General features: G+C 39.9%; 2 protein-coding genes across 2 annotated transcripts; one reads left to right on the forward strand and one right to left on the reverse strand.

Annotated features, from left to right (window-relative positions):
• Window positions 1-25,763: 25,763 nt before the first annotated feature.
• Window positions 25,764-110,984, reverse strand: LOC138881126 (uncharacterized). Its single transcript, XM_070161327.1, has 8 exons — window positions 110,851-110,984; window positions 109,825-109,999; window positions 109,653-109,710; window positions 27,033-27,413; window positions 26,740-26,957; window positions 26,465-26,649; window positions 26,068-26,175; window positions 25,764-25,980 (listed from the first exon to the last, which is right to left on the reverse strand). Exons 1-8 carry the CDS (start codon window positions 110,982-110,984, stop codon window positions 25,764-25,766), a joined length of 1,476 nt encoding a protein of 491 aa, XP_070017428.1.
• A 1,029-nt stretch (window positions 110,985-112,013) lies between these two features.
• LOC104224170 (protein RADIALIS-like 5) lies at window positions 112,014-113,493 on the forward strand. Its single transcript, XM_009775755.2, has 2 exons — window positions 112,014-112,351; window positions 113,369-113,493. Exons 1-2 carry the CDS (start codon window positions 112,110-112,112, stop codon window positions 113,394-113,396), a joined length of 270 nt encoding a protein of 89 aa, XP_009774057.1. The 5' UTR covers window positions 112,014-112,109; the 3' UTR covers window positions 113,397-113,493.
• Window positions 113,494-144,179: the final 30,686 nt, after the last annotated feature.

Here is a 144,179-nt window from a genome sequence, read left to right on the forward strand (position 1 = left end):
ACCCTAAACGTCCCAGATCTTAACCAGCAAAATGCCCAAAACCCAGCACCTCCTCAAAACACACCAAACCAACGTCCACAAAATCCTCCTGCACCCCATCAATATGCAACACCTCCCCAAAATCCTAATCCTCCACCAGTACCAACTCCTCCCCAACACTAACATCTTCCTACTCAATACCCACAAACCACTTACCATTCCCTTCAGAATACCCTACAACATCTCCCTGATCCGCAAAATTCAACTAATGATCACCACTACACTCCAACCCCGGCACCCACCAAAATATTCCCATATACGTGAAAACCTTACCCCACTCTACTCAGCCAATCTCATACACTCCAGAATCTACCGAGAAGGACCTTCTCATTAAAAGCATGGCAGAGGAGCTCAAGAAGCTCAAAAGCTGAGTCCAGGGTGTTGAAGGAGGCAAAGGAATTGAGGGCCTAAATTATGAGGATCTATGCATTCAATCGGACGTGGAACTGTCGGAAGGTTACAAACCCCCCAAGTTTAAGATGTTTGACAGAACGGGTGACCCGAAGGTACATTTGAGGACATACTATGATAAGCTCGTGGGAGTTGGGAAAGATGAAAGAATTTGCATGAAACTATTCATGAGGAGTCTCACTGGAGATGCCCTATATTGGTATATTAGTCAAAATCCCAACAAATGGGTTAATTGGGTAAGCATGGCATCTGACTTTATGGACCGATTTAGGTTTAATACTGAGAATGAACCAGACGTCTTCTAATACAAAACCTCAAGAAGAAACCAACATAAACATTCTGTGAGTATGCTACTCGATGGAGGTTAGAAGCTGCAAAGGTCTGGCCGGCACTAGAGGAAGAGCAGATGAACAAATTCTTCGTCAGGGCCCAGGATCCACAATACTATGAAAGGTTAATGGTTATCGAAAATCACAAATTCTCCGACACCATCAAACTCGGGGAAAGGATTGAAGAAGGAATCAAGAGTGGAATGGTAAACAATTTTGAGGCATTGCATGCTACGAACAAAGCATTACAGTCAGGGGGTATATCGAAGAAGAAAGAAGTAAGGGCAGTGATGGTGGTCCAAGGTCCAAAATCTTCGCTCACATACCAAACACCTCCACCCACATACCAGCCTTCACCTCCCAGATATTCTCTACCCGCTACCGCCTACCACACCTATAACACCCAGCTAACCTATTACCATTCACCTCCAACCCGTCAAAACTATCAAAAACCCAAACCCAATTTTGATCGCAGGCCGCCCAGACAATACACCCCTATTACTGAGCCCATCAACCAACTATATGAATGATTGAAGGTTGCCGGATATGCCACCCCCATTCCTATTGTTGCCATGGAAAACTCCTCCCACTAGGTCAACCCAAACAAAATATGTGCGTACCATTTCGGTATGAAGGGGCATACTATTGATGAATGTCTCACTCTGAAAGGCAATATTCAAACCCTTATTGATACCAAAGTCATACAAGCAAAGGAAGATGCACCAAATGTCCGTAACAATCCCCTCCTAGATCATATGGGTGAAGGAGTAAATGTGATAGATACTGATGAAGAATGGGATCTTGAAGGATCAATTGGGCTTATTCGGGAAGGTGATGACCCTAAACCTATAGTCACACTTACTCCTATTGTGGTACAGATACAATCACCAGTCGAAGTAGCCACATCAGTCCCGTTTGAAATTGAAGTAACCGTGCCTGCAACTACACCTACTCCATTTAAAGTAGAAATAGCCACACCCTTCACTGTGACAGTGGCACCCACACCACCTTTCAATTCCAACGCCATACCCTAGGATTATGTTGCCGAATCTAGAAGGAAAAGGAAAGCAGAAGAGTCTGGTGCTGCACAGGGGATGACCAGAACTGGAAGGATCTATACACCTAAAAATTTGGAGGGAACAAGCAAGGAAGCTGCAACCAAACAACCGATCATTAAAAATGGTCAGGACGATCTCTGAAGGAAAGTACACGCAAGAGAATACTCTGTCGTTGATCATCTGAACAAGACTCCCGCGCAGATATCCATCTTGTCACTGCTGCAAAATTCTGAGGCGCATAGGAATGCTCTGATGAAGGTGTTGAATGAAGCTTATATTCCTAACAACATCACCAGTGGAGAGATGCCCAATATGGTAGGGCAAGTACTGGAAAGGCACAAGATCACCTTCTACGAAGATGAATTACCACCTGAAGGACTAAGTCACAACAGGGCACTGCACATCACAGTACAGTTTGAGGACAAATTCATCGCCAAAGTTTTAATAGATAGGGGTTCAAGCCTCAACATTTGTCCATTGACTACTCTGAAAAGGTTGGGTAAAGATTTCTATGAGATACGATCAGGGAGTATGAATGTGAAGGCGGTCTCAAAGGCCACAATAATGGAAATTAACCTTTGTTTGTAGATGGTCCCGACTTGGTTTGATGTTGAGTTTCAGGTATTAGACATATCTGCTACGTACAATCTTTTACTGGAATGACCTTGGATACATGCCGCTGAAGCTGTGACTTCTACGCTACACCAGGCCGTGAAGTTCGAATGGAACCATCAAGAGGTAATCATTCACAGAGATGGAAGTAATCGCACTTACACCAGTCAAAGTGTCTCGGTTGTTGAGAATAGAAGAAAGCTAGGTGGAGAAACTTATCACCGCATCGAGCGTGTCAGTGCAATTGAGAAATATAAATGGTGGAGTAGCAAAATAGAAAGCATACTGGCATGGTTAGGGTATGAACCCGACAAAGGGCTTGGGAAGAAACTTTAGGGCATTACCAAACGGATACAGTTAAAACGTCATGGCACAACTTTTGGGCTCGGATATTAGTATACATGGCAAGAATATGATGATTGATCGCCCTCATGGCATGGTCCCTATTAACCTCTCGAGTAGCCAGTGCTGTATCTAAGTCAAACCTTTCACCAGGCTGACACAATATGGGGATCTACATAGGAGGAAGCTTTGGCTGGGCTGAGGAACCTGTTTCTAGAAGACGAGGATATGAATTACAATGTGATAGTTAAGGAGGAGGAGGAAGAAGGCCTTACCATTCAGACTGTACAGAAGGGATCTGTTCTCAAAAATTGGACTGTCGCACCATCCCATGCGCATCGAGTTCCTGGGTAGCTTGGCAATTAGCCTAACCTGTTTTAAAAATCCATTTTAAGCATTTAAGATATTTCCAGTATTTTGTTTAAAGACACATTTTGTTTTGAAATAATTGCTCGAGTCATTGAGCCGTACCTATTTTCATTTTTTTCAAAATTTAATTAATGCATTGTTATTTTAGTATTTATTATTATCTTTTACATTTTCTCTCTACATCATTACTATTTCTTACCTTGATGAACCAATGATTGTGACATGTAATGAGACAAAGCAACATAAGGATAGTGACTCGGAAGAAGAGGATGAGATACCTGAGGAAGTTATTAGAGAAGTAGAGAATTTTGAGAACAAACCTAAGTCCAACCTGGACGAAACTGGGACAATCAATTTGGGAAATTCTAAAACCATCAAAGAAACTCGCATAAGCATTCACCTATCATCGTCAGAAAAGAAATAATACACTCGTTTCCTAAAAGTGTGTGAGGATATATTTGCATGGTCATATGATGACATGACCGGCCTGAGCACATCCATAGTGGCTCATAAGTTGCCTACCAATCCAATGTGTCTGCCAGTGAAGCAGAAACTCAGAACGTTCAAACTAGACATGAGACTAAAAATCAAGGAAGAAGTCACTAAGAAGATCAAAGCCAAAGTCCTCAGGGTGGTTGAGTACCTAACCTGGTTAGCCAACATCGTACCGGTTCTGAAGAAAGATAGGAAAGTTAGGGTGTGTGTTGACTATCGGGATTTAAATAGAGCAAGTCCCAAGGCGATTTTCCACTACTAAATATACAAATTTTAATCGACAATTACGCCAAACATGAACTCTAATCCTTTGTAGACAGCTTCACGGGTTATCTTCAGATTTGGATGGACGAAGAAGACGCAGATAAAATAGCTTTCATTACACCATGAGGGGTGTATTGCTACAAAATGATGCCATTTGGTCTGAAGAATGATGGGGCCACCTATATGAGGTCCATGACGACCATATTTCATAATATGATACATAAAAAATAGAGGTATATGTTGATGATGTCATCATCAAATCCAAGAAGGCCAAAGATCACATAGCAGACTTGAGGAAGTTCTTTGACATGCTACAGAAGTACAATTTAAAACTGAATCCCACCAAATGTGCATTTGGGGTTCCTGCAGGAAAATTATTGGGATTCATCATCAGCCGCTGATTAATCGAGTTGGTCCCGTCAAAAGATAAAACTATCCAAGATTTACTACCACCAAAGAGCAAGAAATGAGCTTCCTGGAATGCCTCAATTACATTAACCGCTTCATAGCACAGTCCACATTAATATGTGAGCCCATCTTTAAAATGTTGAGGAAGGATGTTGAAACTAGTTGGACTGAAGATTGTCAAAGGACTTTTGACAAAATTAAGGAATACCTGTCCACGCCACCCGTCCTAGTCCCGCTAGAACCTGGGAGACCTTTGCTACTCTATTTGTCCATACTAGATGGGGCTTTCGACTATGTTTTGGGACAACATGATGAGACAGGAAGAAAGGAGCAAGCCATATATTACTTAAGTAAGAAATTCACACCTTATGAAGCATGGTACTCTTTGCTAGAACGCACTTTCTTGTGCTTTAACATGGACAACTCATAAATTGAGGCATTACTTCTATGCTTATACCACATACCTCATATCAAGGATGAATCCTCTGAAGTACATCTTTTAGAATTCTATGCCCACCGGGAAGTTAGCCAAATGGCAAATATTGCTCAGTTAGTTCGATATCATCTATGTAACTCAGAAGATAGTCAAAAGACAAGCGTTGGCAGACCATCTTGCTAAAATCCTCTAGGAGGAGAGTACAAACCACTAAAAACGTATTTTCCTGATGAAGAAGTGTCATTCATAGGAGAGGACATAGCTGGAGCCTACGACGGTTGGAAAATGTTTGTCGACGGAGCTGCAAACTTCAAAGGAGTGGGTATTGGAGTGGTCTTGGTGTCGGAGACCGGTCAACATTATCTGGTATCCACAAAGCTTAGGTTCCCATGCACTAACAATATGGAAGAATATGAGGCTTACATCATGGGTCTCAATTTGGCCATTGACATGAATATACAAGAGTTGTTGGTAATTGGTGATTCGGATCTTCTGGTACATCAAGTTCAAGGAGAATGGGCTATGAAAAACACCAAGATACTACCATACTTGTATCATGTGCAAGATCTTATGAAGAGGTTCATGAAGATAGAATTCAAACATGTTCCAAGAATCCAGAATGACTTTGCAGACTCACTGGCTACTTTGTCGTCCATGATATAACATCTAGATAAGAATTTCATCGATCCCATTCCAGTAAGGATCCATAGTCAGCCAGCTTATTGTGCTCACATTGAAGAAGAAACGGACGAAAACCCATGGTTCCACGACATCAAGGAATATTTGGCGAAAGGAGAATACCCAGAGCAGACAAACCATACTCAGAAACGTACACTGCGTACACTGTCCAATCATTTTTTCCAAAGAAGAGGAATTTTGTATAGGAGAACACCTAATTTAGGACTTATAAGGTGAGTTGACGCCAAAGAAGCTTCCAAATTGCTCGAGGAAATACATGCCGGAACCTGCGGACCACATATGAACGATTTTGTTCTAGCTAAAAAAATACTCAGAGCTGGATATTTTTGGATGATTATGGAAATAAATTACATCTGGTATGTCCATAAATACCACAATTCCAGATACATGCACATATGATAAAGGTACCACCAAATGAGATCAATACAACAAGTGCACCTTGGCCTTTTGCCGCTTGGGGACTGGATGTCATCGGTCCGATCGAGCCCACTACTTCAAACATGCACAGATTCATTTTAGTGGCTATCGATTACTTCACAAAATGGGTAGATGCTGCATCTTACAAAGCTGTAACCAAGAAAGTCATCGCAAATTTTGTCAGGGATCGTATTGTTTGTCGATTCGGGGTTCCCGAGTCCATCATCACTGATAATGCCGCCAATCTCAAAAGTGATCTGATGAAAGCCATGTGTGAAACTTTCAAAATAAAGCACAAAAACTCCACAACATGCATGCCTCAAATAAATGGAGCCGTGGAAGCTGCCAACAAGAATATCAAGAATATACTAAGGAAAATGGTAGAAAATCACAAGCAATGTCACGAGAAGTTACCATTTGCCTTGCTAGGGTATCGTACCATAGTTCGTACATCAACCGGGGCAACTCCCTATCTGCTGGTTTACAGTACCGAAGATGTCATTCCCGCCGAGGTAGAAATTCCTTCTTTAAGAATCATACAAGAAACCAAACTCAGTGATGCAGAATGGATAAGGAGCCGCTATGAGCAATTAGCTCTCATAGATGGAAAAAGGATGAATGTAGTGTGTCATGGTCAGCTTTATCATAACAGAATGTCCAGATCTTTCAACAAAAGGGTCAGACCAAGACAATTCACACTGGGGAAGCTGGTACAGAAGCAATTCCCACATTGAGATGAAGCCAAAGAAAGTTTTCACCCAATTAGCAAGGGCCCTACATGGTTCACATGGTAATAACAGGAGGAGCACTCATACTTGCAGAAACGGATGGAGAAGTTTGGCCAAAACCTATTAATTCAGACACAGTCAAGAGATACTATGTTTAGATTTGTTTACATTTCTTCATCTGATGTAATTGAACTATGATTGACATAATTCCCATTTAATAGGGGATACGTAGATAGCCCTGTGGGTTCGGTCATATCATAATAAAATTCTCAAAATTTCGGAGCAAGTCCAGCCAACATCATCATATGTAAGATATTCAGAAATTAGTAACTAGTGCAGAATTTTGAGAAGGATTCTCAAACTTCTGGAGCAAGTCCAACAAACTTCGTCACATGCAGAATAGACGAAGCATCACTTACTAATCTGGGGTAGAATTTTGAGGAGGACCCTTAAAATTCTAATGCAAAGAAAGCCGCAATGTCTCTAAAAGTGTCACAGTCAGTAGTTCATCTAATTTACTTGATACTATATACCACTATGATTTTTAAAATAACTTTATTTCATCAAATAATTGCACATTTTTAAAAAACTTTATTTCTATGGTAGACAGGCGTTACCATGGGTAACTCGAACATGATCTCCAGAGCAAAGCAAAGAAAAACAAGCAGACAAAGGCATGAACAACCTCCCCTACAAAACTCAGGATTTTTCTTTAAATGTAGGAACAAGGAATAACCACAAGTACGCGCACCTTAAAATCATTACCTTCATAACAACCGGACTACCAAGCGCAAATATATCTCTAGCTAAGAAATATTCTACTCCTACTTGCTATCTGTCTCTGCATGAGACTAAGCACTGTCTCAAATCCTGCATGAAGCTAAGCCTTGCCTCCTCATTTGCATGAGGCTAAGCCATGCCTCCATATTTACATCCTTCCTGCATGAGGCTAAGCCCTACCTCCTTACCTGCATAAGGCTAAGCATTGCCTTCTCTTTGAATGAGACTAAGCCCTGTCTCAATTCTTGCATGAGGCTCAGCCCTGCCTCCCCATTTGCATAAGGCTAAGCCTGCCTTCTCATGAGGCTAAGCATTGTCTCCCTTTACATAAGTGTTGCTCTATTCTAAACCTTGCATTATACCCTTCTCTCGGGGCTAAGCTCTCCCCCCAAACTCTGCACAAGACTAAGCTTTGCCTTGTTATTACTTGTGGTATCATGTCTCTGCACTTCATGTGCTGATGTATAGCCAACTTGTTCAAAGGTGTCATAGTCTGAAGGCATCATCCTCAAAGCCTGAAGACACCATGTCATGGCCTGAGGATCTTTCAATACTGCACATCATTATTCAAAGGCGTCATAGTTCATAGGAACCATTCTCATTGCCCGAGAACATCATTTCATGGCTGCTAATCCCTTATCTCATGATTCATGGACCGGGACGTCATGGTCTAAGGACGTCATCCTCACTGTCCAAAGACAACCTTCATGGTCCAAAAGGAATTTGCATCATGTTTAAATTCTCGCAATAATCTGTATACTTGCATGCATCGTGTTTTAAAGTTTTGCAGGTAATTCAGGAGTTAATCGTTCCTTAAAAAGGAGCAACCTTCACTCCGGTTTCCGCTCATACCATTTATACCTTGCCATTATTTCAAACGTAACCGATTCCCATCAATTACTCGCCTTTACTCTATGATAGTTCAGATATCTGCCCTGTGATACTTCCGTTATGCTTCAGATTCATATTCATAACTCCGCATAAATCCATCCGATACTATCCTTCCCAAAAGTACCTTTTCCTGAACATACGACTATTCCTATAACAATTCCATCAGTTTCATTCACCGTTGGGTCCAGAACTACACATGGCCTGATTCCTGTAAAACCAAGGATATGTAGGCAGCTTAGAGACCAAGGTGCAGCCTATATTTTTCAAAACAGCCCATTCGTTCAAAATCGGTCATTATTTCTTTACTCGACAACTCTTTCATCCTTTCCGGGTAAAGAAGGGCAGCTGTTGATACCCAATTTTTCCCTCATATATTTTAAATATGCATATATATTTTCAAAATAGTTCACATGCATTATTATTAGATTTACAAAACATGCACAAGTATTTTTATAATTTTTTCTATAATTTTAAAGGCTTTAAATCAATTTATTTCTGTATTTTTTATTATACAAATATCCAATAATTATCCCTCATATTATTTTTATGATGATTTAATCATCTAAATTCATCATTTATGCCCATATAGTGCTTAAATATTTTAATTACATTTTTAAGGCTAAAATTGCATATTTTGCAATAATAGTCTATACATATGCATAAGTACATTATTTACATAAAAATGACTTCCTATATTTTTATAATATTATGTAATTATTTTAAATTATTTTTTCATGCACAAACAATATTTTTACTAATTATTAATTATTTTACAAATTATTTACTGATTTAATTAGATATTTAAAATCTAGCCCTTTTTCTTAATTAATTTTCGGACATAGCCCAATTATATGCACCAGCCCAATACCCAAATACCCATTAACCCTAACCCATTACCCGTTGTTACCCGACCCAAATTCCCCCTTTAATCCTGGCCATTGATTTTTCAAAATCAACGACCCTCATTCGTCCGTCCCTTTTTAATTAACCTACCATCCCCAAACCCTAGGTATTTCTTACCAAATGCCGCCCTTAAACTCTCTCATCTCCCTCCCTGTCAAACCCTAAAGTTGCCATATCACCCAAACACCCCAAGAATCCCTGTTCTAATAGGATTCTCCCATTACTCCCTTATCATTCTAGGGTTCTTCCCTTATTTGGCACCCGATTATGGAATAACTTAGGTACTTGCCTAAATATGACAGTACCCCGATTTGGTTCCGTCTAAATCCGTGTTTGCCCTTTGAATCTGACAATCTCAAGTCCAAACACATTATTTGCAATAATTCTCTTATATCTCTCTTGATTCGCTAAGCCCTAAAAGTTAAGGTTTCAGATCCTCTCTAATTTGAACCAAATCTGGTTCAAACTCTGTCTTTTAAGCATTGTCTTCGTCTATATTTGTTCTGTTGTTTATAGATCAGTTGAGTTTTTACCGATTATGTGATATACTTAAATCTAGGGTTTCAAACCCTTTCTTTTACTTGAATTAAAGTTGATTCGTTTATGAATTTCCTTTAATAAACTCTTATATATGTTTATTTGGTACGAATCTGTGTTATTCTCTTTTATTCTGGCTGATTTGGTGTTTTACCCAAAACTAGGGTTTCAGATCTTTCTAGATCTAATTTGATTTTCGATTTCTTAATTATTTTTCTTCAATATTGTTGTTTATATGTCTCTATACATTTTATTACAACTCTTTGTTACTGCTGCTTCTTACTTGCCCTAAATTTGGGGTTTTGATTCTTCAGAATCAAACCAAATCTGTTCGATTCTGGTTTTCCTTTTGAATTCTCCTGTCTACAGTATGTACCTTATTTTACTGTTGATTTTTTTGTTTACTGAAAATTAAGGTTTGAAATCTTTTACTGTTTTTTCGATGCTTTTTCCTTCCTCATATATGACTACTATTTTCCTTATTTACCATGAGACTGCTTGTTAATCGAAATTTTCCTTATTTTTGTTACTCGCTTGATTACATGTTGTTATGCCCTGTTAATTTACTGAACCTTGTAGTATTTATTCTATGATTGAGTTCTTTCCTTATTCATATGTGTTTGATTACTTACCTTATTTTTTCACTTAATTGAACACTATTTAAACCCCTCCCCCATTCCCTTTTGAAGACTGGAACTCTCATGTTTCTCACTAAAAACTTATACTCTCTCTGTGTACTGATTTCTGTGCTAAGTGTCTCTTGATTTTGGCCGGCTGAAAGCCAAGGCCAAGTTATTCTGGGATTTCCCTATTGTGGCATACTTGCTTATTTTCTTACTTAACAGGTATGCCCTAACCTTTGCAATTTCATGCTTTGTTTGACTAGTCTGTTTCAATTCCCAGCATGGCACTGTCCTTTATATGATTATATAATCTCATTTAGTAACACTTTTAACTTAAGTCTAAATTATTTTGAATAATATGAATCCTTTTCATAGTTTAGCCTAAGGTTTAAGTTGTCTCATGCACTGTTTGTTAATTCTATACCTGATCTAAACTTTGCACAATATAGACATGTAATCAGCTGGCTTGTTGCCTTACTCGTGTGTCCTGTCTGTTTAATCAACTTGTCTGGTCAACTCAAATGTTTCTGCCTAATTGTTTTCTATGATTAGACCATGATTGGCTTAAGTACTAGCTTGAGTATTTAGCTTAGTCAGACTCCAGCTTATGTGAACCATGTGTCTATGCATGAACTTTGTTTGTTTTTCTTGGTGCAGCTTTGCCTGCAACTTTGTGTTCTGAATCCAATTCCTTCTGAAATCTATCTATCTTTAAAAAAACCTGCCCCTTCTCTCTTTTATATACTCTTAGTCCCTTAGGTTCTCAACCACCTCAGTGTGAGTACTCCCTAGGGTCCACATGAGACTCCTCTGAACTCTGATGCACTAGGGGCTGGTTTTTCAATCTCCCATGAAGTCTTTTCTGAATATGTGGTTCTGGTGTGAGAATTGCACAGGGTCCCTGAGGCCCTTGGGAACTTTGACACACTAGAAGCCTGGTTCTAATATGATGTGGATGAATCACTGCTATGCTTCAAAGCTGTAATGTGGGAAGGCCTGGTTCCCAGGTTTATTGGGCCTGTGAAGGCTCCTTATATTGTAACTTATACCTATATGTATTTCATTCGGCTATTTTGGTCTGTAATAATTATGTAATAATAGATTCGGTTATATTTAGTAAAGTTGGAGGGTTTCTTCTTATATATTTTGTTAAAATAGGGTAGAAATCCTGCATATAGGATTTAATTTTGCTGTCAATTTTGTTCATTTAAGTGAAAACTGTGTGAGTTCTATACTGTGTTTAGACATCCTACCTATAGGGTTTTCATGATCATTTTCTGTATTTTACATTGGCATACTAGAATCCTAATTATAGGAATTTCATTTAATTCTGTATATAAGAAATCCCGCTCATAGGATTTGTACATGTTTCCAACAAATGTGCATTATCAAGCATGCATATAGGATCTTGTTGTTTGAATTAACTATCCTTCCTGGCAATCTATTTAATTTCTGCCCATATACAGTTAGTAGATATCATGCTTATAGGATTTAAATCCATTCAAACCTAGAAATCATGCATATAGGCTTTAAATCAATCCAGCAATAGATACCATGCCTATAGGACTATAATCAATTTCAAATTTAGAAATCATGCCTATATGGTTTAAGTCAATTCAGTAATTAGAAATCATGCCTATAGGATCAAAAGGGAATAAAATCTATCCCTAAAAGTCAAAATCAGTGCTACACTTAGAAACCATGTCTATAGGTCTATAATCAGCAAGCTTGTAGAAAACATGCCTTTAGGATTCTGTTGATCGATCCTGAATTCACTTGCTATTGTCAATCACTTAAGCAATATATCTGTAGGACTTATAATGATTCTAGGTTTATAATTGTGGCATATTGCTGCTTGAAGTACCCAGATTCATGCTGAATAAAATCAGTAGGCAAACAAATAGGTCTTAATGCTCACGTTAACAAAGCTGTTTCTGCACTCTGTTTTCTCACATAGATATCTTGCCTATAGAATTCCAAAGTTAATAAAGTTTGCTGATTCAATTGCGTGCTTTTGTTGTCTATGTGTAGAGGTCAATGTGAGCCCATGCTTGTTCTTTATCTGAAAGTCCTATTTGTTTTTGTTTGTCGCCTAGATTTCATATTTTTAAGTAACATAGGTTGGTCTAGAATCATCCCAAATAGAGGTCCTAATACCTCCAGGGTCATAGGTAAGGGACGGGTAGTGCACGCATAAGGAACGAGCTAGAAACAACTAGAAGGCTTAAGTAACAACTTAAAGATAGTAATTGGGTAGTAAGGAGATGATAGTCCGTGCACTAATACTATGAGTAACTCCCCAACCTGGGGGAGTTACAAAGTATTGCATGGAATGATCCTATAGGCTAAAAAACTTAGGACCACCCCACTATACTCCTGTTTAAAATAAATTGAATATTGTATTTGTCCAAATTGTTTTCTTCCCTTTTTAGACTAATTCACTTAATTTAAGTTCGGTCGGGACCCACCGTTGTAGACCTCGAGGGGTGCCTAACACCTTCCCCTCAAGGTAATTTTGAGCCCTTACTCGATCTCTGGTGATATAAACTGGTACAACATGAGTTATCCGCTCTAGGTACCCTAACGCACCTTAATCCGTTAGGTAGCGACTCTTTCAATTCCAATTCCCTACTCTCTCAGAAAGGAGTTGTCCCAGAAATGTTGAAACCCGATTTTGCGAGAAAAAGAGGGAGCGACAGAGCATAATAAAGTTTATAACTCCACTATTCGTGACCTTGACATCAGTCTCCAGGCCGCTAGATCATAGCAGAATAACCATTCGACCGAGATCACTAGAGATCCTCTCTTTAAACAAATTTAAATACCCTTTCTGGCTCTACTCATAGATTCCATCTTCACTTTACTTCTCAAGCTTCTACTAGTACATACATCATGGAAAAGTGTTAAAAATGTATGTATCTCCTTCCAATAAAGTCGTGTAGGCTAGTTAATGCATCGATCTGAAATAACTAGTCCATCTTCACCATAAGGTTTACTTCCTACCCAATAATTTGAATGAAAAATATCTTAGATTGTGCAGGGTTTATACGTACAAAATCGGGTTTGCCCTTTTTGTGCCACTGATCTAGGCTAAAGCATGATTAGTAGAGGATCGACTTTGATTTATATCAAACTATGGTGCAGAGTTAAGTTGCCAAGCTCGAGACCCTAAGAGCGATTAAGTTCGAGACTGACCAAGATCGAGACCGACCAAGATCGAGATTGACCAAGATCGGTACCGGATAAGATGGGCATCGAGGGAAGCTTACTGGGTTGAATAACAGAAAGATGAAATATTCGCAATCGGGCAAGGATCACGGCACAAATTTCGGTACGTATTAAGATAAGGCCGATTAATCAGCCAATCATGAGGTTTCTTAATATATTTAGAATTGTACCAAGAGTAGGACTCCCCTACTATATAAAGGGGGTCTGATCATTTGTTAAAGGCATCATATTCATGATACATAATGCAACATATTCTCTTTCTCTTAAACTCCCAATATTTCTGTTACTTTGTTCATACTTTCCAGCGAAATACTCACTTGGTTCGAGGGCAACCTAGCTCGAGGATCAAAGCTTTACATTTTGTTTGGTTTTCTTTATCTCTATTTTTATTTAATTTCAGTATCAATTTATGTTATCTCTCAGTTTGTGCCTTGTAAAATCATATGTCCTTAAAACCATAGTATAAATTCAGTTGTTATCCGTTTTTAGGGTAACCAATTTGGCGCCTACCGTGGGGCTAAGGATAATAGTGATTGTCTGGTACAAATTTTCGTAACACACACTATTTTAAGCTTGTTCTTTGATGTGTCTTTGATTACAGGATTTAAAAATGACAAACTCTCAGTCAACACGACAATACATTGATAATGATCTCGACCACCACGGCGAGAATGAGAACATAGCACTAGGAAACGTTGTACCCCCTGCTGGCCTCGATGGAGTTCCGGTTATAGATCCAATCAACGCTAGTTCGCTTGTAACCATCGATGGATATTTGGCCATCGATCCTTAAAGCAGTGTTCGTGGGGTACCCGATAAGCTACTCGAAACAAACATGGCGACGGAGATGGCGAGATCAGCCTGCGGGTGATCTTCAAAATGTTGCAAGCCCAACAGGCAGCAATAACTCAGCTCCAAAATTAGAACCACATGCCAAACAGGTTTGAACTCGAGCCATCCAGGAACTTGTACATAAGTTCGAATCGGCTTCGAGAAAATCAAATTAGAAGGAATTGGGGACCAATCCTGCTATTATAAAGATGCTCGAAGAACTAAAAAAGCGGATCGAGGCAAGGGAAAAAAAGATTGAGGAAAATGATATGAAGGTGGAAACCTATAACTCCAGGGTCGACCAAATCCCGAGGGCTCCACCAATATTAAAATGACCAGATTCCAAAAAAGTTTGTACAAAAACCTTTTCCCCCAAGTGCAACTCTGAGGTCGGTCCCTAAGAAGTTCCGTATGCCCAAGATTCCTAAATATAATGGGACGACTGATCAAAATGAACACGTCACCTCCTACACGTGTACTATCAAAGGAAATGACTTGGAAGACGACAAGATCGAATCCGTCTTGCTTAAAAAATTCGGGGAGACTTTCTCAAAGGGTGCTATGACATGGTATCATAATTTACTGCCTAATTCTATTGACTTGTTCTCTATGCTTGTAGATCATTTTGTAAAGGCACACGCCGGGGCCATTAAGGTCGCAACAAAAAAAATTAGACCTTTTTAGGTAAGGTAGAAGGATAACAAAATGCTCAGAGAATTCGTATTTGGATTCCAAATGGAACGAATGGATTTGCCATCGGTCACCGACGATTGGGCTGTTCCAGATTTCACTCAAGGTCTTAACGTTCGGAGCTCCAATGGTTCACAGTTGTTGAAGCAGAATTTGATCGAGTATTCAGCTGTCGCTTGGGCTGATGTACATAATCAATATCAGTCGAAGATTAGGGTCGAAGATGATCATATGGGGGTCCCTTTATCCTAACAGGCTCGTAGATAGAATCAAGAGAGACATTGATCGAGAACCAAGGTCAAATAAAGATCGATAACAACCGTATAATAGGAACCATAGAGGCAACAGATTTGGGCGAAATTCTACACAAAATGAGAGGAGAAATGATCGAGGTTAAAGTTCAAGGGGGCTTAGTACCGAGGAAGGTCGCATTAAACACCTTAAATCCAAATGATCAGGTACGACCCCATTTCAATTCTTTCTATTTTTCAACTAACACTTGTAGGTTGTCGACAAGGAGTGACACGAAGCCTTAGGTCTTAAAACACACATTGCACTCTTTTTTACTTGAACTATTTTTGTCCCCATTGGGTTTTTCGGCAAGGTTTTTAACGAGGCAACAATGGATCATGTTAACTCATAATCAATGACCGATCACGAGTCATTGTCAAAATAGCATTAACAGTATCCAAGGTTCCTCTACAGTCAACCTCGAATACTGGGGGCATTGCCCTTGAATTTCAACTTTGTTTCAAGGAAATTACTTCATAGTAACAGGGTGAGATTTGAAAGGGCCAAACGATCGAATTGTGCCCACATAGATTGCTCGAGCCCTGGCACAAATAATGTACGCATGTGTAATCATTTTTTACAAGAATAAAGAGAAGTAGTTTTCCTTGCAATTACCTCATGTCCAAGAAAAAGTTTTTCTACCTTACAATTCCATACTTTCATTCTATTATGGAAACGAGCTCAAGGGCCGATCATAACCAGAGTTTGGATAACCCCCACCCCCCCCACTCAGGGATTGCTTTCTCGGGCAAGCCCAGATAAAATAGGAGAACAAGCCTAATGGGCAGATCCCAAGCTAAAAGGCTATGGCCAATCTAACACGGCTCGAAGACGTCTGAAACTCGTAACAAAATAGGCCTTCGAAAAAGAAAGAATTCTTTCACAAAAAGTTCTAAAGGCTATCATCCACAAAATCTTAAACTTGAGATATTTTTGGGAGAAAACTTCAGTAGCTTCGAACCCCGATAATGCCTTAACCCAAAAAGGCAATAAAGGCAAGGTTTTATTTGAACCCTCGAACACAGCCTTATTATTTCATACTAAGGCATTCCAACCTTTGTAAATACGAATGATAAAGCAAAGGGAAAAATTCGAGAGCCGAAAAGGGTACACCTTGACCCGAGTTCGAGCAAGTCTTCACTCGACTATAAAGCCTAAGGGCTAGTTTTACTTCGATTTCGAGCAAGTCCTCACTCGACTACAAAGCCCAAGGGCTACTTTGATCTGATTTCAAGCAAATTCTTACTCGGGGACTATCTATCGGGCCCGAGGGCCCCCTTATCCCGAGTTCGAGCAAATCCTCACTCAACTATAAAGCCAAAGGGCAACCTTATCTCGAGTTCAAGAAAGTCCTCACTCGACCATAAGACCTAATGGCTACTTTTACTTCAAGTTCGAGCGAATCCTCACTCGATCATTAAGCTTAAGGCCTACCTCAGATCAAGTTCGAATGAGCACTCGGGGTCCATCGATTAGAAACGGTCAAGGACAATACTTATTATCAGTCCTTACCATCTCAAACCTTGGACTTTCGAATACAACTTTATAATTTTATGCTAAGGCACTTTGACACTTACATATAAATTAACAACAGATTTAGAAGCCATGGAAGGGAAAAAGTTTTATATGTATTCATCAAAACCTTTTTACAAGGGCAATACGGCCCGATGGAAGTTCTTTACAAAAGGTCAAAGCGTCCTCGATAGAAATACAAAAAACTATTTAAAATCCTAAGTGACCTGGTCATCTCTAGGAGTAGCATCTCTACCCTCAGGGTCTTCCTCTCTTTCGAATTCCCTCAAGCTTTCAGATTCATCATCATCATCGGGATAGGCTAATTTCCTAGCTTCAACTTCAAGCTTCTTAGCATTCTCGATCTCGGTGGAAAGGTCAAATCCCTGAGCATGGATTTCCTCAAGGGTCCCCATTCGTGATTGACATTTGGCATGCTCGGCGATCCTCCCTGCTCCAATCTGAGCGGCCTCAGCAACCTTCTTTGCTCAAACTTGAGCAGTTTTAGCATCGGCCCGATAGATAGCCATCACTGCATCGTCATTGGCCTTGGTTGCTTCGACCTCCGATTTGGTCGCTTCGAGCTCTATGACCAGCTTCTCCTGATCAAAAATTAATAAACACAATTGGAACTGGAGCTCCTCGATTATCTTGGCTTGCACCAAGGTTTTCTCTTTTATAATTCGGAGCTAGATTTCAGCCGAGGCAAGCTGGGCCCGGGCAGTCTCCTTTTCTGAGGCCAAACAATCTATATGCTTTTTCCATTCTTCGGCCTCAGTCTTTACAATTTATACCTCTTTACGGAGTTGCTCGATTATGTAAATATTTTGTTGGAAATGCGGTTCAGATTGTTAGTCATTGTGACCGATTCACCTTCAGTAACTTCGAAGATTTTGTTTACCTGCACGACCAGATCGACATGCTCTTTTTGGGCCATCTCTAAATCAGCTTGAAGTCTCTTTACCTCCATTTCTCTTTTCTCACTGAGAAGTTTGAAACTATCCTTCTTCTAGATGAGCCCCCAAATTTCGGCCTCATACCAGCTCAACTCATCTCGGGATCGGAGGAAGGCCTTATGATGAAGCACCGAAGCCTGAAAAACACGGAAAAGGAAATTAAATAAAAAAAAGTATAAGTGTAGAACTTGGAATTATCAAAGATACTTGAGGGTACCTGATTCAATGCCTGTTGAGCTTCATTGAACAAGTAGGGCATCTCCACTTCATCCATCTTAGCCTAGTCCTCTTCGGTTACCAAAAACCGAAGGTAGCTAGCCACCCCTAAGGGGGAAGAAAGGACCCCAGCATTCTCCGGGACTGAGATGACGATTGATCGCTTGCTGCCAGGATTGACACTTGGAGCTGGAAACCGACTGATCAGTTTAAGGCTCGAGTAAGCCTCACTCGAGTTCTTCCTCGGTACTTCCAAATCACCCAGGTCAGTGGCATGCTCCACCCCGGTGAAGTAACCATGAAAACGGTCTTCTGCTTCATGGACGTCTTCATCATGGCTAGCCTTCACCGCCTGACCTCCTTGATCATTGACTCAGTAAACGAAGGAAACGAAGGGGAATCCTAGATATTTATCACCCCAAGTGAATCTTTTGAGGCGCTTTCATCTTGGGAAGCCTCAAGCCCGATTTCTACACCAGCATCAACTACTTTCTCGGTATCCTTCTAACCTCGAGGCGATGCGTCTTCACTTCTTTCTGGCTTAGGGACTTTGGTCGAAGCCTTCCCCTCAGTCTCATCAAGTTGAGGCATAGCAGCCTCAGCCCCCACCATCTCAGTTGTTGCTCGAATCTCGGCGCACTCGCACACGGGCCACCAACCTAGAGTCTTCTTCTTCTTCTTCCTCTTCGACCTCTTCCCTCATCCATTGGACTGACTCCAAAGTCAAAGGGGTGATGTTCACATTGGGTTTTGCGGGTGATTTTCTTTTTGTATTTTTGCTCCTCAAAGTTTGTGGAAGTCGAAGCCCTATTCCTTTTCTTCTCCTTCGCCAGCTTCGAGACAGATGGTGGGGGAAAGATTTCTTCATCATTAGATGGGGGAATCATCATCACCTCCTTCTCGAGACCTACAAAAGAAGAGAAATGAGTAATTTTTGAAAAATATTCGAACAGTAGTAAAATCATTAAGTCAAGCAGAAAAATTTACCATGACTACTAGCCTCCCATTGACCCTTCGACAAATTGCGCCATGCGTGCTCAGCATGTGTCGACTGTGATATTAAGCTCCTTACCCAGTCATCGGGATTGAGAACCACACTCAGCATCCAAGCAACGGTTGCATCAAGTAAAATACTGATGAGAAAAGGTGAACAAACGAAGGCAGTAAACGGAAAACGAGGACGGAATTATACTTACGCTTCATATTCCATTTCGCAAGAAATGGCATACTCTCAACCAGGATCAAGTTCGAGGTCTTCACTCAAACAAATCGGCCCATATAGCCCTGATCTTTGTCCTCGTCGATGCTCGAGAAAGGTGCCATTATGGCTAGACATTAAAGCTTTATTAGCCCTCATCGATAGAGTCGGGGGATATATAGGCGGATAAAGTGGTCGAGGGTGGAAAAAAGATCATCGACTTTGCTTGCAAAGAAACGTAGTATCACTATCCTCCAGAAAGAGGGATGAATCTGACCGAGGGTCACCTCGTATTTCTTGCAGAAATCTGTAATAATCGGATCCAAGGGACCCAACCTGAAGGGGTAAGTGTAAACACTTGAGAACCCTTCCACCTGGGTGGTGATTGATTCTTCTGGAGCAAGCACCACCATATGTTTTTTTTCCTAGTTGCAATCTTTTTTAACTTGGAAAAGGAGTTTTTCGGTTATCGAGCATATGTACCTCGATACCAGCTCGCATCGGCTCGGCACTGAGGAAGTCTTTTCAACTTGAATTCAGAATCGAGGATGCACCCTATGGGAAAAAACTCTTCATGGCATGGCTCCGTCGCCGGTTCCTTACCGGCCGACCGTAACGATGAAGCAGTTTCCTTTTGTGGAACGGTTTTCGAAGTCTTAGCCATTTTTACTTTTACGAATGAAAAGAATGAAAATTGGGAAGAAACAATTGGTATTTTGTGATGAAACGGGCGAAGAAACACCAGAGATATGAGAACACAAAGCTTTAAGGAAGGCAAAGGATTTTGAGATTGAAAATAAAGAAGATTTGAAAGTAAATTTTGGACAAAAGAAGAAAGATACATTTATAGGTTTAAGATGATAGTTCAAATTTGGTAGTGGCCGACCATCAACTGGAACGCATTAAATGCCCAGGAAACTATGCCGATGAGACATTTCAATCACCTTTGTTGCTTATGTCATGATGCTTACATCATGGTGAAGATCGAGGGCTCAAATCGGTTCTTGTCATTACTCTCCAAAAAAACAAGGGGACTATCTGTATATGGTCAAAATTGGTTTTGTCCTTTTTGTGCGACTGATCGAGCCTGAAGCATGATTAGTCGAGGATCGGCTTTGATTTATATCAAATTAAGGTGCAGAGTTAAGTTGTCAATCTCGAGACCCTAAGACCGATTAAGTTCGAGACCGACCAAGACCGAGACCAACCAAGATCGAGATCGACCAAGATCGGGACCGGATAAGATAGAGATCGAGGGAAACTTACTGCGTCGAATAACGGAAAGGTGAAATATTCGTAATCGAGCAAGGATCACGACGCAAATCCCAGCACGTATCAAGAAGAGGCCGATTAATTAGCTAATCATGAGATTTCTTACTGTATTTAGAATTGTACCAAGAGTAGGACTTCCCTACTATATAAAGGGGGTCTGATCATTTGTAAAAGGTATCATATTCACGTTACATAAAGCAACATATTCTCTTTATCTTAAGCTCCCAATATTTCTGTTACTTTGTTCGTACTTTCCGGCAAAATACTCACTTGGTTCGAGGGCAACCTAGCTCAAGGATCAAAGCATTACATTTTGTTTGGTTTTCTTTATCTCTATTTTTATTTAATTTCAGTATCAATTTATGTTATCTTTCAGTTTGTACCAAATAAAATCACGTGTCCTTAAAACCACAGTATAAATTCAGTTGTTATCCATTTTTAGGGTAAACACAGGGTCAAATGTTGACGTTTTACATCTAAGTCTAGCAAATAGTTTTTCATAGAATATTTTCAAATAAGCTTTTATGAAACATCACTTTAGTTTTTAACTTGCTTTTTAGTTTTATGATTACTAGCACAGGAAAGGAGGACGTTTGAGCCAATAAGCACAGTTTCTAAGGGGGGAAGTGGGGAAACCTCCATCTGAAATTAATATAATTTTGAATGAATTTCAGATAAAAAGGATTCTTTGGAATCTGGACTACTTGCACATCAACACAGATGCAATTTGATAACCCTGCACTCCGCCATGTGTGGAGGTAGTATCTCAAAAGCAGAAGATCCCAAATGCAAGTTGTGTGATTGGGACTTATGGTAATTGAAGGAGGCTTTCAATTCACTAAAAGTCAACTACATTGACACAGAAGTATTTCATTTTCAGAATGATAGAAACTTGTCAAGATTCTCACAAGTGGACCTTAGCCACTATATACTCCAGAAATTATAAGTTATACGTTTTCCTTTTAAGCACACAGGAGAAAATAGCATGCATGCCGATAAACAAACCTAGAATTTCTATTCTCAAAGACTAGTGCCTTATATAATTCCGTGTTGCAACTCAGAATCACTCTTGGTTGCAGCCAGTTGCAACGTAATAGTTGTAAGCATTCAAGAACAGGGAAATGGAGTTAATGTAGGAATCTTTAAAATATCCTGCTATTATGTATATTTATATGCATATTGCCTCGCATTTTATTCATGTTTCGTAGATTTTGAATGTGTAATATAATAATTTGTGCTAATTCGTGGTATTTTTATATGTAAAAGTCATCCGAAGACAAGGTGGGACGAAGGTGCACAATTTGAAGCAACAAGGGAACAAAATGAAAAATTGGGACACTGTAGCGCCCAGGCTTGCATGGGGCGCAACTTCCAGAAGCACCAAAATTCTCAGGGCCAGGGCCAGCTCCCCACACTACCTTGGGAGCTGGGTGACAAAATATTATCCTACTTCGCCCGGGATAAGGTTGTTTCAAACCAAAACGCCCCCAACTTGTATAAAAACAAATCTAAACCTACTTTGGAGGTGGGACGCCACTTCGAGAGTAAAAGTACGGAACACTCGGGAGCGCGGAATTCATCAATTATTCCATCCTTCAGCTAGTATTCATAGTTTTTATGTTTAAAGATAATATTTTAATTATTGTCATGAACATGAGTGGTTAAGAACCTCATTATTCTAGGGTTATGGCTGCTACTGACTATTGTAATTTGACGGTTGATTGTGTTATTTGACTCTATCATATTAGTTTGTTTATTCAATCTTGCACTTAATTATTATATTGCATAACTAACTATAGAGTACTATCTATGAATTTATAGTTGAACTCAAAAGTGGGAACTACATATTGCATATTAGATTGAGTAGAATCAGTTCTTGAATCCGGACATCGGAGAATAGATTCACGATTAGGATAGACATATGCTAGTTGCCTTACTTGGTTATTTTTGTAGGAAATAAACATGCGTTTTTGTCAAGTTTGATACTATAGACATATAGTCTTAGGTTGGCTTGAATAGGCAAGCGAAGTGTCGAAAGAACTTCGCGGGCATAATAAACCCGGCTAATCAACAGATTAATAAGTCAAGTGATTACATCAACCGAAAAAATGCAATAGGAGAGACATGTAAGATTATTAATCCACACTCATAGAAGAGATTAAAACAAAAGCATAAACATAATCTTGGGTTAGAGTCCAAGGAAGCGTACCGTTAAACTCCATGTATTTAGCAGCGACAGCAAACGACGATTAAGCCTGAGACCAACTTTCACAATCCACTAGCTACGCGCTCTCACAGCCCGGAGAACTTGACTGATGGGACGTCTACCGTTATCACGTATTCAAGAGGCAGAATACGCTAGGGTCTTCTAATAGCTAGGGAAAGGCAGTTGGCCTCTATTTATAAAGAGTGTCTATCCATCACAGGCCAATAGTTATTGGGCCTCACTTATCCACACACATAATATTTAATATTAGGCCTTTTATTTATCCACCACTTGGACATGTCACTATCCTTTCAGGCTATAACCAATTAACGTAAGTCCAAATTCCAACATTCTCCCACTTAGACGCCAACGTTAATTGAGGACAAGAAAACAATTTTAAATATTTGAGTTTTAAGAAAACCATTTTGAAAAAGGATTTTAGACTCTACTGTGGCCATACTACTCACATAGTCAAGTATAGAATGACTCATATAACAATCCATTCAGTCTCAATAGAAAAGACTAACAATGAATCGTAGCAGGCATTGCACCATTTTAAGGTATGAATTCTATCTACGACCACATATGCTAGAATTTTCATCAACATAGATCAAACATGTGTGCTAAGCATTTTATCTTTCTAATCAAGGTGAATAGATTCACACCTCTTAGAAAGAAATAATCCTCCAAGTGATATTATAACCATATCACCTCATGAGCCTCCAAGTGACACAAAATCATATCACCTCAGGAGGATTCCCTTGTGCCTTACCCGGGATAATCGAGGCAACAAGACGTAAGACTCAAAGATATCATGAGTTTATGCAATGTCCAATTGGAAATAAAAATAAATAAATTTTCATGTTAGTCATAAGCATAACAAATATCAAATAACACAAGCTTGCATAAAATTAGAACTTATTAAAAGGAATATCTCAGTCAGCAATTACAAAGTAACTCCCACTGACTAAAGCACATCAAAAGACTATAAAATACCCATATTTTTTAGCATGTTCATTAAACACCACAGGCCTGAGACATTTAGTCAAAGGATCAACCAACATAGATTCTGTGCTAATATGCTCAATACATATATCACCTTCTTTTACCATGTCTCTAACCTTAAGAAACATAATGCTAACATACTTAGAGCCTCTTGTTCTCTTGTTATTCTTGGAGAAGAACACAGCTGCACTGTTGTCACAGAAAATAGTCACCGACTTAGATATAAAATCCACAATTTGCAATTTAGTAAGAAAATTCTTCATCCAGACAGCATGTGAAGCAGTCTCAAAACAAGCAATAAACTCAGCTTCCATTGTAGATGTAGCAGTGATACTTTGCTTCTCGCTTTTCAAAGAAATAGCACCTCCACCCAACATAAAAATATACCCAGAAGTTGATTTTATAGTGTCTTGACAACCTGCAAAATCAGAAACTGAATATACTAGAAGATCCAGATCATCAACCTTATTGTATACAAGCATGAAGTCTTTGGTGCGTTGTAGATATTTCATCACTTTCTTTGCATCCACCAAATGTGTCCACCCAAGATTAGAAGAAAATCTTCCCAACATGTCAACAACAAATGCAATATCAGGCCTTGTACAAACATGTATGTACATCAAACAACCAACAACACTTGCATATGGCACATCTTTCATAGTTCTCATTTCAACTTCATTTTTTGGACATTGATCCTTGTTAAGTTTGTCTCCTTTTACAACAGGTGCAACACCAAGCCTACATTCTTGCATATTGAAAGTTTTCAGAACACTCTCAATGTAGGAACGTTGTGATAAACCCAATAAACCACGTGACCTATCTCTTTTAATTTCTATCCCAAGAACAAAAGAGGCTTCACCAAGATCTTTCATATCAAAAGACCTAGACAAAAATTGTTTGGTCTCATTCATCAAGCCCAAATCATTTGTGGCAAGCAAAATGTCATCAACATAGAGAACCATAATAATAAAATTCCCATTAGCTATTTTGAGATAAACACATTCATCAAGCTTATTTTTCACAAATCCAAATTTTGTAATAATTTCATCAAATTTCAAGTACCACTGCCTGGAGGCTTGTTTAAGCCCATATATGGATTTGTTAAGCTTGCACACTAGATGTTCTTTACCAACTTCTTTAAACCCTTCGGGTTGAACCATGTAAACTTCTTCAAGTAGACTCTCATTCAGGAAAGCAGTTTTAACATCCATCTGGTGCAATTCTAAATCAAAATGACCCAGAAGAGCCATCACAAATCTAAATGCATCTTTGGAAGAAACAGGAGAAAATGTTTCTTCATAATCAATACCTTCTTTCTGAGTATAACCCTTAGCAACCAACCTTGCTTTATAATGGTCTATGTTTTCCTTAGAGTCTCTTTTAGTTTTAAACACCCATTTGCAACCAATAGGTCTAAAATCTTCAGGCAATTCAACTAACTCCCACACTCCATTGTGTTCCATGGAGCGCATTTCATCCTTCATTGCCTCACGCCATTTATCAACAAATGGAGAGGAAATAGCTTGAGCATATGATAAAGGATCAGTCAACTCTCCAGTATCACTAAGATTTCCAGTCATATACACGATAAAATTATCAGAGATGGCAGACCTTCTTTCTCTTTGTGACCTGCGGAGTGGTTCATTGTGTACATTTTGTTCAGGAACTATGGGATCTACGTTGTTGTTCCCTTGATTCCCCCCTCATGAATAGGTTGGTTTACCACCTTTTCATGTTTTACAGGTGCAGGGACAATGACTTGCTTCTCTTTCAATACAATTTCCTTACCACATGAACAATCACAATCACAAACATCATGCTCAAGAAATTTTGCATTAATAAACTTAACAATTCTAGTGCCACGCTCAGGACAGAAAAATCTACAACGTTTAGACTGATCAGGATAGCCTATAAAGAAATAACTGGTAGTTTTAGAATCAGTTTTCTTTTTTGTGGGTGAACAAATACGAACTTCAGCTCGACATCCCCAAATGTGAAAATGGTTCAAGCTAGGTTTTCAGGTTGTCCATAGTTCAAAGGGAGTTTTCAAGACAGATTTTGTAGGAACTCTATTCCAGATATAACTAGCTGTTTCGAAGGCTTCACCCCAAAGAGACTCAGGTACGCTAGTCTTTGACATCATACTTCTCACCATTTTCATGAGAGTACGATTTCGTCTTTCAGCCACACCATTCTGCTCAGGAGTACCTAGCATGGTATATTGTGCTACTATCCTACATTATTGCAAAAATAAAGCAAAAGGCCCCATACATTGACCAGACTCATCATATTTTCCTTAGTACTCACCACTACAGTCAGACCTCACTATCTTAATAGACTTCCCAAGCTGTTTTTCAACTTCAGTCATGTAAATTTTAAACTTATCAAGTGCTTCAGATTTTTCTTTTAAAAGATATATATAACAGTACCTTTGAAAAGTCATCTATAAAAGTAATAAAATACTTATGATTGGTCAAAGTAGGTACATAAGGTCCACTAATATTAGTATGAATTATTTTTAAGAGTTCAGAGCTCCTAGTGGAACCCTTTCTCTTAACCTTGGTCATTTTACCCTAAACACAATCTACACAAGTTTCAAAATCTTTTGGATCAAGAATAGGTAAAATATTTTCTTTTATCAATCGTTCAATTCTTTCTTTAGAAATATGACCAAGACGCCTATGCCATAATAAGTAAGATATTTTACTCATAGCAGACCTTTTGTGGGTAGTATTTTCAACATGCATTGCAGAAAAAGCTTCATTCAATACATTCAAGCGATATAGACCATCACTTAAAAAAGCATCAGCAACATCATGTGAATCATATGAAATTTTAATAATACCATTATTTTGTTGAAATGAATAACCAGCTTTGTCCAATAGGGAAATCGAAACTAATTTCTGTCTCATAGACAGTACAAAAATAGTATTTTCTAAACGAATACTAGAATTATTCTTAAAAGGTAAAATAGATATCCTTATAAACTATACTTTTGCTTTGAGTCCATTGCCCACAACAACACTGGCTTCATCCTCTTTTAGCTTCCATCTGCTTACTAGGTCCTGCAAGTCATTGGTTACATGAACAGTTGCACCACTATCCAACCACCATGAATTTAAAGGAACATGAACAAGACTAGTTTCAAAGTAGACAAAGGCCAAAAGATTACCTGATTTCTTTTTCAGAGGACAGCCAGCTTTCTTATGATCTACTTATTTGCAATCCCAGCACTTGATTTCTTTTTTAATTACAGTTTGAGGACCAAGAGAATTATGAGACTGACCTTGGTTAACACCATGATTATTAGTATGACCACTATTACCACCTGGATGATGAGAATGACCATATTTCTTTTTGTGAAATTTGGGTCCACCTTTTCTTTTATAAGAGGGATAATCAGTTGATCTAGACGAACTAACAAAGTTCACTACACCCTCAACTTTCTCCTTTTGGATCCTCCCTTCCTCTACCACACAAACAATAATAAGTTCATCAACACTCCACTTATCCTTTTGTGCATTATAGGCTGTCTTAAGTTGGTTAAATTGCTCAGGAAGGGACCTTAGAGATTGGTGAACAAAAAAATCATCGGTAATGGTTGCGCCTAAATTGTTCAGTTTGATAGCAATGTTAACCAATTTCATAATGTGATCACGGACACTACCTACAAGGTCATACTTTATTGTAGATAAGGAATCAATGAGGTTACCTATCTCAACTTTATCAGATTCTAGAAATTTCTATCCAATGGCACTCAAGAAATCTTTTGCATTTCCATTATCCTTAATTGCACCTTTATGTGATCAGAAATGGATCTCTTCATGATTATAAGACTCAATTTGTTAGCCTTCATCCATTTTTCATACTTAGCCTTTTTACAGCAATGCTAGTAGTTGTAGGTTCGGCAGGTTTCTTTTAAGTCAATATAAAGTCCAGGTCCATCAGACTTAACACTATTTCAACATCTTGTTTCCATTTCTTGTAGTTGCTGCTAGTCAAAGTTTCAATGGAATTCAACTGAGTAGTCATGCTGCTAACAGTTGTATAAGCAAACAACACAAAAATTAGATAAAATTATGGGCTAGAATATATAGATCAAAAGAGTCAAAGACATCCATCACACCCCTCCTTTGGGTAGAAGATGCAACTATCTCCCTTTTTAAAAATCAAGGAGTCCAAGGAATTCATTGCATCATTACCTTTAGGCAAGATATACAAAACCTCCCCCCTGTTATCCAAGAGCGCAAGGCATAAATTGTGTCCTTCCTTTAGGTAAGAGACACTAAACCTCCTCTTACATCAAATTATCCTTATTTATTGTATATATATATACATGAGAATCCAAGATATTAAGCTTCATCTCTTGGGTTGAAATATAATATCTTATCTTATAAATTAATTTAGCATCACTAGTATTAAAAGGTAAACCTCCAACACTAGCATACAGTCATAAAGAACAATTTAGACATGGTATATTGAGAATATTTCAATGACTCAAATAAACAGACCACTTTGGTGGAAACTATTCATCAATCATAAATCTCAATCCATGTATAATATTTTTCACATGTATAAAGTTTTAATAATTTTCAATGATTCCAAATAAATAGACCACTTTGATGGAAACTATTCATTAATCATCAATTCTTATTTAAATAGTATCATATACATGTGGGATAAATTTAGCCCATATATTTAAATCTTTTATTTATTTATTCCATTCTCTAACTAATATTAAAAAAAGAAGTCCCAGTAACAATTTATTGTATCAATTCATATACAATACGTCAAAAAATAAGTCATAGACATGCGAGAATCACTATGCACAATCAAGTATAACGTTAAATAAGGAATATGATAACAGACAAAAGTCGTAATATCACAGTAAGTTCAAACAGTCTGTTTCAACTAAGTATTCAAGATTCTTTCACTCCACAAATAAACATAATTTAGTATGTTGGTAAAAGGATATTCTATTTGGAGTTGTGGCCCATGTAACTTAACAGAATCAAAAAGAAATATCAACTACATATACTAAAAGACAGAATCAAGTCCATCTAAAAACGTAGGTCAAAATATTGCTTTTATTAAAATGACGAAACTCATCACCATGCGCCGTTATTATGTGGTAAATTAATTGGCAACTAAATTTCCTTCCTTACCCCTTTTGTAAAACCAGTAGTGTTGGAAACCACTATACTATACTGTTGTCTCCATTAATTATTAAAGGCAATACAATGACCGAGTAGTTCCATTGCCAATAGTGTCATCAATTGTAGATGTCGAACCCTACATTGAGTTTCTCACCGCCGTATCGAATATTAAGCTGTAGTTTCATATAGCGATTCTTTTGTTGATTTACTCAAGATTACTAACGGTCTTAATCTCTAATTATATGGCTCTGATACCAACTGTAAGATTATTAATCCATACTCATATAAGAGATTAAAACACAAGCATAAACATAATCTTGAGTTAGAGTCCAAGGAAGCGTACCGTTAAACTCCATGTATTTAGCAGCGACAACAAACAACGATTAAGCCTGAGACCAACTTTCACAATCCACTAGCTACGCGCTCTCACAACCCAGAGAACTTGACTTATGGGACGTCTACCATTACAACGTATTCAAGAGGCAGAATATGCTAGGGTTTCTAATAGCTAGGGAAAGGGGGGTTGGCCTCTATTTATAAAGAGTGTCTCCCCATCACAGGCCAATAGTTATTGGGCCTACTTATCCACATACACAATATTTAATATTAAGCCTTTTATTTATCCACTACTTGGGCCATGTCACTATATTTTTAGGCTATAACCAATTAACGTAAGTCCAATTCCAACAAGACGTTAATCCCATAATCCTGGAATATCCCCATCTTATTGAATTCTGTCTAAATGTTTGTTTGCTTTACTTGCGATCATATTTTCTTGTTTGCTTATTAGTTTCATAGTAATTTAGTTACAAAAATCTCAATCATTTTCTTCGCACTAACTTGAGCAATAAATTTATAAATAGTTTAGATTTTTGTGGACACAACACTTTCTTATCACTTTATTACTTGTCGACCACGTGGATTTGGACCCAACATATATTCATATTCCCGGAGATTTCATATAATCATGGTTTCTGTAATAGGTCAGTGCATTTAGTAACCTTAAATGTGCTCTCGTGACCCGTTTTACTATAAAGTTTTGAGGTGGAATATTGAGTTTCTACTCTCTTGGATCAACTTTATTTCTTTAGTCAAGGTTAGCTTACGAGATCAGGAAATACAATCAACAGGAAAAGTATTGTGTCAACTTAAAAGATATTTGCACAACTTTGAAATTACAGTCAAAGCATAAAATTCACAGTGAAAAGAATATAGTTGATGGATTCCAATAAAGGTGCGTAATTAATGGTACTATACATGGATGATATTTAGTCTTACCACAATTAGTAATTGTGCAGAACGACGTTGATTAGGTTCCTACTTAACCAAGATCCATTAAAAAGTACCAGGTAACTTGCAACAAATTTAATTTCCATTTCTCATCTGACCAAGGTCAAGAAAATTTTGTCAAACCAAATGAGGTTGCAATAATTGAAGTCTGGTTCATTTTGGTTCATACTTTCCTTTCATTGTGCTTTGAGTGTATGTACTACATGTTCGCTGTATAGAAAGATGGAATTTCGTTGTGATCTCGTGGTACTAATTCAGGCCCGGAAACATCCTCTCTATCCCCTCCGGGTAGGGGTAAGGTCTGCGTACATTCTACCCTCCCCAGACCCCACTGGTGAAATTTTACTTTATCGTTGTTGCGGTTATTGTAGGGAAATGACACCGAAAAAATAACAATAATAATATTGTAATAATATTATTTGTGAGTAGATACACTAATTGACTTGAGTCGTCCTGGGCACTGTCTTAAACAACTATTTCAGCAATGTGAAATGTTTCCCAAGGATTAAACAAGCTCATCTCTAATTTATTTAGAGGATACAAGAATTAGCAAAATACTAATAATAAATCCAGCAAGTTTGGAATGAGGAAATAAACACAGGTTATAAAAGAAATTGGAACACACAAAAGGCTACATGTAATTGAAAAAAGAGAAGGCTTCTAGTGATGATTACTAATCATTAGCAATCATGAGAGAGCAAAGTATTTGTTGGTATTTTCGGAAGGTATAGGAAGTGAGTATTTATAGTTGTAAAATTGTGTAAGAAGATGGCAAATGTTCATCTACTTGTCAAAAATATTCCATGCAAAGAGACAAGTGTTATGTCTCCTCTACCACTTGCTTATGGATTTCCCATTTGGCCATATATCTTCATGCAAAAGGCCACATGATAGATATTCATGAACACTTGTAAAATTAAAAGAACAAATGGCTATTTAGAATTTTTAAAATACTTCCACAATCCCCACATATTTTCAAAATTTACAGGAGAAGGATAAAGGAATGGAAGAATAGACTTGTTGGATTTGCATGGTCCAAATGTAATAGGTTTGATGTCTTCTCGACTATGAACCAAACTTAGACCAATAAAATTTAACTCATAGAATTACTAGTGAAATGTAATACTTCCATGAACCAATAATTCTTATTGTAAGTCAGAGATTTTATCAATCACATTTTGACCCCCGGTAATTTTGTTGTTCAACGCGGTTCTGCACCCAATAAGCCATGCGCGTGCCTAGTCCTTCATGAGAGCTCTAGAGACTAGGACAAAATCTCATAGGAGCGGCTCACTCCACTCTCATATAGGTGAATTCATCAAGTGTATACTGCTTTTGAATACACCATCCATAAGGACTATGAATTTCATTAAGAGTTATCACTCAGCCTCTCAATTAGTAGCAGTCAAGCACTCTCTTTTAATGCATCGGTGCCAATATTGACTTGTTATTACCCATATGAACCTACTTCATGGGATCTCCAATCACATAGGTTGGGTTACCATCTCTATTGATAACATGTCGTCCTTAACCCCACCTCTTTTGAGGTTTGAAGAATTAATTTTCTTCCCACAGGTTTAGTTAGAGGATCAGCCAAATTTATCTCTGAATTCACATAGTCAATGAAAATTATTCCATCTCTCAACAGCTGTTTTATGTTATGCCTCAGTTTCATGTGTCTACTTTTATAATTATAAGATTTATTCTTTGCTATAGCTATTGCCGCTTGGAAATTATAGTGTATAGACACAAGAGACCATATGTTCTTTATAAAAGGGATATTAGCTAAGAAGTTTCTTAGCCACTCAGCTTCAGAACCATCTAACTCCCGAGCTACAAACTCTGATTTCATAGTCAATCTAGCAATGATCGTCTGTTTAGTTGATTTCCACGATATTGCACCACCACCAACGGTGAATACATAACCACTAGTGGATTTTGTCTCATCTGAATTATAGATTCAGTTTGCATCACTGTACCCTTCTAAAGTAGAAGGAAATCCACTATATAGGATAGTTGTAACGATCCGACTGGTCATTTTAAGTTTTTGCACTTTGATCACCAGTTCTCGGGCATGACTCGCCCCGTGTGATGTATTATGACTTATGTAAACATTGGTTTTGGTTTTCAGGGTAATCTGAACGAATTTGGAAGAAAATAGTTCTCAGTTGAAGCTTAAAGTTTGAAAGGTTTGACCAAGATTTGACTTGTTTGTATATGATCTCGGATAAGAATTTTTTTGATTTGGTTAGCTCCGTTAGGTGATTTGGGACTTAGTAGCGTGATCGAAATGCATTTTGGAGGTCCGTGGAAGTTTAGGCTTGAATTGGCGAAATGGAGATTTTGGCGTTTTCCGGTTGATAGGTGAAATTTTGATATAGAGGTCGGAATGAAATTCTGGAAGTTGCAGTAGCTCCATTATGTGATAAATGACTTGTGTGCAAAATTTGAAGTAATTCCGGATTCATTTTATACGTTTCGGCACGCGCATTGTAAAAGAAAAAGTTTGAAACTCATAAGTCCGAATTGAGGTGTGAATTGTAGTTTCGACATTGCTTGGCATGATTTGAAACTCTGAGTAAGTCCGCATGATATTTTAAGACTTTTTGATATATTTGGTTGAGGTCCTGAGGTCCTCGGGTGGAGTTTGGATGGTATTTGGAATTTAACTTGGGCATTTCAAGAATATTTTGATATTGTTCTTCAAGAATAAGTGGTATCATATTATGCAAATGAGCTCTAAATTAAGTTTTTATTGAAGCATTAGATCCGTATCGAAATTTTGGAGCCATAGCAAAAAGAATCGTTCAATTCGGACATCGTATGAGAGAGTTATGCCCCATTTTCGTATCGGGGAAAAATAATTTCCCATCACCAGCGCCCAGGGTAGCGCGGGGCGCCATCCATGGTGCCGGGATTTATTTTGGCTACTTGAACCAGCGCCACAGGTAGTGCCACCTGTGGTGCCCGAATCGGAAAATGTTATAAAACGGGGGTTTTGGCCATTTTTGACAAAAATAGAGTTGGGGGAGCTCGGGTGAGGCGATTTTTCGAGAGATTTTCAAGGAAAACATCAGGGTAAGTGTTCTTAACTCAATTTTGGTTAGATTACTCGAATCCATCGTTGTTTTTAACATTTAATTGGTGATTTTAGCTAGTAAAATCTTGAAAACCCTCTTGGTTTAATTTGAAGATTTGAAGGTTGAGTTGATGTCAGATTTTGGTAAAATTGGTATGGTTGAACTCATGGGGAGATAAGGAACCCGTTGATGTAAAAATTTTTGAGTTTTGAGAAGTGGGCCCAGGGCTCGGGATTTGCTAAATTCGAGATTTTTGGTGTTTATTGATTGTTTTTGCTTGGGCTTTGTTCCCTTAGCATATTGTGACGTATTCGTTCTGATTTCGAATAGATTCGACGCGCGTGGAGAACAATTTGAGGGGCAAAGGCATCGCGAGCTAGAGTTTTAGCCGGTTCGAGGTGAGTAATGATTGTAAATGATATTCTGAGGGTTTGAAACCCCGTATTGCACATCGTAGTGCTATATTGAGGTGAGGCACACGCTTGACGACGAGCGTGGGGTCGTGTACTATTGGGGATTGTGACTTGGTCCGTCCCGATTGATGATTTTACCGCGTATTTGACTGAAACTTATTTGTTATCATCATGATTTAGGCTGATTGACATATTTGGGCTTCGTGCCAACTATTTGAACCCTTCGGGGATTTTTATTACTATTTCCTCACTACTTTGACTTACTAATTGAACTCACTCATGCTATTTTTCATTGTTTTACCACTCAGCCATTTTTACTCCATTTTGAGACTTAAATGATATTTTAAATGATGTTTTGGGCTGAGAAATATTGTTTTACTAATGTCCGAGGGGCTTGTGAATATTTTTGACTGAGTAAGGCCGAGGGCCTAGTTGTGAGGAAACACTGATATTGATTGAGGCCGAGAGCCTGAGATATGTACGCCACGAGGTGGCTTGTTGATATTGTTTATGAGGCCGAGGTCCTGAGATACATATATACACCACGAGGTGGATTGACTGATATGAGGCCGAGGGACTAGATTTTTATGCCACGAGATGACTTGATATTGCGCTTGGGCCGTAAGGGGCACCTCCTGGAGTCTGTACACCCCCGGTGAGCGTGGGTACCCATTATGATGTGAGATATAGCCAGAGGGGCTGATATTGTTCTATGTGATAGCCCGAGGGGTTGATATTGTTGTATGTGATAGCCCGAGTGGCTGGTATTGTTCTATGTGATTTGCCCGAGGGGCTGGTACCGTTCTATGTGATTGCCCGAGGGGCTGTTATTATTTTGAGATATTTCTTGAAGGGCGAAGTTGTTGACATTGTGCCCGAGGGGCGAACCTTTATCTGTTATCTTTCACATTTACTTGTTATTTTACCTGTTAAACTATGATATTTGTGCCAGAGAGGTGGATTTCTGTGCTTATCTGCACTAACTGTTTTTGGCATTCATTTGCATAACTGTTGGGCAAGTCATTTTCAAAGAAGTTTAAACTGAAGCAAAATATTTTAAAGAGATTTTTACAGTTTCACTACTTTCTTATTGGTTTTGGACTGCTTCTATACAGCATTTTAATATGTTTTACATGATTTCTTGCCTTCAGTCTTTATTTATTATTATTACTCACTGAATCGGAGTACTCACATTACTCCTTGCACTTTGTGTGCAGATTCAGGTATGTTTTGGCTGATCGAAGGCAAAGTCATCAGAGTTTAGCAAGGTAGATGCCGGCGTTCGTAGCATTGCTTTTCTCTCTCTTCATTTTATTAGACTGTATTTGTACACTTCAAACCTTCAGTTGTATTAATATCCTAGTAGATGCTCGTGACTTGTGACACCCCGATTAGGGCTGTGTTGGGTTGTATATCCGCTGTTTATTATCATTAAATCATTTTTAGACTGCTCTTATATTGTTTAACTATTTTAAATAGTGAATAGGGTCTAATTGGTTGGCCTTGTCTTCACAAGAGGCACCATCACGACCAGGTTCGGGGTTAGGGTCGTGACAAGTTGGTATCAAAGCCTAGGTTACATAGGTCTCACGAGTCATGCGCAGGTTTAGTAGAGTCTCGCGGATTGGTACGGAGATGTCTTTATTTATCCTCGAGAGGCTGTAAAACCTTTTGGAAAACTTCACACTCTTGAATTTTTATCGTGCATCCTTTGATTCAGCTTGAAATGTAACTCTTTGAATTCCTTCCATGAGTTTTTATGCGCACATAAACTCTTAGTATCAGATGTGTATTGATGGCTTGGGATTCCCCGATCGAGGGGCGAGATGTGATCTCTGTGAGTTGATATTGGGACAGTCTGGAGGACTTGAGGTTGGATATTTGCCGATAGCTTGAGCACCGAGGTGCTGATTGTGTGAGCAAGTGTTTTTAAACTTATATGTGCGGTATTGTCCATATTAGTGGAAGTGATGGATGATAACTATGTGATAGTATGTTCGTACTACGAGATGTATCCATATGATTTGGAAGCGACGATAAAGGTCTGCGGGAGGATAGAAGAATATTAGGTGCTTGAATTCCATCGTGATTCGAGATATAGCCCCAAGTTATGGGCATGTGAAGGATCTTTTCGTGTTTTCTAGTAGAGAGCGAAGTAAATTTCATGTTGCGGTATGAATTCAGACTCAGGAAGACTAAGTGACTGCGTACAGTTTATGGCGGTGGAAGGTATACAGGAAAGTTAGTTGGAGGCAAAGCAGGTGGGTTATCTCCTGCGAAGTGTTCTGAGGTGGTGCGATCCTTATGTGTCTATTAGAAGATCTCGTTTCCGAGTAAAAGATATGTGTTGCAATTTAAATTGGGTCACTTAGAGAGTGGGTGTAACTGTTGCGAGAGCGAATGTGAGATTTGTAGAAGAGTTAAAATTCTAGATGATCTGTGTTTTCAAAGCTTATAAAGGAGTTGAGTTTAACCTCACTATGGTATTATGGCATCAATAGAGTATAAGCATTATGAGTTATTGAATGTGTGTTGATCTATGGCTTCAAGCCAAGTGGGTGAGTCTTCTATTGATTAGGTGATTGCACGGTTAAGTGCTATGTTGGTTCCAGTTTGAGGCGTGCTGGTGAATCAGTTATGGCTTGCGAAAAATGAGACCGGGGATGGCTTGGGTATAAGAAAAATTCTTAACATAGGTTATAGTACGCTTCATAGGTGTGTGACAATCACGGAATGTCTTGAGTTGTTATTGGTATAGGATGCTCGGTGCATAGAGCATGAAGTTGCTTGGTTGTACTGGAATGAGGTTACATTTGTCGGTGTCGGAGTTCCAACGAGGGGCGGATTGTTCAGTTCTTTTGATTAGGCTAATTGCAGTTCGAGTAGAGTGGATGACTAAATGGTTCTAATGAGTTCAAGACTTTACATGTAACAATTGGTATCTCCAAGTTGTATATGTGGTTAGAAACTGAGTTTTCATGGGAAAATGTCAAGACTTGTGGTATTTTCTATATCAATTATAGGATTCCATGTATCAGTACCAGGAAGGTAAAAGTAATGAATTTAGATTCGCAGGAAGTTTCCTCATAGTAAAGTATTTTGAATGTGGTGCTTTTGGGAATATTTAAGAGAGTATTCAGCGGCTTATGAGCCTTAGACTGTGTGGTTTTATGCTTGGGTCCCATGTGGTAAGTTTGGGTTAAGGAATTGTGATGTTATAGCAAGAAGGAGTATCAAATTGAAGGTAAATCAGAAGGAAACTCGGCAGATGGTATAGCTTGGTAGTAGGCCGGATCGGTATGGTAAGGATGTGATTAGTTCCTTGGGTGTGTACGGGGTAATGAGTTCCTACAGGTATTTTGAGGTAATGCTCTTAGGTTTTGATGGCTTGTATAGCTTGGTCGAGTTAGAAGGATTCAGTCCTGGCAGGTTTAGTTTGTGCAAGGGGAACTCGGAGAGTTCTTGATGGTTTCTACCTCGGTTGGAGAAGTATATTTTCTGTGGGCATGAGGAGCATGGGATGTATAGTGATTTTCTTCTAGATGGGACCACTGGAAAGTTCTTGACTAGTTGAGTACGTAGATGTTTATGGCTCGGAAGGAAGATGAAGTTCTCAGATTATCCTGGGATGTTATGGTATATGCGGTATGTTGTGGAGGATTGAGATTTGCAAGTGGAAGGTTACGGTTCAGTTCTGAATGGAAAGTCATAAAAAATTCTTAGGCAGCACGGGCAGTTTAAGATGATTATAGGAATGAGCTTCAGATGAGTAGGGGAATGATCTTCAGATGATTAAGGAAATGGTATTACTAAATGGAGTGATTTGACGAGGGTATGTGTTTCAGAAAAGGCAATGTGATTAAGTTGATGGTACTTCTGTAGTATTGTGGCACGTTCTTGTTAGATCGACTGTTGATATTCGAGCTTGCTTGGTGGTACAGGGGAATTTTAGAGTATCTTTCATGGAATGATTGGGTATTTGAGGTGTGGTCTGTATTTGGACGACGGAATTGGGATCAGGTGTGCTGAGTCATGTTCCATATGGATTGGAAGACAGGGAAGTTCTCACATTCAAGCTATGAGGTGGTTGTGAGTCGTGTGCATCGGCACTATTTAGTGACTATCAGGGTTTGGATACCCGAGCGGATCTTTTGTGCTTGGTATGTTAAATTTTGGGCGTGATATTGGGTTCAGACTGGTTGCCTCCATGTTCTGTCATTCTGGACTATTGCGCTAAGGCGGCGCTATTGGCTATGCTGGAATTACCACGGGTTGAGTGACGAGGTTCGACGGATTATGTCCTAGTGGAGTTGTTTTATATTTTGAAGACCCAGTGGATGACTGGAAAGGATTGTCTTTCTTATGTGGGCTTTCGTGATAGATGTCTGTGCAGAGGCTTCTACCATTGATTCAGTTTCGCTGGTGAGGGACTTTTCGGATGTATTTCTTGTGGTCAGGCATATCGCTAGGCAAGGTTGTGGATTTTGGTATTGATTCGATGTCGAGTACCGTATCGTATGGCACCAGCAGAGTTAAAGGAGTTGAAGAGCAGTTCCAGTATTTTCGTGATAAAGAGTTCATTGGCAGGCCAACGCGGGTGCGTGTTCTAATTTGAGTCGGCTTGGTTGGCTCCGAATTGTATTGTTGAGGGATGTGTTGATTCGATTGTTATTGAGCTTATTAGTAATCTGGGGAGATATATGAGTTACCTTTATGTGTTGCGAGATGTTGTAATTCGTTGGTTATAGGCACCTATGGTGCGGTTCGATTGGGGTTTCATAGTGGAAGTCGAGCGGGAAAAGAAATTGGGTGTTGCTCGATGAATGGTGTGTTGGTTATGTCCTTTCGGGTTTGTGTGATGTAGGTTATTTGCTCTACCGTGGGTATGATGATTTGCTTTGGTTCCAGACATCAAATTATGTTTGGTTATCGATTTCGAGCATAGTGACTTGAGGTGGTTCATATAGAGCAGTGTTGGATAGGATCGCGCATCGCATCGAAGTTATGTGGAGGTATGACCTTGCGGGTTAGATTCATGTGTTATGTTCCTACGATGCGAGACGAGTTCTCAGCCTTGTGTTGTGGTGGTACTGGTGAGCTTGAGGTACAACTCTTTCATTTGAGTCATTTTCATGATTGGAGGTATGTTCGGACTGTTGCTTATTGGTGCGCGTATTATGCAAGTGGTGTCTTAGGCCTATACTGATGTGTCATGTCACCAGATTAGTGTGTTGGATTAGAGGAGATCGTTAGGATCATTAATGAATATGAACGGGTTCGATTTCAGCATATTGGAAGGATAATATCGAGCTTCAGCTCAGAAATTTGCTGTGGTATTTGCCAAAGGAGGAGTGGCTTCTTGAATGGTTGATCTGGGAAATGGCTATGGCTTACCACGTGTTTTAGTGATCATTGGCGGTATATGAAAGTGTTGGGGTGAGACTCTAGTTGATAAGAGTTTTTCTATCAGTATTCGGGTGTTGTGTGCAGCTGCTATAATTAGAAGTTATCACTACGAGTGTTTGAGTTATGTGGCATATCAAGTGATTGCACCTGAGATTGCAAGTATGGGTGATTACAGCTTGTTCGGGCTTATTCTGAAAATAGATGTGAGATTCTGATCTTGTGAATTATTTCAGAAGTGGAAATGTGGTTCTAAGGCTTATGGGCTAGGATGGAATATGGAAATGCAGTTTCATTGTGTTATCGGACCTATATGAGATAGGGTGATGTGGGATCACCCCCGGGTATATGAATGGTAAGGTTATTCAACGATTTGGTTTGCTTCTGGAACAACTCTAGGCACGTTCGAGGACGAACGTATGTTTAAGTGGGGGAGGATGTAATGACCCGACCGGTTGTTTTGAGATTTTGCACTTTGATCGCCAGTTCTCGGGCATGACTTGCCCCGTGTAATGTATTATGACTTATGTAAATCATTGGTTTTGGTTTTCAGGGTAATCGAAACGAATTTGGAAGAAAATAGTTCTTAGTTGAAGCTTGAAGTTTGAAAGGTTTGACCAAGATTTGACTTGTTTGTATATGATCTCGGATTGGAATTTTTATGATTTGGTTAGCTCCGTTAGGTGATTTGGGACTGAGGAGCGTGATCGGAATGCATTTTGGAGGTCCGTGGAAGGTTTAGGCTTGAATTGGCGAAATGGAGATTTCGGCGTTTTCCAGTTGATACGTGAGATTTTGATACAGCGATCGGAATGAAATTCCGGAAGTTGCAGTAGCTCAATCATGTCATTAATGACTTGTGTGCAAAATTTGAAGTCATTCCAGATTCATTTTATACGTTTCAGCACGCGCTTTGTAAAAGGAAAAGTTTGAAACTCATAAGTCTGAATTGAGGTGTGAATTGTAGTTTCGATGTTGCTTGGCATGATTTGAAACTCCGAGTAAGTCCGCATGATATTTTAGGACTTTTTGATATATTTGGTTGAGGTCTCGAGGGCCTCGGGTGGAGTTTGGATGGTATTTGGAGTTTAACTTGGGCATTTCAAGAATGTTTTGATGTCGTTCTTCAAGAATAAGTGGTATCATATTATGCAAATTAGCTCCAAATTCAGTTTTTATTGAAGCATTATATCCATATCAAAATTTCAGAGCCATAGCAAAAAGAATCGTCCAATTCGGACATCGTATGAGAGAGTTATGCCCATTTTCGTTTCGGGAAAAAATAATTTCCCATCGCCAGCGCCCAGGGTAGCGCGGGGCGCCATCCATGGCACCGGGATTTATTTTGTCTACTGGAACCAGCGCCACAGGCAGCGCCCGGCTCCACCTTTGGCGCCCGAATCGGAAAATGTTATAAAACATTGTTTTTGGCCATTTTTGACAAAAATAGAGTTGGGGGAGCTCGAGTGAGGCGATGTTTCGAGAGATTTTCAAGGAAAACATCAGGGTAAGTGTTCTTAACTCAATTTTGGTTAGATTACTCGAATCCATCGTTGTTTTTAACATTTAATTGGTAATTTTAGTTGGTAAAATCTAGAAAACCCTCTTGGTTTAATTTGAAGATTTGAAGGTCGAGTTGATGTCGGATTTTGGTAAAATTGGTATGGTTGAACTCGTGGGGAGATAAGGAACCTGTTGATGTAAAAATTTCTAAGTTTTGACAAGTGGGCTCGGGGCTCGGGTTTTGCTAATTTAGAGATTTTTGGTGTTTTTCGATTGTTTTTGCTTGGGCTTTGTTCCCTTAGCATATTGTGACGTATTCGTTCTGATTTTGAATAGATTCGACGCACGTGGAGGCCAATTTGAGGGGTAAAGGCATCGCGAGCTAGAGTTTTAGCCGGTTCGAGGTAAGTAATGATTGTAAATGATGTTCTAAGGGTTTGAAACCCCGGATTGCACATCGTAGTTCTATATTGAGGTGAGGCACACGCTTGATGACGAGCGTGGGGTCGTGTACTATTGAGGATTGTGACTTGGTCCATCCCGATTGATGATTTTACCGCGTATTTGACTGAAACTTATTTTTATCATCATGATTTGGACTAATTAACATATTTGGGCTTCGTGCCAACTATTTGAACCCTTCGGAGATTTTTATTACTATTTCCTCACTACTTTGACTTACTAATTGAACTCAGTCATGCTATTTTCCACTATTTTACCACTCAACCATTTTTACTCTGTTTTGAGACTTAAATGATAGTTTAAATGATGTTTTGGGCTGAGAAATGTTGTTTTACTAATGCCCGAGGGGCTTGTGAATATTTTTGACTGAGTAAGGCCGAGGGCCTAGTTGTGAGGAAAAACTGACACTGATTGAGGCCGAGGGTCTGAGATATGTACGCCACGAGGTGGCTTGTTGATATTATTTATAAGGCCGAGGGCCTGAGATACATAACTGATATGAGGCAGAGGGCCTAGATTTTTATTCCACGAGATGGATTGATATTGCGTTTGGGCCATAAGGGGCCCCTCCTGAAGTCTGTATACCCCCAGTGAGTGCGGATACCCATTGTGATGTGATATATAGCCCGAGGGGCTGATATTATTCTATGTGATAGCCCGAGGGGCTAATATTATTCTATGTGATAGCCCGAGGGGCTGATATTGTTCTATGTGATAGCCCAAGGGGTTGGTATTGTTCTATGTGATTTACCCGAGGGGTTGGTACCGTTCTATGTGATTGCCTGAGGGGCTATTATTGTTCTGAGATATTGCCGGAGGGCCGGAGTTGATGACATTGAGCCCGAGGGGCGAACCTTTATATGTTATCTTTCACATTTACTTGTCATTTTACCTGTTAAACTATTGTATTTGTGCCCGAAAGGCAGATTTCTGTGCCTATCTACACTAACTGTTTTTGGCATTCATTTGCATAACTGTTGGAAAAGTCATTTTCAAAGATGTTTAAACTTAGCCAAAATATTTTAAAGAGATTTTGCAGCTTCACTACTTTCTTACTGGTTTTGGATTGCTTTTGTACAACATCTTGATATGTTTTACGTGATTTCTTGTCTTTATTCTTTATTTATTATTATTACTCACTGAGCCGGAGTACTCACATTACTCCCTGCATCTTGTGTACAGATTTAGGTATGTTTTAGTTGATCAGAGGCAAAGTCATAAGGGTTTAGCAAGGTAGCTGTCGGCGTTCGCAGTATTGCTTTTCTCTCTCTTCATTTCATTAGACTATATTTGTACACTTCAAACCTTCAGTTGTATTAATACCCTAGTAGATGCTCGTGACTTGTGACACCCCGATTAGGGCTGTGTTAGGTTGTATATCCGTTGTTTATTATCATTAAATCATGTTTAGACTGCTCTTATATTGTTTAACTGTTTTAAATACTGAATTAGGTCTAATTGGCTGGCCTTGTCTTCACGAGAAGCACCATCACGACCGGGTTCGGGGTTAGGGTCGTGACAATACCATAATTTATGGTTCCTCTCAAATATTTCATTAGTCTATCTAATGCAGACCAATGCTCTATGTTGGGATTATGAGTTTATCTACTCAGACTACACACAACATAGGCTATATCAGGCCTTGTAAAATTCATTAAATGCATTAGACTCCTAATAATCTGAGCATATTTAGACTGAGCAACTGGGTCACCATTATTCTTTTTCAACTGAGAGTTAGCATCAAAAGGAGTTCTCACAGATGTGACATTAAAATATTCAAACTTCTTAAGAAGTCTCTCAATATAATTTTCTTGAGACAACATTATTCCATCTTCTTAAGAAGTCTCCAAATTTCTTATATTTACTTCACCTAGATATTTCATATCAAAATTAGCAGACTAAAATAATTTAGTACTTTGCACAATATTTAAATTTGTACCAAATATAAGTATGTCATCAACATACAAATACAGTATCATATTATCATTGTCTACCACTTTAGTATAAACACATTTATCCACCTCAATTGAAGAAAAACCGTCTCTCAATAAGACTTGTTCAAATTTCTCATACCATTGGTTAGGAGCTTGTTTAAGGTCATAAAGAGATTTAATAAATTTACAAACTTTATTTTCTTGTCCCGGAATGACACAGCCTTCAAGTTGAACCATATAAATCTTTTCTTCTAAATCACCATTTAGAAAAAGCAATTTTCACATCCATTTTGTGGATAAAAAGCTTACGGATTGAAGCTAAGGCAATTAAAATTCGAAGAGAAGAAAATCTAGTCACTGGTGCAAATGTATCAAAATAATCTATATTTTGTTTTTGAGAAAAACCTTTTTCTATTAATCGAGTTTTATATTTATCTAATGATCCATCAGGATTAAATTTCCTTTTGAAAATCCATTTACAACCAATAGGCTTTGTACCAGGAGGTAAATCAGTTAAAATCCATGTATTATTTTTCTTAATAGAATCAATTTAAACTTTTATTGCCTCTTTCCAATATTTATGCCACGACCCCAAATACCCGGTCGTGATGGCGCCTATCACACTACTAGTCAAGCCAACCCAAACCATCAATCACAACAAATTTCTTCTATAAAACCATTTTTCCAACATAGGATTAAATACCAGTTTTCCTAAGAAGTGTTTAAAACCACTAAATTAATGCGGAATCCAATAAAAACATAAGACAACACAGCTCCAAATATCTGGTGTCACGAGTCTAGAACCTCTACTACATAACTGACTGTCTGATACAAGAAAAGTCTAGCAAAATGTGGAAAAATAATAAGATAAGAAGGAGATGACATGGCTGCGGACGCCATGCAACTACCTCAAAATCTCCGGCAACCTCTGGATCAGCTGAGGACCCTCACTTTGCTTCTCGGGCACCTGTATCTGCACGCAAGGTGCAGGGAGTAACGTAAGTACGCCAACTCAATAAGTAACTAAAGTAAATAAGGTCTGAAAGCAATGAGGAGCAGTAAAATATCATATAACTGAATAAACAACAAAATAACAGGTCAACTTCGCAGTTTAAAACCAATTTCATCGTAAAATCATCAATTTCAGTTTAAACACTTGAAATCATATACTTAGTAATTTTTCCAACAGAGGCTTATTTAAAAGAAGAGTGAAATCAGTAAAAATATCATAATTGGGCCCCTCGGGCAAGGTATCACTCAGAATATGGCATCTCGGACAACCTCTCAGTCACTCGTGACTCAGCTCTCGTCACTCAGTACTCACTCTCAGCACTCATGCTCATTAATATCTCATAACAATAAAGATTATCGTAGCTGCTGCGGCGTGCAGCCCGATCCGTAATTTATAGTCGACTACGCTCACTGGGGTTGTACAGACTCCGGAGGGACTCATGCAGCCCAAACGTCATATCGCTGCGGCGCGCAGCTCGATCCAATACATATATTGCTGCGGCACGCAATCCGATCCATATAAGTATCGCTGCGGCTTGCAGCCCGATCCATAATATATACATATAATATACTCACTATCAGGTTCTCAACCTCTCTTAGTCATTAACCTCATAGCCTCTCGAGCACAACATTAGAAATTAGGGAACTCAGCCCAAACAGTCCTCACAATTAGAATTGGAAAGATAAAACCAGTCTTATTTAAACAGGTAAAACATGACTGAGGATATGTTTTTAGCAAGTAAAGTGAGGAAAAACAGTCAAAATGCCCCTAAGGGTTTCTACAGGTCGGCACAAGGCCCCAAACTTGGCATACAACCCATAATACAGTATAAATATCAAAAATATGGAATAATATAATATTTCCAAATCAAATGCGCGGCTTAATTGTCGCTATGGGATGGACCAAGTCACAATCCCTATCGGTGCACGTCCACACGCTCGTCACCTAGCATGTGCGTCACCGTATTTATCAAAACAAGCCAAATACTGGGGTTTGTACCCCAGTTCCAGATTTACAATGGTTACTTACCTCAAACCGGTAAAAGTACTACTCCGCGATGCCTTTGCCCCTCGAATCGGCTTCCACGTGCGTCGAATCTATCCAAAATCAGAATCACGGTGTCAAAATATGCTAAGGGAAGAAAGCCCAAGCGAAAACAATCAAATAATACCATGAATCCCGAAATTACCAAAACCCGACCCTCGGGCCTACGTCTCGGAATTCAATAATTTTGTATCAATAGATTCTTCATCTCCTCACGAGTTCATACATATCAAAAGTTCTCAAATTCGGTCCCAAATGGTCCTTCAAATCCTCAATTAAAGGTCTAAATTTCCAAGCCCTAGTTCTTCAATATTCGGCTTAATTTTCATGATTTTCTAGGTGGAATTCACATTGTCACACCTCTTTCTTTACACAACATTCCGGAGGAGGGCGTAGTGTAAAGAGAGTTTTTCCGATTAAAGGACAATCGAAACGAGATTCTTTATTAATTTCAGAGTCGCCACCTGGGAATTTTATGGCGTCCCAAGTCACCGGTTTTAATCCCGAATCGAGGAAAATATGACTCTGTTTGTCATTCTACAAACCAGAAATCCGAGTAAGGAATTCTGTTAATCCGGGAGAAGGTGTTAGGCATTCCCGAATTCCGTGGTTCTAGCACGGTCACTTAACAATTTTATACTTGGCCTAATTATCTTGATTTACTAAATACATTTTTTCTTGTTGCATGATTTTGTTACCGCTTTTGGTTAGATTGTTTACAACTATAGACCTACTTTGAAACGAATCACGCGTACGTATATTCGTATTTTTTATATATAAATGTAAAGAATCATGTCACGCATACATGTACATAATGAGATTGATAGTATTATTTATATTTTTATTATAAAAAGAATTTATGGCCGAAATTGCGCGTGCTTAAAATAAAATTACGAACATTCGTCACTCTTGTATGATTAAATAGTGAACTGCACATCTCGGGTTATATGAAATAAATTAGTTTAATATCCTCCGAAAAAACCCCCTTTTATTAAGAAAGTTTGCTCGAAGTTGCGCGAACGCATACTCCGAATTGTCTTTAGAAATGTAATCATGTCACGCGAACGTGTCCCCAATTACACAAAAAAAAAATTCTTTTTTGATGGCAATATAAATTTTCTACAACTGTTTATTATGTCCATCTATTTTTAAATATGAAAGCCATGGGAAATCACCGAATGGGATGTCTTGAGATTTCTTAAAAGATATCAAAATTTATTAGGTGTTGGCCTCAAGTTATATTTTAAGCGTATGAATTATATACCTCAAAACTATTCAAATTAAAAGAATTAATGAGATAAAAAATAAATAAATAATGTGCAACTAAAACTACCATTTTTATCGTGAATACGGTATATGTATTTTGTTTATGTATTTTAGTACTTGATAATTATATGCACAAGTGATTTATTATTTTCCTAGGCTTAAGACTAAGTGTATATGTTTAAAAACTTACCAAAGCGAATTACGTGTAAAACTAGGAAAAAAAATTAATTGATAAGCAAACTAGTAGTTTTCGAAGAATTTCCATTATTCTACTCGGAGCAAGCTCTACTTTGTATATCTTTGACTTAAAATGTTGCAATTAGTATTCATAAATCCGACCTTCTTCTACACAACTTGCTTTTAGTCCAAAGTTCTAATTATTTGGTTAGTTTGCTTACGATGATTGAGTTTGGGATAGATAAAATCAAACCAATTTTTATCTCGGCTTATGCAAGCTATTTACAAATACTAAATCTATACCTTGTAAAAATCATTGACATTATTTTTATATACTATTTTTTAAGAAATGAGTTAATCGCATTCCTAAAATAAATGGGTCATTTGTTGTTAAGAAAGAAAACTAATCTACAAATTGATTTAATAAAATGACATTACATGTAACGTAAATACACATCTGAACCATCCGGAATATTCCAATATCTTAATCGTAACGAATTATATCGATTCGTCTCTCACTTAGAGTTATCCACATTATTAGGCCCTATTTTTGTATAAACGAGAATACTTATGTCAACTAGAATTAAACAATATCGGACTTGATGAAGTTTACTAGCGTGGTTCCCGGATATTTTCATGTTACCAAACGCTTAGTTAACATGGTCTAAATACAAAGTTTTAAAGAATAGTCAACTTTCTACCAAATCCCCTGTCTCGACAATTCGAATATAACTATACTTAATGAGATTCTGAAATAAATAGAATTATTGCAAAGCTTATACAAACTTCAAAAGAGGGTGATTAACTAATAGTTCTCATGTCAAGCGCAAGCTAATAGTTAACTAAAAAATTGAAACTCAACTAATGCCTTCAAATGAGTAGCAGACATATTTGAAATTCCAGATTTCATTTCTCCATAATATTGAAACTTTGCAGTATCATGAGTCTAAATATAAACCTGGAAATGAGGGTAAAAGAGGTAGTATTCAACAGTAGCAGCAAAAAAAGCCCAACAGCAGAAATAAAATGCCAAACAATTGTCGCACCTCCTTTTTCCGCGCCCGCGAGGCGCGTGGGGAGTTTTCTCCAATTGAAGGACAGTCGAAACGGGATTTGTTTATTTGTTTTAGAGTCGTCACTTGGGAATTTTAAGGCGTCCCAAGTCACCAATTATAATCCCTGAATCGAGGAGAATATGACTCTGTTTATTATTCTACGAACCAGAAATCCTGAGTAAGGAATTCTGTTAATCCGGAAGAAGGTGTTAGGCATTTCCGGATTCTGTGGTTCTAGCACGGTCGCTTAACTGTTTTTATTATTGGCTTAATTACCTTGATTTTATTAAATACATTGATGTTACATGTTTTTACTACCGCTTATTGATGACCCTTCTTTGAATCGAATTACGCGTACGTATATTCGTGTTAAAAAAAAATTGCGGACTTGTGTCACGCGTTACGTGTACACAATAACTTTTTATAATATATTTATTAAGCAATCATTTTTCGAAATTGTGTTGGATCAAGAATATTTGTTTTTCTTGAATAATGAACCGTACATCTCGGGTTTTTATGAAATTGATTTAACGCCTTTTGGAAAAATCCTTTTATTAAATATTCGTTCGAAATTGCGCGTACGCATAATCCGAATTTTTGCTTTTAAAAATATAATCAGGGTACGCGAACGTATCCCTAATTGTGCAAAATATTTGTAATGGTTTAGGGATTTTCCATAAATTGTTTATTATATTCATGTATTTCTTTTATGTAAAAATCATGAGAAAACTCCTATTTAGAGGCCTATAAATTCTTTGAAAAGAATTTGCAATCTATTAAAGGTTATTCGTCGATTATGATTTCCGAATATAGGTTATATTCATTCCAACTATTCAAATTCAAAGAACAGAATAAAAATATGATTAATACTATTTTTAAACAAATATGACATATATATATATGCCAAAGAATAAATTGCATATGATACTGAAAATAAATGATTCATAAAGGAAGGAAATATTTTCCGAAAATTTTCATTATTTACTTAATGCAAATTCTATTTCTAATTATCATTGATGTAAAGTGTGGCAATTTATGCTTGTACATCTCTTTTCATTATCATATATTCGCTTTTAATCTAATACGCCTAATTATTTGGTCACTTTGTTTTATGAAGGTGGATAAGCATCGAATTTATAGGAAGGGAATTATTATACAAGTTAATTCAACAAAGTTACCTTACATGCAACCTAACTGTTTGGCGTAAACATTCATAATGTTTTAACATCATGACGAGCTATACCAACTTACTTTACTCATATGATTATACCTGTCATCATACCATATAATAACTTATATCAATCTAAACAAAATCATATTTGTTACAAGATATTCTACTAATATAACTTCTTCATCTTCACATTTAACTAATGGTACTATGGGATGTAATCAATGGCCCATTTTTATACCTTACTCCCTGTTTTGAAAATTCACATATACCTATACCAATGAGATTTCAAAATGGCCAACATTATTACAAAGCTTTATATGAATTTCAAAATAAGACAATTTAACTCATGCTATCAAATTGAATTCACTACTGATTAACTAACATAAAGATGAAATTAAAACTAATGAACTTGGACAATTGGAAAATAGCATTTCAATTCAAGCTTCGTTGATGAGTCATGTCGAATCTCTTTCCAACTTAAAATTTAAAAGACATGTACCTGGAAATGGAGGTAGAAGAAGTAAGTTTCAGCAGTTGCAGCAGTAACAAAATCAGTAGAATATACCGATAACACAGCAAGTCTGAACAAGAATAGGATTCGAAGAGCCCAGATGCACAGTAAAAATACTTTTAAGAAATTTCAGATTTTTTAACTGAAGAATGATATCGAACAAATCCGGACAGATTCAATACCAAGAATAATATTTCTGATTTTTGAGGTTTAGAACAAAGCAGACTAAAAAACAAACTTCCAATTTCAAAAACACAGAATCAGCTTCAATATTAATTTCCGATGATAGGATTCTGTTTTAGTGTTTCTGTTTTCTTTTCTTTCTATCTCCCTTTTCAAATTTCTGTTTCTGCTTGACTTCCTCTTTCAATCTCCTAAAATCTGCCTTAAGCTCTATCTCTCTGTCTCTCTTCTTCTGAAAACTGCCCCTATTCTCTGGAAAAAAAACTGATTTTTTTTTCTCTATTAAAACTCTCTCCTAAAATTCCCTAAGGTCTCTTAAAGTCTCCCTTTTAAGCTGTCCAGCTCCTGTATTTATACAGGGCTGGTTGCACCTTTGTCATGGTGGCTGGACCCTTTATTCCTTTAAAAATTAGAAAGTTTCCATTAAAACTACTTTTTAATACTTTATGTGATCCTAACATGATTTTCAGCAGCCCTATTATTCCTTGTTCCCCCTTTATTACTTAAATATAGCCATTAACACTCCATTATCAGCCCACTATTATATCATATTTCCCTCACTGTTTTATCCCAAAAATACCCCAGAAATCCTACTGTAATTCTGTTATTACTGCCTTTAAACTCAGAATTTCACAGTACAGATTTTACAATCTGTTTAAGCAGCTATAACCAATCCTAAAGTTTGGACTGAATTCTGATTAAAAAGGGTAACTCCTAACACAATTACATTCAATCAAACATTGATAGAATCATACTGAATTCAGAAACAATCATTATAGCAACATATTACACTGAGTTCAGTAACTGAGCTTTGACTTTGAACAATAAATCAAACAAACACAGGATCATTGTCAATACTGACAATGCCCTGAAACTTTAATGTTCAGACAATAACATATATACAACACTTATTTTGACAGATTCATATAAATGTAAACAAGGGTGATTTAACTGACGAGTATTAATTTAAACTGATTATCTACAACAATTGTCCATAATTGGTCTAAAACAATAGAAGCAGCCTGTTTTTTTCTATTAGCATTATCATAAGTGAGAATTCATAATATAACTAATCGATGAACTTGATCGAGTCGATTACTTACATTATGAACAATCACAACCAACTGAAACAGTTTCATATTTGACCATATAGACAGACATGATACAAAGGTGACAGAATTAATCAAATAAAATCATGAAAAATTAACAAGCTATTAAGACAAACAACAACACACGTAGAATACACAAAATAATAGAAAAAATACCTTTGAATCTTCAATTTTAATCCGACTCGAACTCAGCTTGGATTTGGATTTTTGTTTGAAATCAAACAGACCTTAGTCGAAGTATTTTCCACTGAAAATACTTCGACTAAGGTCGATTGAACCTCAATCTTTACTTAATCTGAACAGAATCCGAAAGTTTGGTATTTTTAGGGTTCTTAAAAATTCGATTTGGGATTTAACCATTTCTGGTCAGATTCGAGAAGAACCAAACATGACACAAGGGTGAGGGTAGGCCTAGGGGTCATTTGGTGTTAGTTTGAAACGGATCTGAGTTTGTTCTTGTTTGGTCCGAATCTTCAAAAGAAGATTCGAGAAGTTCCGAACTGATTCGAACCAAACAAACGATAGATCCATACTCAGGGTGACCAGGGGAAGCTATGGTGTCGATTTGGGACTGTTAGGTTTAGATCTGACTTTCAGGCCAACCTTCGATTTAAGATTCGAAGGGTTGGGGCCTGATTCGAAGGAATCTAAGGTCATATTCGTGTAGGGGACGTTCAGAGGGTTCTGGGGTGTCAAGATGGTGACCGGCGGCGTTGATGCCGCCGGGTTTCAGGCGGTGGAATCCTAGGGCGGCTAGGGTTAGGAGTGAGGGTTTGGGGGACGATGATGAACAGTGTAGGAGGGGGGTGTTCAGTTAGGGGCCGGGGTAAGGCTTGGGATTTATATAGGGGTGGGGTGTATTGGTATCGTCCGTTGGATCAAGTAGAATGGATGGCTAGGATCAATCCACTTAACCAAACGACATCGTTTGGTTTAAGTTGGGGGACGGGTTGAACCGGGGCAGTGGATCGGGTAATGATCACGGGTTAGGGTGATGAAATCTTGACCGTTGGTTGGATTTAATCCAACGGCCCTTGATGAGAGGTGACCAAACGACGTCGTTTGGTCTTAGCTTGGGACTGGGTCAGACTTGGGTTGTTTTGGATTGGGTTGTGGGGGGGAATTAATGTTTTGGGCCTGGATTTTAATCCAGGTCCGATTTTGTACAACTTGTATTATATTTTTTTTTATTTTCTAATTTCATTATTAATTAACAAAATCTTAATTAATTATAAAAACAAAATTACCCTTACAAAGATATTAATTACCTTTTTTAACAACTATTAACAAATAGACAACATTAATCACACAGTGGAACATTAAAAATAGAACAAATGCATATTTTTGTGATTTTATTTAAATTAACTTAATTAAATGCATACTTAAATCCTAGATATACATGAAACATGTATTTTTATTTTTATTTTGTTTAATTATAACAAAGCAAACATTTTACGGACAAAACACAAACAATTAATAAACGCAACACAAATTCTGAAATTGCACACTAACAGAAATTAGTTTTATTTTTGATTTATTTGGGAGTAGTCTTCGTGAGTCAAAAATCACGTGCTCACAACAATTCAACAGATTTGAGCAAAACCGACAGAAACCGTGAAAACCAGACGAACAGTAGCAGAAATTTTAAGAAAATTTCAGATTCAATCAAACAGTATCACCAAACAAGCTCGGACAGATATGAGAAAACAATATTTCTGATTTTTCTTTCTTTCTTCTCTATTTTTTTCTGTTCTGTTTCTCTTTTCTGTGTGTGTGTGTGTGTGTGCTCTCTTTTTTTTTTCTTTTTCTGTTTTTCCCTTCTGTCCTCTCTTTCTGTTTTTTTTTCTTCAGTATATCTCCTTCTCTTTTTTCTCTGTCTAGGTCTTGTGTCTGTCCAGAAATCAGTCCCAACACACCCTTTTATATAACTTGTTTCCTCCTCTTCCAGCCTACTGCCCGGACCCACCTTATTCTTTTCAAATCAGTTTTTCCACCCAAATAGCACTAAGTCTGAATTTTCATTTAATCAAGCCACTAAGGACACCTTTTCCCTTTGTCGCACCTCCTTTTTACCGCGCCCGCGGGGCGCGTGGGGAGTTTTCTCCAATTGAAGGACAGTCGAAACGGGATTTATTTAATTATTTCAGAGTCGCCACCTGGGAATTTTAAGGCGTCCCAAGTCACCAATTTTAATCCCTGAATCGAGGAGAATATGACTCTGTTTATTATTCTGCGAACCAGAAATCCTGAGTAAGGAATTCTGTTAATCCGGAAGAAGGTGTTAGGCATTTCCGAATTCCGTGGTTCTAGCACGGTCGCTTAACTGTTTTTATTATTGGCTTAATTATCTTGATTTTACGAAATACGTTTTTATTGCATGATTTTACTACCGCTTTTTACTTATTGTTTACAATTATATGGACGAATTACGCGTACGTATATTCGTATTATATACTTTTTATAATTATCGGGGATCATGCCACGCGTACGTGTACACAATAAAATTGTCCATGTTATAGTTTTTATAAAAAATATATGTTCGAAATTTAAAATAAAATCAGGAACATCATCACCCTTTTTATTTAAATAATGAACTGCACACCTCGGGTTATATGAAATTATTTTAACATCATTGGAAAAATCCTTTTATTAAACATTCGCTCGAAATTGCGCATACGCATAATCCGATTTTTTTTTTAATATAATCAGGGTGCGCGAACGCATCCCTAATTGCGCAAAATCTTTGTAATAATATTATGGATTTTTCACAAATTGTTTATTATATCTACACATTTTATATGAAAATCCTGAGAAATTCACATTTAAGGGAGCTTTGAATTCTTTTAAAAGAATTCACAATTTATTAAATATAGACCGTCGATTATAATTTCCGGATATAAATTATATTCAGCCCAACTATTCAAGTTCAAAGAAAATAATAAAAATACGATTCAAACAAATACAACATATATATGCCAAAGGATGAATTGTATATGAAACTAACAAACATGATTTATGAAGGGAAGAAGTATTTTTGAACAATTTTTCATTATTTAATTAGTGCAAATCCTATTTCTAATTGTCATTGATATAAAGTGTTGCAATTTGTATATCTCATCTTATTCTCATATACTTGCTTTTAATCTAATAGGCCTAATTATTTATTTAAGATGGTAAATAGGCATCAAATTGATAAGAAAGGGAATTATAAATCGATTAATAATATTGCCTTACATGCAACATAGTTTGTATGTCTAAAACATTCATAGCATTTTAACATCATAATGAGATACATCAACTCATCATCCCTTAATGGTTATATATATACCTATTATCACGCCATATATGAACGTATAACTCACATCATTCAATCCATAACTAAATCAGGTAAAACTAGCAATATGTTTTTTTTTTTGACATTTTTATACTACTCTTTATTCAACTAACAACATCTAACCTTAATCCACAACTAAACAATCGAAATACACTAACCATGCATTTTCTTGACATTTCAGAATACTCTATACCTGACTAACAATGTCATAGGACTTAACTAATAGCCAACTTCATGCCATGTTCCCTATATTAACAATTCAATCATAACTATACTTTAATGAAAATTTAGAATGGAAAACATTATTACAAAGTTTTATATGAATTTCAAATAAAGACAATTAACTCATAACTATCAAATTGAATTCACTACTAGTTAACTAACATGAAACAAAAAAAAATAAAATTTAAACTAATGAACTTGGACAAAAATGAAAAATAGAATTTTGCAATTCAAGCTTCATTGATTTGTCATGCTGAATCTTTTTTCCAACATAGAATTTAAGAGATAAGTACCTGGAAATGAAGGTAGAAGAAGTAAGTTTTCAGCAGTTGCAGCAGTAACAAAATCAGCAGAATAGCAGTATTTAGCAAGTCTGAACCAGACCCGTTAACCCAGATGAACAGTGACAGTAACTTGAGGGAAAATTTCAGATTTCAAACTGAACAATATCCACAAACAAACAACGGATAGATCCTAGAAAAATATTTTTTTTTTAGATTTTTCAGTTTCTTTCCTATTTCAAATTCAGCTTCCTGATTTTATGTTTCTGTATTTGTATCTGTGTCAGATTGTGTGTGTGTGTGAGTGTTCTCTTTTGGTTTCTTTTCTGTTTCTTTTTCCTCTTCAAAATCTAAATTTGTCTCTCCTCACACTCTCTTTTTTCTTCCCTTAAAATGTGATCTAAATCTGATTTTTCCTTTGAACTCCTGATTTTCTCTCTTTCCTTTCTTTTCTGTCTGAAAAAGGCTCTCCTCTTCAAATCTGATTTTTTCTCTCTCAAATCTCCTGAAGTCTCCCCCTTAAATCAGTCCAGCTCCCTGTATTTATACAGGGCTGGTCCTATACTCTTTTTGTGCTTCTTGGACCCTTTTCTCCTTTTAAAATCAAAAAGTTTCCATTAAAACTACTTTTGAATACTTTAAATCCTATTGAGTGCTATTATCCTGTTTTTCAGCAGCCCATTACCCTTTGTTTCCCACTATCCTATTAAATTAAAACCATTAACAAACCACTTTCAGCCCACTATTATGTCACATTACCCTTACTGTTTTATCCCAGAAAATGTCCCAGATTTCCTACTGTAATTACTGTTATTACTGCCTTAAATTCAGAATCTAACAATACAGATTTTAAAATCTGTTTAAGCAACTATAACCAATCCTAAAGTTTTGGACTGAATCCTAACTAAGAATGTAACCTTCTAACACAATTACATCTAATCAACATTTGTAAAATTACACTGAATTCAGAACTAACATCATAACAACATATCAATGAAATCATTATAACAATTCAGACTGGACTTAAACATTGAATCAAGATCAAACATACACAGGAGCATTGTCAATATACTGACAATGCCCTGTTCAGAAAACAATATATACACACCATTGACAAACTTTCTGAATTATTAAACGAGAATCAATTAATTGGGAAGAACTAATTGACTGAGTTCAATGACAATAAACAATTCCAAACAGATAAACAAGGTATTACAAACAACATTAATGGCAATAAGAATTTACAAAACAACTAATCGACGAACTTAATCGAGTCGATTACACATATTATGAACATTCATAAACAACAGAAACAATAGTATAATTCTGATCAAATAGACGAGTATGAGACAGTATAACAGAATTGACTAGAAAATCATGAAAAATTAAACAGACTAATGAAACAAACATAGAATACATGTAGAATACACATAAGAAACAGAAAAAATACCTTTGAATCCTTCAATTTTATTCCGACTCGGACTCAACTTGGATTCGGACTTTGTTTGAAATCAAACAGACCTTAGTCGAAGTATTTTCCACTGAAAATACTTCGACTAAGGTCGATTAAACCTCAATCTTTATCTAATTTAGGCAAAAATCCAAAAGTCTGGTATTTCTAGGGTTTTTGAAGGTTCGATTTGGGACTTAACCATTTTTGGTCAGATTCGGGGGGGACCAAATACAAAACACGGGTGAGGGTAGCCTAGGGGTCTTTTGGTGTCAGTTTAGAACAGATCTGAGTTTGTTCTTGTTTGGTACGAATCTTCAAAAGAAGATTCGAGAAGCTCGGAACTGATTCGAGCCAAACAAACTTTAGATCCATAACGAGGCATGCTAGGGGGTACTATGGTGTTATATTGGAAGCTATTGGAAAGGTTTGAGTTTTCAGACCCACCTTCGATTTAGTATTCGAAGAGTTGGGGTCTGATTCGAAGGAAACTAAAGTCAGATTTGTGTAGAGGATGTTCAGGGGGTTCTAGGGTGTTATTTTGGTGACCGGCGGCGTTGATGCCGCCGGGTTTCAGGCGGTGGGATTCTAGGGCGGCTAGGGTTAGGGGTGGGGTTTGGGGACGATGATGAACAGTGAGAGGAGGGGGGTGTTCAGTTAGGGGCCGGGGTAGGGATTTGGGATTTATATAGGGGTGGGGTGGATTGATCTCATCCGTTGGATCAATTAAGATGCACGGTTGAGATCAATCCACTTATCCAAACGACATCGTTTGATTTAAGTTGGGGAAAGGGGTCAACCCGGGGTTGAAATGGATCGGGTTTGGGTGAATTTTTAAGACCGTGGGATCAAGATGGATGAACGGTTCAGATCTAGTTGCCCTTAAACGTCGTCGTTTCATTTATGCAGAAGCTGAACTGGACCGTTTGATTGCAATGAATCAACGGCTCAGATTTGAGGTATCTCATGCGGCGTCGTTTAGGCTTGTTCGAATTGGACCGGACAGGGGGATGTTGGATTGGGCTGTGGGGGGGGGTAATTTGATTTGGGCCTGGATTTTAATCCAGGTCCGATTTTTATTTTACAATTTAGTATTATTATTTTTTTATTCTATTTTATTATTTATCATTAAAAAATCCTAACAAAATTTATAAAACAATTTTTAACCTTACACAAAATATTAATCACTTCATAACAACTATTCAACATACAGATAAAACATTAATCACACAGTGGAATATAAAAAATAGAACAAAAATGCATATTTTGGTGATTTTATTTAAATTATCTTTCAAATACATAATTAAATCCTATATGCATGCCACATGTATTTTATTTTAATTTTCATTTTATTATGACAAAGTAAACATTTACCGACATAACACAAATATTTAACACCACGCAAATTCAAGAATTACACAGTAAAAGAAATTTATTTTGTTTTTTGATTTATTTTGGAGTAGTTTTCGTAAGGCAAAAATTATGTGCTCACAGCTGCCCCTCTTTGTGCGGAAACTCAAAGAGTTTTCGTGCAAAGATAAAGTGAGCGGACACGAGCGATTTTTGCCCGTTCAAATACTCCGTGGGAAGCATTTTTTGAAAGATTTGACCGAACCTCTGCTTCAAAGGTTTCCTACATATCCTTGGCTATAAAGGAATCAGGTCAATGTAGTTCGGGAAGTTTTGGGTAGCTGGGACTACCATGGGACTGTGATGTTACTGCTGCTTCGTGCTGTTTTTACTGCTTGCTGACCTCCTTATTACACCTTACTTCAAAGGTAATACAAAAAGCTAAACTAGACTATGATACATGAATTATAAAAATCTTATCTAAATCATGCCCTTGCGTTTCTTGTTGTCTTGATATCTTGGTGACTCTTGGGCATTTGACTTATTTCGTTTTCCTTTTCATTGCGTCCCGTATTTTTCATCTGTTTGGGACTCTTGTTGTTTCTTGCTGGGGATTTTGTTGGATTCCTCTGCTTTATTGATTCTAAGTGTGCTCCTTTTTCATATGAGCGGGCTTTTGATTTCAACACTTCAATTGCATTCCCTCGTTCTCCAGGTGGGTGCCTTGACTGCTTCTTTTCTTTCTTCATCCTCATTCTCCAGGTGGACGCCTGACTTCTTTTTAACTTCTTCATCCTCATTCTCCAGGTGGACGCCTGACTTATTTAATTCTTATCCTCGTTCTCCAGGTGGACGCCTGACTTATTCAATTCTCCATCCTCATTCTCCCGGTGGACGCCTGATTTCTTCTTTTCTCATCCTCATTCTCCAGGTGGACGCCTGACTTCTTCTTAACTTCTTCATCATCATTCTCCAGGTGGACGCCTGACTTCTTTAATTATTATCCTCGTTCTCCAGGTGGACGCCTGACTTCTTCAATTCTCCATCCTCATTCTCCCGGTGGACGCCTGATTTCTTCTTTTCTCATCCTCATTCTCCAGGTGGACGCCTGACTTCTTCTTAACTTCTTCATCATCATTCTCCAGGTGGACGCCTGACTTCTTTAATTCTCATCCTCATTCTCCAGGTGGATGCCTGACTTCTTCTTTTCTCATCCTCATTCTCCATGTGGACGCCTGACTTCTTTAATTCTCATCCTCATTCTCCAGGTGGACGGCTGACTTCTTCTTTTCTCATCCTCATTCTCCAGGTGGACGCCTGACTTCTTTAATTCTCATCCTCATTCTCCAGGTGGACGCCTGACTTCTTTAATCCTTATTCTCCAGGTGGACGCCTGACTTCTTTAATTCTCATCCTCATTCTCCAAGTGGACGCCTGACTTCTTCTGTCCTCATCCTCATTCTCCAGGTGGATGCCTGGCTTCTTTAATTCTCATCCTCATTCTCCAGGTGGACGCCTAACTTCTTTAATTCTCATCCTCATTCTCCAGGTGGACGCCTGACTTCTTCTTTTCTCATCCTTATTCTCCAGGTGGACGCCTAATTTCTTTAATTCTCATCCTCATTCTCCAGCTGGACGCCTGACTTCTTCTTTTCTCATCCTCATTCTCCAGGTGGACGCCTGATTTCTTTAATTCTCATCCTTATTCTCCAGGTGGACGCTTGACTTCTTTAATTCTCATCCTCATTCTCCAGGTGGACGCCTGACTTCTTTAATTCTCATCCTCTTTCTCCAGGTGGACGCCTGACTTCTTTAATTCTCATCCTCATTCTCCAGGTGGACGCCTGACTTCTTTAATCCTCATTCTCCAGGTGGACGCCTGACTTCTTTAATTCTCATCCTCATTCTCCAGGTGGACGCCTGACTTCTTCTTTCCTCATCCTCATTCTCCAGGTGGACGCCTGACTTCTTTAATTCTCATCCTCATTCTCCAGGTGGACGCCTGACTTCTTTAATTCTCATCCTCATTCTCCAGGTGGACGCCTGACTTCTTCTTAACTTCTTCATCCTCATTCTCCAGGTGGACGCCTGACTTCTTTAATTCTTATCCTCGTTCTCCAGGTGGACGCCTGACTTCTTCAATTCTCCATCCTCATTCTCCCGGTGGACGCCTGATTTCTTCTTTTCTCATCCTCATTCTCCAGGTGGACGCCTGACTTCTTCTTAACTTCTTCATCATCATTCTCCAGGTGGACGCCTGACTTCTTTAATTCTCATCCTCATTCTCCAGGTGGATGCCTGACTTCTTCTTTTCTCATCCTCATTCTCCATGTGGACGCCTGACTTCTTTAATTCTCATCCTCATTCTCCAGGTGGACGGCTGACTTCTTCTTTTCTCATCCTCATTCTCCAGGTGGACGCCTGACTTCTTTAATTCTCATCCTCATTCTCCAAGTGGACGCCTGACTTCTTTAATCCTTATTCTCCAGGTGGACGCCTGACTTCTTTAATTCTCATCCTCATTCTCCAAGTGGACGCCTGACTTCTTCTTTCCTCATCCTCATTCTCCAGGTGGATGCCTGGCTTCTTTAATTCTCATCCTCATTCTCCAGGTGGACGCCTAACTTCTTTAATTCTCATCCTCATTCTCCAGGTGGACGCCTGACTTCTTCTTTTCTCATCCTTATTCTCCAGGTGGACGCCTAATTTCTTTAATTCTCATCCTCATTCTCCAGCTGGACGCCTGACTTCTTCTTTTCTCATCCTCATTCTCCAGGTGGACGCCTGATTTCTTTAATTCTCATCCTTATTCTCCAGGTGGACGCTTGACTTCTTTAATTCTCATCCTCATTCTCCAGGTGGACGCCTGACTTCTTTAATTCTCATCCTCTTTCTCCAGGTGGACGCCTGACTTCTTTAATTCTCATCCTCATTCTCCAGGTGGACGCCTGACTTCTTTAATCCTCATTCTCCAGGTGGACGCCTGACTTCTTTAATTCTCATCCTCATTCTCCAGGTGGACGCCTGACTTCTTCTTTTCTCATCCTCATTCTCCAGGTGGACGCCTGACTTCTTTAATTCTCATCCTCATTCTCCAGGTGGACGCCTGACTTCTTTAATTCTCATCCTCATTCTCCAGGTGGACGCCTGACTTCTTCTTTTCTCATCCTCATTCTCCAGGTGGACGCCTGACTTCTTTAATTCTCATCCTCATTCTCCAGGTGGACGCCTGACTTCTTCTTTTCTCATCCTCATTCTCCAGGTGGACGCCTGACTTCTTTAATTCTCATCCTCATTCTCCAGGTGGACGCCTGACTTCTTCTTTTCTCATCCTCATTCTCCAGGTGGACGCCTGACTTCTTTAATTCTCATCCTCATTCTCCAGGTGGACGCCTGACTTCTTCTTTTCTCATCCTCATTCTCCAGGTGGACGCCTGACTTCTTTAATTCTCATCCTCATTCTCCAGGTGGACGCCTGACTTCTTCTTTTCTCATCCTCATTCTCCAGGTGGACGCCTGACTTCTTTAATTCTCATCCTCATTCTCCAGGTGGACGCCTGACTTCTTCTTTTCTCATCCTCATTCTCTAGGTGGACGCCTGACTTCTTTAATTCTCATCCTCATTCTCCAGGTGGACGCCTGACTTCTTTAATCCTCATTCTCCAGGTGGACGCCTGACTTCTTTAATTCTCATCCTCATTCTCCAGGTGGACGCCTTACTTCTTCTTTCCTCATCCTCATTCTCCAGGTGGACGCCTGACTTCTTTAATTCTCATCCTCATTCTCCAGGTGGACGCCTGACTTCTTTAATTCTCATCCTCATTCTCCAGGTGGTCGCCTGACTTCTTCTTTTCTCATCCTTATTCTCCAGGTGGACGCCTGATTTCTTTAATTCTCATCCTCATTCTCCAGCTGGACGCCTGACTTCTTCTTTTCTCATCCTCATTCTCCAGCTGGACGCCTGATTTCTTTAATTCTCATCCTTATTCTCCAGGTGGACGCTTGACTTCTTTAATTCTCATCCTCATTCTCCAGGTGGACGCCTGACTTCTTTAATTCTCATCCTCATTCTCCAGGTGGACGCCTGACTTCTTTAATTCTCATCCTCATTCTCCAGGTGGACGCCTGACTTCTTTAATCCTCATTCTCCAGGTGGACGCCTGACTTCTTTAATTCTCATCCTCATTCTCCAGGGTGGACGCCTGACTTCTTCTTTCCTCATCCTCATTCTCCAGGTGGACGCCTGACTTCTTTAATTCTCATCCTCATTCTCCAGGTGGACGCCTGACTTCTTTAATTCTCATCCTCATTCTCCAGGTGGACGCCTGACTTCTTCTTTTCTCATCCTTATTCTCCAGGTGGACGCCTGATTTCTTTAATTCTCATCCTCGTTCTCCAGCTGGACGCCTGACTTCTTCTTTTCTCATCCTCATTCTCCAGGTGGACGCCTGATTTCTTTAATTCTCATCCTTATTCTCCAGGTGGACGCTTGACTTCTTTAATTCTCATCCTCATTCTCCAGGTGGACGCCTGACTTCTTTAATTCTCATCCTCATTCTCTAGGTGGACGCCTGACTTCTTTAATTCTCATCCTCATTCTCCAGGTGGACGCCTGACTTCTTTAATCCTCATTCTCCAGGTGGACGCCTGACTTCTTCTTCTTTACCAGGTATTTCCTGACACAAATATTGTCTTTTCCCCTATTTAAATCAAAGAAAACTTCGTTAGTTTAAAGCAGGGTGGTTAACTGGGGTATTCTTGCCGATGGTGAGGCTTCTCTTCGTCTCTTTTTTATTGCCTTGGAATGGTTGAAAAAGACCGTTTTGTCCTTGTAATTGATCCTTGACTATAGGATTTCCCTCTGTATGTTTTCCTTCAAATCCTTTTAACTGTAATCATATGTCCCTTCTGACTTTGCTGATCCACTTTTGATTTCACTTTTCTTACACCAATATCTTTTTATCTCCCGCCTTTCATGGCCGTATTTTGCATCATGTAACCTTGAATCTTGGTAGTATACCTTGACATTCCTTCTTATTTGTTTGGAATAAAACTTATCTCAAAGCTTTTAGAAAAGTAAGATTATTAGTGACGAAACACGCTGATTTCGACAATTATAGAATGAAAAGAAAATCCAAGTTTGGATGACTGTTGGAGAAAGAATAAAAACTTATCTGATTGGAGTTACTGGCGCCAATGATCAGGGTATGCATTTTGGATTAATCAACCCAGTCTTTTAATCAATCTCCTTTCAATTGTCTCATTTTTATTTTCCCCCAAAATTTCCGTAATCCAACTTCATTTTTCATTTCACAGACCTGTTGGACTTGTAATGTCTCAAAGAGTTTTCACCGATAAACCTTCCTCATTTGTTCATTTCTCACTTCCTTTTCGCCTTATGGTGCCTACGAAGGTTTTCACCAATAAGACTCTCTCATTTTACTTTTCTCTCAACTTCCGTCGCCTTATGGTGCCCGTGTGGGTTTTCACCTATAAGACTCTCTCATTTTTACTTTCTTTTCTTGTTTGTACCAGAGTGTTATGAACCATCTTCATTTGCTTGTCTCAGCATTTTTCTAAGATTGATCGAAAGGTCTTTTTGGTATGGGGTTAGAAATGGAAAAGGTATTAAAAGCTAAATAGCTTTGGTATGGGTTTAAAATTACAACTCTTGGAATCTTTTCTTATTTCCAATACAATTCCTGCCCCAGTTTCTTGATTGGGGTCTCTTAATATTTCTTTTCCGTGCACATTGTGCATGTTGTGCACCCTATGACCGAGCCGTGAGGCGCCTACGTATCCTTCTTTGAGGAATCAGGTCAAACGTAGTTCACTACATAATAGTGAAGATTTTGATTTTATTTTTTTTTAATTTTTATTTTTATTTTTTTTATTGATTCCAAGAGAGGGTAAGAAAGAAACAAATATGGCTCGAAGGGGAAACAAATGGTATAGTGTTTGGATAGCAGAATAAATTTCCTTTGTCATTCCAATCTTCGAAATAATACTAAATACAAACATTCAAAAAGTTATGCATAATATCTCTTTACCGCGTCAGAATTGATTGCTATGTCTATGCATTTGCCTTCAATGTCTGTTAAGCATAGTGCACCATTTGATAATACTCTGGTCACAATGAATGGTCCTTGCCAATTCGGGGCAAATTTGCCTTTTGCCTCAACCTGATGTGGAAGAATACGTTTCAGCACATGCTGACCCACTTCAAACTTCCGTGGACGCACCTTTTTGTTGTATGCTCTTTCTATTCTTCTTTGATATAATTGACCATGACATACTGCGGCCAATCGTTTTTCATCAATCAAGTTTAACTGTTCCAGACGGGTTTTGACCCATTCATCATCATCAATCTTTGCTTCGGCGATGATCCGAAGGGAAGGAATCTCAACTTCTGCAGGAATTACTGCTTCAGTGCCATATACCAACAAATAAGGAGTTGCTCCTACTGAAGTGCGAACAGTAGTGCGGTATCCCAATAATGCAAATGGTAATTTTTCATGCCATTGTTTTGAACCTTCTACCATTTTCCGAAGTATCTTCTTTATGTTTTTGTTGGCTGCCTCCACTGCTCCATTCGCCTTGGGCCGATATGGGGTAGAGTTGCGATGTGTAATCTTAAACTGTTGACATACTTCCTTCATTAAGTTGCTGTTAAGATTAGCACCATTATCTGTGATGATCACCTTTGGGATTCCGAATCGACATATGATATTGGAGTGGACAAAATCGACCATAGCTTTTTTGGTCACTGATTTGAATGTCTTGGCCTCAACCCATTTGGTAAAATAATCAATAGCTACCAGAATGAACCTGTGCCCATTGGATGTTGCTGGCTCAATCGGTCCAATCACATCCATGCCCCAAGCAACGAAGGGCCATGGTGCCGACATTGTGTGCAATTCGGATGGTGGAGAATGAATCAAATCTCCGTGTATTTGGCATTGATGACACTTGCGCACAAAACTGATACAATCTCGCTCCATGGTAAGCCAATAGTAACCAGCACGGAGGATCTTCTTTGCCAATACATATCCACTCATGTGGGGTCCGCAAACTCCCGAATGTACTTCAGACATGACAGTTGTAGCTTGTCTGGCATCTATGCATCTTAATAATCCAAGATCTGGTGTTCTTTTATACAAAACTCCTCCGCTTAAGAAGAATCCATTTGCCAATCGCCTAATGGTCCTCTTTTGATCTCCTGTGGCTTGTGCGGGATATATCCCCATCCTGATATACTCCTTGATGTCGTGGAACCATGGTTCACCATCAAATTCTTCTTCGACCATATTGCAATAAGCGTGCTGGTCGTGGACTCGAATATGTAGTGGATCCACATAAGCTTTGTCTGGATGGTGCAACATTGATGCCAAAGTAGCCAATGCATCGGCAACCTCATTATGGATTCTTGGAATATGTTTGAACACCACTGATTGAAACCACTGACAAAGATCATGTAGACATTGTCGGTATGGTATGAGCTTCAAGTCTCGAGTTTCCCATTCTCCTTGAATTTGATGTACCAAAAGATCTGAATCTCCCATGACTAAGATTTCTTGGATACCCATATCTGCGGCTAGCCTTAACCCCAAAATGCAAGCTTCATATTCAGCCATATTATTGGTGCAATAAAATCGCAATTGAGCCGTAACAGGATAGTGATGCCCTATTTCAGAAATGATTACGGCTCCTATCCCGACTCCTTTCATGTTAGCGGCTCCATCAAAGAAAAGTTTCCAGCCAAGTTTTTCAATTCGCTCCACCTCGTCGATATGCATTGTTTCTTCATCAGGAAAATAGGTTTTCAACGGCTCGTATTCCTCATCGACCGGGTTTTCGGCTAAATGATCAGCCAGTGCTTGGGCTTTCATTGCAGTCCGAGTCACATAGATGATGTCAAATTCTGTGAGCAATATCTGCCACTTTGCAAGTCTTCCCGTTGGCATAGGCTTTTGAAAAATATATTTCAATGGATCCAGACGAGAAATGAGGTAAGTAGTATAGGACGACAAATAGTGTTTCAACTTTTGAGCTACCCAAGTCAGGGCGCAACATGTCTTTTCCAGATGAGTATACTTAACCTCATAGGCTGTGAATTTCTTGCTAAGGTAATAGATGGCCTGTTCTTTTCTGCCAGTGAGGTCATGTTGCCCCAATACACAACCAAATGAATTTTCCAAGACTGTCAAGTAAAGAATCAAAGGTCTTCCTAGCTCTGGCGGCACCAACACGGGTGGGTTTGACAAGTACCCTTTTATCTTATCGAACGCTTCTTGACACTCATCGGTCCATTTGACCGCAGCATCCTTTTTCAACAATTTGAAAATTGGTTCACAGGTTGTTGTGAGCTGAGCAATAAACCTGCTGATGTAATTTAACCTTCCCAACAAACTCATTACTTCAGTTTTGTTCTTTGGAGGTGGCAATTCTTGGATGGCTTTGATTTTTGATGGGTCTAGCTCGATGCCTCGCCGACTGACTATGAATCCCAGCAACTTTCCAGATGGAACTCCAAATGCGCATTTGGCAGGGTTAAGCTTGAGGTTGTACCTGCGAAGTCTTAAGAAGAACTTCCTCAAATCCCCAACGTGGTCGGCCTGATGCTTTGATTTTATGATCACATCGTCCACGTATACCTCAATCTCCTTGTGTATCATATCATGAAACACTGTGGTCATCGCTCTCATGTAGGTTGCTCCGGCGTTCTTCAAACCGAATGGCATTACCCGGTAGCAATAAGTTCCCCATGGTGTGATGAATGCCGTCTTTTCTGCATCTTCTTCATCCATTAGAATTTGATGATACCCAGCATAACAATCCACGAAAGATCCTATATCATGCTTGGCACAATTATCGATCAAAATATGGATATTGGGTAATGGGAAATTATCCTTCGGACTGGCTTTGTTGAGATTGCGGTAGTCGACGTATACTCTAATTTTGCCGTCTTTCTTTGGCACAGGAACGATATTAGCTAACCAAACAGGATATCGAGTGACTCGAATGACCTTTTCTTCCAATTGTTTGGTGATTTCTTCCTTAATTCTCACACTTATATCAGGCTTGAATTTTCTCAGCCTTTGCTTGACAGGAGGCACCGTTGGATCGATGGGCAATTTGTGAACCACTAAATCAGTGCTCAGGCCCGGCATGTCGTCATATGACCATGCAAAAACATCTTTGAATTCTATGAGTGCTTTAATTAACTCCTCTCGGATCTTTGGTTCCAGATGGACACTTATTTTAGTTTCTCGGATATTACTCGTGTCCCCTATATTGATGTCCTCGGTATCACTCAAGTTAGGTTTGATTTTTTCCTCAAAGTGAATTAACTCTTTACTAATCTCTTCAAAAACCTCATCTTCATCATATTCTGATTCATAATCACAATATATTTCTTGAATTAATATTTCGGAACCAGATTGATTTTTAAGACTGGGCTGAGGATTCCTCATGCATGCCATATCACTAGAGCCAGCGTAAAAGGAACTGAAGAAAAAGAAAAGAAAACTATCAGGAATGATAATAAAAAGGAAACTGCTTTTTATTGGATGATGAAAGATAACAAGGTTTGCACACTTCAAACAAACTGTAAGATAAGCTTTGGGATTACAACCCTGAAGTAACCCAAACAAACTTGAAAGAAAATCAAAATAAACTACCAAGACTCCTTTCGAATGGGGAGAGGAGTGGCTTTCCAATTATTAAGCTTTGTTTCTGGCCCAACGAATTGAACTTCTGCGTTGCTACACCCTTCTCCGCTTTCCAACATATTCACATCATTAAACAATTTCGCGAATCTTTCAATTAATTCCTCCTCAGGATTGACCCGGGATTTAGGAATTGTTGTTATCAGGCAGTTTTTAACGCCGATCTTGACAAAAGATTTTGACAGACGTGGGACTGGTTTTGGAAGAACCCATGCTTGGTGTTTCAACTTCCTGGCTTTTATCACGTCATTTACGGTGGGTATGAACCCCAAACCAAATGTTCCCCAGTTCTCGGGGAGAGATACTGGTTGTATAATTCCTTGCAAAGATAAGCCCAGACCATTGCCGAGTATAAAACCATTCTTTAACATTTCATAAGCTACCATGACTGATGCAGAGGATATCTTTGGATTCGGAAGGTATTTATCCTCTGGAATTTTCTCTACCGACACTGTGTCGGATACTTGGTATACCCATGGTCCCTGGTCATTTTCTGTTCCCTCGACCGGTACAATGGTACTGCTGCTAGCATTTAAACTTTCTTCCCCATGCACAACTATTTCTTGATGATCCCATTCAAACTTGACAACCTAATGTAGTGTTGACGGGACTGCTTTAGCAGCATGGATCCATGGTCGGCCCAACAACAAGTTGTAAGAGACAGTTATGTCCAACACTTGAAATTCCATTGTGAATTCAACTGGCCCTATTGTTAGTTCCAACACTATGTCGCCAAATGAATCTCTGCTTCCACCGTCAAACCCCCGTACGCAGATACTATTCTTCTGGATCCTCTCCTCTTTAATTTTTAATTTGCTTAAAGTGGAGAGAGGGCAGATATTTGCACTTGACCCATTGTCAACCAATACCCGGGTTACTACGGAGTTTTCACATTTCACGGTGAGGTAAAGAGCTCTGTTGTGCTCAGTACCTTCCACAGGTAATTCATCATCAGCAAATGTAATTCTGTTTGTCTCAAAGATTCTGTTGGCTATTCTTCCTAAATGATTTACGGAGATCTTTTCAGGAACATGAGCCTCATTCAGGATTTTCATCAAAGCCAGACGGTGCTCCTCTGAATGAATCAGTAATGACAACAATGAAATTTGAGCGGGCGTCTTCTTTAATTGATCCACAACAGAATAATCATGGAGTTTCATTTTTCTTAAAAACTCTTCCGCCTCTTCTTCCGTCACAGCTCTCTTTATTGGTGTTGGACTATTTTTAGTTTTTCTTAACTCTTCGGGCGTAAAACATCTTCCCGAACGAGTCAAGCCTTGCACCTCACACACTTCTTCTTAGACTTCTTTTCCCTTGTACATTACAGTCACCCGTTCATAGTTCCATGGGATGGCTTTGTTGTTGATGACTGACAGCTGAGTCACAGGTGTGATGATGACCCGATCTGTATGAGCTCCTTCCACGAATACAATGGGTTTGTTAGCAACCCCTGGTACTATCACTTTCGACCTTTCTTGTTTTGCGACAACTTTGCTCGAAGATCCCTCCTTGATTATCATAGATGGTCCATCACCATTTCTGTTCTGCTTGGGTACCGGCTTCTCCTCTGTTAACTGCTTATCTGGTTTGGCTTCATGAGACTTGATCATCATGACAGCTTGTGACGACTTCTTTGTCTCCCCATCAGCTTGTATGATTTCTATCATATTAGCCTCTTGATGGGCTGGCATTGGATTTCTATTTATATTTGGGGCTTCGGGGGTTTGAACCTCGATTTTATTAGTATCAATCAGCTCTTGTATTGCATTTTTTAAATGCCAGCATTTCTCCGTATCATGGCCTGGTGCACCGGAGCAATATTCACAGCTAATGGTGTAATCCAGATTCTTTGGAGGAGGATTGGGTAGCTTGGATTGTATTGGTCTCAGCATGTCTAGCTGTCTCAGCCTGTGGAACAGACTAGTGTAAGACTCTCCCAATGGAGTGTAAGTTTTCTTTTTCTGTTCTCTTTCCCCCCTGAACGCTGGCCTCGGCTTGAAACCTGGTCCGGGATAGGCTCGTGGGTAAGTACTTGGTGTGGCAGGGGCACGCCAATTGGTGTGAACAGGTGGCTGATTGTATGCTTGAGCATGGTTAATGGAGAAATGAGGCTCCGAAGGGTGATAGTAGTGTTGGGATGAATCATGGTGGTAAGCTGATTGGCGAGGTCGTTGTTGATTATAGTAAAGCGGTGAACCTCTGGGTCCCGACCAAATTCCTGAATCAACTACCGCTGCTTCCTCCCTCTTCTTTCTTCCGATTCCTCCTACCCCGCCTTGAATAGCTTGAGTAGTTGCCTTAATTGCTGAATAGCTCATAATTTTATTTGTTTTGAGACCTTCTTCCACCATACCTCCCATCTTCACCACTTCGTTGAATGATTTTCCAACCGCTGAAACCAGATGGGCATAGTAAGTTGGCTCCAAGGCTTGGAGGAAGTAGTCTACCATTTCGCTCTCCTTCATAGGAGGATCCACTCTTGCTGCCTGTTCTCTCCACCGAAAACCATACTCTCTGAAACTTTCATTGTGTTTCTTCTCAAATTTTGTCAAAGATAATCGATCTGGGATGATTTCCAGATTGTATTGGAAATGGTATGCGAATGCCTGTGCCAGGTCATCCCAGGTGTACCATCTCCCATGGTCCTGGCGTGTATACCACTCCAAAGCTGATCCGCTTAAACTTTGACTGAAGTAAGCCATCAATAATTCATCCTTTCCCCCAGCTCCTCGCATCTTGCTACAGAAACCCCTTAAGTGGGCTACTGGGTCGCCGTGCCCATTGTATAGGTCAAATTTGGGCATCTTGAAGCCAACTGGTAATTATACATTGGGGAATAAGCACAAATCTTTGTATGCTACACTGACTTGCCCACCTAATCCTCGCATGTCTCTGAACGATTGTTCCAAACTCTTGACCTTCCTGAACATCTCTTCTTGCTCAGCATTTTTGGCTGGCTTGTCAATTTCGGTTGGGAGATCAAAACGAGGAGCAGTTGAATTAATTTCGGAGGCTTTGAGGGTAGGTTCCGGGGGTAATATTGGTTGTCCTGGGCCTGGAATGTAGGCTCACTAGGAGATTTGTGAAATGTAGCAGGGGGAGGTGCTACGAAAACAGGAGTCATAGGTGGAGGAAAGTATGGAACTGGTTTCGGAGGTGGAGACTGTGGTGTCTGAGAGGTGGTGCCTCGGTAGTGCTGGTAAATGGGGAAGTTTGGGGATAATTCAGTGGTAATATTATCCTGAGTTTGGGTCATTGATGGAGCAGGGTTATTTGGGTAAGATGGGGGTAACTGTCCTGTAGACCAGGCTTGGTACATCTCAGCCATTTGCTGCTTGAGTTTAAACATCTCTTCTTTCATTTTCCCGACATCCATCTCCTCTAGCTCCATACCTGTGTCAACATCTGGGACAGACATACTTTCGGGTATTGGTCCTTTTGATCTTGTGTGATAGTGATAATATGCCAGTATACTCTTTAGAGAAACTAACTGCTTGAATTCTGAAAATGAACAAACTTGTTAGTTTTGAGAGTTTAACACATATATAATCACACGTTGAGATGCAATGCTCCTAGACAAATAATCCCTTTCTATTATGCATTTGCTCGGCTGCTTGTGTTGTCCCAGCTTTCTTGAAATTTTTATTGTTATTCACTTTTATTTATTATATATGTCTTTTATCGTGGTGGTCGAATCTTATAGAGATTGCCTACGTATCATGCCATTACATGAATCATACCTTGCGTAGTTCGGACTAAAGGCAATCACTTTTATTCATTATACAAAGATGGAATTACATTTGAAAACTTTTAAGAAAATGGTTTGAAACACACACACTTAAATCAAAATAAAAGATACAATTCTTAACATCTCACAACATGCCCCACTTTCCACTTTTGTTGTCAAATATTGGATTATCTGCTCAATGTGGGGCTTGACCTGGATGGCCTCCCAGCGTACGATACATCCTTTCCAACTCCATTGCTAGATGACGAGCAAAAGTGGGCGCATGCTCTGTAAACCTTTCATAATCCATTCCTTGGCAGTTTACATAACTTTGAGATGTGAAGACTGCCAGGTCGTGGATTTGTGCCCTGAAACCTTGGAGACGTTGGTCTTGGTCTTGCAATTGCTGCTGACGAAGTGGTGGCTATATCTCTGACACGGTTTTCACGATCTAGAGCTGATTCTAACAGAGCTCGGAGTCTGGCCTGCTCTAATCTTGCTTGCGCTCTTTCTCTGTCGAGGTCTGCTTGTTGATGTTCTCTGTTGCATCTTCTTGCCTCTTCTAGTTGTGCACGAAGCTGGTTTTCTGATCGTATCCAATGGTCTTTTTCCTTCTTGAATTGTGCCCTGTCTTTTTCGGATTGCCTATCTTGGCGTTCCTTATTAGACATGGCTTCTTCGTTTAATCGTTGGATCCTTTCTTTTGCTTTGCTCAACGTCCTTTCGTTTTCTGCAAGAATAGAATCATAATCTTGCATTCTTTCAAAAAGATTGGCGATGGTTTTTTGATCCTTCCAGCTCCTCTTTGGTGTTTCAGAAACTCTTTTCATTTTTTGGAATCGAGCATGAAGATTTTCATTCTCACAAGCTAGACTCTTCTTCTCGCCTTCGGCTTCTTGTGCTTGCAAATCTTTCTCCAAACTGAGGCTTCTCAGATTTTCTTTTAGGGCATGGATAGTTGCTTTGTACCCTTTTTCCTTTTCTCCCCAGATCAACCGCTCTTGGATTTTATCATTGAAGTTTTGAACATGGGGTCTTTTTGTTGGCCTTCTTAGCTCAGGCTCTGGTACATCATCCACGCGAGACCGTTTTTCAAACCACCTTGCATATCCAGGATTTATCTCACCCTTTGTAGTGTCTGGGACTTGAGTATCACTTTTTAAGTATCGACATCCATTCCACATCTGCTGAAGTAGAGCCTCGGGAATAGTGGCTTCTGGGTGTAATTCGATTACTTGCATACTCAAATCTTCATCATCAGGAACTACTTGATATCTCCCTAGTTGCCTTAAGACTCTTAGTGGCGCATACGGCTGAATGCTTCTCAATCCCAATAGTAGTAGATAACTATTTGAGGTTGACATGTGTATTACTTCCCTCATCGGGAGCCATCCCAAAGTCCATTCAATCTGATTTGCCGTTAAAGCCTTTAGATGAGATACCCATGCTTCTATTCCTTCTGGAGCCTGATAATTTTTTGTTCTTTCCTCATAGCTCTCGATGCAATTATCATTGTTTGACCCATACTGTATGATCTTGGGCTGTTGTTGGAGATGTTCCATCACCCACATTTGCAACAAAATTTTGCATCCTTCGAAGACTTTTGCTCCTGATTTACATAAAGTCAAAGCCCGATAAATATCTGATAGAATGATGGGGATAAGGGTGTGATTTTCTTTGGTGGTGAGGATTTGCACAACTTTCGCGGTGCGAATATCAATTGTTCGCTCTTTGTTTGGGAAGACCATGACTCCTAGAAAAGCCACCATGAAGGCAAAGCGACGGTGAATCTGCCAAGTGTCTTTGTTTTGCTTGTTAGTAAGGCCTTTCTCATGAATTTCGAACCCATCTGACTTTCCGAACCTTGAATACAAAAAGTTGAAGGAACAACATCCATTGATGACATTGCTTTTCTTGATTTGACTGCTGATGTTCAGAAGACCGAAGAATCGATGTACCAAAGGAGCCTTTGTGAATATCAAGCTTTGATTTCTTAGACTTCCATCAAAACCAGCATATCCAGCTATCTCCTCTAATGTAGGAGTAAGCTCGAAGTCAGAGAAATGAAAGACATTGTGAACAGGGTCCCAAAAAGTTACTAACGCCGCAATCAGATCATCACGGGGTTTAACTTTCATAATGTCCGTGAGATTTCCCAAATGCTTGACGACCCATTTTTGACCATCTTCGCCTAAATCATACCACCACATTTGAAGCTGAAATAGAAATTCTTCTGTACTCGTGGATGAGGGGCTTTGTGTGGTGCTCATTTTGTATCTGAAATTTAATTTTAATAAAGTCAAAATTCATTTTGAAAATTTATACTAAAAAATCATTTTCGAAATTTTTTTATTTATTAAATACCTTTATTTCAAGATTTAAAACTATTTTTCTTTTTTGAAATTTTTAAAACAACCCATTTTATTCCTCTCTTCTCACCATGATTTCATTTAAGCTGGTCAACAAGCATGTTCGAGGCAAATGAATGCACAAGTAGCAAGTAGGATGCATCATGATGGTCTTTTTATTTCGGGTTCACCTGTCCTAGACAGACCCAACCCCTGTGTTGAGTCTCCAAGGCCAAATGTACATGATGCAAATATACGTTCCTACTAGGGATCCGGTACATGGCTGAGTTATTCTAAGTGAAAAACCTGAGGTTGATTGTTCTAAACCTGGCTTACCCAAACAGAGAGTTTGAGCCGAAGCGGGGGCAACGTACCGGGAGCACGAAAGTCTACCCGGCCTAGTTACTTGTCCCAACTTCGTCTTATTTGGTATGACTTTAACAGAAAGGTGGGACACGCGCACGTGTGCACCATAAATTTAGAAGACTCAGAAAGAGGGAGGTTTCGTAGCAATTGTATATGCATAATTCAAATAATATTAAAGCAGTAAAAATTTCATTTAGCATATTGAGCATATATCATGTAAAAATCAGATAATAAATAAAGCCAATTATAACAGTTATTTTAAGCTTGAATTCTTAAACCCTGAACCAGTGGTTCTGGGTTTCACTTTTATCCCCAGCAGAGTCGCCAGAGCTGTCGCACCTCCTTTTTACCGCGCCCGCGGGGCGTGTGGGGAGTTTTCTCCAATTGAAGGACAGTCGAAACGGGATTTATTTAATTATTTCAGAGTCGCCACCTGGGAATTTTAAGGCGTCCCAAGTCACCAATTTTAATCCCTGAATCGAGGAGAATATGACTCTGTTTATTATTCTGCGAACCAGAAATCCTGAGTAAGGAATTCTGTTAATCCGGAAGAAGGTGTTAGGCATTTCCGAATTCCGTGGTTCTAGCACGGTCGCTTAACTGTTTTTATTATTGGCTTAATCATCTTGATTTTACGAAATACGTTTTTATTGCATGATTTTACTACCGCTTTTTACTTATTGTTTACAATTATATGGACGAATTACGCGTACGTATATTCATATTATATACTTTTTATAATTATTGGGGATCATGCCACGCGTACGTGTACACAATAAAATTGTCCATGTTATAGTTTTTATAAAAAAATATATGTTCGAAATTTAAAATAAAATCAGGAACATCATCACCCTTTTTATTTAAATAATGAACTGCACACCTCGGGTTATATGAAATTATTTTAACATCCTTGGAAAAATCCTTTTATTAAACATTCGCTCGAAATTGCGCATACGCATAATCCAAATTTTTTTTTTAATATAATCAGTGTGCGCGAACGCATCCCTAATTGCGCAAAATTTTTGTAATAATATTATGGATTTTTCACAAATTGTTTATTATATCTACACATTTTATATGAAAATTCTGAGAAATTCACATTTAAGGGAGCTTTGAATTCTTTTAAAAGAATTCACAATTTATTAAATATAGACCGTTGATTATAATTTCCGGATATAAATTATATTCAGCCCAACTATTCAAGTTCAAAGAAAATAATAAAAATACGATTCAAACAAATACAACATATATATGCCAAAGGATGAATTGTATATGAAACTAACAAACATGATTTATGAAGGGAAGAAGTATTTTTGAACAATTTTTCATTATTTAATTAGTGCAAATCCTATTTCTAATTGTCATTGATATAAAGTGTTGCAATTTGTATATCTCATCTTATTCTCATATACTTGCTTTTAATCTAATAGGCCTAATTATTTATTTAAGATGGTAAATAGGCATCAAATTGATAAGAAAGGGAATTATAAATCGATTAATAATATTGCCTTACATGCAACATAGTTTGTATGTCTAAAACATTCATAGCATTTTAACATCATAATGAGATACATCAACTCATCATCCCTTAATGGTTATATATATACCTATTATCACGCCATATATGAACGTATAACTCACATCATTCAATCCATAACTAAATCAGGTAAAACTAGCAATATGGTTTTTTTTTTGACATTTTTATACTACTCTTTATTCAACTAATAACATCTAACCTTAATCCACAACCAAACAATCGAAATACACTAACCATGCATTTTCTTGACATTTCAGAATACTCTATACCTGACTAACAATGTCATAGGACTTAACTAATAGCCAACTTCATGCCATGTTCCCTATATTAACAATTCAATCATAACTATACTTTAATGAAAATTTAGAATGGAAAACATTATTACAAAGTTTTATATGAATTTCAAATAAAGACAATTAACTCATAACTATCAAATTGAATTCATTACTAGTTAACTAACATGAAACAAAAAAAAAATGAAATTTAAACTAATGAACTTGGACAAAAATGAAAAATAGAATTTTGCAATTCAAGCTTCATTGATTTGTCATGCTGAATCTTTTTTCCAACATAGAATTTAAGAGATAAGTACCTGAAAATGAAGGTAGAAGAAGTAAGTTTTCAGCAGTTGCAGCAGTAACAAAATCAGCAGAATAGCAGTATTTAGCAAGTCTGAACCAGACCCGTTAACCCAGATGAACAGTGACAGTAACTTGAGGGAAAATTTCAGATTTCAAACTGAACAATATCCACAAACAAACAACGGACAGATTCTAGAACAACATTTTTTTTTAGATTTTTCAGTTTCTTTCCTATTTCAAATTCAGCTTCCTGATTTTCTGTTTCTGTATTTGTATCTGTGTCAGATTGTGTGTGTGTGTGAGTGTTCTCTTTTGGTTTCTTTTCTGTTTCTTTTTCCTCTTCAAAATCTAAATTTGTCTCTCCTCACACTCTCTTTTTTCTTCCCTTAAAATCTGATCTAAATCTGATTTTTCCTTTGAACTCCTAATTTTCTCTCTTTCCTTTCTTTTCTGTCTAAAAAAGGCTCTCCTCTTCAATTCTGATTTTTTCTCTCTCAAATATCCTGAAGTCTCCCCCTTAAATCAGTCCAGCTCCCTGTATTTATACAGGGCTGGTCCTATACTCTTTTTGTGCTTCTTGGACCCTTTTCTCCTTTTAAAATCAAAAAGTTTCCATTAAAACTACTTTTGAATACTTTAAATCCTATTGAGTGCTATTATCCTGTTTTTCAGCAGCCCATTACCCTTTGTTTCCCACTATCCTATTAAATTAAAACCATTAACAAACCACTTTCAGCCCACTATTATGTCACATTACCCTTACTGTTTTATCCCAGAAAATGTCCCAGATTTCCTACTGTAATTACTGTTATTACTGCCTTAAATTCAGAATCTAACAATACAGATTTTAAAATCTGTTTAAGCAACTATAACCAATCCTAAAGTTTTGGACTGAATCCTAACTAAGAATGTAACCTTCTAACACAATTACATCTAATCAACATTTGTAAAATTACACTGAATTCAGAACTAACATCATAACAACATATCAATGAAATCATTATAACAATTCAGACTGGACTTAAACATTGAATCAAGATCAAACATACACAGGAGCATTGTCAATATACTGACAATGCCCTGTTCAGAAAACAATATATACACACCATTGACAAACTTTCTGAATTATTAAACGAGAATCAATTAATTGGGAAGAACTAATTGACTGAGTTCAATGACAATAAACAATTCCAAACAGATAAACAAGGTATTACAAACAACATTAATGGCAATAAGAATTTACAAAACAACTAATCGACGAACTTAATCGAGTCGATTACACATATTATGAACATTCATAAACAACAGAAACAATAGTATAATTCTGATCAAATAGACGAGTATGAGACAGTATAACAGAATTGACTAGAAAATCATGAAAAATTAAACAGACTAATGAAACAAACATAGAATACATGTAGAATACACATAAGAAACAGAAAAAAATACCTTTGAATCCTTCAATTTTATTCCGACTCGGACTCAACTTGGATTCGGACTTTGTTTGAAATCAAACAGACCTTAGTCGAAGTATTTTCCACTGAAAATACTTCGACTAAGGTCGATTAAACCTCAATCTTTATCTAATTTAGGCAAAAATCCAAAAGTCTGGTATTTCTAGGGTTTTTGAAGGTTCGATTTGGGACTTAACCATTTTTGGTCAGATTCGGGGGGGACCAAATACAAAACACGGGTGGGGGTAGCCTAGGGGTCATTTGGTGTCAGTTTAGAACAGATCTGAGTTTGTTCTTGTTTGGTCCGAATCTTCAAAAGAAGATTCGAGAAGCTCGGAACTGATTCGAGCCAAACAAACTTCAGATCCATAACGAGGCATGCTAGGGGGTACTATGGTGTTATTTTGGAAGCCATTGGAAAGGTTTGAGTTTTCAGACCCACCTTCGATTTAGTATTCGAAGAGTTGGGGTCTGATTCGAAGGAAACTAAGGTCAGATTTGTGTAGAGGATGTTCAGGGGGTTCTAGGGTGTTATTTTGGTGACCGGCGGCGTTGATGCCGCCGGGTTTCAGGCGGTGGGATTCTAGGGAGGCTAGGGTTAGGGGTGGGGTTTGGGGACGATGATGAACAGTGAGAGGAGGGGGGTGTTCAGTTAGGGGCCGGGGTAGGGGCTTGAGCCTTATATAGGGGTGGGGTGGATTGATCTCATCCGTTGGATCAATTAAGATGCACGGTTGAGATCAATCCACTTATCCAAACGACATCGTTTGATTTAAGTTGGGGAAAGGGGTCAACCCGGGGTTGAAATGGATCGGGTTTGGGTGAATTTTTAAGACCGTGGGATCAAGATGGATGAACGGTTCAGATCTAGTTGCCCTTAAACGTCGTCGTTTCATTTATGCAGAAGCTGAACTGGACCGTTTGATTGCAATGAATCAACGGCTCAGATTTGAGGTATCTCATGCGGTGTCGTTTAGGCTTGTTCGAATTGGACCGGACATGGGGATGTTGGATTGGGCTGTGGGGGGGGGGGTAATTTGATTTGGGCCTGGATTTTAATCCAGGTCCGATTTTTATTTTACAATTTATTATTATTTTTTTTATTCTATTTTATTATTTATCATTAAAAAATCCTAACAAAATTTATAAAACAATTTTTAACCTTACACAAAATATTAATCACTTCATAACAACTATTCAACATACAGATAAAACATTAATCACACAGTGGAATATAAAAAATAGAACAAAAATGCATATTTTGGTGATTTTATTTAAATTATCTTTCAAATACATAATTAAATCCTATATGCATGCCACATGTATTTTATTTTAATTTTCATTTTATTATGACAAAGTAAACATTTACGGACATAACACAAATATTTAACACCACGCAAATTCAAGAATTACACAGTAAAAGAAATTTATATTGTTTTTTGATTTATTTTGGAGTAGTTTTCGTAAGGCAAATATTACGTGCTCACACCCTTAATTTCAGCCCCCCCCCCCATCTTCTTTTGTTCCCCAGTATTCTTGAAACAAATACATTATTGAACCCTACCATTAGTTGTCTATTATCTGTACCCAAACCCACTTAGGAAAGTCTCAAATCAGTCCACTAATAAGTTTAAATATTCAGCATGTTACAACCCATATACACATATGTTAGTTCATGCCATATATTAGTTAACATAAATCCAAGAAGTAATTATCTTTGAGATGATAAGAAGTCAATCCTATTGGTCTTAAGTGATACAAGAGTGTATAAGGGTGATTAACAAGTATTAGAAGTTAAATGAATCAAGGATGTTGTAACTCGTATTTTCAAGTAATCTAGCGGTGCTTAATACACTCAAGAGTTCATTTATTAAGGTATTTTAATCATATAATATCCGTATCATAAGTCTTGAAGTCAAACGAGTTATGAAACAAAAGTCAACAAAAGTTGTCGCAACTTAGGTTCATAATTTTACTTAAACATTAGCTCAGATGTTTCTAATCTTTTCTCCTAATTTACAAGGAATTACGGGGTGATCTACCAACCAAATTAAAGATCTATGCGTCTAGTTTCCAACTTATTAAACCGTTCATCGATACGATATCGGAGTAGAGACATATTCGTGTTTTCGCGAGACTGCGCCAAGCACCTCTCTATGGGGCCCACTAAGGCGGTTTAAGATATTTGGACCAATATAGGATGCCTCCAACCCGTTTTAAGTCATTTATTCTCACTATTTTCAGACCTTAGAACCCTAGGAACATCCTCTCAAGGTTCTCTCAAGATTCAAGACCCAAAAAAAGGGCAAACAACACAAATCAAGTGTCGGGAATTCCGTGGCGCTAGTAAGTCTCTTGTTCTTCTTGTTGTTGCTCATTTTTGTGTCGTTCCAGCTCGTGTGGGAGGTTGTTTTAAAGGGTTTATGTTCTGTAAATACTCCCTCATGTTCTTAATATCAATCCTAGGTGATTTCAAGCCTTCTAAAGTGATTCTAGTGCCGAAAAACACTAATTGATCGCTAGTTTCGCTTTTTTGTTGTTGTGGCAGCATTGGAGGGATATTTCATGGAAATTTAAGGTCAAATTGGAGTTGTTATTTCTGTATAAAGGTAATGAACCTCTTACTCTATATGTATTTAAGATTATCCAAGTTGCGGCTAAGCCATTGAAGCTAGAACTTGTGAAATATATATCGAAAGGCTTGGTAGTAATGTTATTGTTTTGTGGACTGTTTTGCGTGGCTGTTGGGATGCGTATTTTACTACTGTTTTGTGGAGTTTTGGATGAGGAAGGGTGTGGAGAAACACCATATATATGTAGGGTTATGGGCTGATAGTTATTCGTAACATTTCTAGGTTGTTTGACACGACTACGGTGGTCGTCGTATGTATGGAGTGATTAGGCTGTGTGTGGACTATTTTGGGAGGCTCAATATGTTTATTATTGATGTTGTTTGGGATGTTTGGTGACTGTTTTGAATGGTGTGAGGTCATATATATAGGGGAGGTGCTGTCCGTTTCATCGTAAAATAGGTTGTGGTCGATACATAATAGTTATGACGCTTAAATGATAACGATAGTATCGTTTCTCTTATTGTAGACTAAGGAGTTTTGACAATTGCATAGCTTGAGATTGGGGCAGTATATACAAGGTATGTGAGGCTATCCCTTTCCTTCTTTTGCACGACTCCGATTGTACATAATGTAATGAACGAGCTTCCAAGATACTCTACTCTTAGAAGCTAGCAGTACTTACATTGTTTTCCCTCTTATGGAACGATTGATGTTAATGTTGCTTCTCTTATTCTTATGTTATCAATGTTGTTGGTACTTCCTGATTCTTATAAGGTTCATAGTGAAGAGTTAGTCCTAATAACGTGTACAGAGGATACCGACCTTACGTCACTCCGAAAGGTTTAGAATGTGATTCCATGAGTCGAGCATGCATTATATATATGTATCTATTTTACTCTACCGAGCCACGCTATAGTTGGCCGGGTACGGCACCTATTGTGCAACCACTGATCAGTTGGGTTTTACCGAGCTCCACGTGGCCGGGTACGATTCTACCGAGCCTATTATGGCCGGGTACGATATGATGATGATGATGCCCACAGAGGCGAATGCTTTAAAGGTTTATGTATTTATACATATGTATCATGCATTTCATGTAAGTAGCCCTCAGAGGTACTAAGATGTTACAGGTTGTATATTCTCTATCCTTGCTTACATTACTGATCGTATTTATGGTTCCCTACCTTACATACTCAGTACTTTATTTGTACTGACGTCCTTTTATTTGTGGACGCTGCATGTCGTGCTTTAGGTCCTGATAGACAGGCAGGTGCAGCTCCCCCACCACAGTAGGCTGTCCAGTTCAGCGGTGATTGGCGAGATCCCTTCTCCGGACTTGCCTTGGTCTTGGTATGCATTTTTGTTATAGACATTATGGGTATGTCGGGGCCCTGTTCCGGCTATGTTGCAACACTTATGTTCCTTTAGAGGCTCATAGACAGGTGTCGACTCATGTATAGTTTGGTATGCCTTGTCGGCTAGTTTTTGTTGTATAGTCTTTCATAGTAGCGTGGTAGCTCATACCTTATATGTAGTTTCTTGATTGTCTGGTCATCCTCTGCTATGTATGTTCATGCCGTCATATTTTATTGCTGGTTGTCCATGATCCAGGTCTACCATTTATATTGATCTCGTCAGCCCTAAAAGATAATAATGAAGGTTAGATGAAATGTACGTTGGTGCTCGGCAAGTGTGGTCGGGTGCTAGTCATGGCCCTCCAGTTTGGGTCGTGACAAACTTGGTATCAGAGCAAGTCTGTCCTAGGGGTTGTCTATGAGCCGTGTCTAGTAGAGTCTTGATTATGGATGTGTAGCGCGTCACATTTATAATCAGGAGGCTACATGACATCTAGGGTCGTTACCTTCTTCCTGAATCTAGATCGTGCGTAGAGTAGAGTCGTAAGTGTTTGTCTCTAATATTCACCTTGGGGTGCACCAGTCCTATTCGTGCGGAAGGAAGATGGGTCGTTATGGATGTGTATCGACTATCGACAGTTGAATAAGTTTACTATAAATAACAAGTATCCACTTCCAAGAATTGATGACCTGTTTGACCAACTCCAGGGTGCCAAGTATTTCTCCAAGATTGATTTACGTTCATGGTATCATCAGGTGAGGGTTAAGGAGAAGGATATTCCAAAGACGGCCTTCCGGACAAGATATGGGCACTTTGAGTTCTTGGTGATGTCGTTCGGGCTAACAAATGCCCCAACAGCTTTTATGGATCTCATGAATACTATATTCAGGCCCTATCTTGATGTGTTCGTGATTGTATTCATTGATGACATTCTAGTGTATTCTCGTTCGGAGGCGGAACATGCGGGCCACTTGCGGATAGTATTACAGACGCTTCAGGATCGTAAGTTATATGCTAAGCTCTCCAAATGTGAATTCTGGCTGAACTCAGTAGCATTCCTTGGCCATGTGATATCTGATGAGGGTATTAGTGTCGACACTCAGAAGATCGATGCAGTAAAGAATTGGCCGAGACCTACAACACCATCAGAAGTCCGCAGCTTCCTAGGGCTAGCAGGATATTATAGGCGGTTTGTAGAAGGATTTTCCTCTATATCATCACCATTGACTAAGTTAACACAAAAAGCTACCAAATTCCAGTGGTCTGACACTTGTGAACGTAGTTTTCAGGAGTTGAAGAATCGATTGACATCTGCACCAGTGCTCACTCTTCCTGAAGGAACAGAAGGTTATGTGGTATATTGTGATGCCTCAGGTATAGGTTTGGGGTGCGTATTGATGCAGCGTGGGAATGTGATTGCTTATGCATCAAGACAATTGAAGAAGCATGAAAAGAATTATCCAACCCATGATTTGGAATTGGCTGCAGTAATATATGCTTTGAAGATATGGCGGCACTACTTATACGGCGTCCATGTTGACATCTACACAGATCACAAGAGTTTACAATACATCTTCAAGCAGAAAGAGTTGAATTTGAGGCAGCGTAGGTGGCTTGAATTATTGAAAGACTACGACGTCGAGATATTGTATCATCCCGGTAAAGCCAATGTTGTGGCAGACGCTCTCAGCCGTAAATCAATGGGAAGCTTAGTACATATTGAGGCAGGTAGATGGGGGTTGATTAAAGAGCTTTATCAGCTAGCCAATATGAGAATCAGATTGTTAGAATCTAATGACGGAGGTGTTACTGTACAGAATACATCAGAATCATCTTTGGTAGCCGAGGTAAAAGCACGACAATATGAAGATCCTATCTTAGTACGATTAAGAGAAAGCATTCAACAGTGTAAAAGTATGGCTTTTGGGATCGGAAAAGACGGGGCACTAAGATACCAGAGCCGATTGTGTGTGCCTAATGTGGCAGGGTTGCGAGAGAAGATTATGAATGAGATTCATCAATCCCGATATTCCATCCATCCCGGCTCGACAAAGATGTATCATGATGTCAAGGAGCAGTATTGGTGGGATAATATGAAGAAGTCTATTGCAGAATTTGTAGCCCAGTGTCCCAATTGTCAACAAGTAAAGATAGAACATCAGAAACCCGGTGGATTGCTTCAAAATATAGAGATTCCGACCTGGAAGTGGGAGGTGATTAATATGGACTTCATTATTGGATTACCTCGCTCTTATCATAAGTTTGACTCCATCTGGGTGATAATTGATCGACTTACAAAATGTGCCCATTTTCTGCCAGTGAAGACAACTTACACGGCTGAAGATTATGCGAAGTTGTATATCAAGGAGATTGTTAGGCTTCATGGTGTGCCCGTATCTATTATATCAGACCGAGGAGCTCAATTTACGGCTAACTTTTGGAGGTCTTTCCAGAAGGGTTTAGGCACACAAGTAAATCTCAGCACTGCATTTCATCCGCAGACTGACGGACAGGCTGAACGTACCATTCAGACACTGGAAGATATGCTACGAGCATGTGTTCTAGATTTTAAGGGGAATTGGGATGATCATCTTCCACTCATAGAATTCGCCTATAACAATAGCTACCATTCCAGTATTAAAATGGCCCCATACGAGGCACTATACGGGAGGAGATGTAGATCACCAGTTGGATGGTTCGAAGTCGGTGAAACAGAATTATATGGGCCAGATTTGATTCACCAAGCTATTGAGAAGGTGAAAGTGATACAGGAGCGATTGAGGACGGCACAAAGCAGGCAAAAATCTTATTCTGATGTCCGACGTCGTGATCTAGAGTTTGAGGTTGGTGATTGGGTTTTCCTGAGGATCTCACCAATGAAGGGTATTATGCGTTTTGGGAAGAAAGGTAAGCTGAGTCCAAGGTATATCGGGCCGTATAAAATTCTTCGACGAATTGGACAGGTTGCTTATGAGTTAGAATTGCCATCCGAATTGGAATTTGTCCACCTAGTATTCCATGTATCTATGTTGAGAAAATGTATTGGAGACCCTTCTCGAGTCATCCCTATCAAAGATGTAAAAGTTACAGAGGACCTATCATATGAAGAAGTGCCAGTGGCGATATTAGATCGGCAAGTCCGCAAGCTGAGAACAAAAGATGTAGCTTCCGTCAAAGTATTGTGGAGGAACAAAAATATGGAAGAAATGACATGGGAAGCAGAAGAGGAGATGAAGTCTAAATACCCTTACTTATTCCAGAATGAAGATAACAAGGATGCTGGTGGAAGACAGGATACATTGGAAGGTGAAACGGCTCTATGAGGTAAGCAATAATTTGAGAATACTCCTCCTTAATACAAAATGGTGATATGTAGATAATGTAAATACGCATAATGCTTTGTGTAGCCTTGTGAAGCCATATGTTGGGCTTAATTACTTGCAAGTTTTGCTAGTGACCATTTTATAGGGGAAAATTGATCGGAAATTTCCATTGGAATCCACGATGATTTAAACTCCCCATAAACCCTTACATTCGAGGACGAATGTTCCTAAGGGGGGGAGGGTGTTACAACCCATATCCACATGTGTTAGTTCATGCCATATATTAGTTAACATAAATCCAAGAAGGAATTATCTTTGAGATGATAAGAAGTCAATCCTATTGGTCTTAAGTGATACAAGAGTGTATAAGGGTGATTAACAAGTATTAGAAGTTAAATGAATCAAGGATGTTGTAACTCGTATTTTCAAGTAATCTAGCGGTGCTTAATACACTCAAGAGTTCATTTATTAAGGTATTTTAATCATATAATATCCGTATCATAAGTCTTGAAGTCAAACGAGTTATGAAACAAAAGTCAACAAAAGTTGTCGCAACTTAGGTTCATAATTTTACTTAAACATTAGGTCAAATGTTTCTAATATTTTCTCCTAATTTACAAGGTATTACGGGGTGATCTACCAACCAAATTAAAGATCTATGCGTCTAGTTTCCAACTCATTAAACCGTTCATCGATACGATCTTCGGAGTAGAGAGATATTCGCGTTTTCGCGAGACTGCGCCAAGCACCTCTCTATGGGGCCCACTAAGTCGGTTTAAGATATTTGGACCTATATAGGATGACTCCAACCCGTTTTAAGTCATTTCTTTTCACTATTTTCAGACCTTAGAACCCTAGGAACATCCTCTCAAGGTTCTCTCAAGATTCAAGACCCAAAAAAGGGCAAACAACACAAATCAAGTGTCGGGAATTCCGTGGCGCTAGTAAGTCTCTTGTTCTTCTTGTTGTTGCTCATTTTTGTGTCGTTCCAGCTCGTGTGGGAGGTTGTTTTAAAGGGTTTATGTTCTGTAAATACTCCCTCATGTTCTTAATATCAATCCTAGGTGATTTCAAGCCTTCTAAAGTGATTCTAGTGCCGAAAAACACTAATTGATCGCTAGTTTCGCTTTTTTGTTGTTGTGGCAGCATTGGAGGGATATTTCATGGAAATTTAAGGTCAAATTGGAGTTGTTATTTCTGTATAAAGGTAAGGAACCTCTTACTCTATATGTATTTAAGATTATCCAAGTTGCGGCTAAGCCATTGAAGCTAGAACTTGTGAAATATATATCGAAAGGCTTGGTAGTAATGTTATTGTTTTGTGGACTGTTTTGCGTGGCTGTTGGGCTGCGTATTTTACTACTGTTTTGTGGAGTTTTGGATGAGGAAGGGTGTGGAGAAACACCATATATATGTAGGGTTATGGGCTGATAGTTATTCGTAACATTTCCAGGTTGTTTGACACGACTACGGTGGTCGTCGTATGTATGGAGTGATTAGGCTGTGTGTGGACTATTTTGGGAGGCTCAATATGTTTATTATTGATGTTGTTTGGGCTGTTTGGTGACTGTTTTGAATGGTGTGAGGTCATATATATAGGGGAGGTGCTGTCCGTTTCATCGTAAAATAGGTTGTGGTCGATACATAATAGTTATGACGCTTAAATGATAACGATAGTATCGTTTCTCTTATTGTAGACTAAGGAGTTTTGACAATTGCATAGCTTGAGATTGGGGCAGTATATACAAGGTATGTGAGGCTATCCCTTTCCTTCTTTTGCACGACTCCGATTGTACATAATGTAATGAACGAGCTTCCAAGATACTCTACTCTTAGAAGCTAGCAGTACTTACATTGTTTTCCCTCTTATGGAACGATTGATGTTAATGTTGCTTCTCTTATTCTTATTTTATCAATGTTGTTGGTACTTCCTGATTCTTATAAGGTTCATAGTGAAGAGTTAGTCCTAATAACGTGTACAGAGGATACCGACCTTACGTCACTCTGAAAGGTTTAGAATGTGATTCCATGAGTCGAGCATGCATTATATATATGTATCTATTTTACTCTACCGAGCCACGCTATAGTTGGCCGGGTACGGCACCTATTGTGCAACCACTGATCAGTTGGGTTTTACCGAGCTCCACGTGGCCGGGTACGATTCTACCGAGCCTTATGATGGCCGGGTACGTTTTCTTTACCGAGCTTATTATGGCCGGGTACGATATGATGATGATGATGCCCACAGAGGCGAATGTTTTAAGGGTTTATGTATTTATACATATGTATCATGCATTTCATGTAAGTAGCCCTCAGAGGTACTAAGATGTTACAGGTTGTATATTCTCTATCCTTGCTTACATTACTGATCGTATTTATGGTTCCCTACCTTACATACTCAGTACTTTATTCGTACTGACGTCCTTTTATTTGTGGACGCTGCATGTCGTGCTGCAGGTCCTGATAGACAGGCAGGTGCAGCTCCCCCACCACAGTAGGCTGTCCAGTTCAGCGGTGATTGGCGAGATCCCTTCTCCGGACTTGCCTTGGTCTTGGTATGCATTTTTGTTATAGACATTATGGGTATGTCGGGGCCCTGTTCCGGCTATGTTGCAGCACTTATGTTCCTTTAGAGGCTCATAGACAGGTGTCGACTCATGTATAGTTTGGTATGCCTTGTCGGCTAGTTTTTGTTGTATAGTCTTTCATAGTAGCGTGGTAGCTCATACCTTATATGTAGTTTCTTGATTGTCTGGTCATCCCCTGCTATGTATGTTCATGCCGTCATATTTTATTGCTGGTTGTCCATGATCCAGGTCTACCATTTATATTGATCTCGTCAGCCCTAAAAGATAATAATGAAGGTTAGATGAAATGTACGTTGGTGCTCGGCAAGTGTGGTCGGGATCTAGTCATGGCCCTCCAGTTTGGGTCGTGACACAGAAGCCCTTAAACAAGTATTCATGTAGTTTATTTTCCCCAAACTAACCCTGAACTACTTCTGAAAAATCTCAAAAATACTGCCCCTAATACAAAATCAGAATCCAATACAAAACAGATTTTACAATCTGTTCAAACTTAATTACCAACACTAGTTTCTGATTGAACAGCTATAACCAAATCAGATCAAGTAGTATCAAGATAGAGATCAATGAATGAGGAAATAATCACATTGAATTAACTAGAATGACAAATGGCATATATACAGGGAGTAAACTAACACAATTCCTAAATACAGAACATTGTAAACACATTGAACGGAACTATATGCAGCAAGATGATGACTAATTAAGAGAAAAAGGATCAAACACAACACACATGAGACCACTCGGACACTAATATCAACAAGATGCCAAGTGACTCAAATTATATGAACGACCTATTCAATTAATCGATTACGTATTACAATTGACACTAAAAAAAATCAGTAACAAGGCAACTATCAAACAGTGTTATTGACGAACTTATAGACTAACAGGGAATTAATTAAGCGACGCAACTTAGGACTCGATTTCACAATTTATAACACATACAGTTAAGGCGACTATAAATAACAGACAAAATCGAACCAAATAAAAGGTCCTTTGAAACAGAGTCAATGTGACTTAATAACAACCAAAATCAACATGGTAAATAAATAGATATGTAAATAATGAAAACAAACACGAAGGAAAGAAGGAAAATACCTCATAATAACAGAATCAATACGGACCCAGTCTTTGAAACTCTGATTCGGACACTTTGAAATCAAACAGACCTTAGTCGAAGTATTCTCAACTGAAAATACTTCGATTAAGGTCGATTAGACCTCAACCTTCTACTTAATTTGGGCAGATTCCAAGATCTGGGATTTTAGGGTTCTTGAGGGTCTGATTTGGGGCTCAACCGCTTCTGGTCAGATTCGAACCAAACCAAGTTTGGTTTGGTTACGAGTGAGGTTAGGAGAGTGACTGGTGTGGGTTTGGGGTACATTGGGGTAGGTCTAGGTTATGCTCTAATCTTCGATTGAAGATTCGAGATGATGTAGGGTGATTTGAGGTGAACAACTAACAGATCTGTAACGAGGGCGGTTAGGGGGTGCTGTGGTGTTATTTAGGGACTGGTTGGTTTGGATCTGAGTTTGGCTCGAATCTTCAAATGAAGTTTCGAGAAACTCCAGGAAGATTCGAGCTTAGTGGTTACCAGATTTGGATAGAGGATGGTCAGGTGGTCTTAGGGTGTTGGTTTGGTGACCGGCAGCGTAGTTGCCGCCGGGTTTCAGGCGAGGGGTAGTTAGGGCGGCTAGGGTTTGGGGCATCGTCTTAGGGACGATGATGAACAGGAGAGGGAGGGGGGTGTTTGGTTAAGAGGCTGGGGTATGAATTTAGTTTATATAGGGGAGGGGTGGTCTGATTTTGACCGTTGGATCAGGTAAGATCTACGGCCTGGATCAATTCATTTAACCAAACGGTGTCATTTGTTTAGGTTGGGAGAATGGGTCGGTCTCAAACGGGAGTGGGTCGGGTCATGGGGAGGTCCTGGGAACCATTAGATTTAAAACAATGAACGGTCCCGATTAAATACGATCATACGTCGTCATTTGGTTTAATGAAAGAACTGAACTGGACCGTTGGATCTATTTGATCAACGGTTCAGATAAAAATACCAATACGGCGTCATTTGATTGTCTGAAAATTACCTGGATGGGCACCATCAAAACGACGTAGCTTCTGCCCTATACTACGTCGTTTGATGGCTTTTGGGTTGACAGATTTGGGCTGGGTAGGAAGTGCAATTCTTTGGGCCTAAAACTGGCCCAATCCGGTTCTTTCTTCATTTTTTGAATTCTTTTCTTTTTTCTTCTTTAATTTTCTGATTTAAATACAATTCATTATTAATTGTAAAATCTAACTACAAATATTAATTAACACTTACAATAATTAACATGCAAATCAAAGAAAAAAATGAAATCACATAAGGGCACATTTAAATGACAAAATTACAACAATTACATATTTTTGTGATTTTTCTTTTTGTAAAACTTGTTAATTCCTAAATTGAAAAACTAAATCCTAAATGCACATGCAACACATATTACATTATAGTATTTTTTGTATTTTTAAATGCATTAATAAAATTACACACGCAAACAAACAGGAAAACTGTACAATATTTCCTAAAAATAACACATAATTAAAGAAATATTTCGGGAGTTATTTTGGAGTAATTCGTATGAGGCAAAAATCACGTGCTCACACACATAATAACCAAGTTTTAAGTCCAAGAATCTTACCTCCAAGTGATTCCCCTTGAATCCCTCTTCAATCTCCTTCAAAAGCTCCAAAAACGACCAACTATGGAGGAAATAAACCCCACATTTGCGGACAAGACGACCTTTTAAAATTCTGCCCAGGCCTGAAAATTCTTCTTCGCGAACGCGGTCAAAGCCTCGCGTTCGCGACGCACAAAAATAACTTTGACCAAAATCCTCTTACGCGAACGTGACAAGACCTTCGCGAACGCGACGCTTTACCCAGACAAACCTTCATGAACGCGTTCCATCCATCGCGAACGTGATGGGTTAATTCCACTGAAGCTCAGCCTCTCAATTCCTTCTATGCGAACGCGACTACACGCCCTCGAACGCAATGCACAATCTCGTAGCCCTTCGCGAACGCGTAACCTGCCTCGCGAATGCGAAGGCTAAATTTCCACCTCCCTCAGCTGACTCTTCGCGAACGCGAGGGTCCACTCGTGAACGCGAAGAGTAAACACATCCTAATACCTTATTCAAACTTATTCCAATCATCAAAACACCTCACAAAACATCAAATCACCCAAAACACATCGGATTCAAGCCAAAGTTTTCTAAAATCCGAATTTCGCTTTTGATCAATAACCTAACCAAACCACATCCGAATAACCTGAAATTTTGCACACACATCCCAAATGACACAACGGAACTGATGCAACTCTCGGAACTCTATTCCGACCCATATAATAAAATTTCACCTATCAACCGGAAATCGCCAAAAATCCGATTTCGCCAATTCAAGCCTAAATCTACTCTGAACCTCCAAAACTCATTCCAATCATGCTTCTAAGTCCCAAATCATCTCCTGAAGCTAACCGAATTGTCGGAACTCACATCCGAGCCCTCTAACACATAAGTCAACATCCGGTTGACTTTTCCAACTTAACCTTCCTGAAAAGAGACTAAGTGTCTCAAACCTTACCAAATCCTTTCCAAATTCGATCCGACCAACCCGATACAACATAACATAGATAAACAAAGCATAAAGAAGCATAAATGGGGGAAACAGAGTGGTAACTCATGAGATGACTGGTCGGGTCGTCACATCCTCCCTAACTTAAACAAACGTTCATCCTCGAACGAGTCAAGAAACATACCTGAAGCCTCAAACAGGTGAAGATATCTGCTCTGCATCTCTCGCTCAATCTCCTAGGTAGCCTCCTCCACGGGCCGACCTCTCCGCTGCACTTTCACTGAAGCTATATCCTTTGAGCTCAACTTTTGAACCTGATGACCCAAAATAGCTACTGGCTCCACATCATAAGTCAAATCATCATCCAACTGAACCGTGCTGAAGTCCAAAACATGAGACAGATCCCCAATGTATTTTTGGAGCATGGAAACATGAAATACCAGATACACACTCGACAAGCTTGGCAGCAAAGCAAGCTCATAAGCCACCTCCCCAATCCTCCGAAGCACCTCAAAAGGTCCAATGAACCGCGGACTCAATTTCCCTTTTCTCCCAAATCTCATAACACCCTTCATGGGCAAAACATTCAACAAAACCTTTTCACCAACCATGTAGGACACATCCCGAACCTTCTTGTCAGCATAACTCTTTTGCCTCGACTGCACTGTACGAAGCCTCTCCTGAATCACCTTCACCTTTTCTAAAGCATCTTATACCAAGTCTATCCCTAATAGTCTAGCCTCACCGGGCTCGAACCAACCAACTGGAGATCTACACCGCCTCATATACAAAGCCTCATACGGAGCCATCTGAATACTCGACTGGTAGCTGTTGTTATAAGAAAACTCTACAAGCGGTAGAAACTGATCCCATGAACCTCCGAAATCAATGACACAAGCATGCAACATGTCCTCCAATATCTGAATAGTGCGCGGAATGCCCGTCCGTCTGAGGGTGAAAAGTTGTGTTAAACTCAACCTGAGTACCCAACTCTCGCTATATAGACCTCCAAAACTGTGATGTAAACTGAGTGCCCCTATCCGAAATGATGGAAACTGGGACACCATGCAATCGAACAATCTCCCGAATATAGATCTCTGCTAACCGCTCTGAAGAATAAGTAGTACACACAGGAATGAAGTGCGCGGACTTGGTCAGTCGATCCAGAATCACCCAAATAGTAGGGGTGTTCATGGTTTGGTTTGGATCGGTTTTTCCCTAAAAAAAAACCAAACCAAGTAAGTCGGTTTTTCAAATATTAGAACCAAACCAAACCAATTAAGTCGGTTTTTCTCGATTTGATTTATGTCGGTTTTTCGATTTTTTCGGTTATTTGTCGGTTTTTTCTTAAATATAAGACATACACTACCAAACACATATTTCGTCGACCACATTTTCAATGTAACACTATCAAATCAATTGCCCTTTGAGAAATCTATTATTTACCAAAATATATTGATGATAATTGAATCAAATAGTGATGAATAATTTAAGGACTCAATTAAACATATGTTATTTTTAACATGAAAAGGATTCTTACACTAAACAAAAGAAAACTACCAATCAAACTAGAATGTAAAGGTAAAGAACTATATTAAAAGTGCAAACTATTAACATTTACCATAAATTTTTTGAAACTTTATATAACAATATACATATATATAGGTGTAATAATAAATTTGAAATAGCTACTTCTATAGTCGATTTGGTTCGATTTTTTCTAATCAAAACCAAAACCAAATCAAATTTGATCGGTTTTTAAAATTCAAAACCAAACCAAAAAGTATCGGTTTTTTGGTCGGTTTGGTTTGGTTTTCGGTTTGGTTCGTTTTTTCGGGTTTTTATGAACACCCCTACCAAATAGAAACGGACTTTCTCAAAGTTCGTGAAAGTCCAACAACGAAGTCCATAGTGATCCTCTCCCACTTCCACTCGGGAATATCCATCTGCTGTAGCAAGCCACCTGGTCTCTGATGCTCATATTTCACCTGCTGACAATTGAGACACCGAGCTACAAATCCCACAATGTCTTTCTTCATTATTCTCCACCAATAATGCTGTCTCAGATCCTGATACATTTTCGCGGCACCCAGATTAATGGAATACCGCGAGCTATAGCCTCCTCCAGAATCAACTCCCAAAGCACATCTACATTGGGCACACAGATCCTGCCCTGCATCCTCAACACCCCATCATCATCAATGGTCACATCTCTGGCATCATCGTGATGAACTCTATCCTTAAGGACATGCAAATGTGGATCATCATACTGGCGCTCTCTGATGCGATCATATAAGGAAGACCGAGAAACCACACAAGCCAATACCCGACTAGGCTCCAAAACATCTAATCTCACAAACCGATTGGCCAAGGCTTGCACATCAACTGCAAGAGGTCTCTCCCCAACTGGAATATATGCCAAACTCTCCATACTCACCGCCTTTCGGCTCAAAGCATCAGCCACCACATTGGACTTCCCCGGATGGTACAATATAGTGATATCATAATCCTTAAGCAACTCCAACCGCCTCCGCTACCTCAAATTGAGATCCTTCTTCTTGAACAAGTGTTGGAGGCTACGATGATCAGTAAACACCTCACAAGCACACCATACATGTAATGCCTCCAAATTTTCAATGCGTGAACTATGGCTGCCAACTCCAAATCATGAACGAAGTAGTTCTTCTCATGGGGCTTCAACTGATAAGAAGCACAAGCAATAACTCTACCCTCATGCATCAAAACACAACCAATGCCAACGCTCGAAGCATCACAATACACGGTATATAAACCTGAAGCTGATGGCAAAACTAACACTAGGGTTGTGGTCAAAGCTGTCTTGAGCTTCTAAAAGCTCTCCTCACACTTGTCCGGCCATACAAATGAAGCACCCTTATGGGTTAACTTGGTCAAGGGCAATACGATAGATAAGAATCCCTGAACAAACTGGCGAAAATAGCCTGCCAAGCTAAGAAAGTTGTGAATCTCTATGGCTAAGGACGGTCTGGGCCAACTCTGAACCACCTCTATCTTCCTGAATACCCTCACTGGACACCACGTGCCCCAAGAAAGCCACTGAACTGAGCCAAAACTCACACTTGGAGAATTTTGCATAAAGCTTCTCCTCCATCAATCTCTGTAACACAATTCTCAAATGCTCCGCGTGTTCCTCCTGACTACGCGAATACACCAGAATATCATTAATGAAGACTATGACAAACAAGTCAAGATAAGGCCGGAACACACTGTTCATCAAATGCATGAATGCTGCTGGGGCATTAATCAGCCCAAAAGACATCACCAAGAACTCAGAATGACCATATCGGGTCCTGAAATCTCTCTTAAGAATATTCGAGTCCTTGATCTTCAACTGGTGATAACCTGAACGGAGATCAATCTTGGAGAACACTCTCGCTCCCTGAAGCTGGTCGAATACAAAGGATACTTGTTCTTAATTGTTACTTTGTTCAATTACCTATAATCAATGCACATTCTCATAGTGACATCCTTCTTCTTCACAAATAGAACCGGCGCACCCCAAGGTGACACACTAGGCTGAATGAACCCTTTATCAATGAGTTCCTGAAGCTATTTTTTTAATTCCTTCAACTCCGCTGGTGCCATACGATACGGCAGAATAGAAATGGGCTGAGTGCCCCGCACCAGGTCAATACCAAAATCAATATCCCTGTCCGGTGGCATGCCCGGCATGTCTGTAGGAAACACATCGGGAAAATCTCTCACAATTGGGATAGAATCAATACTGGGAGTCTCAGCTACGACATCCCTCACAAAGGCTAGATACGAAAGAAATCCCTTCCCAACCATACGCTAGGCTTTCAAGAATGAGATCACTCTACTGGGAACATGATCAGTCACACCTCGCCACTCGATTCGTGGCACACCTGGTATAGCCAATGTGACTGTCTTGGTGTGACAATCCAGAATAGCACGACACGGAGATAACCGGTCCATGCCCAAAATGATATCAAAATCCACCATACATAATAATAAAAGATCCACTCGGGTCTCCAGACCCCCAATAGTCACCACACACGACCGGTACACTCATTCTACAACAACAATATCGCCTACTAAAGTAGATATATGAACAGGTGAAACAAGAGACTCACAGGGCATATCTAGATAATAGGAAAAGTATGATGACACATAAGAAAATGTGGAAATGGGATCAAATAATACAGAAGTGTCTCTGTGGCAGACTGAAACAATACCTGAAATCATGGCATCTGAAGCAGCAACATCTAATCTACCCGGAAGAGCATAGAAATGGGCCTGACCACCACCTGATCAACCTTCCCCTCTAGGGCGACCCTTGGCTGACTGACCTCCGCCTCTAGCTGGATGGGCGGGTGGTGAAGTAACTGGAGCAGAAGTCGAGAGCTGATCCCTCTGCTGAGACTAACCATCACGAAGACGAGGACACTACCTCTTCATATGCCCAAACTCTCCACACTCATAACAACTCCCCGGTGCTGAAGATGGGGACTGAAGGGAACCCCTGGCACCGGAGTGACCAGTAGAAGGACCTGGCAGGGAAGAACCCTACACTGATGGAGCACGGGACGAACTCTAGGCTGGAAGGGCACTAAGTGATGAGTGGCCCTGATGAGGACTATGAGAACCATGACCCGATGATGCCCCACGATAACCTGGGCGAGCTGAATGAGCCTGTCTGAATGGGCGGCCTCTGCCCTACTGGAATTGACCCCTCGATGGAGTACCACTGTAGCTACCAGATCCTCGAGGCCTCTTGGCCTCCCTCTCCTCTCGCTCTTGGCAACGAACCATCTCAATCTCACGGGCGATGTCAACAACCTCTTCGAAAGTAGCACCTATCACTCTCTCCCTAATCATGAGAATCTGAAGCTAATATGTGAGACCATCAACAAACCTCATAATCCTCTCTCGATCTGTGGGAACCAACCAAACCGCATGATGGGCTAACTCAGAGAACCACATCTCATACTGCGTCACATTCATCTCTCCTTAACACAATTGCTCAAACTGCCTACACAACTCCTCTCGGTGTGACTGTGGCACATACTTCTCCAGGAAGAGAACAGAGAACTGCTGCCAAGCAAGGGGCACTGCACCAATAGGCCTACGCCTCTCATACGCCTCCCACCAAGTGAAGGCAGCCCCAGAAAACTGAAAGGTGGTAAAAGCTACACCACTGGTCTCTAGAATCCCCATTGCACGAAGCATCTCTAGCACTTATCTAAGAAACACTGGGCATCATTGCTCTCTGCACCACTAAAAGTCGGAGTCTTGAGTCTACCAAACCTCTCTAGTCGACGCTGATCGTCGTCCGACATAACTGGTACCACAAACTCCTGAGCCGGTGCAACCAGCTGGGCTGGAGGTGCCCCCGATGTCTGTAGTCCCTGCACAACCTGCTTAGGTATGCGAGCAACGAGAGTCTGGGTGTCTCCCCCGGCCTGAGAAGTAGCTGCGGCCGTAGTAACTGAAACCGCCTGAGACAAACTGGTACACACTGATAAGATATGAGCTAAAGCCTCCTAAAGGCCTGGAATCATAATGGGCATAGCTGGTGCCTGAGTTGGTGCTGCTGTAGCGTCCACAACTGGGACCTGATCTTGAACTGGGGAAACTGGTGGATCTATAGGTGCTGCCCTAGCTGTTCTGCCCTACCACAGCCTCGACCGCGTCTTCCGCCTCTGTGGCCCCAACTGGTGGAACTGGTGGTCGTCCACCCTGCCCGGTAGCACGTGTCCTCACCATCTGCGAGAATAGAATAACCGAAGTTTAGTATTCGGATCAACAAGTTCACACGATAAGAATTTCAAGAATATGAAGTTTTTGCTGAAGGTTCTGCAGCCTCTCGAGGATAAATACAGACGTTTCTATACCGATCTGCGAGACTCTACTAAACCGGCTCATGACTCACGAGACCTATGTAACCTAGGCTCTGATACCAACTTGTCACGACCCCAAATACCCGGTCATGATGGCACCTATCACACTACTAGGAAAGCCAACCCAACCATCAATCACATCAAATATTTTTTGTAAAACCATTTTTCCAACATAGGATTAAATACCAGTTTTCTTAAGAAGTGTTTAAACAGCTAAATTAACACGGGATCCAATAAAAACATAAGTCAACACAGCCCCAAATATCTGGTGTCATGAGTCTAAAGCCTCTACTACATAACTGACTGTCTGATACAACAAAAGTCTAGCAAAATGCGGAAAAAGAACAAGATAAGAAGGAGATGACAAGGTTGCGGACGCCATGCAGCTACCTCGAAATCTCTGGCAACCTCTGGATCAGCTGAGGACCCTCACTCTGCCACTTAAGGCACCTGGATCTTCACACAAGGTGAAGAGTAACGTGAGTACGCCAACTCAGTAAGTAACTAAAGTAAATAAGGTCTAAAAGCAGTGACGAGCAGTTAAAAATCATATAACTGAATAAACAACAAAATAATAGGTCAACTTCGCAATTTAAAACCAGTTTCCTCGTAATATCATCAATTTTAGTTTAAACACTTGAAATCATATACTTAGCAATTTTTCCAACAGAGGCTTATTTAAAAGAAGAGTGAAATCAGTAAAAATATCATAACTGGCCCCTTGGGCAAGGTATCACTCAGAATATGGCCTTTCAGTCAGCCTCTCATTCACTCGTGACTCGGCTCTCGTCACTCAGTACTCACTCTCAGGACTCAGGCTCATTAATATCTCATAACAGTAATGATCATAGTAATCATTGCGGAGTGCAGCCCGATCCGTAATTTATAGTCGACTACGCTCACTAGGGGTTACAGACTCCGGAGGGGCTCCTACAGCCCAAGCGTCATATCGTTGTGGCGCGCAGCCCGATCCAATACATATATTGATGTAGCGTGTAGCCCGATCTATATAAGTATCGTTGCGACGTGCACCCTGATCCATAATATATACATATAATATCCTCACTATCAGGTTCTCAACCTCTCTTAGTCATTAACCTCACAACCTCTCGAGCACAACATTAGAAATTAGGGAACTCAGCCCAAATAGTCCTCACAATTAGAAGTGGAAAGATAAAACTAGTCATAAACATTTAAACAGGTAAAACATGACTGAGGATATGTTTTTAGCAAGTAAAGTGAGGAAAAATAGTCAAAATGCCCCTAAGAGTTTCTATAGGTCAGCACAAGGCCCCAAACTTGGCATACAGCCCATAATACAGTATAAATATCCTAAATACGGAATACTATAATATTTCCAAATCAAATGCGTGGCTTAATAGTTGCTACGGGATGGACCAAGTCACAATCTCTACCAGTGCATTCCCACATGCTTGTCACCGCATTTATCAAAACAAGTCAAATACCGGGTTTTTTACCCTCAGTTCCAGATTTACAATGGTTACTTACCTCAAACCGATGAAAATACTACTCCGCGATGCCTTTTCCCCTCGAATCGGCCTCCACTCGCATCAAATCTATCCAAAATCAGAATCACGACATCAAAATATACTAAGGGAACGAAGCCCAAGCGAAAATAATCAAATAATACCAAGAATCCCGAAATTACCAAAACCCGACCCTCGGCCCACGTCTCAGAATTCAATAATATTTGTATCAATAGATTTTTTATCTCCCCACGAGTTCATACATATCAAAAGTTCTCAAATCCGACCCCAAATGGTCCTTCAAATCCTCAATTAAATGCCTAAATTTCCAAGCCCTAGTTCTTCAACATTCGGCTTAATTTTCATGATTTTCTAAGTGAAATTCACATAATAACCGAGTTTTAAGTCCAAGAATCTTACCTCCAAGTGATTCCCCTTGAATCCCTCTTCAATCTCCTTCAAAAGCTCCAAAAATGACCAACTATGGAGGAAATAAACCCCACATTTGCGGACAAGATGACCTTTTGAACTTCTGCCCAGGCCTGAAAATCCTTCTTCGCGAACGCGGTCAAAGCCTCGCGTTCGTGAAGCAAATAAATAACTTTGACCAAAATCCTCTTACGCGAATGCGACAAGACCCTCGCGAACGCGATGCTTTACCCAGACAAACCTTCGCGAATGCGTTCCATCCATCGTGAATGCGATGGGTTAATTCCGCTGAAGCTTAGCCTCTTAATTCCTTCTATGTGAACGCGACTACACGCCCGCGAATGCGATGCACAATCTCGTAGCCCTTCGCGAACACGTAACCTGACTCGCGAACGCGAAGGCTAAATTTCCACCTCCCTCGGCTGATTCTTCACGAACGCGAGGGTCCACTCGCGAAAGCGAAGAGTAAATACATGCAACTACTGAACCTGCAATTTCTGCAACTTTCTTAACTTCAAAATGATCCAATTGACCACCCAAAACACACCCAAGGCCCTCGGGACCTCAACCAAAGGCACAAACATATCCTAATATCTTATTCAAACTTATTCCAATCATCAAAACACCGCAAATAATATCAAATCACCCAAAACACATCGGATTCAAGCCAAACTTTTCTAAAATCTTCCGAATTCCGCTTTTTATCAAAAACCCAACCAAACTACGTCCGAATGACCTGAAATTTTGAACACCCATCCAAAATGACATAACAGAACTACTGCAACTCTCGGAACTCCATTCCGACCCCTATATCAAAATCTCACCTATCAACCGAAAATCGCAAAAAATTCGATTTCGCCAATTCAAGCCTAAATCTACTCCGAACGTCCAAAACTCATTCTGATCACGCACCTAAGTCCCAAATCACCTCTCGAAGCTAAAAAATCGTCGGAACTCACATCCGAGCCCTCTAACACATAAGTCAATATCTGGTTGACTTTTCCAACTTAACCTTCCTTAAAAGAGACTAAGTGTCTCAAACCTTACCAAATCCTTTCCGAATTTGATCCGTCCAACCGATACCACATAACACGGATAAACAAAGCATAAAGAAGCATAAATGGGGGAAACGGAGCGGTAACTCATGAGATGACTGGCCGGGTCGTCACAATTTAGCATCTGAAGAAGATATAGCTTCAAAATAATTTGACGGTTCATTATCGACAAGAAAAGTTTGAAAATCATTTCCATATAAAAAATATTCTTTCCTAGGCCTTTTACTCCTTCTCAATTCCTCATTAGAGGTAATTTCACTATTTGTTTCAATAGGTGTATGAGAAATTTTATCAGATAATGGATAAATATATTAAAAGAACTCAACATTCTTTGTCTCAATTATAGTATTGTATCAAGCACATCACTTTTTAAATCAAGAAATCTATATGAAGCACTATGTTCAGCATATCCAATTAGCATGCAATCAGTAGTTTTAGAACCTATTTTTTTCTTTTTAGGTTCAGGCAAAAGAACTTTAGCAAGGCTGTCACAACCCCGATTTGCCCTCCGTGAACCATCGTGACTGCACCTAGTTTCTACAACTAGGTAAGCCTAAAATACGAAAGATAAACCAAATTTTCGGAAGATAAACAATTTAAACAGAAATAGTGTAATAAAACAGTATTTAAAAGTGCCGCTCGGCATACACAACATTAACTCTCAAGAACTAGTGCATTTTCCCAAAACCCGGAATCTCGTGAAACCACAAGCCTTGGAATATCAACCAGTGTCTAACTTCAGAATATCTAACAAAGAAAAGAAATACAGAAGGGCTAATACAATAGGGAGAGTAGAAAGGGACTCCTCGGTCTGCGGACGCGGCAGATATACCTCGAAGTATCTGGAATAGTCGCTTCGCCTCAAGGGTAATAGGACTGGGTCGAAGTATCTGGATCTGCACATTAAAAACATGTGCAAAAAGGGCATGAGTATACCACAACGGTACTCAGTAAATGCCAAGCCTAACCTCAGTCGCGTAGTGACGAGGAAGGTCAGGGCCCTACTGAGGTTAAATAAAATATAAAGTTCTATAGTGTAGAACAGAACAATATAAATAAGTACAGCAGTACAAGTAACACAAGATATAAAGGGCAGCAACAACTATTACAGAGGCAAGGTAAACATAGAATGAAATACGGCTCAACACCAAAATAACAATCGGGGATCTCCCATGATACCGTCCTGTAGTCCTAAATATACATATCCAATGGGTCTCCCAGGATACCGTCCTGTATTCCAACTCATAGTGCCCGGGGATCTACTGAAATGCTGTTCCATAGTCCCAAATGTAAATACCTAATACTGGGGGAATCTACCAGGTGCAGTCCCGTAGTTCTATATAACTGTTCAGGGGGATCTACCGGAATCCCACATCCTTAGTCCCAATGTAAATACACAGCAGCAACAGGAAAATATTCAGAAATGTCGAATTTTATATTAAGGCAAACAAGTAATTCTAGCCTAGCATGCTGCACAGAATTCAGGTAAAGCAGTTTGAGCAAATAAAACATTACATCATTTAGACATGCTTCCCTAATATAACAACAGGCTTAATAGTGCAAGTAATAAAAACAGGAAAAGAAATATACTAGTAATTACTTAATGAAAATCGGATTTCCAACAATTAGCACAAGTGCGCACTCCTCACCTCACGTACAAGGCATTTCAATTATCAATAATATCAAATCCTAAGGGGAAGGTCCCCCACACAAGGTTAGGCAAATCACATACCTCGAACCAGCTCAAATCAATCCAAAATCACGCTCTTGCCACGAGTACTCGACTCCAAATGGCCAAAATCCCAATGAACTCCTTTGAAAATCCCTCTTGAAAATGCTCCCCAAGGCTTCTTCCAGTTTGAAAAGAGGTGAAAATGGATAAAATTCGTGAAGGCAAGAATTTATATGTTTCTGCCCAGCTAATCCGCTTCTGCGGTCCCGCTTTTGCAGACAACATATCGCATGTGCGACAATCACTAACTCAGCCTTCTCCGCACCTGCGATTCCCCATTCGCAGATGCGGTACCGCTTCTGCGGTAAATCTCCCGCATCTGCGGATCCTGCTGCTCCTGCCCAATTCCGTTTCTGCGATGACAATGCCACTTCTGCGGCTATGCAACTGAGGAACCCAACCACATGTGCGGTTATGACAGAAGATCAGCAGCTTCAGCTACTCAACAATTCCCAATCCTTCCGACAACTTTCCAAAATCATCCCGAGGCCCCCGGGGCCTCAACCAAAAACACAAACAAGTATAATACCACTGTCCAAACTTATACCAATCCTTAAAACACTAAAACAACATCGAAACGATGAATCGCCCATGAATTCAAGCCTAAGAACTCCAAACTAAAAATACGCTTTCGATCAAAAAGTCTATCAAACCTTGTCTGAATGACCTGAAATTTTGAACACACGTCACATTCAACACTACAGAGCTACTCCAAATTCCGGAATTCCATTCCGACTCTCAGATCAAAATCTCACTATCGAACCGGAAACTTCAAAATTCAAATTTCGGTATTTCAAGCCTAAATTAACTACGGACCTCCAAAACACAATCTGAACATGACCCTATGCCCGAAATCACCCAACGGAGCTACCGGAACCATCGGAATTCAATTCCAAGGCCTTCTTCACTGTTCTGACTACTGTCAAATTTTCAACACTTAAGCTCTCATTTAGGGACTAAGTGTCCCAAAACTCTCCGAAACTCGAAATCGAACAACCCGACAATTCAAAATAGCAGAAATAAATATGGGAAAAGCAATTAATAGGGGATCGGGCATTAATTCTTAAGATGACCGGCCAGGTCGTCACATCCTCCTACACTTAAACATTCATTCATCCTCGAACGAGCATATAAACATACCTGAGGTAGTGAAAAGATGAGGGTAATGGCTGCGCATATCTTGCTCGGTCTCCCAGGTCACCTCCTCAACCGGCTGACCCCGCCACTGAACCTTCATGGATGCAATGTTCTTTGATCAACTTTCTAACCTGCTTGTCCAATATTGCCACTGGCTCCTTAACATAGGATAGATCCTTGTCCGAATGGACTAAACTTAAATCCAACACGTGCGACGGATCACCATGATACCTCCAGAGCATCTAAACATGAAATACCGGATGGACTCCTACTAAGTTGGGAGGTAAGGCAATCTCATAAGCAACCTCCCCAACACGCCTTAATATCTTAAAAGGGCCAATAAACCTCGGACTCAACTTCTATTTCTTCCCAAATCTCATAACGCCCTTCATAGGCGAAACCCGAAGTAGAACCCGCTCTCCAACCATATAGGAAACATCACGAACCTTCTGGTCTGCGTAGCTCTTCTGTCTGAACTGGGTTGTACGGAGTCTATCCTAAATCACCTTAACCTTCTCCAAAGCATCCTGTACCAAGTCTATGCCTAATAATCTGGCCTCACCCGGCTCAAACCAAATCACCGGGGACTTACACCACCTACTATATAAAGCCTCATACGGTGCCATCTAAATGCTGGACTGATAGATGTTATTGTAAGCAAATTCCGCCAATTGCAAGAACTGATCCCAAGACCCTCCAAACTCAATCACACATGCACAGAGCATATCTTCAAGAATCTGAATAGTGCGCTCGGACTGTCCATCCGTCTGAGGGTGAAATGGTGTACTAAACTCCACCTGAGTACCCAACTCATGGTGAATGGCCCTCCAGAACTGTGATGTGAACTGAGTACCTCTATCTGAAATGATAGAAACTGGAATACCATGCAGATGAACAATCTCCCCGGATATAAATCTCCGCTAGACGCTCCGAAGAATAGGTAGTACACACAGGAATGAAGTGTGCGGACTTGGTTAGCCGATCCACAATCACCCAAATAGCATCGAACTTTCTCAAAGTCCGTGGGATCCCAACTACAAAGTCCATGGTGATCCGCTCCCACTTCCACTCTAGAATCTCTATCTACTGAAGCAACCCTCCCGGTCTCTAGTGCTCATGCTTCACCTGCTGACAATTGAGGCACCGAGCTACAAACCCAACTATATCTTTTTTCATCCTCCTCCACCAATAGTGCTGTCTTAAATCCTGGTACATCTTCGCGGCACCCGGATGGATAAAATACCATGAACTGCAGGCCTTTTCTAGAATCAAGTCCCGAAGCCCATCAACATTGGGTACACAAATCCGACCCTGCATCCTCAATACCCCGTCATCACCAATAGTCACATCTCTGGCATCACCATGATGAACCTTGTCCTTAAGGACAAGCAAATGAGGGTCATCATACTGACGCTCCCTGATACGATCAAATAAGGAAGACCGAGAAACCCTGCAAGCTAGAACCCGACTAGGCTCCAAAAGATCCAATGTCACAAACTGGTTGGCTAATGCCTGAACATCCATCGCCATAGGTCTCTCCGATGTTGGTAAATAAGCCAAACTCCCCAAACTCTCTGCCCGACAACTCAAGGCATCGACCACCACATTGGCCTTGCTTGGGTGATACAAAATAGTGATATCATAGTCCTTAAGCAACTCCAACCACCTCCTCTGGCGCAAATTAAGATCATTTTGCTTGAACAGGTGTTGTAAGCTCTGATGATCAGTATAAATCTCATAAGGCACACCGTACAAATAATGGTGCCGGATCTTCAGGGCGTGAACAATGGCAACTAACTCTAGATAATGGACAGGGTAGTTCTTCTCATGTACCTTAACTATCTGGACGCGTAGGTAATCACCCTACCGCCCTGCATTAACACCGCTCCAAGCCCAATCCTCGAGGCATCACAATAGACCGTGTAAGACCCCAAACCTGTAGGCAATATCAAAATCGGGGTTTTAGTCAAAGCTGTCTTGAGCTTTGAAAGCTCGCCTCACACTCCTCCGTCCACTGGAATGGAGCACCCTTCTGGGTCAGTCTGGTCATAGGGGCTACAATCGATGAAAACCCCTCAACAAAACAACGATAATAACCCGCCAAGCTAAGAAAACTGCGGATCTCTATAGCTGAGGACAGTCACGGCCAACTCTGCACGGCATCTACTTTTTTCAAATCCACCTAAATACCATCACTTGACACCACATGGCCTAAGAATGACACGGAATCCAACCAAAACTCACATTTCGAGAACTTAGCATATAACTTCTTTTCTCTCAAGGTCTAAAGCACTGTCCTCAGGTGCTGCTCATGACCATCCCGACTCCGGGAATACACGAGAATATCATCAATAAAGACAATGACAAATGAGTCAAGACATGGCCAGAACACACTGTGCATAAAATGCATAAAGGTTGTTGGGGCATTGTTCAGCCTAAATGACATAACAAGAAACTCGTAATGACCATACTATTACCTGAAAGCACTCTTCAGGATATCTGGCTCCCGAATCTTCAACTGATGGTAACCTGAGCGCAAGGCAATCTTAGAAAACACACATGTGCCCTGAAACTAGTCAAACAGATCATCAATACAAAGCAAAGGATAACGATTCTTCACCGTTACCTTGTTCAACTGGTGATAATCAATACACATACACATAGAACCATCCTTTTTTTTCACAAACAAGACATGATCACCCCAAGGTAATAAACTAGGCCAAATAAAACCTTATCAAGCAATTCCTGTAACTGATCCTTCAACTCAGGAGGAGCTATACGATACGGAGGAATAGAAATGGGTTGAGTGTCCGGCAATAGATCAATGCCAAAATCAATATCTCTATCGGGCAGCATGCCCGGAAGATCAGCTGGAAGCACATCAGAAAAATCTCGTACTACTGGGACCGAATCAACTAAGGGGTATCAATACTGACATCTCTCACATAAGCTAAATGCGCGTCACACCCCTTCTCAACCATACGTTGAGCTTTAAGAAATGAAATAACTCTACTAGGAGTGTGATCTAAAGTACCTCTCCACTCAACACGCGGTACACCTGGTATAGCCAGCGTCACGATTTTGGCGTGACAATCAAAAATAGCATAATGGGGCGACAACCAGCCCATGCCCAAGATAATATCAAAATCTACCATTCTGAGCAACAATAAATTGGCTCTGGTCTCAAAACCACTAAGAGCAACCAAACACGACCGATAAATGCGGTCCACAACAAGAGAATCTCCCACAGGAATAGAAACATAAATAGGGGAACTCAAAGAATCCCGAGGTACACCCAAATGCAGAGCAAAATAAGAAGACACATAAGTGTAAGGGGAGCTTTGATCGAATAGAACCGTTGCATATCTGTGACAAACCAGTATAATACTTGTGATGACAGAATCGGAGGCAACAGCCTCGGTACGGGCAGAAAGGACATAGTATTGGGCTTGGCCTCCCCCTCTAGGGTGACCTCTACCTCCCCGACCTCCACCTCTAGCTGGCTTAGCAGGTGGGGTAGCAACTAGAGCTGTAACCATAGCCTGAGAACTCTGGCGGGCACGTTATGGCTGAGAAGTCTGCGGAGGTGCACCCCTACCAAGTCTGGGGAAATTCCTCACCATATGGCGTGTGTCACTACACTCAAAAAAATCTCTTGGAGGACGTGGCGGTTGTGACTGGCTCAGGCCAGGTCTGCTGGACTAACCTTTGAAAGCACCCCGCTCAGGAGGCGCGCTAGAAACCGGAGGTGCATAATAAGGCTCCTAAGGCCTAAGAGGAGCTGGAATACGACTGACTGCTGGAAGAGCTGAATGAACAAAGCAACTCATATAATCCCTACCATGACGACCTGCAACTAGGGCACGGGCACCAGAATAATGGCCCGACTCTCGAGACCTCTTGGCCTCCCTCTCCTCTCTCTCCCTCGCATGCATACTCTCAATCCTCCTAGCAATGCTCACCACCTACTGATAAGAAATATCCATCTCTAACTCAGGATCCATGCTAGACCTGATGTTGGAAATAAGGCCCTCAATAAACCGGCGAACCCTCTCGCGAACAGTAGAAACCAAGGCTGGTTCATGTCTAGCCAAACTAGTGTAACGGACAACATACTCTGAGATAGTCATATCACCCTGGCGCAAATGCTCAAACTCTGCGCGTCATGCATCCCTGAGGCTTTGAGGAACATACTCTCTCAGGAACAGATCTGGAAACTGAGTCCAAGTCAGTGAAGCAGCCTCATCCAAACTGTCTAACACATAGGTGCGCCACCACTCATAGGCGGCTCCTCGAAGCTGTAAAGTAGTGAAGGAAATCCCGCTCGATCCTGATATACCCATGGTACGGAGAATACGGTAACACTCATCTAGAAATCCCAGAGCATCATCCGATGCTAGACCACTGAATACATGAGGCTTGTACTTCTTGAACCTCTCAAGCCTTAGCTGCTCATCCTCGGAAGCCACTGCCCTATCCTCGGGCTGATCTCGTAGGCTGTATAGGAATAATCTCAGGGACCTGCTCAACATGCACTAGCTACTCAGGAGTACAGGAGGCAGGAGACTGTTCTCCTCCCCCGGCTTGAGATGTAGCTGTAGCGAGGGGAAGTAACCCTGCCTGAGCCAAAGTGGTGTACATGCTCATGAACTATGCCAGAGTCTCCTGAAGTGCTGGAGTGGTACTAGTAGTAGGCGTATAAAGTGCATGGACTCTGGCTGGAACTATTGGTGGTACCTCGATGGCAGCTCATACAGGTACTCTGGCTGCACCACGTGCACGTCCTCGGCCTCTACCCCGGCCTCGGCCTCTGACGGCTGCAGTAGGTGGCGCAGGTGCCTGATCATCTTGGGTAGCGCGTGTACTCACCATCTGTGAGAGAATAGAAGACAGAAGTTTAGAATTGTTATGTCAAAATCTCAAACGACAGGGAAATCAAATGAAGTGGAATTTTTCCTAACAGTTACATAGCCTCTCGTAGATAAGTACAGACGTCTCCGTACCGATCAACGAGACTCTAATAAACCGGCTTATGATTCATGACTCCTATGAACCTAGAGCTCTGATACAAACTTGTCACGACCCTGGTTCGCCCTCCGTGAACCATCGTGACGGCACCTAGTCTCTACAACTAGGTAAGCCTAAAATACGAAAGATAAACCAAATTTGCGGAAGATAAACAATTTAAATAGAAATAGTGTAATAAAACAACGTTTAAAAGTGTCGCTTAGCATACACAACATTAACTCTCAAGAACTAGTGCATTTTCCCAAAACCCGGAATCTCATAAAACCACAAGCCTTGGAATATCTACCAGTGTCTAACTCTAGAATATCTAACAAAGAAAAGAAATGCAAAAGGGCTAATATAATAGGGAGAGTAGAAAGGGACTCCTTGGTCTGCGGACGCGGCAGATATACCTCGAAGTCTCTGGAACAGTCACCTCGCCTCAAGAGTGATAGGACTGGGTCGAAGTACCTGGATCTACACATGAAAAACATGCGCAGAAAGGCATGAGTACACCACAACGGTACTCAGTAAGTGCCAAGCCTAACCTCAGTCGGGTAGTGACGAGGAAGGTTAGGGCCCTACTGAGGTTAAATAAAATATACAGTTTGACAGTGTAGAACATAACAATATAAATAAGTACAGCAGTAAAAGTAACACAAGATATAAAGGGCAGCAACAACTATTACAGAGGCAAGGTAAACACAGAAAGAAATACAGCTCAGCACCAAAATAACAATCGAGGATCTCCCAGGATACCGTCCTGTAGTCCCAAATGTACATATCTAATGGGTCTCCCAGGATACCGTCCCGTATTCCAACTCATAGTGTGCGGGGATCTACCGGAATCCCGTTTCGTAGTCCCAAATGTAAATACCCAATACTGGGGGAATCTACCAGGTGCAGTCCCGTAGTTTCATATAACTGTGTAGGGGGGTCTATCGGAATCCCACATCCGTAGTACAAAATGTAACAGACAAGGGGGAGGGGATCTACCGGAATCCCACATCCGTAGTCCCAATGTAAATACACAGCAACAATAGTAAAATATTCAGAAATGTCAAATTTCATATTAAGGAAAACAAGTAATTCTAGCCTAGCATGCTGCACAGAATTTTGGTAAAGCAGTTTGAGCAAATAAAATAATTATATTACTTAAACATGATTACCTAAGCTAATAACAGGCTTAATAGTGCAAGTAATAAAAAGAGGAAAGGAAACATACTAGTAATTACTTAATAAAAATCGGATTTCCAACAATTAACACAAGTACGCACTTGTCACCTCACGTACAAGGCATTTCTATTATTAATAATACCAAATTCTAAGGAGAAGGTACCCCACACAAGGTTAGGCAAGCCACTTACCTTGAACCAGCTCAAATCAATCTGAAAGCACGCTCTTGCCACGAGTACTCGACTTCAAATTGCCCAAATCCCAATGAACTCCTCTGAAAATCCCTCTTGAAAATGCTCCCCAAGGCTTCTTCCCTTTTGAAATAAGGTGAAAAATGGCTAAATTTGTGAAGGCAAGAATTTATATATTTCTGCCCAGCTAATCCGCTTCTGCGATCATGGGACCGCACTTGCAATCTCGCTTTTGCGATCAACCTGTCGCATCTACAACAATAACTAACTCAGCCTTCTCCGCACCTACGATTCCCCATTTGCAGATGCGGTACCGCTTCTGCGGTAAATCTCCCACATCTGCGGATCCTGCTGCTCCTGCCCAATTCCTCTTCTACGATGACAATGCCACTTCTACGGCTACGCACCTGCGGGACCCAACCGCAGGTGCAGTTATGACAGAATATCAGTAGCTTCAGGTGCTCAACAACTCCCAATCCTTCCAACAACCTTCCGAAATCATCCCGAGGCCCCCAGGACCTCAACCAAAAACACAAACAAGTCTAATACCACTGTCCAAACTTATACCAATCCTTAAAACACCTAAAACAACATCGAAATGACGAATCACCCACGGATTCAAGCCTATGAACTCCAAAACTCTAAAAATACGCTTTCGATCAAAAAGTTTATCAAACTTCGTCCGAATGATCTGAAATTTTGCACACACGTCACATTCAACACTACGGAGCTACTCCAACTTCTGGAATTCCATTCCGACCCTCGAATCAAAATCTCACTATCGAACCAGTAACTTCAAAATTCGACTTTTGTCATTTCAAGCCTAAATTAGCTACGGACCTCCAAAACACAATCCGAACACCCCCCTAAGCTCGAAATCACCCAACGGAGCTAAAGGAACCATTGGAATTCTATTTCGAGACCGTCTTCACACTGTTCTGACTACGGTCAAATTTCCAACACTTAAGCTATCATTTAGGGACTAAGTATCCCAAAACTCTCTGAAACTCGAAACCGAACATCTTGGCAATTCAAACTAGCAGAAATAAATACGGGGAAAGCAGTTAATAGGGGATCGGGGAGTTAATTCTTAAGACGACCGGTCGGGTCGTCACAAAATCACCCCCACACTTTTAAATATTTCAAATTAGGTTTATAACCCTTCCACAATTCATAAGGTGTTTTACCTGTTTTTCTATGTGGCATTCTATTTTGTAAGTGACATGCAGATAAAATAGCTTTACCCTACAAATTATCAGGAGCATTAGAACTAACTAACATAGAGTTCATCATCTCTTTCAATGTTCTATTTTTTCTTTCAGCTACTCCATTTGACTCAGGTGAATAAGACGGAGTTACTTCATGAATACTTTCATTATTTTCACAAAATTCATTTAAAGATAAATATTCTCCACCTCTATCTGATCTAATTCTCTTGATTTTTCTACTAAGTTGATTTTCAACCTCAGTTTTATGAGAAATAAAAGTATTAAATGCATCATCTTTATTTCTAAGCAAATACAACTTAGTATATCTAGAAAAATCATCAATAAAAGTCACATAATATCTTTTACCACCTCTAATCATAGTCTGCTTTAAATCGCCTAAATCAGTGTGAATTAAAGATAACAATTCAGTTTCTTTATTTATAGAAAAATAAGTTTTTCCTGTACTTTTAGCTTCAGCATATATTTCACACTTATTAATATTACTTGAGTCTAAACCAAATATTAATCCTACCGACTGCAGCTTCTTTATATACGCGACATTAACATGTCCTAGTCTAGCGTGCCACAAAGAAATTGACTCAACCATATAAGTAGAAGAAGATGCATTTTTATTGCCGGTATCAAAAATATTAAGCACAAATAAACCATGGTTACAATATCCATTGCCCACAAAAATATCATTTTTGGTCAATACGACCTTATTATTTTCAAATAAAGCCTTTACTCCAATATTTCCTAATAACCTCACAGAAACCAAATTGGTTTGGATATTAAGAACATGCAATACATCACTCAATGCTAGAGTTTTACCAGATGTGAGTTTGAGAAGATTTTTTCCTTCCCAAGAACGCGAGTTGTTCTTGGGTGACCAAGATAAATAAATTCTTCTCCTTCCTCAATTTAGGTGTAAGACAAAAAATTATTTTTGTTTGCACAAATGTGCCTAGTAGCACCAGAGTCTATCACCCAATCTCTCACATTGGCCACATGATTTATTTGGGAGATGACCGCAACAATTATATCATCCGCTTTAGTCAAATTTAATTTTGACTTAGCGAGATTATCATTTATCCCAACTCTTCTCTTGCATTGAGGTGCATTTTTCTTGAAGGTTTTAATATTATCATTGGATATGCAACCATGTCTATTCACATACCTGTGTTTGAACATTAGTGTCTGCCAAAGTTGTGGATGCAATAACGTATTTGCAACACCATGAATATCTGGCAGGACAGCTGAAACAGTAACAATAGAGACAACACCAAAATTGGTAGCACCATCCAAATTCATATTCCCGGAGATTTCATATAATCATGGTTTCTGTAATAGGTCAGTGCATTTAGTAAACTTAAATGTGCTCTCGTGACCCGTTTTACTATAAAGTTTTGATGTGGAATATTGAGTTTCTACTCTCTTGGATCAACTTTATTTTTTTAGTCAAGGTTAGCTTACGAGATCAGGAAATACAATCAACAGGAAAAGTAGTGTGTCAACATAAAAGATATTTGCTCAACTTTGAAATTAATGGTACTATACATGGATGATATTTAGTCTTACCACAACTAGTAATTGTGCAGAACGACGTTGATTAGGTTCCTACTTAACCAAGATCCATTAAAAAGTACCAGGTAACTTGCAACAAATTTAATTTCCATTTCTCATCTGACCACGGTCAAGAAAATTTTGTCAAACCAAATGAGGTTGCAATAATTGATGTCTGGTTCATTTTGGTTCGTACTTCCCTTTCATTTTGCTTTGAGTGTATGTATTACATGTTCGCTGTATAGAAAGATGGAATTTCGTTGTGATCTCGTGGTACTAATTCAGGCCCGGAAACTGCCTCTCTACCCCTCCGGGTAGGGGTAAAATCTGCGTACGTGTACTCTACCCTCCCCAGACCCCACTAGTGGAATTTTACAGGGTCGTTGTTGTTGTGGTACTAATTCAGGCAAAGACCATAATATTGGTTAAACCATGTACTCACATGGTCAGAAACTGATGTACAAGTTAAAGGATAACAAATTATTAAATTTGATGTAATAAATCAAGCAACATTTTTAGAATGAAAGAGCAGAAGAATATCTGTATAAATTTTCAAGTGGAGTAATATTTAATCGGTTTTGCACAACTATCTTAGGCAGTGGAATTGGAATTATGGAATCTAATCCTTAGCTAGGTGATCCACTTGCTGAGGATATTATAAAAGACAAGAAAGGCAGTAGATCTGATTAAAAGTAAGTATGTCCTTTCTATATATTCTCCCTCCTCCTCTGACTACAGAATATGTGTACATCCCCTCAAAGAAAAAGAATCCGAAACCTTTCTCTTCCAGCTTATAAGGAGCGAGTTTAGCATTCTCTTTCCCATGTCATCTCAGTATTTTTGTTTTTTGACTTAATAAATTAGTTATCAGTGATGGGTTCATGGACAACAAAGCAAAACAAGAGATTTGAGGAGGCGTTGGCATTATATGACAGGGATACTCCGGATCGCTGGCATAACATTGCGAGGAGTGTAGGAGGGAAATCAGCAGAGGAAGTGAGGAGACACTATAAGCTGCTTCTCAAGGATATTATGCAAATAGAAAATGACCAAGTACCTTTGCCCAAATACAAGCCTGCTCAAACCAATGTCAGAGCTTATGCTAATGAACAGAGGTACTGAAAAATCTCTGTCCCTAAGGCTAAACATGATTTCCTCATTGAATTAAATCAGACACCTATAGTCTAAGGAAAGACATAACTGTCAACTTCACGTATATGCTTATACGTATTTGATTTGCAGATATCTTACTGAAGGATGCAATTTTACCTTTTAACGTCTATTGAGCTTCCAACTGATAACATGAAATCTAATATTCCTACTTTCTTAAGATTACATGCATATGGTCCTATGTATACATCTTAATCTTGGACCAATATATTATACTACAAAACACCCTAGTTTCATAATTTTTTCTATCACCACATGATGCTCCAAATATTTTATTGGCTTCTTACATTCCTTGATAACCCTTTAAGCAACTCTAGTCTCTTCACAAGAAGATGATTTCAGGAGTGTTTACACGGATTACATTTGTTTGAGTGTTATACACTGTCAATACAAAAATATTTAGACAATTAGGTTACCTAGCTTAGAAAATTCAATATAAGCCTTAATTGATAGTATAACTTGGAAAAAATATTAACTAACCAGCTAAAGCTATCATAAGTTTAATTTCACTAATATATATATATTATAAAAATCTTTACACTGTATCAGCATGTTTTTAAGTCGGTGCCTCTTTTTTCTTCAAAATCCAATCCTGTCTCCTTGGAAGGATGATGATTTGGACATCCACATGCAATAAGTCTTGCCTGTCACATTCATATTTAGCTTATTATAAAAAAACATATTATCTTGCATTTCTTAATTACCACAAGTAGGCTATATATCTTCTATACATGCTCCCCCCCCCCTTTTTCTCTGCGATGCAATGTAAGAAGATGACAAAAACATGAGGAATAAGGGGTATTTCTGATCCAGTTGGCAGAAATTCTGAACGCAAGTTGATAATATTCCACTGCCTTATGCCATTAGTTAAAAAGTTTTCTTCAATTAGAAAAAGTATTAGTCTTTTTAATAATTAAATAATGTTGATCTACTCTTCCTAATTTTCTTTTTTTATTGAACAGGCTTCTCAAGAATCTAAAGCTACAGTGAGGAGAAACCTGCAGCGATGCTCAACAGTCAATACCATCAGACGTTCTGTACAAAATGCAATATGCAAAAAAAAAAAAAAAAAAAAAAAAAAAAAAAAGATCAGCATAATTAGCAAATTCATTTCTAAAGTGATTTGCATCTTACTTTTAGTCCTCCTAGCCTAATGTTTCTTTTGCCACTTTATATACCCAGTTTATGAAGAAAACAAAATGTACTAATATATCTTCGTGTGTGTTTTTGTTTAGTCCAAAATATGTAAATGAAACAAAATATGTTTCCTTTTCTCCTTCTCCTTACTAATACGTTTATCTTTCGGCCGCCAGACAACTAACCAAAACAGAGCGACACTTCCACTTTGCTTGCTTTATTCTTATTCTAATTGAATCCTACCTAAAGGAATAATTTAACTACGAAATTTTATGACTTAACGTAACTAGAATTAAAGCATATATATTTGAACAACATTGCTTCCAGAAACCATGTCTTAAATAAAAGAAGAAAATCTTGACCGTTCATTTAGTGATTGACCGATCCCTTCATTCCAATTGCCACGACAAAAAATGTAAAACTGGTAATAATAATGAAGGTGTGTGATCTTGCATGGGTTGCTTATTTACATTTTAAAAACATTAAAATGCTATGACCTCATATATAGATTACTGGGTCGAAAGGCAGGAAAATTCGTTTGACAAAGCAAAAAGGTAGAATGGAGATGCGGGGTATCGATACCCGTGCCACTCGCATGCTAAGCGAGCGCTCTAGCATCTGAGCTACATCCCCTAGACTGGCAGTGTCATTCTTATGATTTTATACAATTGTGTACAATTTAAAACAAATTCCAGATATTTAAGAGAAAATGTTAAACTTTGAAGTTTTAACATATATCAGACTCAAATCCATGAATACTAAGATGAGTTTTGGTGTATAAACGTATTTTTCATTCTAACTCCAAATACTTAAAGATGGAATTTCACCGATATGTGATAAGCAAAGAAGATAAAGGCCAATTCATGATTTATACTAAATGTAGATTCGTCCTTTACTAATTTAATACTGAACTCATTGTACTTCTAAAATTATGGGTTCAGATTTAACATATGTTAAAATTTTAGTAGGATTTCACGCACCATGCACACACACATTCCACGTCAAAAAGATTAGACTAAGATGAAACCATTGTCTAAGAGTTGCACAATATATATATATATATATATATATATATATATATATATATATATTTGGTTAGATGCGAACTGCGTTTTATTGTAAAAACTCCAAATATAAAGATGAAGACACATATAATATTGTCTCAGTAAAAAGTTAGAGGCTACAAGATATTATACATGTGATGATTATCGCTTTTGTTTCCTATGGTACGGTTTATCACATAAAAATCAGCAGAGTACACGCTACGTTGATAAGAATTGATGAACCAAATCACTGTTGCTAGAATAATAAGGACCTCGAGCTTGATTCTCTTGGGGGTCTGGAGGTCAGCTAAGAGCAATAAAGTATGAACAGTAAAGTAAAAATAATAAAGCTGAAGAACAATTGTTGAGCACGGTAAACAAGAAAAGCATAGTAGAATATTCTATTGCAGTAAATAAGGTAGCTTTTACAAATGATTGGATTTCCTTTATATAGGAGGAGAAAATCCCAATAAAGTACATTCCTAATTGTGGTAAAGAATTCTATTGGTACAGGTGTATAACAAACTAGTACGGACATGTACCATTTCGTACAAATCTTATCCCTTAATTTATGCCCTGATCCATGTGTTCTTGAGAAATTCCCGCTCTTTCTTGAGTGTCTTCGAGATTGCATTACCCTCGATGTAGGTCTTGACAGGCCTCCGATCTGCTCTCTTGAGGTGTGTGTCCTTCAGTCGGGTTCAGTCGGGTCCGACCCCCACTTCGTCGCTCGGACTCGAACCCATGGCCCCAATCTGAGACTTTGAAATCGGGCTACTCGATTCTGACCGTATAGAGATAGTCCCCGTGTTTATTAGAATGAAATGATACGAAACGATGTGAAACGATTTAGGTTCTCGAAGTCCTTAGTAATGACGTCATGTATGTGACGTAGGCGCTTGAAGTGATCGGAAATGTCATGTCAGCATGCTTCCCCAAAACATCAAGTACGTTTTATCTTTTGTCGGCCACTTGCGCCGCCGGTCCCGTCGTCGACTTTCTATAAATAAGAGCCTGCTTGTATGAACAAAACCTACACTCATTCCTTCTTCATCTACTTTTACCCTTCTCCCTTTTTATCTCTTCCTCTAATCAACTATTTCTATGGTTCAAATTTGTGACCACAAGGTCACATGGCAGCGACTTTACCAATTACGCCAAGGCTTTCTCTTCCAAAGCTTTGACTCAAGACAACGAGAGAAAGGCACTGAATCCTTCCCGAACGATAAGATATGGGAACTTTACATTGCTGCTCATCTCTCTTAACTTCAACCTGGTGCGACGCTTCATTCCTTTTTCTTTCCATGGAATGAGGTGGCACTATCACCTACTAACTTTTGCATCCCATACCGGAACAGATTTCCGAGGATGAACACTCTTGAATTGTTGCTTGTGCATCTTGCAACCCCTTTTGGTTATTCCCCTTTGCTTGCTCTTTTTAACGTATTGTGGCCCGAACCTTCGACGGAATGCTTGATCTCGGCTGTTAGAGACATAATTACATTTATCAAGGTCCTTCTTCCCTATTTAAACGTTTCCAAAGATCAAAAATGGTGCAACCCGAGAAGAGGACTTCCGAAGACGATGCTCTTGAGGCTGTGGTCTTAAAAGTGGATTAGGTTCTTTGGCTTTTTTTTTCGCTTCTTTGTTCCTGTGTAAGTATCCTTCGTGGGTGCCGTAGTTATGCTTTGTAATAATTTTTTAGAAGTATAAAAAGATCCTTTTGTATCCCCTTCGGTCCGTGCTGAATTTTATTCTACCTTTATTTGTAAAAGACTCGATCATATGATTTCAGGGACAAGCCCAAATACTGAGCTTAGGATATAATAGACCCTTAAGTCTTTAATCGATCAATATAATGCCCCTCGAGATTCTCATTAATCCTCGAGCTGAGCTTAAATATGAACTCGGCGCATCGTGATTCTCGAGCCCGAGTTAGGTGAGAGCAAGATATCGGAACAAAGTTAATCCTTAGATCTTTTTGCAGTCCCCGAGTGAGAAATTTCCCCAACCCAGGTAGCCCTTGGGCTTTGCAATCGAGCGAGCATTTGCTCGAACTTGCAATAAAGATAGCCCTTAGGCCTTTTCACAGTTCTAGAGTGAGAAACTCTTCAAACTCTGACAGACCTTGGGCTTAGTAATCGAGTGGATATTCTGCTCGAACTCAACTTATAGGCTGCCCTTGATGATTTTTTTGACGAATTAATCCTTGATGCCTTGTTCTTGATGCCAATATCGTGACATTAGCGGTTGAAGCGACTAAAAAGTTGCTTTTTGTGCGATTTCCAAAATCATTAATTGGTGGCGGCTAACGGTCGGCCTTTTGGCTTCCCCAGCACACCTAAATGACCTCTATAAATAGACAAATTTCACAGCCTCTCAAACTTTATTCTCATATTTTTTTCAAAGGCTCATTAGCCTTTTCCAATTTCCTTGAACTCTCCCTTCTTTTCACTATCAACACTCTTCATTTTCTTGGATCTTCCGTATTGCGATGGCTAAAACATCTAAGCCGGTTTCCTAAAAAGAAAAGGCTTCTTCATCTTCTAGATCGACCGAGGGTAAATCGGTAGTGCCTCTTTGTATCGAGGAGTGTATCCCCCCGCCATATGAAATAACATCTGATTTCAAAATCGAGAGACCTGTTTCGACACCAGGCCGATGCGAGCCCATGTCTCGATATGTTTGTCTGGTGACCGGGGCCGAGCTCAAGCAAGTAAAGGATGATTGCAAATGGGATAATAAATAAATAGTGATTCCTTCCTCCGATGAGGACATCACTATATATAAAGCGGGGTACTTGAGCGTATATACCTACTTATTTATGTTGGATCCTGCAATTCTGGCTCAGGGTCCCAAAGATCCAGTCATTCTTGACTTTTGCCAATGATTCCGAGTGATGCTCGGCCAGATCTACCCCTCCTTCCGGCGGCTCGTTTACTTAATCAAGTTCTTTTCGAGCCAAGTCGAGGGGATGTATTTTACCCTCGATCATCTGATCGGACTGTACAGGCCCTGACTTTATCATGGGGGTTTGAAAAAATTGCAACGTCGATCCTTAAAATCCCTCTTCTCTAGTATTGATGAGGACAAAATCGTGGGTAGATGAGCCGGTTTGTCCAAGTCAGGACCTTTTATCTGATTCTTGCTGAATGGATGTCGTTCCCCAGGAGTGGAACATAAAATGTGAGTTCGTAGCAGGTTTATATCCTGCTTTCTTTCCTTTTCCCTAGCTTTATATTTTTCATTGGTCTAACCATTTTACGATGGTGCAACTGTTGCTTGGTTTCCTGGTGGGGTCCCGGACCTCGAGGGATGGGTCCGACAGCTGGCCTCCGCCTCCTCTTATTTGGAGCGTTGCTGGCGAGATCTGGCCAAGGGTCGATAGGAGGCCATAAACCATGGTGAGTTCTTTTGTTTGTTTTCTTGTGCTTCTGTCATGGGATACTTACCTCAGTTTTATGTAGGTCTTGGAGACGTCGTTGATTTGCGGCCAGCCCTGGCTGATGAGATGGAGGTTCCGAAGCCTTCTAAAGAAAGAAAAAGAAGAAGAGAGTCATATGAAAATCCCCCGAAGCCAAAGAAGACTGTGGCTCAAAGGCCTAAGGCCGATATAGCAGCCTTATCTCTGAAAACAGCCCAACACCTTCGGGAATAGGAGGAAGAAGATGATGACGACTGCCTGTTGGTAACCCGTGAAAGGAAAAATGTTGATCCTTCGAAGCCCATCGAGCCGGTGGTGGTTGATTTGGCTCATTCTAGAGCTGAAGAAATCTCTGAAAGGAAAAACAGCTCTTGAAGGTCTATTACGTACCTGTTTGTTTGGCGACTAACATTTTAATTTCGCAGTTTCATCAGAAGGCTGACTTGGAGGCGTAGCTTCGGGAGTAGCTTAAGATGAAAGAAGCTGAGACCCTGGGGTGGAGGCAAGGTATAGACAATCTCGCCCTGAGAAGGAAACTTTAAGAGAGCATTTAGCTTCTCTCGAATGCCAGCTTCGAGGTGTAAAGGAGGAGAGCCTAGCTCGGGGCCTCGATATCTAGGAGCTTAAAGCCAAATTTGATGCTGAGCTGGCCAAGGCCAAATCTGATGTTGCAGCAATTATGACTTCGTATCAATCCGATTACGAAGTAGCTAATGCTCAGGCAAATGAGATCTCTTCTGCGGCGGAGGCTAAGTTATCAAGTACCCTTGATCATGCTAGGCGACACTCCCGAAGGATGACCCTTGAGGAGGTACATACTCGTGACTTTGATCTTTCAGCCGATATTGAAGCGGCAAAGATTTTGGAAGAAAAGGCTTTCGCTTTGCTTTCCAATGAAGATGATTCAACCAGTGGCTCTAAGAGTGGAGGAGACAGGGATGAAGTCCCCGAGGAAGAGGCTCTCGAAGATGCGACTCCTGAAGATGCGACTGCCAAGGATGTGACCCCTGAGTAGTTTTAGATTACTTTATTTTGTTTCTTTGCAAGCCTCCTTTGTGTATAGATCTCCTGTAATCATCTTTTGGAAATACGAGGGGAACTTTTCATCTTGTCTTTGGTTTGTGATGGATTTAACATTGTCTTTATTTATGGAAGACTTCGTTTAAATGATTAGTCCGAGGATTAGTTTGGGGTTCGGGGTATTATAAACCCTTAGATCTCTATCGATAGATATAATAATCTTCGAGCTAAATTTAAATCGATCCGATTTAAGCTCGGGATATTGTGAACCTTGGATTCGGATTGAAGGGAGAGCAGAGTCTCGAACTATAACTTTTTGGCCCTTAAGCCTTTCGAAGTTAGCCCTTGGGCTCTTATATATTGGCCCTTAGGCTCTTTTAAGATTGTCCCTTAGGCTCTTTAAGTTGGGATATTCCGGCCTTTAAAATGGCTATGTAATTTTTCCCTCATTTCGGCTAAAAGACTTAGTGAAATTTTAGTTATGCCTTAGCATGTGTTTTTGTACCCGTTGGGTTTTTTGAAAGCTCGGCGTATCGGAACCATAGTAGTCATTTCGTTTGTGTAGGCATAATCGAATACCTCTTAAGGTTTTTCCGAAGGTTGGTGTTATCGAAGCCTTTGGACCATTTGAGAGCTAATTTATCGAAGCCCTTAGATTTTTCGGGGGCTAAATTTATCGAAGCCCTTCATATTCTGCTTTTGCCGAGAGTATCCTGATTTAACCAGTTTTTCCATAGTTGAAGGCCGTTAATTTATAGCGGAAGTAGGACGACTCTAAACCACGTTATTTTGGTCGTAGACTTTATATGACTGTAGTCTTTAGTGTTGCTATAGCCTTCGGGTACGTTACTTAGACTCGTTTCCCAGTAACTGATCCGAACTTGTTCGAAAAGTTAATCCCCGAGTATATTGGCCTTGGCCTTAGTTTTAAGGGGATGCCTCTTTGAGGTCTTATGAGTCCGAATTTTCAATGGCTCGGATGTGTTGGTTGTCAATGACAGTCCCCAGGTATTTTGGGGTGCTTTGGACCTTGAACCGCTTTCTGTAAGATTGTAAGTGTAGAGCTCGTATGATAGTAAACTTCTTTGAGATACCAAGCGTTTTTTATATAACCAGAATGCTTCTTCAAATAGTCGATATATGTGTATATGTTTTGCTGTTGGGGCTCGACTATTCTATTTGGACACGGTTCATTTGACCGTTTGGCCCCATTACAATGTTCTTCAATCGAGGTCCTCTTAGGCGTGAAGTATTTTTAAAAAAATTTAGCCTCCAAGGGTGATGCCCCCCAGTATGTAAGGTTGATTGAAAAGCACCCTCGGATACTGTTGAGTTTTCCTTAGGTAGCATATAATTGTTGCCTTGTTAAAAACCTTGCTGGTAAAACCCATTTGGGATAAAATCTGGTCTAAGGGAAAAAGAGTGCAACACATGTTTTAAAACTAGGGCCTTTGTGTAGGAAATGATGCCTCCTAGGTCGTATGTCGTTCATCCAGATATCTGTAATAGGTTAGATTCAAACTCAAATGGACAGAAGGATAAAATTGTACCTTAGTAGTGGTATCGAGGATGACTTTTCGTAGAACAAAGTCCCCGACTCCGAAATATCAGAGGTTGGTCCTCCTATTGTAGTACTTTTTTATCCTTTGCTTTTGCGTGACAATTCGAACAAGTGTTGTTTCTCGTTTTTCATTTGCCAACAGGGTATGAAGCAGAGGCGGGCTTGGCGGATATGGCTATAATTCTTCTAAGACTCGCTGACATCTCGGGGTCCACGTGAAGCCCTTTTCCCTTTTGAGCGAAGAGAAGAATTGACCCAAGGTAGCCATTTGTCTTATTAGTCTTTGCACGGTCTCCACACTATTCTCGATCATGATACCCCTGATAGCCTTGCTTTTAATACTTTGATTTTATGCCGCGACGTCGAGGGACTCGCCTGTGCCAACCCCGAAGGCACATTTCTCTGGGCTAAACTTAGTACTGCATTTCCTCAAGATTGCAAGTGTTTCCTTTAAATGAACTAAAATTGTCCTCTGCGCACAGGGACTTAGTCAACATATCATTATTACAAACTTACATTGTTTTTCCTATTCGTTTTCAGACATTTTGTTAACTAGGCGTAGCTGCCTATATTTTTTAGCCCGAAGGGCGTTACGCTGTACCTATAGGTTATAATGCCTTGCATCATTAACGAAGCCCTTTCCTGGTCCTCCAGGTTCATCCGAATCTAATGGTGTCTGGGTAGGCATCGAGAAAAATTAGGGTCTCAGGGTCTACTGAGGCATTGATCATACAATCTGATAGATTTTAAATACTCTTGCCTTATGTTTTGATGATCTAACAAACTTACTGTTAAAAACCAGATAGGGAACCTGACCTACTTGAAAAGCTCCAAGCTTTAACGGATTCCAGCTAAAGGTGAACTGCTACAGCTTTAGGAGCTAGAAACCCACACAAGGACCTGATACTCTTGTGGTTTCCTCAAAGTAGTACAGAGTCAATTGGACACAGCTGGAAATGAAGTGACTGACGGCACTATTTCTGCCGCACTGCACTGTCCGCCCACTCATTCTCTAACCAAACAAAGTACTCACATCATTTCAAGTGATGTGATCAATGTCACACCTCCTTTTCCGCCCCCGCGAGGGGTGAAGGAGTTTTTCCAATTAAAGCACAATCGAAACGGGATTTGCTTATTTATTTCATAGTCGCCACTTGGGCGATTTGGGGTGTCCCAAGTCACCAATTTAATCCCGAATCGAGGAAAAGAATGACTCTGTATTACAGTCTGCGAACCAGAAATCCGGATAAGTAATTCTGTTAACCCGGGAGAAGGTGTTAGGTATTCCCGAGTTCTGTGGTTCTGGCACGGTCGCTCAACTGTCATATTCGTCTTGTTTATCTGATTTTATACAATTATGAGCTCATGTGCAAATTTTAACTCTTTACCGCTTTTATTATGTTTTTAAAAGGAATGTGAACATCGTTTAAAAACATGTCTTTGGATTGCGTCACATGAAATACACCCGCAATTCGGAACATATTTTTATTCAATATTTTGGGATTTGGATTTGGGTCGCATGAAATGCACACCCGAGTTTAAGAAGGTAAGATTAATTAAATCGCGCCTAAAGAGTCTAACACGTTATTATCTTTGGGGAAGGCAGTGAACTTCACTAAACAATCCATCCCAAATTCTAAGTATTTATTATGACCAATTATTGAGGGCCCCACAATTTGCATTTTTATTTGGTGAGGCTCGTCTCGTTTTATTTCAAAGGTCGTCCTATAGCGACTATGTTTTCTATTGAGTTTGTCTCTAATAACGAAAGAAGAATAACGGTCCAACTTTATTTACATTCTTACAAGTTAGTTATAGTCGGGTTCTGAATATGATTCGCAAAATTCGAAACATGAACGCGTATATGGGCAGTTGTTTAGATATTACGGGCCCAGGCCCAATGTGCCTAACGTGAAACTCGACCTGGGCCATCCTTATTCCAATTGGGCCTAGTTGACCTATTTTGTATATGTTTGACATTTATAAGGGGCTGAAATGTAAAGTACCGCTTGTCTGATCAAACCATATTCCTACCCATTAAAAAAATAGGCCATTTGTTTAAATAAGTAACTATTGGATACCTAACATGCTTCTTGACAACAATGATGAACTAACAGAACATGGATACTGCAACATTAGTCCCTTTTAATTATAAGCAAAACATAGAGTTCTCCAACTAAATGATATGTATAAAAGTGCAGTTACATCACAACTAACTTCATGATTCTAGTAGAGAAAGTAAATTATCATACATACAACTAATGTTCAGTATATTTCTAAAAATGAATGCAAAATAACTTCAACTCTTCATTTTTTGTATTCATGCTTCAAACTTCAGCCTACATTGACCAATGTATCCGTTGTGTACCTGGTATAGGAAAGCAAAAGAAGAAGAGGAATGATCAGCAGAGCAGTATGCAACAACACAGCAACACAGGCAGTCGAACAGCCCCAAACCAGTAACAGCAACAGAGACAGCCCAATAACAGACCCAAACTCAATAACAACTTAAGAGAAAACCCAACAGTAACTTCAGAAAACCAAACAGCAACAACCAGTGCTAACAATAACCAATAACCAGTGCAGATTTTGAATACTAACAGAACTCCAGCAGAATCAGTAAAAAAAACCTCAGAAGACCCAATAGAACAGCACCAGCTACAGTCCTGATGTTCAATAGTGCAACAGAAGAGACCTCTTTTATCTCTCAAACTACTCTTTTAGCTTTGGAAAATTAGCTCAACTTTCAGCCTATTTCAACTAAATATCTTCTGACTTATCAAGGTTCAGAAAAATCAGCAGCTAAGAACTTTTAAAATTCTGAAATCTTAGTGTCTTTCCTACCAAAATCAGTCCCTCCTTAAAACCAATTTTCTTTTTCCTCCAGAATCAATCCTCTCAAAAAAATCCTCTCCTAAAAATGTCCTAAATGAGCCTGTTTATAGACCAGAAATGGCAAGCCCCCTCCCCCAGGTTGCCTTTCCCTCTGCCCATACCCCCTTAAACTAGTCAAAATGCCCATGATATTCCTGACAGACTCCCCATACCGCACATTTTTCTCTTTTTTAATCAAAGTTATGGGTGTTTAACTTATTTTAATCAACCTCCCCCATGCCATTTAATCTTGTTCCCTACTATCTTAAATAATATGTTAGTTTTGATAGTATTTTAATACCCTATTGTCAGCCCAGCTTAAACTAACCATCTTCTAATCTTTTCAAACCCCAAAATACCCCTTTTTACCCCTAGTTATTACTGTTTTAACCTAAGCTTCAGCAGCCTGAAATTTGAACTTCTGGAAGTTCAAACTCAAACTGCCCTAAACTGAGTTCTAGCTATTGCACTGCAGCTATAAACCATTCACATATAATGTCAAACAATCAGCTAAACGACAATGGTTCAATCAATTATATGAAGCTATACGAGTCAGAATATTTGAACATTCAGTCCTATAAAACTAATCGACGACGTTTATCTAATCGACTATACTAATTATAACATAGAACAATCAGTCGATTAAACAAATAATATGAACAGGGCCCCAAATGGCTTCAGACAACTTTGCACAAAACAGAGGAACAACATGAATGGAACACTTGACGACACTGATCAAATCGAGTATGTATATCACCATACGTATTTAACAATAAACAGAAGAATAGTCGACCAAATAAAAGGGTCTTACGAAGACGGAGGAAATTGAAAGAACATATCAGAAATATCAACAAACTAACTAAACATGTTAACAAACTCAAACAACATTCAAACAAGAAACAGAAAAGAAAAAGAAAACTCACTCTGGAAGCTCAACAACAAACGACCCAAGCTTTGACTGGATTTGACCATTTGAGGTCGAACAGACTTTAATCGAGATGTTCTCAACCGAGAACACTTGATTAAGGTCTATTAGACCCCAACCCTCCGTTTAAACTGGCCAGATTCCCAAAGTTCTTGTGTTCTAGGGTTTGAATAGTCCGATTTGGGGCTTGAGGGTTTGTGGATAGATTCGGACCAAACCAAACTTGATTTGTCACGAGTGAAGCCAGGGTAGTGATCGGTGTGAATCTGGGGTAGGTTGGTGTAGAACGGGGTTTTGCTCGAACCTTCAAACGAAGATTCGAGACGATGGGGTATGATTCGAGGCAAAGGGTTAATGGATTCGTGTTCAGGGTGGTTGGGTGCATCAGGGGTATTACTTTGGTGGTCACCAGCGTCGTGGTTGTCGGGTTTACGACGAGGGTGAAGGGTGGCGGCTAGGGTTTGAAAAAAGGGGTGTTAGGTTTGTCTCTTGAGAGAGACGATGGAAGGGGGGTGTTCGGATAGGGGGCGTGGGGTGTGATGAGGGGTTTATATATGGGGTAGGGGATTAGATCTTGGCCATTGGATCGAATTGGATATATGGCCAGGATCTATTTTGTAGTAGGAAACGACGTCGTCTCCATTAAATGAGACTGGGTCGGTCTAAGGTTTAAACGGGTCGGGTGCTGGGGAAGGCCATGAGATCGTTGGATTAGAATGGACAGACGGCTCAGATCAAACGCCCTATGCGGCATCGTTTGGGGGGCGTCCCTGGAAGACCTGGTTTTGGACTGGGTCATTGTATTGGTTTGGGCCTGATTTTCAGTTGAATTTTTGGCCCAAATCCGATATTTTCCTTCTTATAATTAAACAAAAATTCCTAAAAACCAAAATTAAATTACACAAATATTAATTAACACCTAACAACAATTATCGCACGAATTAAAACATTTAATAAAATTACCATGACAATAAGTAGAATAAAATGCATATTTTTTTGTGATTTTCGCTTTTAAAACCAAATAATGGTTAATTAATTCCTAAATGTATCATGCATGCGGCACGTATTTTTGTATTTTTAACTATAGCAAGGCGAGCATTTACGGACAAAATAATAATAAAAAACGTCACGCAAATTCTCAAAATTGTCCCAGAAGGTAATTTGTTTTACTTTTTCGATTTCTTTTGGAGCGGTTTCCGCGAAGCAAAAATCACGTGCTCACAGCTGCCCCTCTTTGTCCGAAAGCACAAAGAGCTTTCGTGCAAAGATAAAGTGAGCAGACACGAGCGACTTTGCTCGTTGGAAGACTCCGTGTGAAGCATTTTGTTTTGAAAAAGATTTAACCGAACCTTTGCTTCAAAGGTTTCCTACATATCCCTGGCTAGAAGGGAATCAGGTTAATGTAGTTCGGGAAGTGTTAGTAGCTGGGACCACCATGGGACTGCGATTTGCTGTTACTGCTGCTGCATGCTGTTACTACTGCTTACTGATCTCCTTATTACATCGTGCTTAAAAGAAAAATCAAGAAGCTAGGCTAGATAACGGATTACAAGATCCCATCTATCTTCCATTTGTTCTGGATGCCTTGCTTTCTTGTCGACTTGCGTCTATTCTGGTCCTGCTTTCTTCCGAAAACTGATGGGGGTGACACCAACCTTTTGCTACTCTGAATACCAATTCTCACTGTCTAGTTCGGTCCACTGGGGACATGGCTTCCTTCATTAAGCTTTTCGGTGGTTCCTCCGGGGATACGGCTCCCTTCATCGAAATTTGTTATGCCGGGATTTTTTTTGTTGTTGTAACCTTCTGCCTTCCGGTGGGTTACTGATTTCAAGACCTGAAGTATAAGATTGAAAAGTATTCCTCTCGTTATATAGGTGGGCGCCTGAATGCAAAAGTATGAAATGTATTCCCTCGTTATACTGGTGGGCGCCTAGGACATGAAAATGAAAAACAGAAATGTATTCCCTCGTTATACTGGTGGGCGACCTAGGACATGAAATGAAAAATAGAAATGTATTCCCTCGTTATACTGGTGGGCGACCTAGGACATGAAATGAAAAACATAAATGTATTCCCTCGTTATACTGGTGGGCGACCTACGACATGAAATGAAAAACAGAAATGTATTCCCTCGTTATACTGGTGGGCGACCTAGGACATGAAATGAGAAACAGAAATGTATTCCCTCGTTATACTGGTGGGCGACCTAGGACATGAAATGAAAAACAGAAATGTATTCCCTCATTATACTGGTGGGTGACCTAAGACATGAAATGAAACACAGAAATGTATTCCCTCATTATACTAGTGGGAGACCTAGGACATGAAATAAAAAACAGAAATTTATTCCCTCGTTATACTGGTGGGCGCCTAGGATATGAAATGAAAAAACAGAAATATATTCCCTCGTTATACTGGTGGGCGACCTAGGACATGAAATGAAAAACATAAATGTATTCCCTCGTTATACTGGTGGGCGACCTAGGACATGAAATGAAAAACAGAAATGTATTCCCTCGTTATACTGGTGGGCGACCAAGGACATGAAATGAAAAACAGAAATGTATTCCCTCGTTATACTGGTGGGCGACCTAGGACATGAAATGAAAAACATAAATGTATTTCCTCATTATACTGGTGGGCGACCTAGGACATGAAATGAAAAATAGAAATGTATTCCCTCGTTATACTGGTGGGCGCCTAGGACATGAAATGAAAAAACAGAAATGTATTCTCTCGTTATACTGGTGGGCGACCTAGGACGACCTAGGACATGAAATGAAAAACAGAAATGTATTCCCTCGTTATACTGGTAGGCTACCTAGGACATGAAATGAAAAACAGAAATGTATTCCCTCGTTATACTGGTGGGCGACCTATGACATGAAATGAAAAACTTAAATGTATTCCCTCGTTATACTGGTGGGCGACCTAGGACATGAAATGAAAAACAGAGATGTATTCCCTCGTTATACTGGTGGGTGACCTAGGACATGAAATGAAACACATAAATGTATTCCCTCGTTATACTGGTGGGCGACCTAGGACATGAAATGAAAAATAGAAATGTATTCCCTCGTTATACTGGTGGGCGACCTAGGACATGAAATGAAACACAGAAATGTATTCCCTCATTATACTGGTGGGCGACCTAGGACATGAAATGAAAAATAGAAATGTATTCCCTCATTATAGTGGTGGGCGCCTAAGACATGAAATGAAAAAACAGAAATGTATTCCCTCGTTATACTGGTGGGTGACCTAGGACATGAAATGAAAAACAGAAATGTATTCCCTCGTTATACCGGTGGGCTCCTAGGACATGAAATGAAAAAACAGAAATGTATTCCCTCATTATACTGGTGGGCGACCTAGGACATGAAATGAAAACAGAAATGTATTCCCTCATTATATTGGTGGGCGACCTAGGACATGAAATGTAAAGACTGAAAAGTATTCCTCTCGTTATACAGGTGGGTGCCTGTTCAACTAAGACATAAGAATATTTGAATTTGTTTCCTCGTTCCTCCGAGAAAATTTTTGACAACGGTAGAAAATTTTCTGCCCCGGTTTTGGTGACCTTCCTTGTGGCGTGTCTTTCTGCCATTATCAACTTTTATTTTCCTGTAGAAATCAAAGAGAATTTTGTTAGTTTTAACATGGTGAGTGATCGTGTCACTCCTGCTGGGGGATGATTTTCCTTTCCCTTTCCCTTGCTCTATGCTCCCAAAACTGGTTGGGGATAAAGTTGCTTGCTGGGGATGATATGTCTGCTGGGGATGGTATTTCGCTGGGGATGACATTTTTGTTGGGGATGGTTTTCCGTTTATCCCTTCCCCGCTCTTTTGTTTTAAAACATGCTGGGGGAGTCCTCTTCAACTCCAAAACTACTCCCTTAAAAGTTTATTTTCTCCCAGCAGTGCAGGGCAAAAATGTTATCACCTGGGTATAACGTTATGGAGGATAGGACTGTTGGGGTTATCTTTCTGCGGATCAATTCTCTCTTCCTCCTTCCCCCTTTCTGTGGTGTCTGACCACTTTGGACCTTGGTCCGTGATCTATCGAAGTTCTGCTGGGGATCTTCTTGGAACTTGGTCCATAAGTCCCTCAGCCATCGTTTTCCACTTTTCTTTATGTTCCTCTTAACTTTCTAGGCCAGTTTTGTCATTTGGTTTTGCAACAAATGCCTTTTGTCTTATTGCCTTGGCTTTGGCCTGTCCTATTCGCATTTTGCTTTGTACCATTTTGGCCCATGGTAGTAAACTCTAAAAAATCCTTCTCAAAACAAATTTCTATAAAAAGTCTTTTTGGACAAAGAAATGAAAAAGATAGAAAAGAGAAAAATCTTTCTAATAAATGTTGGGGGAGAAGAAAAGGAAAGAACTTATCTGGACGGTATGACTGGTCCCAACGATCATGTCGTGTATTATGAATTAATCGACCCAGTCTATTTGTATCAATAAATCTTCCCGATGGCCTCACTTGCTGGGGATCAATAGGTGCCCACCTCTTCGCAAATGCGGATCCTTTTTGCCAATCTATCTTGTCGCCTTATAGTGCCCTTCGAGGGGTTTTCACTAATAAGACTCTCTCCTTTCTCACAGCTCCCGTCGTCTTACGGTGCTTGTGAAGGTTTTCACCGATAAGACTCTCTCATTTTATTTTATTTTTCAGCGGGGGATTGGAGTGTTGCCGATATGACTCTCTCTTCTGGAGATTCTCTTCGGCTATCAATTCATTTCCAGTTTATGATCCTCTTCTTTGGTGGGGATCAGTGTATTACTCTCGGCTTTCATTTGCCTGACTTGGCACCTCTCGGATACTGATCGGGAGGTCTTTTTTGGACATTGATGTTTGGTTTTGTGTGGGTTTAAAGAAAGGCTATCAAAAATCCAAAAATAACTTCGACGAGTGAAACACTACAACTCTTGGAATCAACCCTTTTTGAAACTTCAATAACATAACTCCTGCCCCAGTTTTCTTGCTTGGGGATTTTTATATCTACACTATGTGGAGCTATGCACACTATGGTGCACTATGACCGAGCCATGAGGCGCCTGCGTATCCTCTTTGAGGAATCTGGTCAAACGTAGTTCCTACGGTTCCTTTGTTTTTCTTATGACCTTTATCTTGTTTTCATTTTTCTTTTCCTTTTTCTCTTTTTGTCATATATTTTTTCATTAGCGACTCCAAAGAGGGGTATGAAAGAATAAATAAGGCTCAAAGGGGGAAGCGAAGGTTAAAAGTGTTTGGATAGAAGAAAGAATTGCCTCCGCCATTTCATTATCCAATAAGTACCAAGTACAAACAAACGAACCAATAACTATCATAATTAAAGAAATTACGCATAATATCTTTTGACTGCATCAGAATTGATAGCCATGTCAACGCATCTTCCTTCGATATATGTTAGACATAAAGCGCCGTTGGATAACACTCTAGTCACAACATAAGGCCCTTGCTAATTTGGGGCGAACTTGCCTTTTGCTTCGATCTGATGTGGGAGAATCCGTTTCAATACTTGCTGCCCTACTTCAAATTTTCTGGGGCGCACCTTCTTATTGTATGCCCTTGCCATTCTCCTCTGATACAACTAGCCGTGACATATTGCTGCCAATCTTTTTTCATCTATTAAGTTCAACTGCTCTAGTCGAGCTTTGACCCATTCATCGTCGTTAATCCCGGCTTCAGCGACAATTCGGATGGACGGAATTTCGACCTCTGCTAGTATTACTGCTTCAGTTCCGTATACCAATAAATAAGGAGTTGCACCTATGGAAGTCCGGACTGTAGTGCGATAACCCAACAAGGCTAAGGGTAATTTCTCATGCCATTGTCTAGATCCTTCTACCATCTTCCTCAGTATCTTCTTGATGTTCTTCTTAGCTGCTTCAACTGCTCCATTCGCCTTGGGACGATATGGGGTGGAATTGCGGTGTGCAATCTTAAACTGTTGACATACCTCCCTTATCAAATTGCTGTTAAGATTTGCACCATTATCCGTGATGATCACTTTTGGGACCCCAAATCTGCAGATGATATGGGAGTGAACAAAATCCACCACTGCCCTCTTGGTTACCGACTTGAAAGTTTTAGCTTTAACCCACTTGGTTAATTAGTCGATGGTCACCAGAATGAACCTATGGCCATTGGTCACTGCCGGCTCAATAGGCCCAATGACATCCATGCCCCATGCGACAAATGGCCATGACACTGACATTGTATGCAATTCTATCGGCGGAGAATGAATCAGATCTCCGTGTATCTGACATTGATGGCATTTCCTCACGAAATTGATACAATCATGCCCCATAGTGAGCCAATAGTACCCTGCTCGAAGAATCATCTTTTCCAATACATATCCGCTCATATGTGGCCCACAGACTCCAGCATGCACCTCTGCCATAACTGTCGTGGCTTGACCGGCGTCTATACATCTTAGCAATCCCAAGTCTGGGGTTCTTCTATACAACACTCCTCCACTGGGGAAGAAACCATTTGACAAATGTCGAATGGCTCTTTTTTCGTCTTCGGTGGCCTGCTCAGGATATATCCCCATCTTGAGGTACTCCTTTATGTCATAAAACCATGGCTCGCCATCCACTTCCTCCTCTACCACGTTGCAATAAGCATGCTGATCACGAACCTGAATGTGCAAGGGGTCAATATACATTTTATCGGGTGGTGTAACATTGATGCTAAGGTGGACAATGCATTGGCAACCTCATTATGAACTCTTGGGATGTGTCTGAATTCCACTGATCAAAATCGCTTGCTCAGATCATGCAAACATTGTCGATATGGTATGAGTTTCAAATCCCGTGTTTCCCACTCACCCTGAATCTGATGCACCAGAAGGTCCGAGTCTCCTAAGACCAAAACGTCCTGGACATCCATGTCTGCAGCTAGTCGTAGACCCAAAATGCATGCTTCATACTCGGCCATGTTGTTGGTACAATAGAAACGTAGCTGAGCTGTAACAGGATAGTGATGTCCTATTTCAGAAATGAGTACCGCTCCTATTCCAACCCCTTTCGCGTTTGCGGCTCCATCAAAGAAAAGCTTCCAACTTGGTTCCTCAGGTAACTCCAGCTCACCTATATGCATTACTTCCTCATCCGGAAAATACGTCCTCAATGGCTCGTATTCTTCATCAACAGGATTCTCGGTCAAGTGATCGGCCAGCGCTTGGGCTTTCATGGCCGTCCTCGTCACATAGACGATATCAAACTCTGTGAGTAAAATTTGCCATTTTTCTAACCTCCTTGTAGGCATAGGTTTCTGGAAAATGTACTTTAATGGATCCAAACGGGATATGAGATAAGTAGTATATGAGGACAAATAATGCTTCAACTTCTGAGCCACCCAAGTTAGGGCGCAACATGTTCTCTCGAGTTGAGTATACTTGACCTCATATACTGTGAACTTCTTGCTAAGATAATAAATGGCCTGCTCCTTCCTTCCTATAATGTCGTGTTGCCCCAACACGTAGCCAAACGAATTCTCCAGGACCGTCAGATAAAGAATTAATGGTCTTCCCGGATCAGGTGGGACCAACACAGGTGGATTCAACAAATACCCTTTGATCTGGTCGAAGGCTTCTTGACACCGCCGTCCAGTCTACCGCAGCATCTTTCTTTAGCAACCGAAATATGGGTTCACAAGTCGCCGTGAGTTGAGCGATGAACCTGCTGATATAATTTAGTCTTCCCAACAGACTCATTACCTCCGTTTTATTCTTTGGCGGTGGAAAATCCTGGATGGATTTGATCTTGAATGGGTCCAACTCAATACCCCATCGACTGACGATGAATCCTAACAGTTTTCCTGATGGAACCCCGAAGACGCATTTGGCCTGGTTGAGCTTAATATCATACCTTCGCAGTCTTTGAAAGAACTTCCTTAAGTCTACTACATGGTCTTCCTGATGCCAAGACTTTATGATCACATCAACTACGTACACTTAAATTTCTTTGTGTATCATGTCGTGAAACATAGTAGTCATTGCTCTCATGTACGTTGCCCCAGCATTCTTCAATCCAAATGGCATTACCCGGTAGCAGTAAGTTCCCCATGGCATAATGAAAGTTGTCTTTTCCTCATCTTCTTCGTCCATTAAGATCTGATGATACCCCGCATAGCAGTCCACAAAGGATCCGATCTCGCGTCCAGCGCAATTATCGATCAGGATATGGATGTTTGGCAATGGAAAATTATCCTTCGGACTTGCCTTGTTGAGATTGCGGTAGTCGACACATACCCTGATTTTCCCATCCTTCTTCGGCACAGGTACCACATTGGCCAACCACTCGGGATATCGAGTGACCCGAATAACTTTTACCTGCAGCTGCTTGGTCACTTCTTCTTTGATCTTCACACTCATATCCGTCTTAAACTTCCTCAATTTTTGCTTGACCGGAGGGTATGCCGGGTCAGTGGGCAATTTGTGTACCACTAGATCGCTGCTTAATCCCGGCATATCATCATATGACCATGCAAAAATATCTTTGAACTCAATGAGGGCTTTGATTAATTCCTCCCTGATGTTTGGCTCAATGTGGATGCTGATTTTGGTTTCTCTGACATTATCCGCATCCCCTAGATTGACAGCTTCGGTGTCATTCAGATTAGGCTTGGGTTTCTCTTCGAACTATCACAATTCTCGGTTTATTTCTTCGAAGGCTTCATCCTCGTCATATTCAGACTCATTATCATAACCGATCTCTTGTATAATTAAGTCAGAATCAGAATGATTTATTAGACTAGGTCGAAGATCCGTTGTTCATGCTATGTCATTAGAACCAGTAAAAAGAGAATTGTTCAGAAAGAGAAAAGAACAAAACAAAATGAGACAAGAAAAGAGAATTTTATTAAAAATGTGGGATAACAGGGTTCACACTTTACAAAATAAAATGAGATTTGGATTACACCCTAGAATAATCCGAAAAACAAGAAAGAAAAATCAAAGCCTACTACCAGGACTCCCCCGGGTAGGAAGAGGAGTAACCGTCCAATTGTTGGTATTGTCCTTAGGCTCCACAAACTGTATGTCTGCTCTGCTGGAACCCTCTCCAACTTCTATTACATAGACATCAGCGAACAGCCTTTCGAAGCTCTGATTCAAATCCCCGTCCATCCCAATCAATGGTCTGAGAATTTTCGGGACTGGTGACCCCTTGGCACTTGCTCTAATAAAGGATCTGGAGAGACGCGGAATTGGTTTGGGAAGAACCCAAACTCTCTTCTTCATTTTCCGCGCTCGCTTTACGTGTGCCGCAGTAGGTTTGAACCCCAATCCAAAGGTCTCTAAATTCTTGGGCAAAGAGACAGGTTGAACAATCCCCTTAAGCTCAGCCCCCAAGCCTTTTCCTGGCACAAACCCATTACCCAGTATCTCTGAAACCATCATGACAGTTGCGGAAGCTACCCTGGGGTGTGGAATTCTTTCACCCTCGGGAATCTTGTTTGCTGACACTGCATCGAAAATCTGGTAAACCCAGGGACCTTTGTCATCATTGGTTTCTATGAAGGGCACAATGGCGCCTCCCATGGTGCACGCAGTGTCTTCCCTATGAAGCATGACATCTTGTCGGTCCCATTCGAACTTGACCATTTGATGCAAGGTGGATCGCACCGCTTTGGCCGTGTGGATCCACGGTCGTCCCAACAAAAGGTTATAAGATACCGCGACATCCAATACCTGGAACTCCATAGTAAACTTAATCGAGCCGATGGTTAACTCAAGTATAATATCCCCCACGGTGTCCGTTCCACTTCCGTCAAATCCTCGGACGCAAATGTTGTTCTTGTGGATTCTACCATGGTCAATCTTCAACTGGTTCAGGGTGGATAATGGACAAATATTGGCACTTGAGCCGTTATCCACCAACGCCCGAGTAACTGCCGAATCTTCACATTTGACAGTCAAGTAGAGAGCTTTATTATGTTCCGTGCCCTCCACTGGCAGATCATCATCAGAGAACGTTACCCTGTTTACCTCGAAAATTTTGTTGGAAATCGTTTCAAGGTGGTTCACTGAAATTTCATTGGGCACATAAGCTTCATTCAGTATCTTCATCAGGGCCCGATGATGTTCATCCGAATGGATCAATAGTGATAACAACGAGATCTGGGCCAGTGTTTTCTTCAATTGTTCGACCATGGAGTAATCCTGCACTTTCATCTTTTTCAAGAATTCCTCTGCCTCTTCTTCTGACACGGGTTTCTTTGTTACTGCAGCGTTGGACCTTCTCAACTCCACGGGAATAAAACACCGTCCCGACCGAGTCAGTCCCTGCGCCTCACAACTATCCTCCTCCACTTGCTTTCCCTTGTACATTACCACTGCCTTTTCGTACTTCCAAGGCACGACCTTGCTATTAATCACTAGCAATTGGACTACCGGCTTTATGATGGCCGGTTCCCTGCAGACCTCTTTTACAACAACTACGGGTGTGGATGACGTTCTTGATACCACCAATTTGGCTGGCTCTGGCTTCTTTGTTGCGGTGGACGGATTCTTCCCTAGTATCACCACTGGCTTGACATCCCCCCTTCAACTGTACCCCTGTTTCCCTACCGGTCGATTCTTCTTTCGGAGCGTCATGGATCATCATCGCCGTTGGTGAGGGTTTCCTCGACTCTCCTCCTTTATACACCAACTCGATCATGTGAGCTTCGTGGTGTACTGGAAATGGGTTCTGGTTGATATTGGGTGCCTCCGGTGTCTGGACCTCGATCTTGTTGGCATCGATAAGATCTTGTATTGCATGCCTCAACCTCCAACATTTTTCGGTATCATGCCCTAGCATTCCTGAGCAGTACTCACAGCTTATCGATCGATCCAGATTTTGGGGTGGGGGGTTTGGCCCCCTTGGCTCGACAGGACTCACCAAACCTAGCGCCTCAATTTGTGGAATAAGGTGGTATAGGTCTCTCCCAACTCGGTAAAGGCTCTCTGTCTCTATAGCCTATCATTTCTAGCAGCTTGATTTCCTCGAAAGCCCGCCCCTGGAGGGTTCCTGTATGCCCTTGGTGGAGGGTAGGCATTTTGGAGTGGAGGGTATGTGTTATGTGGAGGTGGATATGCGTTTTGGGGAGCCGGCACGCGCCATTGCGGGCGAGCTGGAGGCTGAGTGTATGTTTGGGCTTGGTGCACGGAGAAGTGTGGTTCTTGAGGTGGATAGTAATGTTGTGGCGGGCTGTATGGATAATTTGGACTGTGGGGTCTGGGTTGGTTGTAGTATGGTTTGCCAGACCTGGACCAACTGCCTGTCTCAGCCGTGGAGACTTCTTCTTTCTTTTTCCTTCCCAACGCACCTCCCGTGCCGCTCTGAATAGCCTGGGTCGTTGCCTTGAGCGCTGAGTAATTCAGGATTTTATCGGACCTCAGTCCCTCCTCTATCATAACCCCTATCTTTACTACCTCATTGAAGGACTTTCCAACCGTCGTCACTAAGTGACCAAAGTAAGTTGGATCCAGCGTTTGCAAGAAGTAGTCTACCATTTCTCCCTCTCTCATGGGAGGATCAACCCTGGCTGCCTGTTCTCTCCAGCGGAAACCAAACTCACGAAAGCTTTCCCTAGGCTTCTTTCTGGTCCTCAGTAATGTGAGACGGTTAGGGACTATCTCGAGATTGTATTGAAAGTGACCTGCGAAAGCCTGTGCTAGATCATCCCAAGTGTACCATCTGCTGGGATCTTGTCTGGTATACCATTCCAACGCCGATCCACTTAAGCTTTGACCGAAATAAGCTATCAGTAGCTCATCTTTGCCTCCCGCTCCTCTCATTTTGCTACAGAAGCCTCGCAAATGTGTCATAGGATCACCGTGTCCTTCGTATAAGTCAAACTTGGGCATTTTGAACCCTGTCGGGAGTTGGACGTCCGGGAAAGGGCACAGATCCTTGTAGGCCACGCTGACCTGGTTGCCCAATCCATGCATACTCCGGAAGGATTGCTCCAGGCTTTTGAACTTCCTCATTACCTCATCCTGCTCTGGAACCTTAACCGGCTTTTCAATTTCCGCCGGGACCTCCAAGTGTGGATTATAGGTATGGGGTTCTGGTGCATTGAATGTGGGTTCTGGGGGATAATACTGCGCATCGTGAGCCTGAAACAACGACTCACTAGTTGATCTTTGCAGCGTGGCTGGCGTGGGTCCCATAAAAGTGGGAACACTTGGTGGTGGGAAAGGTTGATGGGGTGGTGGAGCTTGGGAATCATAGGTGCTTCTATCCTGATAATAGCGGTGATTCGGGAGGCTTGTTGAAGGGCCAGAGTGAGGGTATTCCGGCATATGCCCTAGTGGCTCAGGGCTCTTTTGTACTTTAGCCAAGGCTAACTGCATCGCATTCATCTCCAATCCCATCCTCTCTATCTTCTCCATTGCCTCTTTCAGCAACTGGCTTACTGGCCTTTCTTCCTCGACACTATTTTCTGAAGTAGTCATGATTATTGGTACAGGTCCCTTGGATTTGGTTTGATAAGGATGTGTTTCTAGAACGCTTTAACAACTAACTATCTGGTATTTGCGGAAAACAACAAACTTGTTAGCATTAGAGTTTAACAGATTTGGTAATAGCACGTTGGGGATGCAATGCTCCTAAGCAGTTAACCATTTCTAACATGTTTTTGCTTCAACCGCATGCGTCATCTCGACTTGCTTTATTTGTGCCTTTAAAGTGTTTTGGGAAACCCCCATTTTTCTCTCTATTATTCTTTTCTTTTCTTTTTTCTCTTTTTCCTTTTTCTTTCTTTCTTTTTTTTTCTTTTTCTTTCTTTTTAGTCGCGGTCGAATCTTATTTGGATTGCCTACGTATCACGTCCCAGTGTGAATCAGACCGGGCGTAGTTCTGTCACAAGTAAAGACACAAAATTCTTTTGGAATCATTCAATTCATCACCAAAATTTGCTATTACAAACTACTTATTTTAAACAAAGAACAACAACATACAGATTCCAAAATTCTTAACCTGACTCGATGAAAAAATAAAAAACAACATAAAGGGAGATAATGGACCCATAAAGTCAACAAACAAGACTCGAACTGGGGATACATTAAAGATTTCAATTTAGGTGCTCGCGAGGCATCGTTTGGCCTTTCCACGGACTTTGGTGTAAGACCTCTCTACAAGCTCTTCAACTCATTCATGATCCGGTGGACGTAGCCCATGATGGAAGCAAGTAGGGTGTCACGAGGCATTTGCTCACATGCTAAGCATCTCATGTAAATGTAGTGCCCAATCTCGTCAATCCTACCTCGGATGTTGTCCCTTTCCCTGAATAATTGCTCTATTCGCTGGTTTTTCAATCCCAGTGCTTAAGCATTGTCGGTGAGTCGATCCTGGAACCTCTCCATTTGTTTTTCCATTCTTGCCATCATATCATAACAGCGCCTTCTGTCTGTCCGGGCATCCCGGGCTTGTTTAAGGACCCGCTCCTGAAGAGTGGAGTTTGTTTCTCTCAACAGTCTAATGCTTATTTCAGAATCCCTTATGACTTGTTGTAGATGCTTTCTCCGTGCCATTGTTCCTTTTCCCCATCTGACCCGCATTCTTGCTATGCAAGCCTCGGATCTCTCCAAGTCTTCTCGGCTTTTGCTGACTTGATTTCTCAACTCTGCTATCAACCTTTCATCGGAGCGACATTTCTGTCGGTCGTTGTTACTCTTACTGACTTGGCGAATTCGGGCTTTCAGTGCCTGGTTTTCTTTGGCTAATTTGTTCTTTTCACCCTGCTCCGAGGAGACTTGCACGTTGTTCTCAAATATAAGCCCTTCAACTTGTCGCTTCAGCTTCCCGATTTCAGCCCGATAGCCTTCCTCTCTCACTAACCAGCCCCACTGTTCTTGCGAATCATCCGTAAATTGTTGGACGTGAGCTCTTTTAGCAGGTCTCTGACGAATCTGGAACCTTTTCCCTAACCAAACATCGTACTTTGGGTCTACCTCACCCTTATCCAGTTCTCGAACCATAGTCTTGGGCTCAAGGAATCTACATTCGTGCCATAGCTTTCTAATTTTTCCTTCGGGGAATACGGCTCCTGGGCTCCGCTCAATGGCGTGCTTTCTTAGATCCTCCTCAGTGGGAATTACTTGAAATCTTCCTAGCTGGCGCAATACCCGATGAGGAGCATATGGTTGGATGTTGCGAAGCCCCATCAAAAGAATATGACATTCCTCAGTCGCCATGTATATTACATCAGTATCAGACAACCACCCAAATGCCCATTCAATTTGGTCGGCTGTCGTTGACCTCAATCGTGTAAGCCATGCTTCGACACCTTCAGGGAATACAATGCCTGTCATTCGTTTCTCAAAACCGCTGATACAGTTTTTTTTCGGTTAACCCGTGGTTCATGTATCCCGCCCGGTGACAGAGGTGTTCTTGCATCCATAGCTGGAGTAATAGATTGCATCCCTGGAAGAAATTGCCTCCTTCTCGGCATATAGTTAAAGCTCGGTAGATTTCGGACAAAATCAAAGGAACCACAGTACTGTTAGTTCTTTTGATTGCAACATCAGCCATCCCTACAAGGCCTATCTCTATTCTCTTATCTTTGCGGGGACAGACCATGATTCCCAAGAATGCTGTTATGAATGCCAAAGTACGTCTCGCCTCCCACTTGTTTCTGTTCCCAGCATGAATTAGTCCGAGGTTCGGCTCTTCAAAACCCTGAGGAGTACCATACCGTTGATATAAGAATTGGAGAGCACAACATCCTCTCGACAAATCATCATTTTGCACCTTCCGACTAATGCTTAGCAAATCCAAAAAACCGTGCGTAGATACTGGTCTTGGTGAAAGTAAATATTGTCCTCTTAATTTCCCATTCAATCCCGCATATCCGGCGATTTCCTCTAGTGTAGGTGAAAGTTCAAAGTCAACAAAATGGAATACATTGCGGGTTGGGTCCCAGAACGGTATTAGAGCCTCGAGGATATCCGTCCTTGGCTTGATATTCAGCAGATTGACAAAACCTCCCAAAATTCTTCCCACTATCTCTTTACTATCGCCTTCCAGATCATTCCATCACATGTGGAGTTGTAGAGGGACCTCGCTAAAGACTGAGAACGTTTCATTTTGATTTGTGCTCATCCTGCACATTTATTAAAGTGATTAAAAAATGAAAAACTTTTATTCGACTTAAAACAAAACTATCTGTATTCCATTTTTTTTAATTGAAAATGAAGGACTTGGTTTTCAGATATGGCCTTTCAGCGCTTCGGGGACGAAGACTTCGAGGATGTGTAGGTCTACCGGTCAAAAAAATCACAAAAATGGTTGTTTGTGCAAATTCAGCCTTCCGGCGTCCCTTTCGGGAATACTCGGCTATTTATGGCCAAACAGCCTGACTCGATTTATTTTTCTGATGAAATTAATATTTGGCATATTTTGGTTATTTTAGCAAAAGGGGAGGTTGGACCCGTTTAGGGCTGCCTACGTATCTCACATCCGGTGAGAATCAAACCGGCGTAGTTCGCTCAATTAACCAAACTATTTTAAAACATGACTCTTTTTTATTATTATTTAATTTTTAGCATTTCAAGCAAAATAAATGAATAAAAAACTACTTTTAAAAAAAACCTATTTTCGCTTCCATTGGCAAATAAACTATTTTTGAAACAAAAATCAAGACTCTTTTCTTTTCCCATAAGAGAACAAACTATTTTTTCATTTTCCATTTTTGCAGACCAGACAAACTAAAATGATAGACTTTTTTTTCTGAATAAAACAACTATATTAAAAATAAAATATTTTCAGAGTTTCGACAGTATTTGGGTATTGGTTTTTCCAAAATCATCAATTAACTCTTCAATTGCTATTTTTCTCTTCTTTTTTTTTTGTTTAAATTTCTAGCATTCCCGAGATTTAGAAGCCGGTCAACATGCAAGCCCGAGCAAATAAATGCACAAAAAACAAATAAGATGCATCAGGATGGTCTTTTCATTTCAGGTTGCTAGCCCTAGACGGACCCAACCCCTGTGTTGAGTTCCCTAAGTCAACATTCACATGATGCAGATAAGCGTTCCTACTAGGGATCCGGCATGAAGTTGAGTTATTCTAGGTTCAGAACCTGGGTGTTTGTTCTAGACCTGGCTTACCCGAGCGGACAACTCGAGCCGAGGGGGGGGGCAGCGTGCCGGGAATACAAAAGCTTCACCGGCTTTGCAACTTGTCCGAACCTCATTCTAAATTGGGATTTGACACTATACAGAAAAGAAGTCATACGAAGTACACCCTTCTTCATGATTCAGAAGACTCAGAGAGGAGATGGGTTTCGGCACAGTTTATATACAGTTCACATAATATCAAAGCGGTAAAAGTCAACCAATTAGCACATTGAGCCCAAACATGTAACAAAATCAGATAAAACCAAGTATAACAATTTATCTAAGCTCGAATTTCTAACCCTGAACCAGTGGTTCTGGGCCGAAAGATCCCCAGCAGAGTCGCCAGAGCTGTCACACCTCCTTTTCCGCCCCCGCGAGGGGTGAAGGAGTTTTTTCAATTAAAGGACAATCGAAACGGGATTTGCTTATTTATTTCAGAGTCACCACTTGGGAGATTTAGGGTGTCCTAAGTCACCAATTTAATCCCGAATCGAGGAAAAGAATGACTTTGTATTCCAGTCCGTGAACCAGAAATTCGGATAAGGAATTCTGTTAATCCGGGAGAAGGTGTTAGGCATTCCCGAGTTCCGTGGTTCTGGCACGGTCGCTCAACTGTCATATTCGGCTTGTTTATCTGATTTTATACAATTATGAGCTCATGTGCAAATTTTAACTCTTTACCGCTTTTATTATGTTTTTAAAAGGAATGTGAACATCGTTTAAAAACATGTCTTTGGATTGCGTCATATGAAATGCACCCGCAATTCGGAACATATTTTTATTCAATGTTTTGGGATTTGGATTTGGGTCGCATGAAATGCACACCCGAGTTTAAGAAGGTAAGATTAATTAAATCGCGCCTAAAGAGTCTAATGCGTTATTATCTTTGGGGAAGGCAGTGAACTTCACTAAACAGTCCATCCCAAATTCTAAGAATTTATTATGACCAATTATTGAGGGCCCCACAATTTGCATTTTTCTTTGGCGAGGCTCGTCTCGTTTTATTTCAAAGGTCGTCCTATAGCGACTATGTTTTCTATTGAGTTTGTCTCTAATAATGAAAGAAGAAGAACGGTCCAACTTTATTTACATGCTTACAAGTTAGTTATAGTCGGGTTCCGAATATGATTCGCAAAATCCGAAACATGAACGCGTATATGGGCAGTTGTTTAGATATTACGGGCCTAGGCCCAATGTGCCTAACGTGAAACTCGACCTGGGCCATCCTTATTCCAATTGGGCCTAGTTAACCTATTTTGTATATGTTTGACATTTATAAGGGGGCTGAAATGTAAAGTACCGCTTGTCTGATCAAACCATATTCCTACCCATTAAAAAAACAGGTCATTTGTTTAAAGAAATAACTATTGGATGCCTAACATGCTTCTTGACAACAATGATGAACTAACAAAACATGGCTACTGCAACATTAGTCCCTTTTAATTATAAGCAAAACATAGAGTTCTTCAACTAAATGATATGTATAAAAGTGCAGTTACATCACAGCTAAGTTCATGATTCTAGTAGAGAAAGTAAACTATCATACATACAACTAATGTTCAGTATATTTCTAAAAATGAATTCAAAAAAACTTCAACTCTTCATTTATTGTATTCATGCTTCAAATTTCAGCCTACATTGACCAATGTATCCGTTGTGTATATGAAAGCAAAAGAAGAAGAGGAATGATCAACAGAGCAGTATGCAACAACACAGCAACACAGGCAGTCGAACCGCCCCAAACCAGTAACAGCAACAGAGACAGCCCAATAACAAACCCAAACTCAGTAACAACTTAAGAGAAAACCCAACAGTAACTTCAGAAAACCAAACAGCAACAACCAATGCTAACAGTAACCAATAACCAGTGCAGATTTTGAATACTAACAGAACTCCAGCAGAATCAGTAAAAAAAACCTCAGAAGACCCAATAAAACAGCACCAGCTACAGTCTTGATGTTCAATAGTGCAACAGAAGAGACCTCTTTTATCTCTCAAACTACTCTTTTAGCTTTGGAAAATTAGCTCAACTTTTAGCCTATTTCAACTCAGTATCTTCTGACTTATCAAGGTTCCGAAAAATCAGCAGCTAAGAGCTTTTAAAATTCTGAAATCTTAGTGTCTTTCCTCTCAAAATCAGTCCCTCCTTAAAACCAGTTTTCTTTTTCCTCCAGAATCAATCCTCTCGAAAAAATCCTCTCCTAAAAATGTCCTAAATGAGCCTGTTTATAGACCAGAAATGGCAACCCCCCCCCAGGCTACCTTTCCCTCTACCCATACCCCCTTAAACTAGTCAAAATGCCCATGATATTCCTGACAGACTCCCCATACCGCACGTTTTTCTCTTTTTTAATCAATGTTATGGGTGTTTAACTTATTTTAATCAACCTCCCCCATGCCATTTAATCTTGTTCCCCACTATCTTAAATAATATGTTAGTTTTGATAGTATTTTAATATCTTATTGTCAGCCCAGCTTAAACTAACCATCTTCTGATCTTTTCAAACCCCAAACTACCCCTTTTTACCCCTGGTGATTACTGTTTAAACCTAAGCTTCAACAGCCTGAAATTTGAACTTCTGGAAGTTCAAACTCAAACTGCCCTAAACTGAGTTCTAACTATTGCACTGCAGCTACAAACCATTCACAGATAATGTCAAGTAATCAGCTAAACGACAATGGTTCGATCAATCATATGAAGCTATACGAATCAGAATATTTGAACATTCAGTCCTATAAAACTAATTGACGACGTTTATCTAATCGACTATACTAATTATAACATAGAACAATCAGTCGATCAAACAAATAATACAAACAGGGCCCCAAATGGCTTCAGACAACTTTGCACAAAACAGAGGAACAACATGAATGGAACACTTGACGACACTGATCAAATCGAGTATGTATATCACCATACGTATTTAACAATAAACAGAAGAATAGTCGACCAAATAAAAGGGTCTTACGAAGACGGAGGAAATTGAAAGAACATATCAGAAATATCAACAAACTAACTAAACATGTTAACAAACTCAAACAACATTCAAACAAGAAACAGAAAAGAAAAAGAAAACTCACTCTGGAAGCTCAACAACAAACGACCCAAGCTTTGACTGGATTTGACCATTTGAGGTTGAACAGACTTTAATCGAGGTGTTCTCAACCGAGAACACTTCGATTAAGGTCTATTATACCCCAACCCTCCGTTTAAACTGGCCGGATTCCCAAAGTTCTTGTGTTCTAGGGTTTGAACAGTCCGATTTGGGGCTTGAGGGTTTGTGGGTAGATTCGGACCAAACCAAACTTGATTTGGTCACGAGTGAAGCCAGGGTAGTGACCGGTGTGAATCTGGGGTAGGTTGGTGTAGATCGAGGTTTTGCTCGAACCTTCAAACGAAGATTCGAGACGATGGGGAATGATTCGAGGCAAAGGGTTAATGGATTCGTGTTCAGGGTGGTTGGGTGCATCAGGGGTATTACTTTGGTGGTCACCGGCGTCGTGGTTGTCGGGTTTACGGCGAGGGTGAAGGGTGGCGGCTAGGGTTTGAAAAAAGGGGTGTTAGCTTTGTCTCTTGAGAGAGACGATGGAAGGGGGGTGTTCGGATAGGGGGCGTAGGGTGTGATGAGGGGTTTATATATGGGGTAGGGGATTAGATCCTGGCCGTTGGAT

This window comes from Nicotiana sylvestris, chromosome 11 (genome assembly GCF_000393655.2).
Source record: "Nicotiana sylvestris chromosome 11, ASM39365v2, whole genome shotgun sequence".
NCBI lineage: Eukaryota > Viridiplantae > Streptophyta > Magnoliopsida > Solanales > Solanaceae > Nicotiana > Nicotiana sylvestris.

Coding starts and splice junctions, on each gene's coding strand:
- LOC138881126 (XM_070161327.1), bottom strand. CDS start 110,984: ATGAATTTGGATGGTGCTACCAATTTTGGTGTTGTCTCTATTGTTACT. Junction 26,176..26,464: donor GAAAATACTACCCACAAAAG/GTCTGCTATGAG, acceptor GACTTTTCAAAG/GTACTGTTATATATATCTTT. Junction 25,981..26,067: donor AAGTCTATTAAGATAGTGAG/GTCTGACTGTAG, acceptor GCAATAATGTAG/GATAGTAGCACAATATACCA.
- LOC104224170 (XM_009775755.2), top strand. CDS start 112,110: ATGGGTTCATGGACAACAAAGCAAAACAAGAGATTTGAGGAGGCGTTG. Junction 112,352..113,368: donor GCTTATGCTAATGAACAGAG/GTACTGAAAAAT, acceptor TTTATTGAACAG/GCTTCTCAAGAATCTAAAGC.